We start from the raw sequence: 141,214 nt of genomic DNA, 5'->3' as shown, positions 1-141,214 counted from the left end.
CAGGGTTAAGGGGTGGGCAGGGAGCACCCTCCCAGATGACCTGATCGAGAAAATCGGGACGCAAGACTGCCCTCACCTTCCGGAGCACACAACAGGGAACACACAGTGTGGGCAGTCCCATGCGCTGGCTGAGCACCATGGGGTCCACCCAGTCTCTATGATTGTAGGCCAGGAGATCTCCAATTCTGGTGACACCAGCCAGGATCATCCTCTGATGCACCAAAGTGGACTCCACCACCTGCACACAAAGGTGAGGGTTGTGTGGCAGGGCTTCTGTGAGAAGATTGTCCCCCTCAGTGGCTACAGACTTAGTTACTGAAACTAGCTTCCAGGTCCTAAGGACATCCTGGTAAAAGACTGGCAGCTCAGAGAAGTCTTGAGAGTGACCTCTTGGGTTATGATAAAAGTGCCGCCAGTCATACTGGAGGCATCAGAGGGAGAAGCACACCAGTATGCTCCATGCCGGACTACGTGCAATGTAAAGGAGTCTCTGCAGGGCCTAAAGGTGGAAGGTGTGGACCTGGCTGCAGATGCATAACACGTGATATGCCTTTTGCCCTCCCCCCGTTTTTCCCCAAGGTGTAGAAGAAACAAGACCCACAATCAATCTTCCAAAGGAGCTAGATGCAGAATTGAACAAAAAGCAGCCCTGGCCCAATGGTCGTCAAGGGCCTGGAGCTCTTCCTGCTTCTCCTGACACTCTGCAGAGAGATGGATCCCTGGGGTGAACAGACAGGTGCTTCTCCAGCTCCAAAACCTCTCAGCCCCAGGTGTCACTGCAGAAGAGCTGAGCAAGTGCCTTCTCCACATACCCACTGTGCCAAAGGAAAGGTATGCCTCTGTCTCTGCCAGGCCAGCAAGAACTCCCAGAAGGACGCTGCAAAGTCCATGCCCTCCAACAGGCTGTTACTGAAATGCCAGTAGGCCAGCGCCAGCTGCTCAGGTGTCATCACCACCATCAGGTGATGGTCCGAGAATGGGACCAGTCTGAGGCTGGAGAAGTGGGCCTGCAAGTTGTTAAATGAAGAGACATAAATGCATTCCAACTGTGAGTGGCATGACTCAGTGTCCTCAGACATAAGTGCTTTTCACTGCAGTATATAGCTATATGTACGATACACGTTGCCACCAGTGGCATGTAGCGTAGCCATAGGCTCTGGCTGAGTGGGTGAGATGAAATGGTGACCTAAAATTGTGGATCAGCAGTTTAGAGAAAACACTACAGCCCATATCTTCTTACTAACCCTCCCAACAGCCCCCTTTTGTAAAAATTGATGAAGAGAATAAAACAAAACCCTATGCCACTTCACAAGCAAGCTCCCTCACAGAGCAGGAACAGTTTCTCACCATTACCTTTTGAGAATGCTTCACAAGGAAGAAATGGAGCTACCCCAAGACACATGAGCCCCTCTGTGACTCACAGTTGAGTCAACATCTCATAATCAACTGGCAACTGATAGATTAAATATCAGCATGGACACCTGATCATCATCCATTGTCAGAAATAGAGTATCTGCCAATGCAACCAACAGGGTCCCTGTTCTGTACCCAGATCAGTATCTCATTTTACAAAGGCCTAGATTTGATACTAGATACTGTGAGAGTTGTCTTGCCACAACATTTTCAATAATCATAACCAAAAATGGAAGATGGAACATGGTGATAATTGGTTAGAATGTCAATGTGAAATGAAGATTTCTTGAGCAAGCCACAGAGATGCCTCTTTAAGTGAAGCAGACTATCTGCTCTCCTGCAAGGAGGCATTAATCATCTCTACTAACAGTGGGTCCAGCACTTCCCCACTGGCCAGACAGGAATGATATGGATCCCAATCACAAGTTATTGTATAAAGTTCTCTCAACTTCCCCAGAGTGAGACACTGGCCATAACTCAAGCAGAGAAGATTGGCATTTGTCCCCTAGAGAATTTGCCCTGCTCCCATGGAGGCATACAGCCATGACTAACTTTGAGTAATTTTATCTGCAAAGTCAGAATAAAATTCCTGACAACAGGATGTACTCACCTCAATAGCCAAGCAGAGGAAACCTGGATTAAACGTGTTGCCCACCATAAAAAAAAAAAAAAGATTAACTCACTCTTTGCAGTTGTCTTCTTTGTTTACTGCAGAGACACAGCAAAAGACATTAAAAATCTTTATAATCAATTGGACAATTTAGGTCTGAGACTTCTACTGTTGTTCTAACTGTCTTTGCTCTCAATTTATTTGTCATAGTTAATCTGTAATCCAAGGTGACCTATGAAATTAAACTAGAAAGATGCCATTTAGAGGCCCATCAGGAGAGGTGATCGTCTATTTTAAATAGAAGGCCATGACAAGTGTCTAATTTACAACTTTCTCACCTTCAATTCCAATCCCAAAACTAAATCCAAAGTGTGAATGAGGACTGAGATAATCCCATGGTTACTATAGTGACCATGAAATCCTGGGCTGTTTCAGAAGTCATGCTTAACCTGGGCATTGAAGGCACTCTAATATCACTATGGGTTGAAGAATATCTGGGTTTGCTGTGTCTCTGGGTGACTGCTTAGATAGAGTTGTCTGAATTCAAGAAGGGATAGCATTTTGGACAGGATGAACAGGCAGAATTTTAAGGGTGTTGGACTAGGATGAAATTGGTCAGATTGGGATAACTGTACTGAAGAAGATGGGCTGAAGAGGTTACTGTATGGGTGTGAGTGTGGAAGGAAGAGTCTTGGATGGAGGTAATTGTACCAGGGAAAGAAGAAACTTAATTGGGCAGTAGTTGGATTGGATTGGAGTAGAGGCTGGGGTGGGCTATGATACTGAAATGGGAGAAATAAGGTGAATGAGTTTAGCTATTGGGGTGGAAGTGAGAATAGGGTTGTGACCAGGATCCCAGGAGAGCCAACTGAGGTCACTCAGTTAGGGTGAACTGCAAAGAATGGGGCAGACAATCCAGATAAAGCTGGTGGATATTCCAATACCTAGATTTACCAAGACAGCATAAAACAGTTTCTGTTATATCTCACTGGTTACTCAGAATCCATCAACACAGTTCCCTTAAAGTAACCCAGCCTCAGGCCTCCACCCAGATACCCAATTCAAGAATGATGAAGATTACTGACAATCTTATTTCATCATATAAAAAAGAAAAGGTTTTACCAATCCAAAAGGATCAGACACATTACCTCCCAGGTTAATGAATATTCCAGATCTTACCTAAATACATGCTTACAGCCAATTCTTATTAACTAAACTAAAATTTATTAAAAAAGAAAAGAGAGAGTGTTGGTTAAAAGATCAATATACACAGAGACATGAGTTCATTTCTTGAGGTCCAGATTCATAGCAGAGATGGTGAGCTTTGTAGCTGCAAAGAGTTCTTTTAGAAATAGTCCAAAGGTTATAGTCCAGTGTTTATATTTCAGGGTGGTCCAGTCAGAACTGGGATCTCAATCTTGGACCTCAAACTTTTCCCCGATGAAACTTAAGCAGATCTGAGATAAAAAGGATTGGGACCCAAACATCTTTTATACAGTTCAGGCCTTCTTTGACAGGTTGGAGTCCCTCAGGGAACAATAGGCCCTCATTTCCTAAGCATTGTCAATTATTTACACAGATTAACATAAGGCAATTGCCTGTTTTTCCACCATTCACAAATGATTTGCTATACACTTTAAAGAGAGATGAATACAGCGATTTCCTATGTTTACAGTTCTTTTGATCTCTGAATAAACAGAATACAGCATAGACAAGGACTGTTTGATTACATTGTTAACCTTTACCAAAATATATGTGTAAATATACAAAAACACAAACATTATCTCCCCGTATGTTTTTAAGGGTTGAATTTGAGTCATTCATCCTGCAGGATGCTTAACCTTTTCTGGTCATGCGTCACAAGAGTGTATCAGGGAATTATAGGTACTGACGAGCATGGATTTTGAGGGTAACGGGCTTGGGTTAGAGAGGGAAGCAGCAGCATGGGGGATATATATAGTGGGGTGGGGGGAAGTTGTTTGATTGTGGGATTACTGTATTTGGGCGAATACTGAGGTGGGGACAAGGGGCTGTAGCATAACAAGGACTCCACAGATGTAGGAAGACAAGGTTATGTTGTGGGAATGGAAGTAATAAGTGGGGGGGGGAAGGGATAGTAATGAAGCTCTAGTGTGGTGGTGACTGTAATGGCTGAGGGAGGGCCTGTAATGTGGGGATGAGAGTACAGAGTTGGAGGAAGAGGCTGTAATATGTCTGTATTGGGTGACAGGAAGAGACTGTGCCATATGCAGAGTCAGATTAACCCATTACTGGACCCTATGCAAACATAAATTTTGGGCCCCTGCCTTCTACTGTGACTAACAACAAACAGCCAATAAATGGAAAGAAAGGGGAAAAATACCCACCCATGATGTTCCCTCCCATTTGCCACTGCAGTAAATTCCCATCCAGCCTGTTCACTTTCTGCCGTTGGAAAAGGAAGTTGTTTCTTTACCTAGTCCCTCCTGTCTCCTTGGCTCTGTTGGGAATGGCACAATGAATCTCAAGCGTATGTGAGGACTATCCCTGCCCACTCACGCACAGATGCAGATTTGTGCATGAACTAAAAGAACTTCACTTACTTGAGTGAGTGACATTGGGACCTGGCACATGGGGTTATAACACCACTCAAGTTTGGTCTGGCTACCCCTCCATCATGATGGAGGAAGAGCCAGGCCCAATTTTGAGTGAGTGGTGTTACACTCACAATGCCTCTCAAATTTGGCCCAGCTGCCCCTAAAGTCATGACGAGGGATAGCAAAGGCAAATTTGAGTGGTGATGTGACCCCATGCATGAAGTCACAACGCCACTCATTCAAGTGAATTAAATTATTTGAGTTTGCGTACAAGTCTGCATCGATAAACAAAAAACCACAATTTGCCCCCTTCACTACAGTCTGGAACCGAGGCATGTGTGTAGTTTGCCTATGCATTAATGCAGCCTTCACTCTATGAGTGACTTGGGTGGGGAAAAAGGGTTACAGTGCAAGGGTGGTAGGTGGTGTAGATCAGGGCTGGGCAAACTTTTTGGCCCGAGGGCCACATCTGGGTATGGAAATTGCATGGTGTGCCATAAATGCTCACAGTTCCCAGCCAATGGGAGCCACGGGGGTGGTGCTTGGGGCAGGGGCAGCGTGCGGAGCCCCCTGACTGCCCCTACGTGTAGGAGCTAGAGGCGGGACGTGCCGCTGCTTCCGGGAGCTGCACAGAGCCACGGCATTGGTGGATCAGGGCAAGCCCTGGACCCTGCTCCCCGTCACGAGCTCGAGGGCCAGATTAAAATGTCTGAAGGGCTGGATGCAGCACCCAGGCAGTAGTTTGCCCACCCCTGGTGTAGAATGTGGGGGTGGTTGTATTGGTTTGTGGGAAGAATAACTGATTGAATGAAGGAAAGGGGCTGTAATTTGGGGGTGGATATGCTGTATGGAGGAAAATGTCTGTAGTCAGATGGTGAGTGCAGTGAGCTGTGGTGTGGGGGTGAAATGGGGGGAAGAGATAGTAATTTGAGGTGAATGTCCTGTGTTTGGGGGGGGAGGGACAGCTCAGTAGTTTGAGCATTGGCCTGCTAAACCCAGGGTTGTGAGTTCACCTTGAGGGGGCCATTTAGGGATCTGGGGCAAAAATTGGGGTTTGGTCTTGCTCTGAGTAGGGGGTTGGACTAGATGACCTCCTGAAGTCCCTTCCAACCCTGATATTCTATGATTCTATGAGACAGTAATGTAGAGGTGACAGTAATGGGCGGGCGGGCGGGGGGGCTATGGAGATGACTATCACATAGGAAAATAGGATGTAGACAAGTGTGGGAAGAGGCTGTGTGTGAGTGGCTGCACTAGGTTGGGGGAAGGAGTGGTTGTGTGTATGTGTGCCCTGGGTTGGAGGAAGGGGCAGTAGGCTGTGCATGTGAGTGTGGGATGCACTGGGTTGGGGGAAGGGGCAAAAGTGTGTGTGTATGCACTGGGTTGAAGGAAGGGGGAGTAGAGTGTGTGTGGGGGGGCGTGAGTGGATTCACGGGGTTGGGAGGCAATGGGGAGGCTGTCCTCTGTGTGTGTCTGCACCAGGGTGGATTTGATTTAAATCATGATTTAAATTACTAGTCAGGAAGACTCTATTGAATCATGGATTTCTACATAAAAGTGCATACTTGTTGGTTGTTATAATCTTAATACATATTCTTCACAACTCAGAGATAGATGTAGGTTTCATTTTTAGAAGGTACACACTATACATTTTTAAAATGATTTATTCTGAAAACTGTTCAGATTAGTTTTACAGCTATATCAGAAAATGAATGATTGTTTGCTTATTTCATTTACCAAAAGTAATTGAAGCAGATAGTTCACCTCCCAATGACTTCATAAACATCTCCAATTCAACAGGTTAATCATTAATATTTGGCGGATTTTCTTGCCATGCTGTCTTAGGAGGAGAACATCACCAGACAGACATTTAAATTGTTTATTTAACTAAAACAACGACGTTATGTATTGTGGATTTTTTTCTTCAACAGCAAACATAATATTTTAACAAAACAACATATGATTTTTGAATTTAGTTAAACATTCAAGTTTTTTAAAATCAGGTTTGGTTTTGTTAAAATTGTTTTTAATTAAAACAGTTAAATGAAATATTAAAAAAAATAATTATTGAGTATGTCAGCCAGGTCAACATGAGAAACTTAAAATATTCGCTTCTGCACCTAATGCCGTCGTCTTCACCTTCATTTTCCTGGTGTTGTTCATAATCTGGAAAAGAAAAACAAGCTTCCCTGCTTTTTGAGGTCCCAAACAATTTCTCAATTTGGAATGAATTAGTCCAAAGGAAGAAAATATTCTTTGTACACCGGCAGAAGAAGCTACTGCTGTTGAAAGTGAGATTATCACTTCAACAGTCTCTGAATCCAAGTGCTTAAGTGACTTCCAGTGACTTCCACTATTTCACTGGTGTGACTTTCTTTAAAACATCATCAGCAAACATCTATTTCTTGAATGGTTCACCTTTAGCTCTGAAGTTTATTATAGTGGCCATTATGGAGGGATGATTGCTGGATATCCATGTCATAGCCAACTCCTCTTCTTCAGCAGATAAGGTTTGACCCTTGTACTAAGTGTTCAGAATATTTGCAAGAAAATGTGCTTGTCCCATTCATTTTTGTAATGCTTGTAATTTAACTGTCATTGCATATTTCTCTTTTTAAAATCTCACTCAGTTCCTTCCAAATTTCAACAGCTTCAGCAATAAAACAGCTATTTCCCTGCATTTTGTTCAAGGCTACAGAATATATCTCTTAAGACCAATGTTGAGAACTTTGGCTGTGATGGTGCCATCTATTTTTTCATGATTTTGCTCATAAACTGTCATCAGATTAGGCCAGTTCTTGCTATAGAGCTCAAAACCGTCCACTACTGAGTTCCATCGCACGTCTTGTGAGAGAGTTAGCTTGGTTCCTCCCACTTTTTTCAGAGCAGCTGCTGCAAAGTGGTTGTTACAGAAGTATTTTGCAATTTCAACATTAGCCTTTATTTCTGGAACACTGAAGTCTTTGGCTAGGAGGTTTCAGAGTAGCAGCCATGTTAGTCTGTATTCGCAAAAAGAAAAGGAGTACTTGTGGCACCTTAGAGACTAACAAATGTATGTGAGCATAAGCTTTCGTGAGCTACAGCTCACTTCATCGGATGTGCACTGCAAATGAGCACTGCAACTGTATATTATTAGTTTGGGACTCTCTTCACTCTCTTCTAAATAATTTCTTCTCATCTTGGATACATTTGCACCATTGTCTGTGACCAAGCTGAGTATTAGACATTTGAAATTTTTTTCACAGTTTGTTATAGCTTTTACTGCTGCAACTTGTAAGTATTCCGCTGTGTGTGCATTTCCTGATGTATCAATTGTTTCGGTAAGGAAAAAGAAAAGGAGTACTAGTGGCACCTTAGAGACTAACCAATTTATTTGAGCATAAGCTTTCGTGAGCTACAGCTCACTTCATCGGATGCATTCAGTGGAAAATACAGTGAGGAGATTTATATACACACAGAACATGAAAAAATGGGTGTTATACACACTGTAAGGAGAGTGATCACTTAAGATGAGCTATTACCAGCAGGAGAGCCGGGGGGGGGGGAGGGAGAAAACCTTTTGTAGTGATAATCAAGGTGGGCCATTTCCAGCAGTTAACAAGAATGTCCGAGGAGCAGTGGGGGGTGAAGGGGGGGAACTAAACATGGGGAAATAGTTTTACTTTGTGTAATGACACATCCACTCCCAGTCTCTATTCAAGCCTAAGTTAATTGTATCCAGTTTGCAAATTAATTCCAATTCAGCTGTCTCTCGTTGGAGTCTGTTTTTGAAGTCTTTTTGTTTTAATATTGCGACCTTTAGGTCTGAGATCAAGTGACCAGAGAGATTGAAGTGTTCTCCGACTGGTTTATGAATGTTATAATTCTTGACATCTGATTTGTGTCCATTTATTCTTTTACGTAGAGACTGTCCAGTTTGACCAATATCCATGGCAGAGGGGCATTGCTGGCACATGATGGCATATATCACATTGGTAGATGTGTAGGTGAACGAGCCTCTGATAGTGTGGCTGATGTGATTCGGCCCTATGATGGTGTCCCCTGAATAGATATGTGGGCACAGTTGGCAACGGGCTTTGTTGCAAGGATAGGTTCCTGGGTTAGTGGTTCTGTTGTGTGGTGTGTGCTTGCTGGTGAGTATTTTCTTCAGGTTGGGGGGCTGTCTGTAGGCAAGAACTGGCCTGTCTCCCAAGATTTGTGAGAGTGATGGGTCGTCCTTCAGGATAGGTTGTAGATCTTTGATGATGCGTTGGAGAGGTTTTAGTTGGTGGCTGAAGGTGATGGCTAGTGGCGTTCTGTTATTATCTTTGTTGGGCCTGTCCTGTAGTAGGTGACTTCTGGGTACTTTTCTGGCTCTGTCAATTTGTTTCTTCACTTCAGCAGGTGGGTATCGTAGTTGTAAGAATGCTTGATAGAGATCTTGTCAGTGTTTGTCTCTGTCTGAGGGGTTGGAGCAAATGCAGTTGTATCGTAGAGCTTGGCTGTAGACGATGGATCGTGTGGTGTGGTCTGGGTGAAAGCTGGAGGCATGTAGGTAGGAATAGCGGTCAGTAGGTTTCTGGTATAGGGTATAGGGTGGTGTTTATGTGACCATCGCTTATTAGCACCGTAGTGTCCAGGAAGTGGATCTCTTGTGTGGACTGGTCCAGGCTGAGGTTGATGTTGGGATGGAAATTGTTGAAATCATGGTGGAATTCCTCAAGGGCTTCTTTTCCATGGGTCCAGATGATGAAGATGTCATCAGTGTAGCGCAAGTAGAGTAGGGGCATTAGGGGACGAGAGCTGAGGAAGCGTTGTTCTAAGTCAGCCATAAAAATGTTGGCATACTGTGGGGCCATGTGGGTACCCATAGCAGTGCCGCTGATTTGAAGGTATACATTGTCCCCAAATGTGAAATACTTATGGGTGAGGACAAAGTCACAAAGTTCAGCCACCAGGTTTGCCGTGACATTATTGGGGATACTGTTCCTGATGGCTTGTAATCCATCTTTGTGTGGAATGTTGGTGTAGAAGGCTTCTACAGCCATAGTGGCCAGGATGGTGTTTTCAGGAAGATCACCGATGGATTGTAGTTTCCTCAGGAAGTCAGCAGTGTCTCGAAGATAGCTGGGAGTGCTGGTAGCGTAGGGCCTGAGGAGGAGATTGTCTACATAGCCAGACAATCCTGTTGTCAGGGTGCCAATGCCTGAGATGATGGGGCGTCTAGGATTTCCAGGTTTATGGATCTTGGGTAGCAGATAGAATGTCCCAGGTCGGGGTTCCAGGGGTGTGTCTGTGCGGATTTGTTCTTGTGCTTTTTCAGGGAGTTTCTTGAGCAAATGCTGTAGTTTCTTTTGGTAATCCTCCGTGGGATCAGAGGGTAATGGCTTGTAGAAAGTGGTGTTGGAGAGCTGCCGAGCAGCCTCTTGTTCATATTCCAACCTATTCATGATGACAACAGCATCTCCTTTGTCAGCCTTTTTGATTATGATGTCAGAGTTGTTTTTGAGGCTGTGGATGGCATTGTGTTCTGCACGGCTGAGGTTATGGGGCAAGTGATGCTGCTTTTCCACAATTTCAGCCCGTGCACGTCGGCGGAAGCACTCTATGTAGAAGGCCAGTCTGTTGTTTCGACCTTCAGGAGGAGTCCACCTAGAATCCTTCTTTTTGTAGTGTTGGTAGGAAGGTCTCTGTGGATTAGTATGTTGTTCAGAGGTGTGTTGGAAATATTCCTTGAGTCGGAGACGTCGAAAATAGGATTCTAGGTCACCACAGAACTGTATCATGTTCGTAGGGGTGGAGGGGCAGAAGTAGAGGCCCCGAGATAGGACAGATTCTTCTGCTGGGCTAAGAGTATAGTTGGATAGATTGACAATATTGCTGGGTGGGTTAAGGAAACCATTGCTGTGGCCTCTTGTGGCATGTAGTAGTTTAGATAGTTTAGTGTCCTTTTTCTTTTGTAGAGAAGCAAAGTGTGTCTTGTAAATGGCTTGTCTAGTTTTTGTAAAGTCCAGCCACGAGGAAGTTTGTGTGGAAGGTTGGCTTTTTATGAGAGTATCCAGTTTTGAGAGCTCATTCTTAATCTTTCCCTGTTTGCTGTAGAGGATGTTGATCAGGTGGTTCTGCAGTTTCTTTGAGAGCGTGTGGCACAAGCTGTCAGCATAGTCTATGTGGTATGTAGATTGTAATGGATTTTTTACCTTCAGTCCTTTTGGTACGATGTCCATCTGTTTGCATTTGGAAAGGAAGATGATGTCTGTCTGTATCTGTATGAGTTCTTTCATGAAGTTGATAGATTTCCACTCCATACGGCTAAATGCAGTGCCTTGCATAATGTCAGGTTTCAGAGTAGCAGCCGTGTTAGTCTGTATTCGCAAAAAGAAAAGGAGTACTAGTGGCACCTTAGAGAAACTATTTCCCCATGTTTATTTCCCCCACCCCCACCCCCCACTGCTCCTTGAACGTTCCTGTTAACTGCTGGAAATGGCCCACCTTGATTATCACTACAAAAGGTTTTCTCCCCCCCCCCGCCCCGCTCTCCTGCTGGTAATAGCTCATCTTAAGTGATTACTCTCCTTAGAGTGTGTATGATAACACCCATTTTTTCATGTTCTGAGTGTATATAAATCTCCTCACTGTATTTTCCACTGAATGCATCCGATGAAGTGACTTGTAGCTCACGAAAGCTTATGCTCAAATAAATTGGTTAGTCTCTAAGGTGCCACTAGTACTCCTTTTCTTTTTGTGAATACAGACTAACACGGCTGCTACTCTGAGTTCTGTAAGGAAGACATTCCCTTCTTCTGTTGTCACACAAGCACATACAACAGGATCATTGTGGACATTGCTCCACCCATCAAGACTCAGGTTAACAATTTCACCCTCTAGACCTTTTTTTTTTGGACACTGCTCAATTTCTCTTTCATACACTTTATCCAGCAATTTGCCTGTGACATCTGCTCTGTTGGGTGGACTGTATCCTGGTCTTAATGACTGAACCATGTTAATGAATTGTGGGTTCTCAATCATATGGAAAGGAGAGTTTGTTGAATAAACAAACTGGGCAATTTTTCATCAATTACCTCTTTTTGTAATCTGCTGGTTCTTATCACAAACTTATCTATGGTTGTTTCTGGATGATGGAGATTTTTTTTTTTCTTTTTGCTACAGGTGATATACTGTGGCTATGTGACATACATGATGTGACTGAAACACTATCATTGGCAGATAACTCTGAAACTATAGAAAATGATGGTAATCTTGAAGGTGGATAGTCTTCAGACTATCTACAGTCTATCTGTATGTTGAGGATGGATTCTCCTAAACAAAATAAGTCAATGCAGTTATTTAATTATTATTACCATATTGCTCATTTAGTATTATTCATTGCATTCACTGACAGTACTACGTTAAAGGTGAAATTGTAAAAGGGAGATCTGCCTATTTCGGCTATTTTTTTAATCGTAACTGTATCTAAAATGTACCATAGAGTAACAATTATATCTTTTGCACAAAAATGAGAATTCAAGAATAGTCCAGAAGGAAGAAGGCAGTCCTTAAGAAAGAAGTATGAAATAAAAAAAGTTTACCAACCTGAAGATCCTGCATGTTTGGACATGTTCCTTTCATCTTCTTCAATGCAGCTTCCTCCTGAGAAGGAACACTTCTCATGACGTTATGTTTCAGAGTAGCAGCCGTGTTAGTCTGTATCTGCAAAAAGAAAAGGAGGACTTGTGGCACCTTAGAGACGAACAAATTTATTTGAGCATAAGCTTTCGTGAGCTACAGCTCACTTCATCGGATGATGTTGTTTCATTCAGGCAACCAGGCCTTGCATTTCTTTGTTGCACTGTTTGCATTTTGCACGCATGCCTGTCTTACCCACAGGTAAAGGAACTTCATTAAAATATTCCCAAACTGGGTCTCTTTTATGGCCTGCTGCCATTATAGGTTTTCCCTTCTAATGAGAGAATGGTACGGTAGATCTCAAAACAATGAAGGCTACTCTCAGAAAGACCTCAAGACTTCTGGAATATGCTGCTCAAACAGTTTCACTTTTGTTACTAGTGCCTGTCCCTCCCGTCTCACATTTATCTCCAGACTTCTTCTCCTTGTCCAGATCTATTTCATCCCCAACAATCCTTCTATTCATTGAACTTTTTGGAACTTTGCACTTTTAGAGAGAGGTAAGGGATTGACTCTGGATACACAAATTTGCACCTCTATATATTATCTATTTATTTATTTAAAAACATTTTTGCTGTTAACAAGCATGTTACCTCTGGAGACACAAATCCAGTTTGAGAACTGCAAAACTAAGCATCTCTGATGGTATCTTCTAGACTGAGCACTGAGTCCCATTGGTTAGATAGAAAGATTAACCTAAATAATCTATACAGAAGCCCCTGGAACTCCATAAGATTCCATAAGAATCCATGAACTATTGGAACTCATTTACAAAACTTTTCTTACATGAATTGTCTCATACTATAGAATTAGAATTTATAATCCCTATTCCATGATGAGATATCTTTGAGCTATAGTGTATCTTAATTAAAACTATCTTTAGATAGGTTTTTTACTCAAAAAGCATTTTATCAAAAAAATTCAATTTAAATAAAAAAAATCTGATTTTTAATTTTTTTTAAAAAAAGAATTGGTTTTTATCCACCCTGATCTGCATAGATGGGGGGGAGGGGCTGTAGTGTGGGGTGACTAACGATCAGGGGGATGGGATCAGGAGTGAGGGGGGCTATAAGGTGAGTGTTTTCAGCCGTTCCTATTCTGAGCGACAGCCACCCCTGCTGCCGGCGGACATAGAAGCTGTGCTCTCCCCTGGCCTCAGGAGCAGCCCCACTCTGCAGCCACCCCCAGGTCATATTACAAACTGCTGCCTGTCACAATTTGCTGTTTTGCTGTTACTGAGCATGCACAGTAATATCTGCTGAAGCCTCTGCCTTCCCTGGCCTTTACAGTCTGCTCCCTCCCTGCTGCTCTCGAGGGCTAGAGGGGTCAGAGGAGGCAAATCGGACGGGAGGGTTGGGCGGAGACTGTGCAAGGGGCTGAACTGAATGGTGGGGGTCAAACAACTGGGGGCAGGGGAAGGAGAAGGGCCAGAGCAAAATCAGTGATGGAGATAGGAGCTGGGTTGAGACAGTGGCAGAGGGAAGCCCTGGGATAGGGTGGGGCAGAGGGGATGAAGTTTATCCCCGATGAGGTGAGGTGAGCCATCAGCAGTGTTTCCAAAAATGAGTGTTGAGGGGCAGAGCAGAGGGGCTTTCCCCTCCACACTTTCATAGGACAGTACAGCTCAGCACCAGCTTCCCAGGGCTGTGCTCTTTAAAGGCACAGTGTGCTCCAATGCCTAGGCAATATGGCTCTTCCCTATCTGATATGATGTATTGAACTGCTGAAGGAAACTTGATTCAGCTAACATATTTTACATATACTCAACCCCTCCAAAAAGGAAAATTGTCAGTGTTTAATACAATCCCTTATCAGTTTATATGTCTGTATAAAGCCTCATAGCAGTTCACAAATTTGTCTTAAGTGGTGGTCTGATTGCCTGAACTGGATCGCCTTTTTCTTGTAATCCACTGTAAATAGAGTGTCACGCCTATATTTACTTTTTAAAATGCTATTTTTATTACCCTTAGCATTTCATCATTTACCTTTGTTAACACAGTGTAGATGGATATCTTTTGTGCGATTCAATTGATATTTTTAATAGCAAATAATCCCTGAAAATATGAATAGTTGCTCGTCACCTCAGCAATCACATTTCACGGTAATTCTAGTATAGCTCTTCCTGTTTATATTGGGATATTAGTTATTAATTCTAAATATTTGTTCTTTTCTCATTTTTTATATACCAGTTTATTCTTTGGAATCATATGACATCAAGGCAGGCTGATTTCCTGGTTTGGTGTCAAAACTTCTTAAGTTTCCTTTGATCCACCAAAGAGATTGCCTTTATAAACTGTTATTTTGCCTCTCTATCCAGCACCATAGTGCTTTTTCCCATGTCATATGTGTGTAGAACTTGGTTCCCATATATTCATCACAGGCCAGAATTTTAAAGGTTGAAAGTACCTAGATGCTTTTGAAAATCTCACTAGTTGCCTAAATACCTTTAAAAATCTGGCCCGAAGGGCACTATACTATTTTTTATAAAATCCTCCTCAAAGTCAATTTCTACTGTATTTTTTACGTAATATAGATTAGCTAGACAACCACAAGACAGATTGACAACCACAAGTATTCAAAAATCATGAATTATATTTCCAAAAATCATGACATGAAAGTAGATAGATAAATACGTTTGGGGTTCTTTTAATTTTCCTTTCTGTTTTTGAGCCTTTAGGGCACATTAGCTCAATACTTTTGCTGTCACCTCACCCTAAGAATCATATACCTAAAAGAGTTGTACATTCCCATAACATTCCATACCATTTTGGACTTCCAGTAACATGTGATTTCTACCAACTACAAAAGCAGTTTCTCCTCCCTTGGTGTTCACACCTCAACTGCTAGAAGAGGGCCTCATCCGCCCTGATTGAACTAACCTCGTTATCCCTAGCCTGATTCTTGCTTGCATATTTATAGCTGTCTCTGGAAATTTCCACTACATGCATCTGACGAAGTGGGTATTCACCCACAAAAGCTTATGCTCCAATACGTCTGTTAGTCTATAAGGTGCCACAGGACTCTTTGCCGCTTTTACAGATCCAGACTAACAGGGCTACCCCTCTGATACTTGACTACCTTCTTTTGTAATTGAAAATGTATTAAAATTCCTTATTTCTGTAAGTAATTCCCTATCCTGAAAATACCGAAGTGCACATTTTACTCTCCTATTACTTCATTTGTTGCACAAATAAATGTTGATTTTTCTATGCAATTGTTTATATTTCTAATTGCATATTTTAATTTCATAGCCTTTTATGTACGCTACATATTTGATTATGATACATTTCAGTGATGTTCTTCTTTCTGACAAGTTTACTGTTCTGTAATGCTAAACTCAAGGATTTGTAAGATGATTTATCCAGTTGCACCTTGCTTTGGTTGGCTGGGGTGGCATCGTGCTGATCTCACCTATTTTGCCTTTGGTGAAACTATGTCTACACTGGCAACTGAACGACAAAACTTTTGTCGTTCAGAGGTGTTAAAAAAACACACCCCCAAAAGACAAAAGTTTTGCTGACAAGTGCCGGCGTGAATAGCTCTTTGTCCACAGGAGCGCTCTCCTTCCGACAACACTAATGCTGCTCATTGGGGGTGGAAGTTTTTTGTCGGCAGGAGAGCGCCTGCTCTGTTCCTCTGGCTCCCAGCCGCGCCGCCGGCAAGTGCTGGGGAGCAGTTCCCCCCAAGCCTGGGAGCCAGGAGAGCGGAGCAGGCTGGGGCGGGGTCACTCAACTTCCCACAGGAAGTGGCCAGGCCCCCCTCCCCTGCCCATCCCCCGCAGAGGCCTGGGGCCCCACACAGCCCCTCCCTGCTCCTGCCTGCGGAGGCCTGTGACCCCAGGCTGCTCTGCTCTCCTGGCTCCCAGGCTTGGGGGGAGGGGGGAACCGCCCCCCAGCACTCGCCGGCGGTGTGGCTGGGAACCAGGGGAGCGGAGCAGGCTGGGGCCGGGTTGCTCTACTTACTGGTGAGTGCAGGCCCGACTGCTTCTGGAGTCATCAGGGGAGTGGGGGCGGGGCTGGGGTGGAACGGGGCGGAGGCTTGGGGAAGAGCCGGTGCGGGGTCTGGAGCAGCACACAGCTGCGCAGGGCACCAGGGAATTTGGTGCCCCAAATTTCCTGGTGCCCTACACAGCTGCGTGCTTTACATATGCGTAAGGACGGCCCTGAACAGTGTAACGCTGTTGCAAAAAAGCAGACGTCATTCTGGGATGTATTAGCAGGAGTGTTGTAAGCAAGACATGAGAAATAATTTTTCTGCTCTACTCTGCACTGATTAGACCTCAACGGGAGTATTGTGTCCAGTTCTGGGTGCCACATTTCAGGAAGGATGTCGACAAATTGGAGAGAGTCCAGAGGGGAGCAACAAAAATGATTAAAGGTCTAGAAAACATGACCTATGAGGGAAGATTGAAAAAATTGGGTTTGTTTAGTCTGAAAAAGAGAAGACTGACAGGGGACATGATAACAGTTTTCAAATATGTAAGAGGTTGTTACAAGGAGGAGGAAGAAAAATTGATTTTCTTAACCTCTGAGGACAGGACAAGAAGCAATGGGCTTAAAGGGAGCAAGGGAGGTTTAGGTTGGACATTAGGAAAAATTTTCTGTCTGGGTGGTTAAGTGCTCGCAAAAATTGCCTAGGGAGGTTGTGGAATCTCCATCATTGGAGATTTTAAAGAGCAGGTTAGACAAACACCTGTCAGGAATGGTATAGATAATTAGTCCTGCCAAAAGTGCAGGGGACTGGACTCGCTGACCTCTCGAGGTCCCTTCCAGTTCTATGAGTCTATGAAAAACACAGTGAGGACAAGGCACTTCAGTTTGAAGTGAGGAAAAGGCCTGAGAAAATGTCTCTGAAATAAGAGCTGGGACAATATACTCATATGTTTTGCCAAAGCGGGTAAGCAGATCAGGTTGAAAACTTGATCAGTATGTGTAACTGCCAATGGGGAGGGGAAAGGCTGCATAAGGAACAATGGAAGTTATTCTGCCTAACAGCTTGTGTTTAAAATGTATTTCAAATACTGTTTACAATGCTTTGCACTAGTTTCAGTGTTTCCTGTACATAAAATGTTTGTTTACTATAGAAACTATATGGCCTAATCCACAATGGAAAGAGACTAAGAAAGAAAGAAAGAAAGAACATCTTCATTCAGAGTTTTACATACACTAGCACTGCAGTTTAACTCTGTCGAATGGTTTTCCAGATTACCAAAATGTCTGTCTTTGTGTCAAGAAAAGGAGTACTTGTGGCACCTTAGAGACTAACCAATTTATTTGAGCATAAGCTTTCGTGAGCTACAGCTCACTTCATCGGATGCATACTGTGGAAACTGCAGAAGACATTATATACACAGAGACCATGAAACAATACCTCCTCCCACCCCACTCTCCTGCTGGTAATAGCTTATCTAAAGTGATCACTCTCCTTACAATGTGTAAGATAATCAAGTTGGGCCATTTCCAGCACAAATCCAGGTTTTCTCACCCTCCGCCCCCCCCCCCCCAACTCACTCTCCTGCTGGTAATAGCCCATCCAAAGTGACCACTCTCTTTACAATGTGTATGATAATCAAGGTGGGCCATTTCCAGCACAAATCCAGGTTTTCTCACCCCCCCCACCCCCACACACTCAAACTCACTCTCCTGCTGGTAATAGCTCATCCAAACTGAACACTCTCCTTACAATGTGTATGATAATCAAGGTGGGCCATCTCCAGCATAAATCCAAGTTTAACCAGAACGTCTTGGGGGGTGGGGGGGTAGGAAAAAACAAGGGGAAATAGGCTACCTTGCATAATGACTTAGCCACTCCCAGTCTCTATTTAAGCCTAAATTAATAGTATCCAATTTGCAAATGAATTCCAATTCAGCAGTTTCTTGCTGGAGTCTGGATTTGAAGTTTTTTTGTTGTAAGATAGCGACCTTCATGTCTGTAATTGCGTGACCAGAGAGATTGAAGTGTTCTCCGACTGGTTTATGAATGTTATAATTCTTGACATCTGATTTGTGTCCATTTATTCTTTTACGTAGAGACTGTCCAGTTTGACCAATGTACATGGCAGAGGGGCATTGCTGGCACATGATGGCATATATCACATTGGTGGATGTGCAGGTGAACGAGCCTCTGATAGTGTGGCTGATGTTATTAGGCCCTGTGATGGTGTCCCCTGAATAGACATGTGGGCACAGTTGGCAACGGGCTTTGTTGCAAGGATAGGTTCCTGGGTTGGCGGTTCTGTTGTGTGGTATGTGGTTGTTGGTGAGTATTTGCTTCAGGTTGGGGGGCTGTCTGTAGGCCAGGACTGGCTTGTCTCCCAAGATTTGTGAGAGTGTTGGGTCATCCTTCAGGATAGGTTGTAGATCCTTAATAATGCGTTGGAGGGGTTTTAGTTGGGGGCTGAAGGTGACGGCTAGTGGCGTTCTGTTATTTTCTTTGTTAGGCCTGGCCTGTAGTAGTTGAAGAAACAGATATATAGAGCCAGAAGAGTTCCCAGAAGTCACCTACTACAGGACAGGAGTGGCTAAGTCATTATGCAAGGTAGCCTATTTCCCCTTGTTTTTTCCTACCCACCGCCCCCCCCCCCCCCAAGACGTTCTGGTTAAACTTGGATTTATGCTGGAGATGGCCCACCTTGATTATCATACACATTGTAAGGAGAGTGTTCAGTTTGGATGAGCTATTACCAGCAGGAGAGTGAGTTTGAGTGTGTGGGGGTGGAGGTGGGGGTGAGAAAACCTGGATTTGTGCTGGAAATGGCCCACCTTGATTTTCATACACATTGTAAGGAGAGTGGTCACTTTGGATAAGCTATTACCAGCAGGAGAGTGAGTTTGTGTGCGTGGTTTTTGGAAGGGGTGTGTGTGAGAAAACCTGGATTTGTGCTGGAAATGGCCCACCTTGATTATCATACACATTGTAAAGAGAGTGGTCACTTTGGATGGGCTATTACCAGCAGGAGAGTGAGTTTGCGTGTGTGTGTGGGGAGGGGGGGGGGGGGGGGGGGAGGGTGAGAAAACCTGGATTTGTGCTGGAAATGGCCCAACTTGATTATCATACACATTGTAAGGAGAGTGATCACTTTAGATAAGCTATTACCAGCAGGAGAGTGGGGTGGGAGGAGGTATTGTTTCATGGTCTCTGTGTATATAATGTCTTCTGCAGTTTCCACAGTATGCATCTGATGAAGTGAGCTGTAGCTTACGAAAGCTTATGCTCAAATAAATTGGTTAGTCTCTAAGGTGCCACAAGTACTCCTTTTCTTTTTGCAAATACAGACTAACACGGCTGTTACTCTGAAAACTGTCTTTGTGTCCAAATTGAAAATGCAGATTTCACAGTAGTAGCAAATTGTGACAGTGCACCCCCAACCATCGCAACGCCCTGCCCCAGGAGCTGGGGAAAGGGAGAGCTAGCTAGTTGTGACAGGTTTCAGAGTCTGTACCCGCAAAAAGAAAAGGAGGACTTGTGGCACCTTAGAGACTAACCAATTTATTTGAGCATAAGCTTTCCTGAGCTACAGCTCAGCATCCGATGACGTGAGCTGTAGCTCACGAAACTTATGCTCAAATAAATGTGTTAGGCTCTAAGGGTGCCACAAGTACTCCTTGTCTAATTGTGACAGGCCTTCCCACCTCAGTCCCCATTCGCCGCCCCGGCCCAGAGGACGGGGGAGGCGAGGGGTACTAAGGCGCCAAGGAGCACCACGCTGTCAGGGAGCGCGGGGTGTAACTCTACACCGGCTGCCCTCCCGCGGGCGGAGCGCCGAGCCCCCCTGCCAGGCCGGCGAGGCCCGCGCCGGGGGCGGACGCAGGGAGCGGGGCCGGCAGCTGCCCGGGGCTCGCACGCCGCGGCTGGCGCTGCCGATGGGGGAATGCGGGGTTCCCACCCAGGTCCAGCTGTTTCTCCGCGCCTGCGACCAGGGGGACTACGAGAGCGCCCGGCGCCTGCTGGGGCTGCCCGGGGGCGGCGCGGAGGCGGCGGGCGGCTCCGCTTGCGGGGCGGAGGAGGCGGCGGAGTCCGGGGCAGGGGAGGCGGCAGCGCCTCCCCCCTCGGTGCCAGTGGACTGCACGGACGAGGCCGGCAACACGGGGCTGCAGTTCGCCGCGGCCGGGGGCCACGAGCAGCTGGTGCGGTTCCTGCTGCGCAAAGGGGCCTCGGTGCAGAGCCGGAACCACTACGGCTGGAGCCCGCTCATGCAGGCGGCCAGGTAGGGCCGGGCCCTGCCCGTATCCGCTCCCGCGCAGCCACTGAGCATGCTCCGGCCGCCGGAGCCCAGCGCTAGGGTGCCTGGGGCTGGGTGGGGACCGCCCTGCTCGGTGGCCGGGGGGCGAGAGCGACCGGAGCGCAGCGGGGCCCTGGAGGGCAGAGGTTGGGTGGCAGTGGCCTGGGCAATGCCGCCTCTCTGGCAGAACGGCTGCTATTGGGGCTGCTCCTCCCCCTTCCCCCCGCCCCGGTTTGACCTGGGTTTGGTGTTCATAAAGTGGCCCTGTTGTTTCTTCATTTCAAGGAAGCCAGTTAGAAAACAAAATAACCACCACGTGCCCTGCTGAAGAGCAGAGGAAACCTGGGGGAGCGGTCAGCACAGAGCAGAGACGTTCCTTCGTGAGCATCGTCACTTACACACGACCGGGAGTGTGACTGTTCCTCCACTTACCCGTGGTTAGAGCCCATAATAAACAATAGTCAGTTTCCCTAAGAGTAGCCAAAGTATCATAGACCCAGTCCTTTGGGAGAATCAACGTGCACTCTGGACAGATCAGGGATTCTGTTTTTGATCATTCAAACTGTTATCAGTAGCTCCAAACATCTTGTAAACGGGGTCCTCCTGGGGAGCCAGCTGTGGTCAGTCAGTTAGGGTGAACTGCAAAGAATGGGGCAGACAATCCCCATAAAGCTGGTGGCTGTTCCAATACCTAGATTTACCAAGCCAGCATAAAACAGCTTTGTTATTGTTACTCAGAAGTCCAAACAACACAGTTCCTTTAACGTGATCCAGCCTCAGGCCTCAATCCAGGTACCCACGTCAAATATGATGAAAATTTCTGTAAATCTTATTTAATCATATAAAAGAAAAGGTTCTACCAATCCCAGAGGATCGCATGCATTACCTACCAGGTTAACGAATGTTTCAGATCTTACCCAAATAGACTCTACAGCCAATTCTTATTAACTAAAAGCTAAAGGTTTATTTATAAAAAGAAAGAAAAGTGAGAGTTAAAATTGATTAAAGGAATCAGTTACACACAGTAATGGCAAAATTCTTGGTTTAGGCTTGTAGCAGTGATGGGATAAACTGCTGGCTTAAGTCAAATCTCTGGAGTACAGCCACATCTTGGATGGGTCATTGGTCCATTGTTCAGAGCTTCAGTTTGTAGCAAAGTTCCTCCAGAGGTAAGAAGCAGGAATGAAGACCAAATGGAGAAGATGCAGCTGCCTTTTATAGTCTCTTGCCATGAGGCCTGTGCTTCCTTTGTTTCAAACACAAGCTGCCCAGTACATGGCTTGGAAGCCTTAGAGTTCTCTCCATAGGCATGTCCCTGCATGATTTTAAGTTTGAAATACAGACATACAGACATGTCTATAACTCATAATACAAACATATAAACAAGATTGTCATATCTGGCAAATAATAACATTTTTGCAGATATCTTACATGGCATATCTGGATGATTACTTCTTGGGCGTTACCTCAGGAGCCAACATTTGAAATCCAGGCATAGAGTCAATACTTATAACTTTAAAAACAAAAATGATACATGCATACAGATAGCATAATCATAACCAGCAAATCATAACCTTTTCATAGACATCTTACTCTACAACCTTTGTACAACATTTTCTGCAAATATATAACAGTAGTTGCAACAATGATCTATATGGTCAAATTTGTATCTGTACATGTAGGAGCCATAATGTGCACTTCTGTATGCTGGAATATTTTTGCTTTTAAAAAAGTTATTTTAAAATATTAGTTTAAACAATCCCTTAACTTGCAAGAAAGTTACATTTTGCTCGTGAGGAAAGGCACAGCAAGTGTGAAATTGAATAAATGTCAGAATTTAGTGTTAGCACATTTCTTTTCTCATTGGCCTATAGTTTATTATAATTACAGTAAATAGTGGTACAGGTCATGAATAGAGATCTATAAATTACATAAATTTTACCAAATCATAAGTGAAACCTGTATTTTTAAAAGTGATGTGCAAATAAAAAATAACTGTTTTGCACCTCTTTCTTGCCCTGTGGGAATACAATATGCCTGAAAGTTTATTTTATTTGGTTTTGTTTCTTTGGTTAGGAAATCTTGACTTAGAGAACCTGATCCAAAGCCCACTAAAGCCAGTGAAAAGACTCCTATTTCAATGGGTTTTACCTAATTTTTCTAAAAGTCTCACTGGACAAAATGGAAGACTATTAGTTTATCAGAGTCAATAAATAGAATCAGATTTCATCTGCTGTATCAGTCATAGAATTTACTATAGCATTTGTCACTGTACTGTCTAAGGCCCCAACTCTGCAAATGTTTGCATGTGTTATCTTTAAATATGTGAGTACTTCATAGGTCTTAAGTCTTTTGCAGGATTGGATTGCAGAACCTAAGAGTTTACTAAAATAATCGAGCACTTGATTGAGAGGGAAAAATATTATTTTTTAGTCCATTGCTTTAAAACATTTGAAGAAAAAAATCTTGTCAAGAGACAACAGCTTCAGCTAAAAACCACAGAAAACTCCCAATGTACAAGTCCTTCAACTAGTTCTCAAGTAAGAACAGGGAAGACAAAATTTAACAATCCTGGTATTTCTGAAATAAAAAACAAACAGAAACCTTTGTTTGTTTGTTTTCCTTAAAAATAATATACACCTTCTCTAAAAACAATAACACTGCAAAAAAGGGCACAAGACTTCCTCAGGTCCCTTTTTAGAAACTGCCATTTTTTAAAATACTGCACAGAGATTTCTGCTTCATTAAAGCTCATGGAGAAAACTGAAAGTGGCTGGAGAATAGCCTTTGTCTTTAGTGAATTATGTCAGTGGCACAACAAAAAATACTAAGGAAATTTATTGCTTGCACACCCTGTACTTTCACTGACTAATGCTTTCTACAGTCCTTACAAAGATAGGCTCCAGATCACAGACACTTACACATGTACACCTCTACCCCGATATAACGTGACCCGATATAACACGAATTCAAATATAACGTGGTAAAGCAGTGCTCCGGGGGGGGGGCTGCACGCTCCGGTGGATCAAAGCAAGTTCGATATAACGCGGTTTCACCTATAATGCGGTAAGATTTTTTGTCTCCCAAGGACAGCGTTATATCGGGGTAGAGGTGTACTTAACTTTATTCATGTACATAGTCCAATTGAAATCAGTGGGACTGCCTATGTGTGGAAGTCAGTTGAGTGCACAGGTATTTGCAGGATCAGGGCCATATTGGGGTAATTTATTGCTTGAAGATTATTTTCTCCGATACATTTCTTCCACAACTATTTCATATGTACCAGAGAAATATGGATGTTAAACCCCACCTGTTAGCATAGTTAGTTCCCTTCTCCTCTTTATTCTAATAATATGGTGATTCCTCAAATATATTATAATTGTATTGCTGTAATGCACAAAGGCCCCTTTTGGGTGCAAAGCTCCATTGTACTAAACACTGTATAAACGTATGTAGGAGGACACCCTAGCTGTGTCAAGCAGCTTAAAATAGATATTGTTTGCTGGTTGTTTATAAAAATATGGGCTTCATCTCCATAGCTGAGCAGAGAAAGGGGAGTTCTAACTCACCTTTCGATTTTCACATCGTGGGGTCTGCTTTGGCATAAATTCCTGCACAGTAAGTGGAATAGGCCCCTTGGGGGTCATGGGCTGGTAAGAATAACAAGAGAACAGTGGTGCTCGAGCCAGGACATGCAGAGGCAGATAATGGTTTTGTGGGGCCCTGGGCCAGAGCAAATGGGGGCCCCTCCCTACCCCTTCCACGCAGGGTTAGGGTTGCCAACTTTCTAATCACACAATACCGAACACCCTTGCCCCACCCCTTCTCTGAGGCCCCGCCCCACTCCATCCCCCCTCCCTCCGTTACTTGGTGTCCCCCACCCTCACTCACTCACTCATTTTCACTGGGCTGGGGAGGGTCCCTTTTTGACGAGGTGTTGCAGTTGAAAACTGGACACCTGGCAACGGTCCCCCCCACATCCCGGCGCTCCTCCCAGGAAGCGGGGTCAGAGTGCGGGGGCTGAATTGGTGCCTGGGGGATAGATTGGGTTTTATATAAATGGAGAATCAGGCTTATTATAACAGAAATGCATATTTTATCACAATCTATGATTCAGAATAAATACTTTCCTTAAATCTGTACTCTCAGAGTATAAGCGTAATGTCAAATCCTGTGTGGAAAAGGAACAAATTATTTTATGCTAATTGATGACACACGATCACTCTCAAATGCAAATTCAAACACCTTATTAAATTTACCATAAATCAACAAAGTTGAACATTTCTGGTTAACTTTTATATATATACAGTGATACATGAATTACCAAAAAATACTCTTATGTGACAAATATAAAATTATGATAATTTATTGTGGTAAGAAAGGGCAGCATGTTTTATGGGGCAGATGATAATTGTTGTACATTCAGCTACTGGTAGCAAAATCTGACAGGGAGGCATTTTCTGGCTATGCTGTCATTGCTTTTCCTCTTGGAACTTACGAAAACCTCTTTTGTCAGGAGCTAACGGGAGATTGTGGGGGAGAGAAGGTGAGGCAAGAATGAGGGAAATATCCTGATTCTTATGATATAAAAAAATATCATGGTAGTGTTTAAACAAACAACAAAACAACCCCCCCTCCCTCCTAACCCCCCCCCCCCAATACTTGCCTGTTTCCAATCTCCTGCAGGATACTGCGACTGAAATATTTATTAAAAGCCCCACGCATTTGAAACTGAAATTATTGTACTTGAACATTTCCCCCTTCCTTTTGATTTGTACACAGAATGCTAACTTTACCCTTTTTTAGTATCTTTCACCACAGCCAAGCTCAGATCTTTCTGGCTCATCCCCAATAATAAATATTCTGTAGTTGTAACTTTTTTGTTTCTCTCTCTCCCCCACCCCCACCCCCACCCCACAGAATGGTTAAGAATCTCTCTCATTCTCTCAGAGCTATATTGGCTCTGCAGAGCTCACAGCAGTAGAAGCTTATTTATAGGAAGGAAAATTGAATTTGAAGTTTTGAACTACTAGGCCAGTTGTTAATTGGACTGGTAATTTAAAAGAGACAAATAAAACCTCCCTTCTAAACTTTCAAAAGCTTGGGGGTGGGGAGAAGTTTATGGTGAAGAAAGATTTCTATTTGAAAAGTGAAATAACCCCCCTAAAAGTGACTATATCTGAACATAGGGATTTACAATGAAAACATCTGTGCACAGTGGCAGATCAACCAGTAGTAGTATTAAAACAATACTTCTATTTTTTTAGGCCCTGATTCAGGAAATTCCTTAAGTATGTGCAGAATTTTAAGCATGGGATTATTCACATGTTTAAAATTACACATATTCTTAAATACCTTCTTGATCTGGGACATTTGTGTTTTGTTCAGATCTTTACAGTTCTGTGGATTCTTCTAAATCATGGAATCATAATCAGGATTGGAAGGGACCTCAGGAGGTCATCTAGTCCAACCCCCTGCTCAATGCAGGACCAACCCCAACTAAATCATCCCAGCCAGGGCTTTATCAAGCCTGACCTTAAAAACCTCTAAAGAAGGAGATTTCACCACCTCCCTAGGTAACCCATTCCAGTGCTTCACCACCCTCCTAGTGAAAAAGTTTTTCCTAATATCCAATGTCAAAGGATGGGGGCTGGGCAGTGGTGATAGTCCTGAGTCCAGATGGTACATTTTCAGTTGATGTAGGTACAATATGAGAGTTAAGCATACTGGATATCTGCTGTAGCAAAATTTTCTCACATGCTCTCTATAGGAGATATTTGTTACAATAGAATTGGTTCTTTTTTCAATTCTTTTTCCTCCTCTTAAGGTTTGGACATCTAACTGTGGCTCACATCTTGTTGGAGAATGGTGCTGATCTCAATGCACAGAATAAGCTGGGAGCCAGTGTACTTACAATGGCTTCTAGAGGTGGCCACGTCAGTGTCGTGAAATTGTTGCTGGAATCTGGAGCTTTTGTTGATAATTATGACCATTTTAATACCAGTTTGGTTGACAACAGCAAAGAGGAACTTCCCGATATAACACCATTAATAGCAGCTGCACAGCATGGATATGAGGCAGTGGTGCACTTGCTACTGGACTGGGGAGCTGATTGTAATTACACTGTGAAGACTGTGGGCTGGAGTCCTCTAATGCTGGCAGCTGTTAGTGGAAAGGTGAGCTTGGCACAACAACTCATGGACAAGGGAGCCAATCCTAACCACCTCAATGTGCTGCATAAAACACCTTTTGAAATCTCCAGTGGCTTCAAAGATAAAGACATGAAAGATTATTTGGAATCACTAACAACAATCAGACGCCTGACAGGTATGGGCTACTATTCTTTTGGTTTCCTTGCTGCAGGGTTTAGGTTAGACATTTTGAGACATAAGAATCAAAGAAGTAGTTATTAATGTACATTTTATACTTCGAGGCACAGGGATCATGATCTAGATGTTCTTGGAATGGATTTACTCACCTTTGCCTGCAAGCAGATTTCCTCCAAATAACATGAAGGCATGTTGGTATTTCCATAGTTTTATGGCAACAAGACTGTGAATTTGACTTGAAAAATTAAAACAAAAAAATTGGTGTTCCAAGTGGGATCCTATGTGTGCTCTTTTAGGGGGAAAATAAAAAGATTTACCCAAAGAGGCAAAGATGTTGAAAAACTGAAGACAATTCAGAGAAGAGCTACAAGAATGATTCAAGTCTACAAATCCTGCCTTACAGTGAGAGACTAAAGGAGCTCAGTCTTATTAGTTTAACAAAGAGAAGGTTAAGAGGTGACTAGATCAAAATCTAAATACATCTCCATAGAGACAAGAAATCTTATACTGGAGGGCTCTTCAGTTTAGCAGACAAAGGCATAGTAAGGTTGGAATGGAATGTGTAAATGGCAATAAGACAATTTTTTAACAAAGAAAATAATTAACTTTTGGAACAGACCACCAAAGAATGTGGTAAATTCTTTATTGGTTGAAGGCTTTAAAGCAAGAGTGAATGTGTTTTTAAAATATATACTGTAGTTTATCCACAAATTGCTGGGTCTGATGCAGGAATTATTGGGCAAAAGAAATTACGCCAGCAAAATATATGTTGCTCAGGGGGTGTGTTTTTTCACACCCCTGAGTGACAAAAGTTTTGCTGACATAAGTGCTAATGTAGACAAGGCCTTAATCTCTGCCACACACTGGTTCTAGCTATATACTCAGACACGAAGGGCATTTCTCTTGAAAGGGGCAAGGCAGCAGAAAGGGACATTCACATGAGTTCTGCAGCTCTTAAGTCTCTGCTAATATGCTGTAAGATGGCTGGCTGATGCACCTGGTGAGGGAAGGAGAATTCACCCCCTAAACAACAGGACACTTCAGATTTTCTTCTCGGGGTTTTTTTAAATCTGCAAAATTAAAACAAAAACCCAAAATATTCTGACTGCCCTTCAGGGTGTTGTCTTAACCCTTGTCTCCAGGGCTTCACAGTCCTTATATGCCTTTGTCCAGGGGGTCTCCAGCTGAGGTTTTCTCCCAGCCAACCGCAGTTCCCTGTAGGTGTTTTCCTATCTGGACTTTAACTAGACAGGTGCAAGGAGTCCCACTTTCCAGGTCCTTTCCTGACCCAGAGTCTCTCCTTTCTGGCCCTTTGCCTCTAGTGCATGTGACTAGAACCAGGTATTATCTTCAGCTACCGCTCCCAGTTTTAAAGAATCCAAGGAATTCAAATTCTTCCTTTGGTTTTTCCTCCCAGCATTTGATGCTATGCAGTATTTTGGAATTACTTCCTGTGAAGTCCAGTTATGGACAGAAAACTGTCTGTGTAAAAATGGCAACTTCTAACTTAGTAGGTCTGTCCAGCTTTTCTTGATTTCATTTCAAATATGTCATTACTTTATACTCCTGTTAGCACTGACATGCCAATAACGCTCTGGAAGAGGGAGCTGGATTTATTATCTGACTTGTATACACATAACAGAATATATCACTTTTTTCCTTGATTATGTGGTGCCAACAGTTCCTAGACACTTCACAGAGATTTATGAAGACAAACTCCATGCCCTAAAAAACTTAAAATTGGAATAATTTCATTTGCAGAATTGTGATCCGCTGACTGCTAGATGCTGGGACTGGACAGCAGGGGATGGTTCACTTGATAATTGCCCTGTTCTTTTAATTCCCTTTGAAGAATCTGGCATTGGCCACTGTTGGAAGACAGGATACTGGGCTAGATAGACCATTGGTCTGACCCGGTATGGCCATTCTTATGTTCTTTTATCATTGATAAGGATGGAAATGAAGGCCTTGGAAACGGGGTTTAGAAAAATAATTTTTTATATGGAACTGAGCAAATTTGATGTGGAAATCCATGAGTAGGAATGAAAATGGAACGCCACAAAGCCATTTTTTAGTTATGTTTCAGAGTAGACATGCACTTTGGGAATATTTACCTCAGCGCAGAAGCCCACACATTTTATCCCAGAAATTCACACTAATGCTTTGAACCTTATTGTGGGCTTTCTGAAGTGAATGTCATCCTTTAACAGATATTTTACTCTTCGAGAGTGTATACATTTACTGTATAAATTTAAAGATTTCTTTTCCTTATACAGAATAAATGTTGAGTGGCAAACAACTCTACTCAGTCTGTAGTCCTGATCCTGCACTGAGAACCCTGCAGGTGGACCTCTGCTCCCACAGGGCCTATATTATTTTCTTTGTGCTTTCTTCTTTACTGATCAAATAGAAGCCGAAATGTACATAATTATACTTAGAATATTGTGACAGCGGTCCCAGGGAGCCACACTGGGGTAATCAGTTAGGGTGAACTGCAAAGAATGGGCCAGACAATCCACAAAGCTGGTGGATATTCCAATACTTAGATTTACCAAGCCAGCACAAAACAGCTTCTCTAATATCTTACTGATTACCCAGAAGCCAACAACACAGTTTCCTTAAAGCAGTGGTCACCAACGGGTCAATCGCGATCAACTGGTCGATCCTAGAGGATCTCCCAGTTGATTGCGATCTCCGGTGGTGTAGCGTGGCTGCTGCTAAGGCAGACTCCTTGCCTACCCTGGCCCCATGCTGCTCCCAGAAGCACCACCCCTGCAGCTCCCATTGGCCAGGAGAACTGCAGGGGCAGTGCTTGCAGAGAGGGGCAGCGCGCAGAGCAACATGCCCTGCCCCTCCCCCCCCAGGGGCCCCAGAGGTGCATTGGCTCCTTCCGGGAGCGGTGTGGGCCGGCGTAGGGAGGGAGCTTGCCTTGGCCTGGCTGCACCTGCTGCAGACAGGGAGCCGCCGGAAGTAAGTGCTGCCCGGTGGGAGGCCACACCCCAACACCCAACTCTGAGCCCCCTCCTGGAGCCAGCACCCCAAACCTCCTCCTGCACCCCAAGCCCCAGTCCTGACCCCCCTCCCAGAGCCAGCACCCTGTACCCCTCCTAAACCCCAACATTCTGCCCCAGCCCTGACCCTCCTCCCAGAGCCAGTACCCCATGCCTCCTCATTCACTCCAACCCCTTGTCCCAGCTCTGATCCTCCTCCCAGAGCTGTACCCCTTCCTGCACCCCAACCCCCTACCCCAGGTTCAGCCCAGAGCCCCCTCCCACACTGTGAACTCCTCGGCCCCAGTCCAGAGCCTGCACCCCCTCCCAAACCCCAACCTGCTACCCCAGCCCGGTGAAAGTGAGTGAGGGTGGTGGGGAGCGAGCGACAGAGGGGGCGGGTGGAGTGAGCGGGGCAGGGTTTTGGGGAAGGGGCAGGGCCTTGGGGAAGGGGTGGGGTAGATCCTGGGTTGCCCTTCGACTCAAAGAGTGATCTGGGCATAAAAAAGGTTAGAGACCACTGCCTTAAAACAACCCAGCCTCAGGCCTCGACCCAGACACCCAAGTCAAATATGATGAGGATTACTGAAAATCTTATTAATCATATAAGAAAGTTCTACCAATCCCAAAGGATCGGACACATTACCTCCCAAGTTAATGAATACTTCAGATCTTACCCAAATACATGCTTACAGCCAATCCTTATTAAGTAAACTAAACTTTATTTAAAAAGAAAAGAGAGAGAGTATTGGTTAAAAGATCAATGTACATACAGATATGAGTAGAGTTCTGAGATCAGATTCATAGGAGAGATGGTGAGCTTTGTAGTTGCAAAGAGTTCTTTCAGATTTAGTCCATAGGTTATAGTCCAATGTCCATATTCAAGGTGATCCAGATGAGACTGGAGATCTCAGTCTTACGACTTAAGCTTTCCCTGCATGAAGCATCAAGCAGATCGGAGATAAAAAGGATCAGGACCCAAAGGATTTTTATGCAGTTCCAGGCCTTCTCTTGACAGCTCAGAGTCCTTAGGCAAACAATCAGCAATCATGGAGATTTTGAAGAAGACCTATTTCCTAAGCGTTACCGGTAATTAGCTACATGGATTAACATAATGCAATTTATCCATTAGGCAGTTTATCACAAACTTTAAAGAGACATATAGACAATGACATTACTTCACCCAAGATTCATCTAAATGTTCATATTCCCTTTTGATCTCTGCATGAATAGCTATAGTGACAGATAGGAACGTCTGTTTGCATGGATAACATCTAACAAGATATAAGTGAACATATACAATTAGTATCACCTCTAATTCTCTAACAATACAGGTTTGCATTTCACAATTCTAGCCTAACACGGAATGGCTCTAATTACCATTTGCATACTTTTCTAACGTGTCTCTAAAGGTTGACTCTGGGTCATTTAGCCTGCGAGCCGCTTAACCCTTTCTGGCCATGCGTCACACTTTGAATAAGATTTGTTGCAATTATATAACAGTGTTAGCAACAATGATTTGCATGGTCGTACTCTAATCAGATAACATCACCAGTATATTTTTACTTTTTATGCTAAACTAATTGTACTACAAATTTTTGGCTACATGACTCAAATTTTAATACAGATATTTGTATTTTCTCAGATAATGACAAGAGGCAGCCTGATGTCTTTCATGCTTTGAAAATGGGTAAGCATTAAAAAAAATTCACCACCACATCTGTTTCTTGAGACTGTAGGGCATTGTACTTGCTAACATGGGAAATTGAGACAGTGTGTACTGGAGTTATAGCTACTTTGCCCTTTCCTTACTATTTAGATAAAGATATGAACAAAAGCTACATCAGTACTTAGAGTATCAAAGGACGCAAAATCAGAGGTTCTGACAAGCTAAAAGAGACATTCACTGCCTGTGATTTCTTTGACACACTGGGAGGATATCAAAATGAGAAATCCACTCCGACATTTTCAGGACTCAATTATAAGCAAATACCAAGGTGGATAGGGTGACAGTCATCAAGAATTCTTCTTGCAGTGTTGCAGGAGGACAGTACTGTAACAAGAGCTGTGCCATGCTGATTCTGTCAGTCTTTCAAAGTTTGTATATAGTCCCTCAGTTCCTGCCAGTAGACTAGATGATGTGTAACTAGATTAATCTACCTTTGCCCTGGCTGAGACTGATGATCAGGCTGTCAGGGGATGATGGGGTGGATGCTGATGTCCCAACTGTTATTGACAATCAACTTCTCTAGATGACAACACTGGAGTATCTTCTGTATCCTCATGAGACCCCAGCAAGTCCAGGATATGGCAGTCAACATGGATGAGACTTTGAACCTGTAGACTCCATCAGTACAGGAAGAGACCCATGCATTCTTGAGCATGGCCCTGATCAAACTGACCATCTACATACACCCTTGTCTGATATAAGTGTTATCAAGAAGTATAACACTTAGGAACACAGGAAGAACCCACCAGTGACTGGAAAGATAAGCAGATAAGAAATTAAAATCCAGTGTACACAGCAAATAGACTACCCAAACAAAGTCAAAACAGATACATTAAAATATTTCAGCCTTATGCTGATCAGTAGAAGTCAGCAGTCAACCATTCATGCAAAATGAGTTACCTAGTCTACATCATAGCAACCTGGCTTGCTGACACCATTTGTCCCATGGTAGGTCACTTGGGCCCACCAACCTAGTCCACAGAATGCAGATTAGTAGGTGATGTAGCCATAATTCTCACTTCCAGGTTCAAGTGCAGGAAAAATATACTTGAAACAAAATCTTTGCAATTCATCTATCTGACCTATAAGACCAGGGACAAATCCAGTGACTTTTTAGAAGAGCAGCTTGAGATGCTATCTGACATAGTAATGAAGAGCTGAAGATCTGTTGTCTTAAAATACCAACATTCAAATGGATGATGCCACAGATGCAGCAGCACAAAATCTCTTATCCCTGCTATCAGGTGGGTTCTTTACCTTTCTTCTGCAAACCTGAGGTGGTGTGGTCTAGGTCATTAAGGACAGCAAGTCTGTAATATACTGAGTCATCAAGCAAAGAGGAGCAACAATAGCAAAGTGTTGTGGCACTCAACAGTGAAAAAGTTCTTGAAGGGCCTAGCTAATGTTTTTCTACCAGTCAAAGACCCAGTTACCGTCTGGGATCTGATGCTCACTATCCTATCGAGAAAAAGAGGCTTCCTGATGACGGTGACATGAATGAGGGGAGTGAGTAAACTATAGAGTCTTGTGCCTGACCCTCCATTTCCAGTTTTTCACAAGGCCATGGTTGTTATATGTACCCACCCCAAGACCTTAATGAGATAATTAACTTTCTGGTATGTGTGTGTTTCCCATAAGCCTCATGCACCTGATGAAGAAGTTAGACTTTACGCTGTGGATTTTAAGAGAGCCTTGAGTTATTACTTAGGTAAATGTAGGGTGTTTAGAAAATTACTTAGATTTCTTTTAATTCCATATGAGAAACATTGTAAGGGAAATGTCATTGTTTCTTGACATCTGTCCAGATGGATTAGATTGTGCACAGAGACTTGTTTTTATTTTAGCTAGTGTTCCCAAATTAGAAGGACTTTGTGCTAATTCAACAGGAAGTACCTCCTGTGGTTGTCTTCATCACATTCAAACTGAGAAGCATAAGATTATGTTTACACAATGATAATACCTAGAGTTACCTCCAGATCTGATGCTTTTACAATTGATGTTAAATTAAAAACTCTTCAGGACTATTTCTGGAGTTTGTACTGCTTGTCAAACTAGTAGTACTGGAAATGGGCAGATATTACCCTGACAAAGAAAGAGATGATACTTGCCAATAACTGCAGTTCTTCAAGGGTGTTGCTTCCCTACGTTCATGCTATCCACCCATCTTCCCTTTTTTCCTCAGAGTCCTCTCAGATCTGTTAAGGTGCTAGAGTACAGTAGAAGTAACATGGCCTCAGAGGCTAACAGGCTCCTTTGTGGTAAAGTTTTGACACCACGTACAGTCATGAAAGTGAAACAGGATTTTAGGCCTGGTTTAAGTGCAAATCAAATTGCAACCTTAACTACACAGTCAGTACCAATGTCTGCATAATATTTAATATACCATTTTATACACCTGCTCTAGGGATTTATCCTTGGAATTATGGGATAGTGCTGTGGTGCACAGGAAAAGACTGGAGGGAGCACTTTGTATGGATACACTCCACCAGTTTATGCAAAACAGGACAGATACGCTGATCAGCTGAAGGAACAAATAGCACTACAAATTCTTAGTTGTAACATTTAAACTTGAAATAGTGCAGTTCTCTAATGTAGATGGAGCTATAGTGTATGTGAAGTAATTATATTTCTGTTGATGTTGCTATTTCATTTAATTTTCATAGTACAATAAAACATTTTAAAGGTGATACATATTTTGATTCTTTATTTTTCTTTTTAAGTAAGAATATTTTTGTCAATGTTAGCAAATCAAAATATATATTAATTTAGAGGCTGAGAAATTGTCTATTCCTAATATACAACATTATTATGTTTTGTGACTTTCTTCATAGGAAATTTCCAGCTGGTTAAAGAGATTGCAGATGAAGACCCAAATCAGGTTAATATTATTAATGGTGATGGTGCTTCTCCATTGATGATTGCAGCTGTAACTGGACAGTTGGCTCTTGTACAGCTGCTTGTTGAGAGAAATGCTGACATTGACAAACAAGATAATGTTCATGGCTGGACAGCCCTAATGCAGGCCACATACCATGGGTAAGTGATTTTTCCCCTTGAATAGTGGTAGGAGAGGGTTTATTCTACTTCCTAGATATGGACTCAAAAGTAATCAATTAGATATTGGTTCAGAAAAGCAGAGGGCAAGCTAACTAAAAATTCTAGATACTGATGCCAAGGAACAGTAAGTCCTATGCCGGTGAGAAACAGGCCTCTCTTAGGTGCTGAAACTTGTAGTATTGTTGATGTGATTTTCCTTGGTGCTAGCTTCAAAAGAAGCATCAATTTTGGTATTGGGACCCTCAGGTTTCTCTAGTGGGCCCTATCTCCAGTAAGTGGCTTGGAGACCCAGGGTACCAAGCTGGTACCAAGTGGAACCCTGTCAGTGCGGATTAGCACTGGTTCAGAAGCCTCAGTTTCTAGTTCCATCAACCACTCCTCACCCCAAGGAAAATAAGAGGAGGAAAGTACTTAGGGAGCCCAGTTTTTGAACCAGAACTGTCTTACGAAGAAATAGCAGAAGAAGAAACATTGCAACTATGGATCCAAGAATTGAATGGCAGATCTGGGGACTTCAGTGCTGGAGACCCTGAGTGCCAAACTTGTTCTGCAGATAGCCAGGAGCATTCTAATTTGTTGCAAAGATTTTGCTGTGAGGGGTCCACTGTTTTCCCCCCATCAGCAGTGATGCCTCACTTTCTATGTTAGAGGGTTCCTTACTGGTGCCAGTCCCACAGAATTGAGAGCCACCTAGGTTGTCTATAGACAATATCTGGACAAATTCTAATTCAGGAAAAAGAGTGTGGCATAAGAGGGAAGAGATGGAACATTAACACTCATTCACATATGTGACCAATTCTTTTTTCCTTAAAGAAATAAAGATGTTGTTAAGTATTTGTTGAATCGAGGAGCTGATGTCAATCTACGTGCAAAAAATGGATACACAGCCTTTGATCTGATAATGCTACTGAACGATCCAGGTATGTTATGTCACAGAGCCCAAAGGAAATGCTTGCAATAACAGCATATGCAACAAAGAAAACATCCCTTCTAATTTAGAAAATACACTTAAGTTGTAGAAAATAATCTCCCATGAGTTCCATGTGACAGAGAGAGATTATTTTCTGGAAACAGTATGCTTACGGATTAAAGGGTCAGATAGAAGTGTATGGAAATATATGGGGTATAGCTTGTCCTTTTAGAATCTGTTTATTCCTGCTGCCTGATTTTTCAAGTGTGGTGTAAAAATGCAATATTAGTGTCACCAGCGTCTTTTCAGTGATGTTGAATTATGATGGCCCAAAGACTCTCCTGTGATATCACTAAAAATAGAGAGTAAAAATATAGAATAATTATGAAAGTGAAAGCGTCCACTTGCACTGATGTTTTAGTAACCAACAGTAAAAGGAAAGGAAAGAGTGGGTGCCATCATCTGGAAAGTGGGGAGCTCCTGGGCAGATCTCTTTTTTAGCTCTGTCAGATCGAGTAAAAGTCACATTTGAGGAGTCCAACATCTTTTTATTGAAAAACATCCTAGAAAGAAAGGAAAACACCTTAAATGAGGCTTTGTTAAAATGTTTTTAATGTTTCTATTAAGCTGTCAAATAAACGACTTTAGCTTACATTATTTGGCACTTTTCTGTTATTCTTACCTGTATCTGAACTGGCTTTTCTGAAGCCAAAGAATATTGTTTCTGATAGAATTAACCTTTGCTATCTCTGTATTTCCTTCACTCCTTCCGAGAGAGAGAATGAACGAACAGGCAGAGGACTTCAACAAAATAATAAATAATAAATAATAATAATAATAATAAGGAAGGTGAAAAAAACTGAAAGCTAAATAGTTCTTAGTTCTGTTATCACCCAGTTGACTAGTGTTGAATGGCAATCAGTAGAGTTGTACTGACATCTTGATTGGACAGTGTTCCAATCTATACTGTGGGTTATTGACAGTACATATCTGCTTGTGACATGTTGCAGCATCATAGGCAAAAACGTAGAGAAAGAAAATGAATTCAGGAACGCTACTGCTTTGACAGGTCCTTGGCACTCGTGCTGATACAGTGCAGGCAGGGAGCAGAGAGGAGGACTGCAGCAGAAGGCTGGGTGATCTGCAGGCAGTTAAACCCTCAAGCTCACAGATCCCAGTCAGCTAGGCAGAGCACCTCCCACTCCATGATCTTTTTCATTCAGGGCATCACAACAGAGACTCCTTTCTCAGCTGTGTTCTCTAAAGTTTCCCACTATTGCAGAATCACTTGTGGGAGCTCTGGTATACACCAGGGGCTGAGGATTGTCAGTTCTTTAATAACTGACAGGTACCTGTACTTTATCTGGATAAAATACTGTACTTTATCTGGATAAAAATTTCCCCACTATTGCTGCCCTGGGTGCAGCTCTCACTAGTAGAGCTGCACCCAGGGCAGCAATAGTGGTGAAATTTTAGGTGGGGGAGAAAATCTACTAAAGTGTTTTTTCTTGTGGTGAATGTCAACTTGCAGAGCTGATGAAGGTTTCCGGTTTTCTACCCAGTCAGGCTACTGTGTAGGCCAGTTCATTCCTTCTGAAAGTCTCTTCTGGTTCTGCTGGAAATAAGAAAGTTTTACAGAACTTTTTTCAAGCATCAGCACTGCAAAGACACACATATTTAGTTCCAAATACAAAATGTCTATGTTCCCCTAAAAGTCATGTTATTCCACTCCTTGTGCTTACTAACTCTGCACACTCAAGTCTCCCCCTCCCAGCCACTGTCAAATCTTCCACTAGTCCATCTCCCCTTAGATCATCCTGTCCCCTTCCACTGCAGCATGTGAAATAATCTGGGATTAGATTTTCAAAAGCTCTTAAATTAGCAAAACCAGTCCCACTGAAAGTCTTAGCTCCCTTAGGTGTTCATAATGCTCTTGGATCTTGTCTTTGTGACACGTTACTGCTCAGCAAGCCAGAGTGTGACTCTAGAGTGCACTAGCTTTCTGTGCAGTAACATCGCATATAGACATTGCTACAATACACAAAAGGTCCACAGTGTACTTTGACATATGGCTGTTTGAAACAGGTGGCCACACAGTAATCCTTAGACACTTTTGCAGATCCCATCTCTAACCCTTGTGTATTTCATTAAAAACTTTGGGTGAAATCCTGACCCCAGTGAAGTTAATACTAAAACTCCTATTGTCTTCAGTGCTGTCAAGGACCCACACTTTGTTTTTAGAATACTTATTGCCAGTACAAAATACTACTTTGCTAATGTATGTCTCGCTTATGGTTTATTCTCCTCTATCTTTCCCCTTCCATTCAGTCCACTTTGTTTTTTTCTGCTTTGTGTCTTGGTGTATTCTCGATCATTTTCACTATCTTGTTTCCCGTAGATTAATTTTTACACAGTTTTTAATGGCTTTTAAAATGTGCAATTTATTTTTTCTCTAGGTTTATTGTCATTTTTTTTGTCTCCCAGATACTTTTTTTGATTCTGTCTCACTCTTCAGCATTTTTTCTCTTCAGGAGTCTCTCTCTTTCTCTCATTTTGCCCTCCCATCTTCACCCTTATATTCATTCTTTCCTCTCCCTCTTTTTTCTGTTTTTTCCGTCCTTTCTTTCTTCCACATCTTTTCAGTCTTTTGTTGTGTAATCTGAGCATTGCTCTTCCCTCTGGAATTTGTCTTCAAACTTCCTCCCTCCAGCCTATGCTCAAGGAAAGAGAAGAGAATATCCTTTTTCTCTGCTCTCTTCTTCTGTCTCAGGTGAGAAAAAGTACCTTTTTGATGTTTTTCTTTGCCCACATCAAGCAGCTGTCAGGTTCATTTGTTCAAGTGATTCTCTTGATTCTGACTGAGCAGAGCTCTCTTCTTGCTGTTCAATACTCTTTAGTCTAGTTCTAGTGAATCAAGCATTGATAATGCTTCTGTAGATCTGGTGGTATAAGTACCACTGTGTAAGTGAGCAGCTCACTGAGCGCAGGGCCACCATTCAATATTTGTGGTCAATCCACCTTTGTATCTGAATGTTACAGAAGTTTCACCTAGACAAGAATAAAGAGGGAGGGCAAAACAGGGAGCCGTTGGCACCAGAATTTTAGACCTGTGTGTCTGGTGCTGTTGCCTTACACTCTCACAGAATGCATAGGAGCAGCTTCAGCACATGAATCCTGGTTATACATTTGAGATGAAAGGACATTTACAAGTAAAACAAAACAAAAACTGAATTTGTTTTTTCTAGACACAGAACTTGTACGTCAACTAGCATCAGCCTGCATGCAAGTAGACAAAGACAAGGGTAAGCAGAACAACAAATCATCTTTGCCCTGTTCTAGAAGTAGGCAATCTTTAAATACCCCGATGTTGCCAGATGACAAGGGAGGATTAAAGGTAAACAAATTTCATATGTACTCTCTCTTTGATGATTTCTGCATAAATAACAAATGTACAGTTTCCTCTAAGGTATGAAGTATGGAAAGACACCACACGAAAGTGTTTGGGACCTAGGACATAACTAACATATTTGCTTTCTGCAAGCCAAGTATACATTAGTCCTCTTTGATTTTCTAAGATGTGGATTGTGGTAGACTTTTTGGCTGCTGGAGTGGTGGTAAGGACAGGGGGTGGAACTGTTTCTTTAATTTTAGAGGAAAGTTGATATACGCACCCTTACAAAGAAACTTATTCCAGAGCGGGAAAAGTCACTGTGTAGTTAAGGTTATAACTGAGTTTCCATTTCAATCCTGATTTTGGTTCTCATTCTGAAAAAAGTTGTATTGGCCTAAAATTGGTTAGGATACATCTGCAGCCAAGTTAGAAGTTTTCTATAGCATTCAAAGTGAATGGGATATGGGGTTTAATTAGTATTGTGAGCGGAAGAGGGGGATGTGGGTTGCTCTTATGCTGACAGTAAGATCAGTTCCCTTCACTGCAGCTCCAGCTCTGCCCATCCCCTCTCTGCCAGAGGAGGAGGCTGAAGCGGGGCAGAGGTGTAGCAGTAGGGAGCACCAGAGCACTGCTTCATGCTCTGCAATAGAGGGAACTGCTCTAAGTATCAGTGCAGGGCCAGCTATCTGGCTCCAAAGCTCAGGACTTATGTGAGGAAGGGAGCCCCTGCCCTGAAAAAAAGGGGACATTAGTGGAGTTCATCTCTGAGAGTGGTGTCAGATCTACATGTCATCCTCTTTCTGTGGTCTCACATGCTGCATCAAGGGTAAGGTGATGGGAGCATTCAGACAGCCACACCAGACTGTCCCCTCGTAACAGTCCCAAGTGTTGGAGTTATGATTCCCATCCTCTCAGGTAGTGCTGTATTCCCTCTGCCTGGAACTGCAGGTGGGTCACCAGCTAAGGGAAGCTGTTAGAGGAGCTGGGCTGGCACTACAGCACTAAAGTTAGTTTTAGAGGCAAGTTGTCCATGTGCCAGACAGCTGAAGCTGCTGTAGGAGGAATATTGCTATCAGCTCCACTCTGCCAGCAGCAGGCAGGATAGGTCTGAACTCTGCATTCCTTTCAGACCCCCAGCTCCTAGCTCCTCCCTCTCTTTGTTCCCTCTAGGCTCCTTGCTAGGCTCTGAGAGAGCAGGGAAAGGAAGAAAGCAGGTGGTAGCAGAGGTCTCTCAGCTCTATTATATAATGGAGTCTGTGCACTCATGTTTGCATTCCATGCAGGGATCAGAGTAGAGACTCGAAGATGAAGAGCATAACCAGGAGCTCTTTGAGTGGGACCCAGGATCCCAATATGGTTGCAGAGGAGGCAGATAAGCTGGGTTGGTAAAAGGAGGAACCTCTGGGTGAAGGGACTGCTGCATCAGATATGCAGCTTTCTATTGTAAAATGTACTGAAGAAGGCTAAGTTTTGTAGGCTGGGGAAATATGGATTCCATCAATGGCTCCTGAAAAATTTGGGAAATTTTGGGAAACAATTATTTAACTTCCTCAGTGTCTGGTGCATTGGCCATCTGGATCACATGCTGCTGTAATGCACTATAGCCCTGCAGACCTTCACCACAACGACACTCATTGCATATTTCAACCCCCAAATGAGACCCACCTGATTGGTAATTATCCAGAACAGCTGTCTTTCACAGAGCAATTCCCATTTTTTGCAGAATGTCTAGTTGGCAGCCGGTATCAAGTGGAGTGCCCCCAAGGGTCGGTCCTGGGGCCGGTTTTGTTCAATATCTTCATAAATGATCTGAAGGATGGTGTGGATTGCACTCTCAGCAAATTTGCGGATGATACTAAACTAGGAGGAGTGGTAGATACGGTGGCAGGTAGGGATAGGATACAGAGGGACCTAGACAAATTGGAGGATTGGGCCAAAAGAAATCTGATGAGGTTCAACAAGGATAAGTGCAGAGTCCTGCACTTAGAACGGAAGAACCCAATGCACTGCTACAGACTAGGGACCGAATGGCTAGGCAGCAGTTCTGCGGAAAAGGACCTAGGGGTAACAGTGGACGAGAAGCTGGATATGAGTCAACAGTGTGCCCTTGTTGCCAAGAAGGCCAATGGCATTTTGGGATGTATAAGTAGGGGCATGGCCAGCAGATCGAGGGAAGTGATCGTTCCCCTCTATTCGACATTGGTGAGGCCTCATCTGGAGTACTGTGTCCAGTTTTGGGCCCCACACTACAAGAAGGATGTGGATAAATTGGAGAGAGTCCAGCGAAGGGCAACAAAAATGATTAGGGGTCTGGAACACATGACTTATGAGGAGAGGCTGAGGGAACTGGGATTGTTTAGTCTGCAGAAGAGAAGAATGAGGGGGGATTTGATAGCTGCTTTCAACTACCTGAGAGGTGGTTCCAAAGAGGATGGTTCTAGACTATTCTCAGTGGTAGAAGATGACAGGACAAGGAGTAATGGTCTCAAGTTGCAGTGGGGGAGGTTTAGGTTGGATATTAGGAAAAACTTTTTCACTAGGAGGGTGGTGAAACACTGGAATGCGTTACCTAGGGAGGTGGTAGAATCTCCTTCCTCAGAAGTTTTTAAGGTCAGGCTTGACAAAGCCCTGTCTGGGATGATTTAACTGGGGATTGGTCCTGCTTTGAGCAGGGGGTTGGACTAGATGACCTCCTGAGGTCCCTTCCAACCCTGATATTCTATGATTCTATGATTCTGTGAATAAGGGGAGCCCTCATATTTGTGATCTGGCACTGTAGTGTCAGGACTTGCTCACCACTGAACTACAGAGCAGACACTTTATCCTGAAGTTACATCGCTGCTACAGTTTAGCTCAGGTTTCAAAAACAATTCTGCTCCACCAGCCTGTGGTTGTGCGCCAAACCCAGAAGTGTCATGCCATCTACAGAAGAACTGCAAATAGCGTATAAGGCCATCTACTCATACCCCAACCACCACTTCTTACCTGTTACATGAATGCTCTGAATTGCTGGTCTTGTCTCTTTCTCACCAAAGTTACTCTCAGAACCACCACCACTGCCAATTTGCCACTCACTTTCAGGGACCTTGCTGAGCAAGGAACAAGAACAGAGCTTTCATCCTGGCTTCCATTTTTGAGAAAAAGGACAGGAAACAGTGCTGGCATCATGGGATTAACAGGATTTACCCCCAGAGAATTATGGGAGTTTGACTTCTCTTCTGGGTTTTGAGAACCTCAGTAGCTGTACTGGAACTGTAGAAAAGGCAGACAGAGGGCAGATGGACTGCTGTGGTGTAGTATAGTGATAGCGTTGATGTGAGACAAACTGTACCTGAAACTGCCTGACTAATATGGACATTGTACACTGTACATACTCACAGGGGAACCATCCCACCAATTTAATTCCCAATTGTTCAGTTATTCCATGTAGGCTAGGCCTTTGGAAGAAGTTAATAATTGCACAATATTGCTCCTTATGTTGCTGTGTAATATACCTTACGAACATAAAATTATTCACTTACTATCAAGTGATGTACTATGACCCAGTACCTCCTCTCTTTGTCCTTGTAACAGTGACCAGGCTGAAACTGCCCACATCTGCAGGATCCACAGTAGTCGGAGAGAGCTAGGTGTCACTGCTTCCCCTAGTGTCTCTGAACTGTCATATCCTGTTCATCAGGTCCCCAGCTTACTACAAAAAAACCTGTAGGGTTTCCCTGGAAGCTCCAGTCCTTTCAATCCATTTGAAAGCACCAATAAAAGTATATGGATGTTTGTATTTTAATGCTTTTTCTACCATCAGAGCCGTCCCTTGGGAAGGGTGAATTGGGGTGACTGCTCCAGGCCCCACACTTTGGGGGGCCCTGCGGGCCGGTGCAATTGGCCGGCGAGGTCAATCCCGGAAGAGATGAATCCGTGCCTTCCACCCCCGGCCCCGCACCCCCCTAGGGATGGCCCTGTCTACCATAATAAGGTTCCTTTGCTCAAGAAGTACAAAGAATTTTTTAAAAAATAGGCAATACACATCCCAGTTTCATCAGCCTTTGCTCTAATGCAAAACCTTAACAGCGATCTGTGCATTGTTAAAATAGAATAACTTTACACACATATTGATGTTATGACAGTAAGACATGCTAGATCTTGATACTGGAGAGCATGACGTTAGAGTATGAAGTTGTGAGTTGATTGGAAGATTAAATTACAGTACTTAGTACTGTAGTTTTAAAACTTCCCACCCAAAGTACCTGAGTAAATGCACATGCTTTGCTTTCACAGACAAAGTGACTATAGTGGAAAAAAATATGGAAAATTATTTACTAGGTCCAAAAATTGACGAGGTAAATCACATCCCTTCAAATTCACAATTTGACAATGAATTTCCTGTGATAGAAAAAATGTGGGGGGGGAGACTGGGAGAGATTTTAAAATGGAGCTTGAAAATTCATTTATTCATTCGTTCGTTCATTCATTTAGATGTATTCTACTTCAGTGTAGCTTTATATACATAATGTTAAATGTATGTTTAACATTTGTATGTTAAATTAGTTTTACTTTTTATTAATTTAATAAATACTATAAATCAGATGTTCATGTTAACACAGACAAACCTGTAATTTTTATACATCTATATCTACCTATATCTGTACATAAAGCTGCAATTCAGTCTAGGGCAAAGGTTCCCAAACTTTTCTTATTGCGTACCCCCTTCCGATCTACCAGCTGCCCATGTACCCCTACCTTTCTCATCACTGGTACTTTGTGTGTTCTTCTTAACGCCACATGTCTTTAGCCATCTATCCATATTTCACGGTTACATACCGATATCGTTATAGTGCTACATATACAACCAAAAACAAAACCCCTGACTAAGTTCTGAGCTCAGACTGGACAGTTGCTGGGCAACTGAATCCGCGCTATACTGTGATTAGAGGTGAAGGCTCTGTACGTCAGCATCTGTATCTGTATTCTCATTGGTACATCCTGAAGTAAATTAACTACCACATTTATATAACAAATTCCCATGGAGTTTTAAAGCTTCATCTGAGTAACGTATTATGAAAATGTAATAAATTAAGTAATTAATAGATAAAATCCAACATTATACAATTTCTCCCGTGTACCCCCCAGAGATGTCTTGTGTACCACCAGGTCTAGGGTATCGGGTGACATTGATAAACGGCTCTGTCAACTCTTGTAGTTTATCACTAAAACTCCTTGTCAGAATTATAGCTTTGTGCAAAGCTGAATTAATGTAACTTTTCTTTTACTTATATGTTAGAACAAAGTTGTCCTGTCTTCTCATCCCCCTAGTCATGGTGGAACAGAATGTCCAATAGATTCCGCAAGCTGAAGTTGACCCAAACATTGCGTCATGGATTTTCCACCAGTCAGTCTGTGCCTTTTACTGATGAGCCCGAGTCATCTCTGAATTCCACAATAAAAGCCACTTCACAGCCAGATGTGAACAACTCTGGAAACTGTGATGCTGCAACAGCTTGGACCACAAATGTCAAAGCTAGCGGTAAAGTCAGAACTGTTTATATGATATATGGGAAGTGTTCTGTCATCTGGTAGTTTAGGTGGTACCATATTTAATGTAATGCATTTGCTACAGATGAAAACATGTAATAAGTATGCAGTATATGGAAAGACGCTGCACAAAGAGTTATTTTATCAGACTTGCACTGTTTTTGGTTAGTGATTGCTGTTGAGCAATAAATTTAGCATCACCCAGGAAGGAAACTGCTTAATATCATGTCATGCCATTAGTGCAGTGGTTCGCCAACTTTTGTACTGGTGACCCTTTTCACATAGCAAGCCTCTGAGTACGACCCCCCCTCTTATAAATTAAAAAAAGCGCTTAATATATTTAATACCATTATAAATGCTGGAGGCAAAACAGGGTTTGGGGTGGAGGCTGACAGCTCGCGACCACCTGAGAGGTCCCGACCCCCAGTTTGAGAACCTCTGCATTATTGTGTGCTAGAAAATACCCTTGAAATGGGCAGTCGATTCATATTAGAGAGAGAAGGTGGGTGAGGTAATATTTATTGGACCAACTTCCGTTGGTGAGAGAGACAAGCTTTTGAGCTACACAGAGCTTTTCTTCAGGTCTGGGAAAAGTACTAAGAGTGTCACAACTAACTACAAGATCGAACAGATGGTTAAGCACAGTGGTTCTCAACCAGGGGTACATAGAGGTCTGCCTGGGGGCACATCAACTCATATAGATATTTGCCTAGTTTTACAACAGGCTACATAAAAAGCACTAGCGAAAGCAGTACAGACTAAAATTTCATACAGACAATGACTTGTTTATACTACTCTATATACTATACATTGAAATGTCAATACAATATTTATATTACAATTGATTTATTTTATAATTATATGGTAAAAATGAGAAACTCAGCATTTTTTCAGTAATAGTGTGCTGTGACACTTCTGTATTTTTATGTCTGATTTTATAAGCAAGTAGTTTTTTAAGTGAGGTGAAACTTTGGGGTATGCAAGGCAAGTGAGACTCCTGAAAGATTGAGAGCCATTGGGTTTAGCATAAGTAGTTAGCACGTATTCTAAGGGAATGTGCCAGGATGGGTAAGGAATGGTGTCCCTAGCTTCTGATTGTCAGAGGGTGGAGATGGATGGCAGAAGAGAGATCACTTGATCATTACCTATTAGGTTCAGTTCCTCTGGGGCACCTAGCATTGGCCACTGTTGGCAGACAGGATACTGGCTGGATGGGACCTTTGGTCTGACCCAGTATGGCCATTCTTATGTTCTTATGGGAATATTCAAGGTGAATTGGCCTGTTAACACCCCTGTTAGTCATAGAACAAAAAGGGGGGTTAGTGGGTTTGAATCCTGCAGTTTACGATGTAAAATATAAAAACAACAATGGCCCAAATTCATCTTGGATACGTTGCCAGGGAAGTCAATGAAGTTGCATGAGGGATAAATTTATGCCATTGTAAATTTCATTCATGTCATTCATTACTGAGTGAAACTGTTGCGGCATACAATACATTTGTCAAAGTTATCCTTGGGAATAAGCATTTGGAGTTTTTAAAAATATCCTTGATGTGTTTTTCAGGTGTGTGCACAAGAGCAGGAAAGGATGATGAATTATTGACAACCATGGTATGTTACAGTGCTGTCAATGTGCTCAACACTGAATAGAACATCATGCAACTCTCACTCAATCATTTACAATCCAAATTAGATAGGCAGTACAGTTCACTCATATTATCATACAAATGATACAGTGGTCACCATTAATAAAATAAACAGCATTTGCTGATGATCACTAGACAGTTGTATCCAAACTGCTGTATTTTTTCTCTTTAGTGAGAACAGGAAATAACTGCAATATTGCAGATGGTATGGATTGGTAACGCTTGGTAAATATTGACCTTTATAGCAAGTACAATCCATTAGTTGATGGATGAACTTCTTATGGTCAATAATGACTTAAAAAGAGATCACTTGAATAGTTGGTTTATTGCTGAAAAGCCACATGAAATACTGTGTTCTAGGGAGGAATTTGAATGTAGTAAGGAATGTAACTCAGACTTATTTCACAACCATTTACATGAATGAACATGCTCTGTTAGATAAAAGGGTAAGCTATAGTAAAATTCACGATGAACAAGGCATTGTGCATTTTCAGCAATTTTTTACCTATCTCAAAACCTTCACTTTTTGGAGAAAGTTACAAAGAGGGTATAATATAGATTCCTCCTCTCCTTTGTTATACTCCAGCTTCAGATTCTGTTATAGCCTAGAGACTGCATTATCTTCAGTTGATAATCCCTTCTTGGCAATTGTAAAAGATCATATTACCCATGTTGATTTCATTAGATCTTAAAGAACCATTTATTTGATACGAGGGACAATGTGTTGTTGACTGAGGGAACTGGGGTAGAAGAGGACTTCAGTTTTTCTTCTTCTTCTTTTTTAGGAGAACCCAAAGGGACATAGTAAGCAATTATTCATTCTTTCCCAGGGTGTCATCTAGGAACCCACAGAGTTTTTATCTTGTCACTCCTCCTGGTTATCATTTGGAAGTGACTAATTAACTAGTTAACACTCCTGTTGACTTCACTAGGAGCCAGGATTAGGCCCAAAGGAAGGAATGAAATAGATTTATACTTAACAGGGCAACTTGCACTATTTAAGTGAGCCAAGTTCAGTATATTACATAAAGCTAGTGTATGATAACAGCTTTAATGGTCATTTGCATTGCTTCTGTTTATTATTCTGTATTGTACATCTTCAAAGATGTTTATGTCTTGATTAAATTGTTCTTTTGCCTGTTTAAAATACCCTTACTCCCCCACCATCCTTTTATTCCGATGATGTATATTAAAAGTCTTCCATTCTCTACATAGTTTCATTTCCTATTTTAAATGCATATAATTAGAGTCAAATACATCTTTCTAAAAAGAGGTAATTTCTTTTTCTTCTCAGTTAAGAAGTGGTGCTCCATTTACTAGGCTACCTAGTGATAAACTGAAAGCAGTTATTCCTCCTTTCTTACCTCCTTCAAGTTTTGAGCTGTGGAATTCTGACCGAACACGAATGAACAAAGATGGCAAGACTGAACAGATGAGGACTGCCTTGCCACAGCGTGGGATCAAACATGATTTTAACAGCAGTGCAAACTCTGACATAGTAAGTGAATGCATTGTACAACAAAATATTGTATGTTGTTACCTCCAGGAAATTTTGGTTGATAAGACACAGTAGTTTGATGCTGTCCCTCAGACTTATGGTCCTCTTGGATTCTTGCAACATGTAGCTGTGAGAACATCTTGTAGAATCATGTATTTTCCATTGCGAATTTTTTAAAGTTTCTATATCTTTAGAATGGGTAGTCCCTGTAAACTCAGCTACTCAGGAAGAGAAGCATTAGTAGAGTAAGAGCTTACATGCCACACTTTTCCTTGAATACAATAAGCTCCAGCAGTAACATGGGTTTGTCACAAAGTTCTGAGGTGATCATAGATTCCAAGTGAGATGGTTTAGTCCTCAAAGTACGCCGCCTCGGTGTATCAGAGCAGGGGTACTTTCAGTTGGAAATGAGTTCTAGAAGGAAGGAGGGGGGAAAAAACAACTGAACTGAAAGAAAACAGATCAGTTACCTGTAAGTCAGTCATCATAAAGATGACAGCAGCATGAGTGGATTATGTGTGGAGGGAGCAAAGCAGAAGAGGACCAAGTATGGAGTCAGGGAGGCATTCACTCAAGGGCTAGAGGAGTGGAGAAAGACCCACCAAACCAGAGACTGAAGGAGCAATCAGACAGGTAAGAGAACCACCATGAGAGGACATAACTGCAAAAGCCACTGGAAGATGGGATTTCAAGGAGTAAGGAGTGGATATTGATGTAAAAGAATTCAAGGAGGATGTTGATAGAGTTGAGACTTCAGGATTTGGCCAGAAAATCATTAGAGCCTTTAGTGAGAACACTTGCTGTGGAGTGAAAAAGGTTGAAGTGGGATTAAAGAGGTCGGAGGAGAGGAACTCACAGCAGTAGTTGTGGTTTAGTTAGAGGGGCAAAGGGATGGTAGAGAAGCAGGTAGTGAGCCCAAGGGTGTTTTCGTAAGATGGGGGAAACTAGAGCAGGACTTTGTATTAGATAAATTTTACATGTGATTTTATGTACCGATCTTGAAACTTTGTATTGCTCATGTTATACTGATGACATTTTTAGACAAAAATCAGAAGAAGAGGACTATTTTTATATTACTACTTTATTCCTTGTTGAATTAGGATTTTGTAATGTTCAAGAAAATAATCATATTCATTTCTGATATCCATTTTGATCCTCAGAGAAAGTCACTATCCTTTGTGGTAAGTAAAATTGTGTTTAAAGCTTTATCTGCCATTTCTTCAAGAAAGAAATTTTAGAAGTGTATATATTTTTTGCTCTTTTAGACATCTGTTACCAAAGGAACTAGACCCGTCAAATTGCCAGCCTTTGCAAGAAGACCTGCTTCTCCCTCAAATTCAAGCAACTTCAACCACTCGCCACACTCTTCTGGTGGATCCAACAACATTGCTGGAATTAACAGACATGGTGGAGAACTCCATAATAGATCAGGTGGATATATATTTTTTAATTTCATATATAAAAATTAAGACAGATTTAGCTAGGTAATCTAAATTCACAGGTAAGGTAGAAATTACACAAGTGCCTGCAAAACTGCCATTAACTTTGCTGGAACAGGAACCACAGACAGTCACAGTAGGGGACTGTAGCAGATGGAGCACTCACCGCCACCTCCTGCTGGTCATCCGGGAATTAGCTCATTCCAGCACTCGGAGTGCCTCCTGCTAGCCGGTGTCTCTCCTGCCTCAGGCCCCCGTGTCCCTCCCTGATCCCGGTGCCATCTTATCTTGGGGTGCTGCCCCACAGCAGTACCCCCACACTCTGGGTCTCCCCTCCCAGGGGAACCCCCAACCCTCTAAGTCCACCTTCCTCATCTAGCCCCGTTTCCCTGGGGCAGACTGCAGTCTGTAATGGCCACTCATCACTGGCAAGGGGCTTGGACCAGCTGCCTCTGCCTAGCCCCGGGCTGCACCTCTGTAGCCCCAGTCCCTCCTTAAGTCTTTAACAAGGCCTCAGCCTGGGGAGTTGCCTGGCTGGAGCTCCCCAGCTCCTTTTGCCCTTCTCCAGCACTGCTCTGCTTCAGGTACCCTTGTGCTCCCAGGCAGCTAGGTCCTTCCCACTCCACAGCTGAAGTGAGTCTCCCAGCTCCCCCCTTAGCCCTTCTTATGCCAGGCCCTGATTGGCTGCCTCAAGCCCACTTATGATTGGCTCCCAGGGCAGCCCTTTTCCACGGCTGGATTTAACCCCTTCCAGACTGGAGCGGGGTGACTGCCCCGCTACAGGGACTAATGGCCCAGTCATGCATTTGGAACCACAGAAGCTGACCCTGAATCTGAGGAACCTCAGTGACTTTAATTGGGGTACATCCATGTAGCTTAGATTGCAGGAGTGGGTATGCTGTCCTAAAGGACATGTTTCTACCTTAATATGTATTTAAAGAATTTTAGTCTTTTTTTTCACATATCACTTTTTTTCTGGATGAAAATTTCTGATGTTTTAATTAAAAGAAACAAAAATCAAACTACCAGCATTCATGCCAAGCCTATCTAAAAGAAGACATTCCAGACATAAAAGCTATTAAAAATACATGCCTGCTTTATCCCATTTTTGCATATATTATGGTAGACTTTCATAGCATGATCGTATAACATTGGATAATGTAAGATACTGAAATTGAAAAATATTTATTTTGTAAGTATGGGTTAAGTCTGTGGAGGTACATACATATTTCATAAAGTAATTGTGGTAATTTTAACATGCCAGAAAAGATTTTGACTTCAAAACCTGTTGTAGTAATTTAACATATGCCAGGTTCCCAAAACACAGAACAAAAGATCATATCACTAAGAAATGTATCTGATACACATCTCTGGAAAGAATCTAAAGATTAAACCATTTTCTCAATATAAAGAAATATATTTGTAATATTTTGACACAGAACAGAGGGTACTGGCACCTGTCCTCCCAGGGGCATGAACCTGTCTGTAGCCACCTGAGGATTCTTTACTGGTTATCTCCAAAAGAGCTACATTTACTAGCAAGTATCACTAGGTGAAATTCTGTGGCCACTGTTATGCAAGAGGTCAGACTGGATTGTTGTAATGCTTCTTTCTCGTCTTGAAATCCATAAAATTAATACTTCTTTTGTCTGCCATTTTCCTCCGCAGTTCAATGGGTTTATATTATTGCAGCTGTAGACTGGGAGTTTTTTCCATGTATTTTCATCTTGAATGTAAAAGGTGTTTTTCACCAAGAGGGGAATAAATGTAGTTTAATCAGAATTGCTAGGGATTTCAGATCCTGGGTGGATAGAAACACCCATTTCATTCTACGCATAGATCAGAAACCACTTCAGCTCATGGTGGAAAAGAGCTGAATTATCCTTCTCCATTGCATCAAGCATTGGCCACCCCATGTCCTCATGAACTGTTGCTGGGTCAGATAAAGCCTAGCCTTCCTAGGGGGATGCTATGATTTTTGCATTCAACAACAGATGATCATTGGACATTTTTGGGTTGTTTTAGAGTTTTCTCCTCATCTACCAAATATATTTATTATTGGGCCTAGAGGCCCCAATCAGGATTGGGACCCCATTAAGCTAGGTAATGCACACAGATTAAAAGATGGTCACTGCCCCAAAGGGTTTACAGTGTAAGAAAGAACCCTACTGGATACCCTCTGTAACTCTGAAATGTTACTGCCACTGCCCAAATTCTTCTGACAGCAACATCTTCTCCCCATATTTTATTATCACCTGAGAATTAGATGGGCTTCTCCCTATTCTCTACCTCTCCCCAGCCAATCTGCTGAGTCAGAAAACTAATGTATAGATGGAGTCTAGCAGCCCTACTCCAGTAGATCTCTGCTTAGTTGATTTAATAGGATGCACCTCCTCACAAACACAAAAGTGACCCCCAAAGACCTACCGGGAGACCACCAACAGGATTTCCAAGGGGCTGGCCTATAAAAGGTCTCCCACCTTGGGGAAGAGAAGACCAGGAGCAGCAGAGTGGTAGAAACAACGTGAATGTGTTTCACAAGCCCAGTGACCTGGTGGGTTCATCAGAAACATCTGAGTGATTTTCCTGCCTGCAGGCAGTGCCCCTCAGTAGGATTTGAGGAAATACTTGCAGCTAACAATGTTTGTCTGTCATCATCTCGATCACTTTGCTTACATGCATCTCTTTTCTCCACACTTCATTTGTATCTTTTCATATTAAGAAATTCTTCAGGATAGAGACCAGAGGTTCAATTCTGGTTCTGTTAAAACCAGTGAAAATTTTGCATAATGACAGGTTTCAGAGTAGCAGCCGTGTTAGTCTATATCCGATGAAGTGAGCTGTAGCTCACGAAAGCTTATGCTCAAATAAATTTGTTAGTCTCTAAGGTGCCACAAGTACTCCTTTTCTTTTTAGTGAAAATTTTGTCATTAACTTCTATAGATCCAGAATTTCACCCTATGTCTTCATAAGGCCCCTCACACAGTAAGACCCTGTTACAGGGAAAGCTGGTCCTTTAAGGAGAATTTAGGTCTATCTCTTAGCAGTGCCTAATTTCGTACTGGATCATGGGACTTCAAGTCCAGGAAGCATTAACTGAGAGTGAGCAAGTCCACTGGGAAGGAAGAAGCATCCTATCAAAAGCTTCATGCTGTCAGTAGTGGGAGAGATTCAAGAAGAGTAGCAGCTGCTCAGGGAAACTCTCCAGGATCTGGTGTCTATATCAAGGCTGACATGTTTCCCTGTGAAGGAGCCAGAAACAAAACCTGTGAGAGGCTTGGCTGAAGAGACCTGAGCAAGACCTGACCAGAGACAGGCATTGTAGGGGATGTCCCCAGGAAGATAATGGAGAATGGCAGTCTTGGGTTTGGAGCAGATTGCTGCTCATGGTGTAGGGGCCTGTAGTAAATGGAGGGCACAAGACACCTGCTAGAAACGTCGTGTGCAAGCTCCTGCATTGAGGAGAAAAAGGACTGTTAAGCCTGAGGTATTGCAAAGTCTTACTGATCCCTGCAATGGAGATTATTGTCAGCTCTTGATACAAGGGAAAAAGGAGGTCCCCTGTCTCAAAGGGTGAAGGACTACAGAGCCAGTGAGGGGAAAAGGACTGCTGAAGCCAGGAGCACCTATATTTGTGTGTTTGGACTTATTTACCCTGGAAGGAGAGAATTTTTACTTTGACTGTTGGGCCAGAGAACCAGATCATCTTATTAGTCCAGGAAGACAGTCTCCAGTGGGGGAAATGAGGCAACAGCCACACATCTGACACTGGAGAGAGAAACACAACCTCAGCATACCCCAGTTGTGACTGGGACCTTTTGGCGCGACAAGTAATAGTAAGACCAGCATGACTACTCGTGTGTCACTAAACACTTCCGCCTTGCTCTCCTCAACCCAGGCAGTATTTTCAAAGACGTTTATGATGCCTGACACCCTTTGTCCAGAAGGCAAACCCATCTCTGTTAGCAGTACATAAACCTGGAACTGGTACCTGGAGCCTGTTGTCCTTCAGGGTTCAGTGACATGGATAATGAGAAAAAGGTTTGACTTTGGATAAAAATAATTGAAAAACGTTAAATTTCATTTGTCGGGCATCCCCCTCTTCTCCTGTCCTGCTGGAATCACAAAACAGCAAACGAAACCTGGAGACAAAGAGTCGTGGAAGCCCAAGGATATACGTAGACTGACCCCCCACATCCAGCCTTTTAGTCTTTGCTTTGCCGCTTTCCTGGAAGCATGGAGAGCAGCTCTCAGCCTTCTGTCTCCAGCGCTTTAGATTGTCTTTGCTGGCTTTATCTTTCCCTTCATTTGTCTGCCTTTCAAGTATTTTCCCTCTCCTGGTGTCTCTGTTCACTTGCGCTGGTGGCAAAACAGGCTACTGCCACTGTCTTGATACTGCCCAAAGGTGGTGGCTGCCTTCCCATATTTTTTGCTCCTACTACACCTGATACACTAAGGGCTACCACAGGATTTTGGGACCAGCAGATTAATAGGTGGGCAGGTGAACAGTTTCTGATAATAATGCTTTACCATTTATATTGTGCTTCATGCATTCAAAGCACTGTACAGAGATTAACAGATAAATGAGGTGGTGGATAAGTATTATTGTCCTCATTTTACAGATGGGGAAACTGAGACAGAAGGTTGAAGTTAATTACCCAAGGCCACTCAGTGAATCAGTAGCAGAGCCAAGATTAGAATTTAGGAACACCTATACTCATGTATCAAGTCCATGCTGCCTACAAAGTATCTGCAACTCTTTTTCTCCTCCTCAGCAGCAGTGGGAATTGCTTGCACTGAGACCAGGGATTTGGTGGATTTTCCCATTCTTGCTAGTTTGCTTCTACTTTCCTGCCCCCCACAGGCCAATCCAAGAAAGACAGAAGGCTTTCCTGGGAGCCTAACTTTTCCCCCGGAAGGAACAGTAACTCCTACAAGGACTACCAGCACTGGTGTGGAGAGATTTTTGTCCATGCACTGAAGTTTTTTGGAGGGTGTAGGGTGGTGGAGGAGGTGGCTAGAACGGATCTGTTTTTTTTTAATTATATCAATTTATTTAGTATGTTGGTACCTAACTTTTTTTTTTTTTAATTTATGGTTCCTCCTCAGGTGGCAGTGCAGATAGTGTTTTGTCTCAAATTGCAGCTCAAAGGAAAAAAGCAGCAGGCTTACCTGAACAGAAACCCAGCCAGCAATATAGCTCAATCCACACAGCTGCTTCATCCACTCTTCCTGAACTGCAGCAGTGCACTCAGATAGCTGGCAATGGACGTATTGCAAAGGTATATATATGACTTTTAAGTTTTCCTGTTGCTAAAATACCTAATACTTAACAAAGCAGTTAATGAAACATGCCTTAGTCATGTGTGGTAGGAAACACAATTACACAACATATAATGGGGCTAAAATGTGTGAATGTCTGACACAGGGGTAGAAACATGTCAGCTCCACCAAAATTTCCCTTAGTAACAAATCTGTACAAAGACAGGCAAAAATAAAGGGAAGTTTTTATTTATTTTCTGCTTGGTTCATTTTAAATAAATGTAATCACAGCCCAGACTTTAATAGATTTCCTGAAAATAACTCTGCCAGCCTGAAATGGGCCTGCTTAGCATGCAAAGCCCCCTGAATTTGACTCTGCTCAGCAACTAATTCTTTGGAACAAAGTTTTCACAACCAGACTTGAATATGCACAAAGGGGGTTAGGAGGCAGCGTTTTCCTGGAAATTTAAAAATAAATAAATAGCAACATTGACATCCTTTCTCTGTAGCAGAGGCAGTAAAACAAGATGGGATATGCAGCTGTAGTGAAGTATATGCCCTTTCCAAGAATTAAGGCTCCGATTTGGCAAAATACTTAAGCATATGCTTAACTTTAATTTTGAAGCCAGTGGAACTTAAGAACATGTGTGAGTGCTCTCCTGAACTGGAGCCAGAGAAAAAAGCTTGTGTAATAAGGAAGAGATAACCCAAACATTTTTCTAGGGAAGCAGAATAATATAACTTTAAGCTTTAGCTTCATGAAGAAATTTATTTGTAAGCACTTAGAAAATGTCCAGCTGAAGCTCAAGGTTCATAAACAGCTAATTGTGGCAAACAATTCTGATGACCTTTTGCAATACTATTACGAGTCAGAGCCACAATCCAGCAAAGTACTTAAGCACATACCAAAATTTAAACACATCAGTGGGACTGTTGATATACCTTACTGAACAGGGGCCTTGGTGAAAAGAGGGAATCCAGATTAAACCCTATTATGTCCGGTGATCTTGTTACAGTTGTTTCACACTGCTTTTACTCTAGTGACTTCAAGACAGTTTTTCTTAATTTACACCAGTCTGTGATCAGGATCAGGTCCAGTATTCTTAGATTTTGGTAAAGTTTTTGATGTGGTCCTGCCTGAGAATCTAATGGAAAAGTTAGAATATTTTTTTGCAACAAATTCCAGGGAATGGATACAAATTGACTGATAGATCATTAGTGGAGAGAGAGAGAGACAGAGAGAGAATATGCATGTCATTTTGCAGGGCTTACTTTAGCACTCAGTATTGTATTAATATTATTATAATTGATCTAGAGCAAGGTTTCTCAACTTCAGGGCTTTGGAGCTGTGCTCCGGCTCTGCTCCAGCTCCAGGCAAAAACCTGCAGCTCCACTGCTCCGGAGCTGCTTCGCACTGCAGCTCCAGGCTCCGCTCCAAAGCCCTGCTCAACTTCTCCTCTGCTACTCCCAAATCACTATTTTTTTTCTTCTGTGATTATATAAACAAGAATCTTTTATGCAGTTTCAGCTAAAAAGGCCAAAAATGCTGTAATAGGAACAGGACTGCATTTGTGATTTGTGTAACTGTAATAGTATCTGTAACATTGTCTGGCAACCATATGTCTGATAGTTTTTTTGAGAGTGTGTCAATGAGGATCCCAATGTAGGTGCACATGTGGCTCACGCACAAGTCTTTTGAATAGCAGTGTCTATTGAGGCTATGCATGCGCCCTGTGCCTCCTTGTGGTTTTGTGCAAGAGTATAAAGGATGGAGCTGCCACAGCCTTTCCTCAGTTCCCTCTTGGTAGCAAGCAAGGAATCCGGTGAGTGTCTGAACCACTGCCCTTTTCAGAGCTTTATAACCTTTGTTTTATTCTCAAATCTACTGTGAGAAGAACACTGTCCTCCCCCTTAATCTGTAATTAGGTTCCTACCAAATTCATGGCCATGAAAAACGTGTCACAGACTATGAAATCTAGTCTCCCCCGTGAAATCTGGTCTTTTGGGTGCTTTTACCCTATACTATTCAGATTTCATGGGGGAGACAAGCGTTTCTCAAACTGGGGGCCGCGACCCCAAAGGAGGTTGTGGGGGGAGGAGGGGATTGCAAGTTTACTGTATGGGGGTCGCCATATTGCCACCATTACTTCTGCACTGCCTTCAGAGAACGGTGGCTGCTGGGCAGACACCCAGCTCTGAAGGCAGAGCCCCACCAGAAGCAGTGCAGAAGTAAGGGTGGCAATACCATGCCATGCCACCCTTCTGTGCCGCTGCCTTCACAGCTGGGTGGCTGGAGAGTGGCAGCTGCTGGCCAGTGTCCCAGCTCTGAAGGCAGCAGCACAGAAGTAAGGGTGGCAGCTCTATACCATGTTATCCTTACTTCTGCACTGCTGCTGGCAGGGGTGCTGCCTTCAGAGCTGGGCTCCTGGCCGGTAGCTGCTGCTCTCCGGTGGCCCAGCTCTGAATGCAGCGCCACCACCAGCAGTAAGGCTGGCAATACTGCAACCCCTCCACAATAACCTTGCGACCCTCCCACATCCCTATTTTGGGTTAGGACCCCTACAGTTACAACAGTGAAATTTTAGATTTAAATATATGAAATCATGAAATTTACGATTTTTAAAGTCCTATGACCATGAAATTGACCAAAATAGTGAATTTGGTAGAGCCCTATCTATACTTGATTGCTATTGGCATTAAAAAATTAATCTAAATTAATCTGACTACTCACTTGTCCAGCGAAGTGAGGCATTTTGCGCCAACCACCTTCTGGACTCTAAACTGTCTGGATTCAAACCTTGTCCATCCTACGATGGCCTTATCCCCCAGACTGATGGACACACTTGATGCCTTTTATGCCTGTCACAGGTACTCAGTTTGCTGGTCTGTCTCCTTGAGGACCCGTAAGTCAAGGGACGTTTGTCTCAAGCTATACCTATTGGAGAAGTCCAGAGGGTCCCTTTGGATCCGGAGGCAGTAACTGCAAAGCCAGAACTGAAGAAGTCACTTGGTGCCCCGTCAAGCAGGCACCATGCTCCGGGATCCAGTAGTGAGAAGAAGACACCCAAAAGGGTGCTGAGAACACTGGGACTGGCTACCTCAGTGCCAGTGGCCTCAATTCCACCAACCTTAGAACCAGCAGTCTCAACACTGGCAGCCTTGACATTGACCCAGATACCAAAGGATCCAGCACCTACGCTCCCCACACTTCAGCCCTTACCACCCAAGAGACAAGCCAATATGTAGTATAAAGATTGCTTCAAACATCAGGCTGGTTCTTCCTGAAGGAAGCATCCGAAACAAAACTACTCAAAGTATTTTGCCACCCTAAGGGCAGGGGATGCAGGCCAGACCACGAGTGCTGTGCAGGAGTGATGACACTGAAGATGACATCGGTACAGGTGATCAAGCCAATCACAGCCTCAAGATTCATGACACTTGAAGAATCAACAAGACCTCCCAAGGCCTGCTGCACATTGAGACCTTGGTGGCACAGGCATCATCAGTACTGGGGCTGTACGTCCCACATCACCACCGTTTGAGGAGGTATATTCCTCATTCCCTTCATCAAATTCATTTGCCAGCGTCAAATATGGAATCAGGAAGTGACCCCAGAAGGAGACCAGAGGTCAAGGCTCCGCCTCAAGCCTGATGTGAATGGCAGTAGACTGCCAACTGCAACTGGACCAGTATCCATATGCCACCCTGGCCATTTTGGTCTTACTGGGAAACATCGTCACATGAGTCCTGGAGCAGATCCCCTTTCCACGCTTAAAAAAAATGAAGGAGTTCTCACTCACTAGTGGTATTGTTTGTTAATGAGGCCTCCCACATCAGAGTGAGACTGGGATCAACCGTAACCAACAACAGAGGGACAACAGGAACCCCAGACCTTATCCAAGGAGTCAGACAAAGCAGTGACACTGGTGTCCACTTCAGTGACTGATGATTTCATGGTATTCCATGATCCCCTGACCATGGAGACCCTGGGCATTGAAACCACAGTGATACAGTAAAAGTCCCACAGCCTCATTGACATCTTGAACTCTATGACAATGGCCAATATCACTCTTTCCATCAGCAAGGGTATACTCAAGCTGGTAAAGGGGCTTTGGCAGACTTTCTACCACATCCAAACAGGTGAAAAAGAATATCAAATATCCCAATAGGGCTTTGAACACTTCTATGCCCATCCATACCCAGGGTCCCTGGTGGTGTCAGCAGTGCAAGAGAAGTCCAAAACTAGAAAGGGCACCCTGAAGGACAAGGACACTAAGACACTGGAATTCTTCGGACACAAGGCATACTCCTTGACCTCATTACAACTTCACATGGTGAACTGTCAGGCCCTGTTTGAAAAGTATAACTTTCTCACATGGGTGGAAGTGACTCCCTTCCTATTCAAGTTCCCACAGAAGTATAGGGAGAAACTGAAGGAGATTATAAAAGAGGGCCAGAAGTTCATTAGAACAGCATTGCAAGTGGCTATGAATGCATCCAGTGCGACTGCTAGATCAGTGGTCATGGCCATAACCATTATATGGACTTGAAGTGTCTAGTGTCCCCAAAGAGGTCCAATCCACTATAGACTATAGAGGGGATAGAGCTCTGGAGCTCTTCAGCAGCCTCACTGATGAAGTGCGCCGTTCACTTAAGGACTCAAGGGCCAAGCTAAGATCCCTGGGGATCTGTACCGCAGCCCCTACCACAAGCCCCATAAATACCAGCCCCAGCAAAGGCTGTGAACACTGACCTACTCTCAAGAGTGACAGCATCCATCATTCCATCCCTTAAGGCTAAGGACTGGTTTATGACTTTTGACTTACAGGACTTATACGTCCACAAAGACGTCTACCCATCCCACAGGATGCACCTCAGAGTCACTGCCACCAGTCATTTGACTTTTCACAAGGACAAGGTGAAACCAGATTCTAGTTTCATCGCCACGGGGTCTTTGATTGAGATGGAATTCTATACATTGATTTACCTGTTTTCTTCCTGAAACCTCACTGTGCACTGGGAGAGAAGAAGTTACACACTCTGGATGTTTTCAGAGCCTTACTCTATTACATCAATGGGACCATGCTGTTCAGATGCTTCCCCAGTTATTTCTAGTGTGGCGAGGCACCTCCTTCACTCATCGGGCTCAGCATTTCCCCTTTGCCCATGTGGGGACTTGGTGTAAATCAGTCCCGCTCCAGAGAGTTTTTATTCCTCATGGGGTGGTTATTTTCTGATACTTACAAGTTGGGCCACAGGGTGGGCCCAAGCAGTACTCTTCAGCCAAACAAAAAAACCAAATTCATAACACAAAAAGGGAATACCTTTCCCTTCTCCCTCTCTAGGCTGTTGCCCTGTTATACTGGCTTCTGGGTGCCAGTTCTTCCCCACACAGCAGTTAGCTTGGTTGCTGCCCCTACAGGGAGTAGAGGAGCCTTCCACCCAGGAGAAGCCTTTTCTCCCTGTTGCCACTACCCTTGCTGCATCTTGTCTCTCCTCTCTCTCTCTCTCTCACAAGAAAGAGGGGGTTTTGAATGTCACAGGCAGCCATTCATTGGACTCAGGTGTCGCTAGTTGACCTGAGGTATTCTCTTTTCAGCTCATAGAGAAAAGGCCTTTACCATTCTGTTGCTGATACACCTGCCTTCCACCACTCTCTCCTAGCTGTCCAGCCTGACTTAGTCACACTGGGGATGCCCGGCGATTCCATAAGTCAGACCATCTCATCACAAAGAGTATCTATGTTGATAAAACAGTGCATCTCGCTTCGTTACCAGCTGGTTGGTCTAGACCTATAGAATGCTAAGAGTCACTCCACTAGAGCTCAAGCAACATCCTCCACCTGCTTCTGATATGTATTGCTATCTGAAATCTGCAAGACAGTGATGTAGAGTAACCCACTGACCTTGCTGAACATGATGCATTGGACTTAGATGCTAGGTCAGTTGCTAAGTTTGGGGGAGCAGTACTGATGTTACTATTTGACTAGTGAAGCTGAAACTCCTCAGTCCCACCATCTGATGAGGATACTGCTTGCCAGCCACTTACAGCGTGAGCCTCACTGACACACACTGGAATAATAAAGAATGGTACTTTACCCTATAGTAACTGTAGTTCTTTGAGAGTTGTTGGAATTGTGGGATTCACAACTCCCCTCTTTTGAAGCCCATAGCAAACATGGGCTTTGAATTGCAAGGAGGAAACTCACAGAAGGTTGCAGCCACTCCACCATATGTTCCCTCACATGGGAAAATGAGGAGAGACAGGCGCATGTGTGACCCCAACTGACGGTGCTATTCAAAAGACACCCCTGTTGCACGCATTAAGTGCATGTGCCCCTACCGTCGGATTCAAAATCTTGAAGAACCTCAACTACTTAGGGTAAGTAACCATTCTAGGTTGAAAAAAAGGGCTCTGACAGTTTTACATATTATAAAAATGAAGCTCGTCTGTATCTCTCACAGAACTACTCAGGGCCCAACTTGAGGGTCACAGCCCCAAATCTGAGAATGACTAGTGTAGGAGGTGTAGTGATTTTACGTTGATCAAGGTTGCAGGCAGTGTCAAACTAGAAGAGATTAGAAAAGCCGCGCAGAAAGGAAAGCAATTGAAGAATAACCTACAGGATTAAGGATTAGAGAACTGAGCATAAATCACTGAGATTGTAATTAATTTAGGTAAATGCAGACAATGCACTTGAAGAGATTAGATTGAGATGATGAGATTACTGGTTCTGTGGATGAAGGGAAAGCAGTGGATGTATTGTTTCTTGACTTTAGCAAAGCTTTTGACACGGTCTCCCACAGTATTCTTGTCAGCAAGTTAAAGGAGTATGGGCTGGATGAATGCACTATAAGGTGGGTAGAAAGTTGGCTAGATTGTCGGGCTCAACGGGTAGTGATCAATGGCTCCATGTCTAGTTGGCAGCCGGTGTCAAGTGGAGTGCCCCAGGGGTCGGTCCTGGGGCCGGTTTTGTTCAATATCTTCATAAATGATCTGGAGGATGGTGTGGATTGCACCCTCAGCAAATTTGCGGATGATACTAAACTAGGAGGAGTGGTAGATACGCTGGAGGGCAGGGATAGGATACAGAGGAACCTAGACAAATTGGAGGATTGGGCCAAAAGAAATCTGATGAGGTTCAATAAGGATAAGTGCAGGGTCCTGCACTTAGGACGGAAGAACCCAATGCACCGCTATAGACTAGGAACTGAATGGCTAGGCAGCAGTTCTGCGGAAAAGGACCTAGGGGTGACAGTGGACGAGAAGCTGGATATGAGTCAGCAGCGTGCCCTTGTTGCCAAGAAGGCCAATGGCATTTTGGGATGTATAAGTAGGGGCATAGCGAGCAGATCGAGGGACGTGATGGTTCCTCTCTATTCGACATTGGTGAGGCCTCATCTGGAATATTGTGTCCAGTTTTGGGCCCCACACTACAAGAAGGATGTGGATAAATTGGAGAGAGTCCAGCGAAGGGCAACAAAAATGATTAGGGGTCTGGAACACATGACTTATGAGGAGAGGCTGAGGGAACTGGGATTGTTTAGTCTGCAGAAGAGAAGAATGAGGGGGGATTTGATAGCTGCTTTCAACTACCTGAGAGGTGGTTCCAGAGAGGATGGTTCTAGACTATTCTCAGTGGTAGAAGAGGACAGGACAAGGAGTAATGGTCTCAAGTTGCAGTGGGGGAGGTTTAGGTTGGATATTAGGAAAAACTTTTTCACTAAGAGGGTGGTGAAACACTGGAATGCGTTACCTAGGGAGGTGGTAGAATCTCCTTCCTCAGAAGTTTTTAAGGTCAGGCTTGACAAAGCCCTGTCTGGGATGATTTAACTGGGGATTGGTCCTGCTTTGAGCAGGGGGTTGGACTAGATGACCTCCTGAGGTCCCTTCCAACCCTGATATTCTATGATTCTAAGAAAAAAACCCTCTGAAGAACAAAATGACAGATAATAGGACAGAAAGAGGTAATACAGAGAGGGATTTGGGGATTCAACATGAGAGAAAAAATTAGATATGGGCTTGCAGCTGCTGCTGCAAAAAAGCAAATATCGTATTAGACCAGCGGTGGGCAAACTTTTTGGCCCGAGGGCCACATCGGGGTTGCGCAACTGTATGGAGGGCCAGGTAGGGAAGGCTGTGCCTCCCCAAACAGCCTGGTCCCTGCCACCTATCCACCCCTTCCCACTTCCCGCCCCCCTCAGAAACCCCGACCCATTCAATCCTTCCTGCTTCTTGACCCTTGACTGCCCCCTCCCAGGACCTCCACCCCAACCACCCCGGGACCCCACCCCCCATCCCACTTCCCCTGCTCCCCGTCCCCTGACCGCCTCCCCCCACCCAGAACTTCCGTCCCATCCAACCACCCCCTGCTCCCTGTCCCCTGACTGCCCTGGGGATCCCCTGCCCCTTATCCAACAACCCCGCTTCCTGCCCCTTTACCATGCTGTAGCCAGCCACCCTGCCGAGCTGCCCGGCAGGAGCAGCAGGCCAGAGCGCTGGCAGCACGTCGAGCTGAGGCTGTGGGGGAGGGGCCGGGGGCCAGCCTCCCCGACCAGGAGCTCAAGGACAGGGCAGGATGGTCCCACGGGCTGTAGTTTGCCACCTCTGTATTAGACTATGTGAATCATGGTTGTTTGACATGCAGGACTAAGGAGGTAATAATATTAGTAATATTAATAAGTAATAATACAATTTCCAAAGGACCAGGGAGCAAATTTGTCCCTGCATAAATTCCAAGATGTGCTGGTGGCTAGCTCAGGCTAGGGTGGCCTAAGAGCTTCACTAACTTGCAACCCTATAGCAATGACCTATATGAGCTTCTGCAAAGATACAGAATCACTAGGATATTATGTCTTATGTGTGCCTTATAGCCCCCTTCCATCAGTCTAACTAGCATAAAGGGGCCTTAAGACAACTGTGAATCTAAGAGCCCAGGGGAAAGTCATCTAGATTCCTTGGACCCATATATAATGCAAACTTTAAACTAGGTGGTGCATGGCTTCAGAGTAATTTGTAAGATGAGGTGTAATTGCTCTGTTTGGCAGGGTCTGTTCAGAAACATGTATGCTCACATTCATCATCCATGCCATTTTTCCATTTCCATGCTGTCATATATTTAATAAATATATGTGAAATGAATATATACAGAACAGTTTGTCACTTGCCCTAGTGTTATATAATCATATAAATACTAAGGATGTAGTGAAAAACTTCACGCATCATGGCTCCAGTTCAGCAAAGCACTTAAACACATCTCTGACTTCTAAACTTTTGATGAAGTCCTATTGATGGTGTGACCAGGATTCCAGGGGAGCCAACTGAGGTCACTCAATTAGGGTGAACTGCAAAGAACGTGGCAGACAATCCCCAAAGATGGTGGATATTCCAAGACTTAGATTTACCAAGCCAGCACAAAACAGCTTCTATAATACCTCACTGGTTACCCAGAAGCCAACAACACAGTTCCCTGAAAGCAACCCAGCCTTAGGCCTCCACCCAGAAACCAAGTCAAATATGATGAGGATTACTGAAAATCTTATTCATCATATAAGAAAGTTCTAATCCCAAAGATTTGGACACATTATCTCCCAGGTTAATGAATATTTCAGATCTTACCCAAATACACACTTACAGCCAATTCTTATTAACTAAACTAAAATTTATTAAAAAACAAAAAAGAGTACTGATTAAAAGATCAATATACATACAGACATGAGTACAGTTCTTGAGATTAGATTCATAGGAGAGATGGTGAGCCATGTAGTTGCAAACAGTTCTTTCAGAAATAGTCCATAGGTTATAGTCCAATGCCCATATTCAGAGTGATTCAGGTGAGACTGGAGATCTCAGTCTTATGACTTAAGCTTTCTCTGCATGAAGCATCAAGCAGATCTGAGATAAAAAGGATTGGGACCCAAGGCATCTTTATACAGTTTCAGGCCATCTTGGGACAGCTCGGAGTGCTTCAGCGAACAATAGGCAATTATGGGGACTTTTGAATAGATCCATTTCCTAAGCATCTCTGGTAATTATCCACACAGATTAACATAAGGCAATTTATCCATTCGACAGTCTATCACAAACTTTAAAGAGACATATAAACAATGACATCATTTCATCTGAGATTAATCTATATGTTAATATTCCCTTTTGATCTTTGAATCAACAGCTATAGTGACAGACAGGAAGTGTCTGTTTACATGGCGAGCATTAAAAAATATATGAGTACACACATACAATTAGTATCATCTCTAATTTCTAACAATATAGGTTTGCATTTCAAAGTTCTAGCCTATCTACCATGGAGTGGCCTTAATTACCATTTACATACTGTTCTAACATCTCTCTAATGGCTGACTCTGGGTCAATTATCCTGCAGGATGCTTAATCCTTTCTGGCCATACATTGTACTTTGTATAAGATTTGTTGCAATTGTATAACAGTGGTAGCAACAATGCTTTGCATGGTCAGATTTTAATTAGATAACGTCACAGATGGTCAATCAGATGATCTTAAGTATGTTGTTGAATCAGGGCCTAAATTATGTTTTTAAATCAGTAGTGTTTTAGTTAAATCTGTGAATGAAAAACTTGTATCCAAAGTTAAGATAATGTTATCCTTTATAAACAGTTATTTAAATGAACATTTACATCTCTTTTTGTTTGGAGTGGGGAATTACTGCTTTATTCCAGTCCTGAGAGATTAACAAATATACTTTCCTTTTGGGGTGAGATTTTCAGTTGGTATGAATCAGTGTAGCTCCATTGACTTCAATAAGCACAATCTTAAAGATCTGTGTAAGTGCTTTGCTGAATTGCGGCCTTAATTAAAATAATTAATTGAAGGTAGTTTTAGTTAACAAAAACATTTCTATTTTTAACTGTAGCAGAAACTGGAGATGAACAAAAGACCTCCATCTGGGACCTCATCTACATCTAAAAGCACATCACCAACTCTCACACCATCCCCATCTCCATCCCCATCCCCTAAGGTTCACAATGCGGAGTCCTCTCTCTCTTCCTTTCACAGACAAGCCAAGAGCAATGGTGGCTCCAGCAGTGGAACTATTACTGATGAAGGTGAGTGGATCACTATTGTCAAGAAAATAAAGTTTTACAAGCCATAATGATACTGGTTTTGTGTATGAGGGGAAAAAAATGAGTCTTGTTTCCTATTTAGAAATTTAAAAATATTCTGTTTCTAACAGTTTAAGATTGGCAGCTCCTTAACTCTTAACTCTTCAGCTGCTCCATCCCCCAAAGCCTTTGAGTCCCATCCACATGGAAGAGTTTCTTTGGTGTGTGACGGGCAGGACTGATCATGTAGCAGAGCTACTCTGCCCCACATCCTCTATTATGAATCCTCTTTTCTACACTTTGCACAGTGTAATTTGAGCGTAGCAAGTGCCCTTTTGATTACGTTCCAAATGGAACTGAAATGGATATGGTTCTTTTTATTGAACAGATTCATTTAAACGCTACATTATCTTATGACAGTTTGGGTTGATGATGTCAGCAGGTACTAATAATCTTTAATTAGAGCAGTGCATTATTTTTATTTTATTGATTTATTATTCTTTGAGAGAGTGAGGGGTTTTAAAAAAATGTTTAGGATTTTCCCAGTTAGATTACAACTTTTTAAGTTGAAATTTTGGCCCTAAGCTATTGTCCTGATAAAAATTACCCTGTTACGCTGCTGAAAATAGAAAATAGTTGATTTTGATATTTCTGGAAATTGGATTGTTAATATATGAGTCCTCTTAGAATTTTAGGTAACACATCCCTAAATGTTTTATATCATTTCTGTTGATGCACTGTATTCATTTTGAGAAAGTCAGGACTGATTCTACTTTCACATATTCTAATTTTATTTTGGTGGTTTAATTCCCATTTACTTTAGGGAGTGACTTCCAATTTATATTAGCATAAAGGGGAGCAGAATTTGCCTCACTAACTGTTCTTGTACTGCAGACTGGCTGTTATAGAGAGGACCTACTAATGGAGGAAATCTTTTCATATTTTAGTTCATGCCATTTTAAGGGGACGGCTTAGTAGTGTAAAAATTTTAGGTTTCCAATAACCTAGAGACAAAAGACTCATAGACTTTAAGGTCAGATGGAACCATCATGATCATCTAATCTGACTTCCTGCACATTGAAAGCCACAGAACCTCACTCACCCACTCCTGTAATAGGATTGCCAGGCATCTGGTTTTCGACCAGAACACCCAGTCGAAAAGGGACCCTGGCGGCTCCGGTCAGTACTGCTGATTGGACTGTTAAAAGTCCAGTCGTCGGTGCAGTGGGGCTAAGGCAGGCTCTTTGCCTGCCCTGGCTCCGCATGGCTCCCTGAAGCCACGACATGTCCTCTGGCTCCTAGGCGCAAATGCGGCCAGGGAGGCTCCGCAGCTCCCATTGCCCGAGAACCGCAGCCAATCGGAGCTGCGGGGGCAGCGCCTGCAGGCGAGGGCAGCACACAGAGCCTCCCTGGCTAGCCCTGTGCTTAGGAGCCAGAGGACATGTCGCCGCTTAAGGGAGCGCCTCAGGCAAGTGCCGCCCGGAGCCCACCTCGCACCTGAACCCTTCCCCCAGCCCTAAGCCCCCTCCCATACCCCAGTCGCCTGCCCCATCCCTGAACCCCCTCCCGCACCCAAACTCCTTCCCAGAGCCTGCACCCTACACTCCCTTCTGTACCCCTACCTCAGCCCTGAGCCCCCTCCTGCACCCCAAACCCCTCATCCTCAGCCCCATACTAGAGCCCACAGCCCCAGCCAGAGCCCTCACCTCCTCCAACCCACACTCCAACCCCCTGCCCCTGCCCTGAACCCCTCCTACACTCTGAACCCCTCCGACTCAGCCCAGAGCCCCCTCCTGCACCCTGATCCCCCGGCCCCAGCCCGGAGCCCCCTGTTGCACCCTGAGCCCACTGCCCCAGCCTGGAGCCCCTTTCCACACTCTGAACCCCTCAGCCCCGCCCAGAGCCCCCTCCTGTACCCAAAACCCCTCATCCCCTGCCCCATACCAGAGTCCATACCCTCAGCCGGAGCCCTAACCCCCCCCACTCCCCAACCCTCTGCCCCAGCCTGGAACCCCCTCCCGCACCCTGAACCCCTCATTTCTTGCCCCACTCTGGAGCCCAGCCTCCAGCCAGAGCCCGCACCCCTGCCCCAACCCCGAACCCTTCTTGGCTCCACCCCCTCAGCCCAGAGCCCCCTCCTGTACCCCAAACTCCTCATCCCTGGCCCCACCCCAGGGCCCGCACCCTTGGCCGGAGCCCTCACCCCTTCCCATACCCCTGCCCCAACCCAGTGAAAATGAGCGAGTGAGCAAGACTGGGGGAGAGCAAGCGATGGAGGAAGTGAGTGAGCGGCAGTGGGGCCTCGGAGAAGGAGCAGGGCCAGGGCGGGGTAGGGAGCGGGGCAAGAGTGTACATGTTTTTGCAATGAGAAAGTTGGCAACCCTATCCTGTAATGGACCCTGACCACATTTTGAACACTGACTGACAGGTTAACCACATCCCTGAAAGCCTTAGAACCAGCTGAAACTCTTCAAATCTGGCATCCAAACTGCTCCCCCTACAAAATCGTGGAACTGTGTCACAATCCCAGACTTGATGCTTCTGTGCTACAGTAAAATATGTTCACAGCAGGTCTACTCTAGATTGAGGATTAAGGCTCTATGGCTACACCAATAGTGCTGTGGCACTATAAGCTTCCTCACCTCCAATGACATAAGGGTTCAGAGACCCTATTGCAGTGCCAGAGCCGCAGTGCTGAGCTTACTCAGTGGTAGTGCACACACACTCAGAAGCCCTATGATAAGTAAAATTAATAAACTAAAAAAATAATAAATTCAAAGGGCTTGTTACAATACTTAAGATTTTCTTTATTTCACACAAAAAAGTAGGCAGTTGATTTGCAGATATTCTTATAATATAGTTATAGTGAGCATAGTGTTTAAAAGATTTGTGTGGTTTCTTTTTAGGCAACCAGTTGGTGGACCATCAAAAACCTGTCCACAGTTTGAGAACCTCTGACATAGAGAATCATGAAAGAAGAAACCATGTGAGAGTAAAAGGAGTTTGTGAAAACTTGGAGAAAGGTAATCTCTCCCGTGCAGAATGTCATTGATGGGGCTTTAAATCTGAGCACAGTAGAAGTATTAGTAGATAGATCCCTCAGAGCCCTCTTTCTCTCCAGTGACATAACTGATAAAATTATACATTATTATCAACAAACAAGTTCTGGTGAAAAAGGGCTAGAGAGTGCAATATCTTCTGTGAAAGCCCAAAATCCAGATATTTCAGGATTATTCAGAGAAATGAGAGAACTAGTTAAGGAACTGAGGAAAAAAGGGATATAAGATACAAATGGGGTTTCCTAATTTACCTTATCTTCTCCTGTAAGAATAAAACCTTTAGATTTTACTGCTGACCACTGTTAAGCGTTCACAATCAGTTTTACTGCTGACCATTGTAGTTCACAATCTGACCCTTTGCTTTTAAAGATCTAAGGATGTCTACACTAGACTTTTCCCTGGGGATCAGTTTATGGTATAGAACAAACATTTGTAGCCTGGATCAAACGTGTGAGCAGTGTCCTCAGCAGCTTTTAGAAATATGTCAAGTATGTTGAATTAATTGGCAGTCAATTAACTTGAGGTAAAAGTGTCTAATGAAGATGAGCATTAAGATGAGGACTGCTTCCTGAGTTGTCCACAACCTTGAAGCACCCCTCATTTGTAAACAAGGATGCTCCCAAGAGGGACTTAAAGGAGGAATCAGTCCTTCAAGATATCTTTTATTTTAGTTTGAGTTTTTGTAAAACTGAGAGGGATTTCATAACTGCTAAGGCCAGAAGGGACCATTGTGATCATCTAGTCTGACCTTTTGTATAACAGAGGGCCATAGATCTTTCCCAAAATAATTCCTAGAGCATAGAAAAACATGCACCCTAGATTTAAAAATTGTCAGTGATGGTGAATCCACCATGACCCTTAGTAAAATGTTCCAGTGATTAATTACCATCACTGTCAAAAAATTACACCTTATTTCCAGTCTGAATTTCTCTAGCTTCAACTTCCAGCCAATGGATCATCTTATACATTTGTCTGCTAGATTGAAGAACCCATTATTAAATATTTGTTCTCCATGTAGATACTTGGAGAATGTAATCAAATGACCCCCTTATCCTTGTCTTTGTTAAGCTAAATAGATTGAGCTTTTTGAGATATAGCTATAAGGCATGTTTAATCATTCCTGTGGCTCTTCTGTGAACCCTCTCCAATTTATCAACATCCTTCTTGAATTGTGAGCACCAGAACTGGACACTGTATTCCAGCAGTAGTCACACCATAGCTAAATACAGAAGTAAAGTAACCTCTCTAGTCTTACTTGAGATTCCCGTTTATGCCACTCAGGATCTCATTAACTCTTTTGCCACAATGTCATATTAGAAGCTGATGCTGAGTTGATTATACATGATGACTCACAAATCTTTTCCAGAGTCATTGCTTCCCAGTATAGAGTTCCCCATCCTCTAAGTATGGCCTACATCTTTGTTCCTAGATGAATACATTTACATTTGGCCATATTAACATGCATATTGTTTCCTTGTGTCCAGTTTACCAAGTGATCCAGATTGCTGTTTATCAGTGACCTATCATCTTAATTATTTACCACTCCCCCAATTTTTGTGTCATCTGAAAACTTGATCAGTGATGAATTTATGTTTTCTTCCAGCTCACTGATAAAAATGTTAAATAGTGTAGGGCCAAGAACCCATCTCTGTAGGACCCCACTAGAAACACACCCACTTAATGATTTTTCTCTGTTTACAGTTAAATTTTGAGAACTATCAGTTAGCCAGTTTTTAAACCATTTAATGTGGGCCTTGTTAATTTTATATCATTCAATTTGTTTCATCAAAATCTTGTTTGGTACCAAGTCAAACACCATACAGAAATCTAAGTATAATATGTCAACACTGTTACCTTTGTCAACCAAACTTGTAATCTCATCACAAAAAGATATAGTTAGTTTGACAGGAACTATTTTCCATAAAGCCATTTTGATTTGTATTACTGATATTATCCTCTATTAATTCTTTATTAATCGAGTCCCACATCAGTTGCTCCTTTATCTTGCCTGAGATTGATATCAGGCTTACAAGTCTATGATTAACCAGGAAATCCCATTTACTCATATTAAAAATTTGCACATTAGCTTTCTTCCAGTCTTCTGGAACTTCGCCAGTGCTCCAAGACTTTTTGAAAATCAATGTTAATCGTCCAACAAACTTCTGAGTCAGATCTTTTAAAACTCTTAGATGCAAGTTATCAGGACCTGCTAATTTAAAAATGTCTGACTTTAGTAGCTGTTGTTTAACATCCTCCAGAGATGTTAGTGGAATGGAAAGAGTGTTATCATTACCATGTCATCTATTTTTTCCCCAAATACGGAACAGAAATCTTTACTGAAGATGTTTGACTTTTCTGCATTATTACTGATAATTCTACCATTTCCAGCTAGTAATTGACCAATATCATTGTCAGGATTCTTTTTGTTCCTAATATATTTTAAAAACTCCTTATTGTCCTTAATTCTGCTGGCCATATATTTCTCCTTGTGTCTCTTTGCTTCCCTTATCAGCTTTCTACAGTTCCTAACTTCTGATTTATATACACTACTCTCAACTCCCCCTTTCAAGTCCTCTTTGGTGTGATTGTATTAATGGGGGAAAGAAAAAGATAGTTAAAAGTGGAAGAAGAAAATATAAAGAGAAAAATGTTTGTAAGAGGATTGCAAGTCTCATTATTTAAAGTAAGTCTGTAGGATCTCCCAGGGAAATGTTTTTACAATAATATTATTATTATTGTGTAATTCCATAATTTACATTTTTGTAATTTTCAGTTTGGTTGCTTATTTTACTTTGGCTTCTCAAAATAAATTGTCTTTTTTGGTAGAATGGCAGAAAGAAAGTATAAATCAGGTGAGGAGACGAAGCTACAGAAACTTCTAGGACAATATGTCCAGTCTAATATTAGCAGCGATGACTATTTGTAGAACTCTTTTGATATAGTTTAAATATTTAACTAATTGTGATAAAATTGCAAAGTGTGTTTGAAAAAGATTTTTAGCTATCAAGGCCTCCAAGTTTTAATTTCTCTAGATCTTGCAAGGGAAACCCAAGCCCACAGATTGAAATTCAATAATCGGATTGTGCAGGTCTTTGTTGTGCAGGAGAAAGGGAAGAGCTGTTAGGAAGCCAGTTATGGCTTCTGTATTCTTAATCTGTCCCAACCCTTCACTTAATGGACCATATGCAAACTATGATTAACACCAATTGCACAAAGCAGCTCAGGCGTTGCAAAGAGATCAGAACTTGAGCAGGGAATCTGGCCCCAAATATTTAAAAGCAGTTCCAAATAAGATTAGTCTACAGAAGGCAGCATTTTATGTAACAAAGCTGCATATTATGAGAATAAGAAATATGTTTATCTTGACTTTGAAACTTGATATTTTTAATTTTCAAACCATCCTAAAACAACTTCAAAGGAGAGTCAGTCATTTGGAATTATTAATGACTGATTTTTTCAAAAAATAGATTGTTACTATTTTTCTAAGAAGAACAAGCCCTTAAGCACTCAAGTTATTGGAGTTTAGAAATTTATTCTTGATGTGTGGAAAATTGATACTGTTTGAGTTATGCAACATATCTCACTTGCAGCACCATGACAGATATTTATTTATTTTTCTTCTGTCCAGCTAAGATATAATTCACTTATTTTTCTGAGGCTATTATAATACGTGTTGTGTTTTCTTCCCGTATTTTTGGCTAAAATACATTAGGCTATTTTTTATGTCGTCTTTTAAAACTGAGACATAAAATAAGGAAAGGAAAATCTAAAAGACTTAGGTAAGAAAGTTCTTTGATGCTAAGGGATGCTCAAGGATTCTGTGTAGCCTGGTGAGTAAGTCACTCACCTTGGAGGTAAGAGATGTGGAGTCAAACTGCTCATCTGAGTCAGGCAGAGAGAAGATCTGAATCACATTTCCTGCACCTCCCAGGAGAGTGACTTAATCATCACGCTGTAGAATCACTTACTCTGACCCAGTGAATAATTGTGTCTTTATACAAAGTGGAACAGCTTCAGGGGGAGAAATTGAGAGCAGTCCTCCCCAGAATAGCCTATAACCTGGTAGTTAGGCTTCGCATCTGGGAGGAGGGAGATCTGAGTTTAAAAGTCCCTTCTGCAGAGTGGGGATGCTAACGTGGGTTTCCCACATCCCAGGCAAGTACTTTAACCATGGGGCTAAAGATTATTGTGCATAGACAGACACACACATACACAGTTTTCTGAAGCTGATGAGACCTTTTCCAATTTGCTGACAAATACCAAAAACATTTTTTGAACAATACTGAATATTCAAGAACAGAAGTACCACAATTCTGGGCCAGACCAATGGTCCATCTTTCACACTATCCTGCTTCTCACAGTGATCAGTACCAGAGTTTCAGGGGAGTGTACAGAACAGGACGGTGGGAATAATCCAACCCGCGTTCCTCTTCCAGCTTTGGGTAGTCAGAGGTTTAGGGTTGTCTGATCATGGGGAGGCATCTCTGACCATCTTGATAATAGCCATTGATGGACCTGTCCTCCATGAACTTATCTAGTTCCTTTTTTAACCCAGTTATACTTTTTGACCATCACAACAGCCCGTGGCAATGAGTTCCACAGGTTAATTTTGTGTTGTGTGACAAAAGTACTTCCTCTTGTTTGTATTAAACCTGCTGCCTATTAATTTCATTGGCTGACCCCTGATTTTTTGTATTGTGGAAAAGAGTAAATAACACTACTCTATTCACTTTTTCTGTACCATTCATGATGTTAGACTTTGATCATATCCCATTTTAGTCTTCTCTTTTCTAAGCTGAACAGCCCTAGTCTTTTTAGTCTCTCCTTGTATGGAAGTTGTTCCACACCCTTTATCATCTTTGTTGCCCTTCTCTGAATCTTTTCCAGTCCCACTGTTTCCTTTTTGAGATGGAGCAACTAGAACTGTACAAAGTGGTGTGGGTGCACCATGGACTTATATAGTGACATTATGATATTTTCCTGCCTTACTTTCTGTCTCTTTCCTAATAGTTTCTAATATTCTTTTAGCCTTTTTTACTGCTGCTGAGCATTAAGCTGAAGTTTTCAGAGATCTATCCACTGTGACTCCAGGATCTCTTTCTTGAGTGGTAACAGCTAATTTAGACCCCGTCGTTATGCATGTGTAGTTGGGATTACCCCACTATTCTGATTTTTTTGGTTTTCTGGCCAAACTAAAAAATCTATTATCCTCCCTCCTAGCACTTTCCCCACTGCCAAACAGCTGTTTAGCGACGCTTAGGACTTTCTGGGAGGGAGGGGGAGGAGCGGGGAAGCGCTGCATCTCCACTCCTCCCCTTCCCTCCCAGAAAGTCCTAAGCGCCGCCAAACAGCTGTTTGGTGGCGCTTAGGACTTTCTGGGGACGGGGAAGGAGCGGGGATGCAGCATGCTCTGGAGAGGAGGTGGAGTGGAGGTGGGAAGAGGTGGGCCTGGAGTGGAGTGGGGATGGGAAGAGGTGGGCCTGGAGTGGAGTGGGGATGGGAAGAGGTGGGCCTGGAGCATCCCCCAGCAAAGTCAGCGCCTGTTCTTCTCCAGGTAAGCTGCCACTGCTGCTGCGAAGGTGCTTCCTAGTGTCCTTGCCTGCAGCGGGCTGTGTCTGTGTGGGGTAAGCCAGGGGCACTTCCCAACCACAGTACAGTACAGTAGTGTACAGTATATAATGCCTTTTGTCTGCCCCCAAAAATTTCCTTGGAACCTAACCCCCCGCATTTATATCAAATCTTATGGGAAAATTGGATTCATTTAACATTGTTTCACTTAAAATTGCATTTTTCGGGAACATAACTACAACTTTAAGTGAGGAGTTACTGTATGTTCAAGTCTTTCCTTGCATTTCCAAAACGTTTTTTGGAAGCTCTCTGTCTTATGACTCAGACTTTCCCTGTTCAGAGTTTAAGCAGACTATAAATGGCAGGATCAGGTGCGGAGCTTTTCTCTATAGTTCCCTAACAAGCTGACAAGCCTCTTGTCACAGCAGGACATGAATTAGCAGTGCAGATTGTTGCTTTGAAGCTAATCTTCTATTTCCTGTGCATACACAGGTAAACTAGTCACATTCATTCACATAAGGCAATTAGCCGGCAGTTCATTATAGCATAGACAATTAAGTTGAAGAGAATATAGATAATATGATTAGTTTTATGTAGTATCTTACATCTTTGATTTTAAGGTTAACTGACCCATTCACATGCATATTATAAAGCAGTTAAGACATGAAAGGGAATTAGCATCTATAAACTAACCTGGTTACATTGTTAAACTTCTAACAAGATACAGGTAAACACAGACAAATACACTTAGCATCTACCCTTGATTTCTATTGCTACAAATAAATGGGTTCATGATTACTGGTCTAGAGCATTTCTTTGAAATTCATATACAAGTACATTGTCTTGATAACATTTCAGAGCCTCTTGTTAAGTTGTTATGGGTCATACCCAAGTTGACCAGTCTGTCAATGTCACAAGGGTGTATTGCAGAATTCCCAAAGATGAAGGAATAAGCACCATTTAAACTATGCTAGGATATGGCTGGAGAAGTGTAAAAATGAAATATAAAGATTACACTTATTTCTGTTGCCCTACTGTCAAGGTTCCTTTCCCACTCTGAACTCTAGGGTACAGATGTGGGGACCTGCAAGAAAGACCCCCTAAGCTTATTCTTACCAGCTTAGGTTAAAAACTTCCTCAAGGTACAAACTTTGCCTTGTCCTTGAATCCTATGCTGCCATCACCAAGCGTGTTAAACAAAGAACAGGGAAAGAGCCCACTTGGAGACGTCTTCCCCCCCAAAATATTCCCCCAAGCCCTACACCCCCTTTCCTGGGGAAGGCTTGATAAAAATCCTCACCAATTTGCATAGGTGAACACAGACCTAAACCCATGGATCTTAAGAACAATGAAAAAGCAATCAGGATCTTAAAAGAAGAATTTTAATTGAAGAAAAAGTAAAAGAATCACCTCTGTAAAATCAGGATGGTAAATACCTTTCAGGGTAATCAGATTCAAAACATAGAGAATCCCTCTAGGCAAAACCTTAAGTTACAAAAAGACACAAAAACAGGAATATACATTCCATTCAGCACAGCTTATTTACCAGCCATTTAAACAAAAGGAAATCTAATGCATTTCTAGCTAGATTACTTACTAACTTAACAGAAGTTCTGACGAGCATTCCTGACCTGGTCCCGGGAAAACCATCACGCAGACAGACAGACCCTTTGTTCCCCGCCGCTCCAGCTTTGAAAGTATCTTGTCTCCTCATTGGTCATTTTGGTCAGGTGCCAGTGAGGTTATCCTAGCTTCTTAACCCTTTACAGGTGAAAGGGTTTTGCCTCTGGCCAGGAGGGATTTTATAGTTCTGTATACAGAAAGGTGGTTACCCTTCCCTTTATATTTATGTCACCTACAAAATATACACACCGGTCAATACAATTTTTTTTATCACATTCCCCCTTACTGTTAAAAGGGAACATCACAGATCATACCCCAGTCTAAGATCATGCCCCAATCTCTCTCTGTGTGGAAGCCAGTTTTGTGAACCCTTATCAATTCATGATGATTAGATTGCTTAGATAGAATACCTGAAGAAAAAAAGAGACCATTCTAAAGGATAGTTATCAATATGTTGAACTTAGAAATAAATGTAACATTAAAAGCGGCTTGATGGGGCAGGATGCGGTGAGAGAGAAGAAAAGTAGGATGGATATAGGGTATCATAACCATAAAGGCCTCTTTTGTACCCAGCCAGTATGAGCTTTCTGTATTTTGTGGTTTGAATGACCCATCCCTCCCTGTTTTGTGACCGGTCTGGAGTGATGGGAAAAATAGCTGAAGTGATTGAACTTCCATACAGGTTATTGGAACCTTAGTTCAAAGAGACAGAGAAATCGCAGTCATCCAGGCTTTGGGGCTTACTTCCAATTTCCCTCATAACATAATTGCATGTAAAATGTAGTTAAAGGTAAGACTAGATGTCTAACAAGTACAGTTTGGTATAGTAGGTCATGGGAGTGAGATGCATTTGCACCTACAGTATATACATGGAATAAAGACAATCTTGTTTTGCAATTTTATATGAGTGGGTTCCTGGAATGTTTGTTTTACTTATCTGTATATCTTCATCAATTAAAGTTCGATATATTTCCCCCACAGGTTACCAAAATTGAATTGTTTTAAACATTGTTTCTTTTTCTTTTCTGTTATTAAAGATGAGCTGACTAGTATCCTTAAAAAATTGTCACTTGAGAAATATCAGCCTATTTTTGAAGAACAGGAGGTAAGTCAGTTTTTATTTTTTGTTTTTTAAGTTTTAAGTGTTTCAGTATTTTATTTCAGCATTTTAGAATGAATAATCTATTTATCTGTTTAAAACCTGTATTTTATTATCCAAGTAAAATCATGGCTCTGTGTTCACTACAGCTGTGCAGTTTGCAGCACAATTTACTCTTTGCTGCAGAATTGTTATCTAAAAATCTCAATTTTCATTTAAAAAAAAGACCTGGATTCTTTCAGGTATTTCTGGTGGCAGCAATAACCCGGAAAACGTGAACTGAATTTTAACAGAGATAGCGATGAGTCTGCATAATCAGGAAGACAGCATGAAACAACAAATCTGAGAGGTGTGAGCTACTCCCTTCATCTCAGTCAGGTCTCCCTGGATTCTGTCATCCTGTGGCTGTGGAATGTGACATTTTCCCAGAATGCCATAAAATTCAACATGTTTGCCACTGAATCTGCCATAGTGCCACAAACCAGATGTCCAACGTTTTTTTTTCTGTCTGGCACCTGTGAGCAGCTCTCTCTTCCTGTGTATCTCTCCACACAATGGCATTAATTGGTTTTGTGGAGCAGTGTAGAGGAATATAGAGTATAACCCAAAGCTGGAATCCAGTGTACAACCAGAAGAGCCAGCAGTGTAGAGAGAACAGTGCTTGGGGAAGCCAAGAAGATGAGCCACTGAAGTGGGCTACTATCTCCTCCTTTTCCTGAACAGATGAGGGATAGGGTGTTTGAACTGGACCATGCAGACAGCGCTGTGGCAGCTGAAGAACTGGGCTGCATGGAGAATTCCCAAAAACCATCGTTGAAAATAATCATCACATTTTTTTCCATCAATGAGTATTTTCCACTCTGAGTCAAAATTGTGTGCTTGTTTGTAGACGGATAGAGGATGAGAATGAAGAGTACTTCATGGACATACAATAAATTAACATTGCCACAGAATGTCTGGGTGCAAGTAGAAGAACTTGGCCCCATTGTACCACAGAGTGTTCAGGGCCACGTGTAAAGGTTATTCAGCTCAGCCACAAAATATTGGGCTTGAATAATATTCACCTACATAATAGGGAAGATAATTGCCTCCACTGTAAGAATCACTGGGTGAAACGCCATGTTGTGTGTTATATAACACATCAGACTAGATGATCATAATGGTCCCTTCTGGTCTTAAAATGTCTGATCTGAATTTTCAGTAGTGACTCAGTATGTTAGGTGCCACAATTTCTGGATACCAAACTGAGACACCTTACATGGGCCTAATTTGCAGAAAATGCTGAGCACCCAGCTTCTGAAAATTAGGTCCCAAAAACAATTCTGTCCATGACAGTTTGAAAAGCTTACGTTTATTTAACCCAGACCTGAAGAAGAGCTCTGTGTAAGCTTAAAAGCTTGCCTCTTTCACCAATAGAAGTTGGTCCAATAAAAGCTATTACCTCACCCACCTTGTCTCTCTAATATCCTGGGACCAACACACATACAACACCACTGTGAACAAAGGTTTATTGTAACAGACAAGGGTGTTTAGCTAGGCGCAAGCTAAAAAAAAGTTATTTTGAGAAGTGCAAAAACAGACTATATATTATGGGCAGAAAGGCCCCCTTACACTTCTTTCCACAGCCGCAATTCTATACACACTTGAACACATGCATTTAAGTTTGCACACATGAGCAGGCTCACTGAATGGGACTATTCATGTGCATAAAGGCAATCATGTATTTTCAGGGTCAGTGCCCAAAAATGTAAGTGAATTTTTTTGAGCATTATACTTTGCTGTGAGCGTTTAAAGTTAAAGAAGGAAGAGAAATAGCATGTGGCATTTTGGGTTTTGTGGAACATATTTTGCTATAATATAAATCTGGTTTTTTTTCTCCTAGGGAAATTTTGGTTTGTTTTATCCAATTATTTAATGAAAAGGAAAGCTGTGCTCTGCAAGTCTGAGAATAAAGTGATAAATAGGAAAAAACAGCACCAGTGTTTCAAAAAAATCAATGAAGAAAGAATATTAATTATAAAATATGCATATGCTATGTATGTAGAGGTCATAATGTGAAAAATGGAAAACTCATTTTATCACATGCTTATAAATGCATCACTTAACTGTATTCCATTTCCCTGGAGCTTTTTCTGACATTCCATACTCCTCAGCTACTTTAAAGAGCTTCTTTTTTCCCTTAAGCCTCCTCCAAGAGAAATATTTCCTTCTCCCCCATGTCTCAAAATGTGTAATTGTCCCCAAAATTATCTACCCAAAAAACTAGAATTGGCAAGATTTTGTCTTGGGCCAGTGACAGCTTTTCTAGATACATAAAAATGTCATAGCTTTGAAATCCAACATTTCACCAACAAGCAGGACTAGAAATGAGAGTTTTGTACCACTGAGTAGGAGTACTTTTCAGCTTGCCAGTGGGATATATAGCACTTGCTTCTAGCCCTAGGAGGGCCTGATGTAATGGATTTTAAAGCTGTGGTGGTTTTATGTTTAGTTTTTCTATTTTAGTTCATTTTAGAAAGTATTTAGCATTTATTACCTTTAATGTTTCCCTCCTTAGGAGTCTTGCACAGTTTGATACATGATTACCAAGACATCTGCCTTTACGGGTAGAAGGCTGTAAGACATAGTCCCAATTAAAACTCTATAAAATAGTCCTAAAATTCGTTTTTCTGCAATATGTATATAGAGTACGTGATGGTATGATATAATATAAATGTTAGTAGCATCTTATTTTTCTATTAAAATGAGATTGATAGCTAAGAGAGTGATAGAGAGAGATAAGGTGATGATGTCACTAGATATGACCCCATGCAGGACACAGATGTGGTATCTGATGTGATGTTATGTCCTAAACCAGTCCCCTAATCTGGGATCTAATCTAATACCTTCTTCCACCTGACACTAAATTGGAAGGCCTGCCATACCAAGGGAGCAAAACCACCAGGCTTTGGTTTATGGCCCAGAACTGATAAAATCACTGACTAATTAATGGTGCCATGCCAAGAAATTATGAGGAAAAAATAGGTAAAAGCAAGAAGACAACTAAAATATAAAAAGAGAGGTGTTTTAAGATACTTGCAAAAAGACCTGTTAAGGACATTTGTAAATGTAAATGTTAAATTAAAAACTCCTCTGTTTTTCCCCACATAATAATTGGAGAGTTGTAAAAGAACTACATATTTATAATGATACACTATAATAATCTGAGATACACGTTGTATATTTTAATTGTTTTTATTTAGGAAGAAAATTAGATTTTTTTTTATTTAAAAATAAACAGAATTGATCATAATATAGAACTCATGAACTGGAGTAACTGTAATTGTGGGAAATAGATATCCAGTGACGGTTTAATAAGTAGAAGGACTTCCAATCATATCTTTAGAAAATTTTAGGCAGTTATAACTAGACTTTATACAGCACTCTGTGGCTTCAAATTGTGGTACAAGCTTTAACAATGCCTGTAATATCCCTATGAGACTGGTAGGTCATGGGTTCTGCACACCCAACTGTAAAAACTGAGGTTTAGTGCAACCTACTCAAGGGCACCCAGTGTAACAGGGCAGAGCAAGGATTAAGAATGGGGATATCCTGGATACCAGACCTATATTCAGCCATTCTGAGGTTATGAATTACACATGTGTGACAACGAGGCGTGTATCCATGCCAAAAGGAGAGCATTGTGATATGAGAAGTAGCTCACCCAATCACTGCCTTTGCTTTACAGCTAATTTGAATGCAACAATTCCATTGGTTGTATGGAGACTGCACAGATGATGGATTTCCTGGCCCAATTGCCACGCCTGTTTGACAACATGGGGTTTCTGCTTCTAGTATATAAGTAACATAAAATAAGTTCATAGAGTTAGATATATATGAGAGAGAACCAGTCTGCACAGTAAATGTATACCTGTGTATCTTTTTTCCAAAGGTGGATATGGAAGCCTTCCTCACACTTACTGATGGTGATTTGAAAGAGCTGGGTATTAAAACTGATGGATCAAGGCAGCAAATTCTAGCAGCTATTTCTGAACTGAATGCAGGAAAGGTAGGTATGGTTTGAAATAAGAAAACTGATAAACTAGTTTTTCAGATTTGCTTGTGTTTCAGATCCAAACAATGGATGTTGAAAAAAAACCTTAGTTTTATAAACAAGCTATTTAATGTAAATTATTCGTGATAAACATTATTATATTTCTTTGATATTTCCGGGCCTCCTCCATTAATTCCTTCCTTGTTCAGTAACTGGACAGTTATTCACTTTTTGTACTCATTCATAATAATAAGAAGCTAGTGGTGATTTAAATATTGGTCATATTACAGCTATTTGGCCTTCAACCATCATGATGTCAAAAAAAATTCTGTAATTTATCCTTCCCTAGAATAAAGTTGTGCCTATCAGCCTTTTGGTCTCCTTTCAACTGGACTCATATAGCATTTCTCTCAGGCAGCACAGTTTTGTTGTCTTCTTGTTTGGTATTTACAGTTAGATGGAAATAAGGTGAAAGGCAGAAAAAAGGAGAATTCCCTACAATGGATTTGTTTAGTCACAGACTGTGAGCTGGTGCATCTCTGCAGCTAAGTCTTATGGTTCTTCTCAAGTCTTTCAACTCCAAGTTCCATTTCTGTCTTTGATCTTTTATACCAGTCCAGGCATACAGGACGTTAAGGGCTTGGCTACACTTACATTTTATAGCACTCTAACTTGCTGGCTCAGGGGTGTGAAAAATCACCCCCCTTGAGCACAGCAAGTCAGAGCGCTTTAAAGCATGAGTGTAAACAGGCTCCGAGCACTGGCAGCCACATTCCCAGCGCTCGGAGCTAATCCCCTCGTGGAGGTGGATTACCAGAAAGGTCTCCCAGCACTTGTGCACGACCACACTCGCACTTCAAAGCACTGCCACGGGAGCACTCCCACGACAGCGCTTTGAAGTTTCCAGTGTAGCCATGCCCTTAGACTTTTGATCACATCAACCCCACATTGTGAAAGCACTATTTGTGGTTCTGTTTCAGGAATGCTCTCTAGCTGTATCTATCTGTAGCAAGGTCGAGACTCACCAGCACGGCGCCTCCTGCTGGTCATCTTGGGAATTGCTCAACTCCAGCTCCAGAGCACCTCCTGATAGCCGGTGTCTCGCCTGCCACAGGCCCCTGTGTCCCTTCTGGACCCTGGTGCCCCTTTACCTTGGGATTCTGCCCCCAGCAGTACCCCCTTATTCTGGGTTTCCAGGGGAACCCCCAGTCATCTAAACCCAGCTCACCTCAGAGGCTACTGCCAGTCGTCATCTAGCCCCCGTTCACTGGGGCAGACTGCAGTGTAATGGCCACTCATCATTGGTAAGGTGGGTTGGACCAGCTGCCTCTGCCTAACCCCGGGCTGCACCTCTGCAACCCCAGTACCTGCTTTGGCCTTTAGAAGGGCCTCAGCCTGGGGATTTGCCAGGCCTGAGCTCCCCAGCTCCTCTTGCCTTTCCCCAGCACTGCTCTACCTCCAGTACCCTGAGCTCCCAGACAACCAGGTCCTTCTCTCTCCACTGCTAGAGAGAGAGTGACCCAGCTCTTCCCTGAGCCCTTATAACAGGGCCAGGTGTGGCCTGACTGGGGCATGGCCCCAGCTGTGGCTGCTTCCCCAATCAGCCTAGCCTTTCTTTACCCAAGCGGGGTAACTTCCCTGCTACACTATCCTTATGTAAATACTTAAGGTGCCAGTAGACTGTACTGCAAAATATGTAGCCTAGTTTGTAGGTTTTTCATGAACATAAAATTTTTTGTTGTGCACTTGTGACGTTCCCCCCATGTTATCCAGACCAGAAACCTGCTAGGTCACTCCAATCCTTGACTCTGGGAGCCAGCCTTACCCTGCTCTGCTGTGAGAACCTCCACTCCTGGGCTGTTCACGCACAGCCTCTAGTATGTAAGCTGCTCCTTGCATTGTGCAACCAAATAACACTAGCCAATAACGCCGGTCCCAGACACAACCCTAGCTAGGAACCTCTGTCTTACAGTGTCCAGTTATGCCCGCTGGACGCTACAAGCTTATATGGGTTCGTCAATTTAACAAAGCAATTGATATGTACCAGGCTTGTTATCCCAAGGAGAGTCTCTGACACACTTCAGACCAAACACACTGCTTCAGGTAGAATAAAGAAACAGATTTATTCACTACAAAGATAAATTTTAAGTGATTATAAGTCAAAGCATAATAAGTCAGATTTGGTCAAATGAAATAAAAGCAAAACACATTCTAAGCTGATCTTAACACTTTCAGTGCCCTTACAAACTTAGATGCTTCACACCACAGGCTGGCTGGTTGCTCTTCAGCCAAGCGCTCTCCTTTGATCAGCGCTTCAGTTGCTTGGTGTGGTGTCTGTAGATATAGGTGGAGGAGAGAGAGAGCGCATGACAAATGTCTCTTCTCTTTTATCATGTCCTTTCTTCCCTCTTGGCTTTGCCTCCCTCCCCCTCCTTAATCACTGACAACACCTCTCCTGCCCCTGCACTTGAGGGCATGTTGTCTTCTGCTGGAAAGGAGCAAGTCTCAGCCCCTCCCATACTTGGAAGCACACTGCTTCCCTGTGTTACAGGGTCACAGGAATCCTCACCCACCTTAGTGGTTTCTGGGATCCCCTGCCCCTTCTCTGGGACACATTGCTCTATGCTCCCTAGAGCCAGTTTTGCCTGTGGTTCAGCTGCAACCTGCTAGCAGCTAACAACCTGGACAGTTCTCTCCCTGGCAGGCATTACACCCCCATCCCTTCCTGATGTGGTGTTGCCTCCAGCTGCAGTGCAGGAGTTGATCTCAACCACCCTCTCACCTGGGAGCATGTGGCTTCCCCCAGCTGCAGAAGAATCAAGGAGACTCTCTCCCATTCTCTCATCAGTTCCTGAGACCTTACCCTTTCCTTCGGGATCCAAGCATAACACCCCCTCTTGCTGCAGGCAAATACTTTAACCTGAGCTACACAGAAAAAATCATTACCAAGGAGCAGGTCGACTAGGAGGCATTCCATTATCCCCACAGTCAAAACACTTCCCAAATCTTCCCAGAACATATGGATTTTAGCTAGTGGTATGAGGAATCTGCTTTGCCCACCCCCACAATCTCTGCCATTTGGCCAGGCAACATACTGGCCTTTGGGACCACACTCTGCTTAACCAGAGAGATCTGGGCCCCTGTATCCCTCTTCCCCAAGTACTCCCTGCCATTAATTTTGACAGCCTTAACATGCCCCATATCTGGTTCTGCAGAAGCTAACCTCCCAGAACCAATATGGTAGGGTTCAATTGCTTGGGGGATTTCTGTGTTGAGGACAGCAGAATTAACATGAGCTATTGGTTGCCTGCTTCCTCCTAGCCCAGGGCATTTATTCCTCAGGTGATCAGTGGAATTATTACACTGATAGCACCTTTTGGGCTCTTCTGCTTTTACAAGAGATTTGGAATGAGAGTTACCGGTAGAGGAATGTTTTTGCGTAAGAGAATGTTTAGGCTCCCAACCCCCTTCTCTCTTCCCAGGGATCCTCCCTTCCCACCAGTTTGGGGTCGGGGGGTTCTGGTTCTGCTTCTCTAGAAGGTCCATTTGGTGTTTTCGCTCTCTTTCCCTCTCTCTTTTTCTTCCATGGCCCTTCTGTGTGCAGCCTCCTCTCTGGCTGCCTCCCTGGCTGCTTCTTTTTCTTTTTCTTCTCTCTCTCTCTTTTTGCTTTATCTCCAGTTCTTTCATTTGCAATAATCTCTGGTGCTCCCTCTCCTTTTCTGCAATCTGCAGCCTAAAAAGCTCCAACTTCCCAATAGCTTCATTGCTTTCACTCATTTTCCTGCTTTTCTGTTCCTACTTCCCTTTCCTGAAATAAGCAAATAGAAAATAACAAAACTGTGACCTCCCCCTGACTGTTCTTAGCCACTGCACTTAAGACTCACTTAAAATCACAAATATCAGTGTTTAAAGTGTGAACTTCACTTGGAGTAACAAGCTGCACATACACCCTGCTCACTGCGCCACTGTGACTTCCCCTGTGGTGTTATCCAGACTGGTGATCTGCTAGGTCACTCCAATCCTTGACTCTGGGAGCCAGCCTTGCCCTGCTCTGCTGTGAGAACCCCCACTCCTGGGCTGTTCACTCACAGCCTCTGGTATGTAAGCTGTTGCCAGCTACTTGCAACCGAATGGCACTAGCCAATATCTCTGGTCCCAGACACAACCCTGGGAATCTCCAGCTTGCAGCGTCCATGGAATGTAGGGCTAGAAGAACATGTTTGCACCTCTATCTACCAGCTATTCCCAATAGGTTCCATGGCCATGAGGCTGGGCACACAATGTCTGCAGTACGGCTCTGTGAAGGCAAAGTAAGGAAACAGAATTTCTTTTTTTTTTGTTTTCAATCCAAGTAAATCTAAATTGTATAATTTCCAAAATTAAGAAAATAAAATAAAAACAATTAAATATGTATTGCTTTGTGTTTGCAGAGCATAAGTTTTGATTATGTTCAATTCATATGATAATTGCTTTCCAGGATAGACACAAATTTTCATATTTATGTTTAACCCTTATAAATGTATTATCGAATGAGAAACTTAAGAATGCCTTTTTTGTTTGTCTATTTCTTTTACAGGGACGAGAGAGGCAGATTTTACAAGAAACTATACACAATTTCCACTCTTCCTTTGAGAGTAGTGTTAGTAATACCAGACCTCCTGGCAATTCTCAGTGTAAGTATTATTCATATGTTGTTGGATCAACTTCAAGCAATTTTTCTTAAATCAGGGTAAAGTACAATATATGCAAACATGCTATGTGTTGGTTTAAAGATTCCTGCATTTCTGTCTCTTTCAGACTGTAGTGAAGATTTCAAAGTAAAAAGGCAGAAAGTTTTTAAGATTTTTGTATAGGGATAGTATTTAAGTGTTTCAAACACATTAGTGTGTATTTGGTTAATTCAGAACTTTTTAAATGGACAATGCATTGCATTTTACATTGAAAGCCACTGAGGGGGGCATGTTTTTCATATGAGGTAGGTCTCAACTGCATAATGAGATAGCTAAGGTTGCTCCTTGTCTAACCCTAGAAGCAGACCAATTTCTCGCCTCTTATGGTCATCAAATAGGCTACTTAGTGGAGTAATGGCTACTGTACTTGTTGCACTGCATTTTTGCAGTACATGAACATCAGTGCTGAGCCCTGCCTCTTACATTCTGGATGGAAAGAAGAGGAGATCATTTGGACATTGCTAGTGAGTGTCTCAAGACCCACATGGAGAAACTCTGCTTTCTGTAAATTCACGGTTACAGAAACTTTTGGAAGACTGACAATTACTTCACCTCCAGCCAAGGCTAACTGGCCTTATGCAGTTTCTCCTGCTGGAGGTCTTTATGATGGTATAACAGCTCTCTGATCCTTCTATGGCTGCAGAGTCTGCAAATATCCGGGATCCCATGGCAGATTTGCAATGTAGGTCTGTCCCAAGCAGTAGAATCAGTTATTTTGCCAAATGTAGGAAATAACCAATTCCATTATTTTTCCATGCCCCCAAACCCCTTGTACTGGCCATGAGCAACTTCTGTCACTTGAATGACAATTGGACCCTCTGTATAGGACAGTAACCTCTAGTTCCTCTACCTGAGGGCAGTTCAGGCTCCCAGTTTAGCAATTCAGCAACTTGACTCAGCTGGCTCTCTGTCATAGACGTTATAGTTTCCTGGGGTGATTGCTTTTAGTTGGTGTAGCTGCAAGGTTGCTGTTTTAGTTAGGACAGTGGTAACAATTTCCCCACAAATCCTGGAAAAACAGCCTCCCAAATACACTAATGAAATCAAAACAATGAGAGAGACATTACTATTACCTAACTGCGCGTAAGCTGCCCCCTTGTTACCATCATCCCCAGATGTGAGACTGGTGAACAGTGTAGAACACAACATGTGCAGTGGAAAAGTATGCATTTCTCCTGCCAACAAGGTCCCAGCCAGATGCAGAGATGCGTTTCTGGCTGTTCTGCCTGTACAGGGTTGGGAGACAGGGGCAAGGCCTGCTCCAGAAGCCAGGCAGTGTTTCTGAGCCTGGATTCTTACTTTAAGAGGAAAATGAATGGTATTCATTGGCCTACAGACATTTACCATGCTATGTACCATGTGTTCCCCTTCAGCTGATTGAAATGCACCTTGCATCTACTCACAAAACTGCTTCAGTTGTTTATTGGTCATACTAAGTAATGTTCAAAGTAGATTTTGCTTTTGCTGATCTAAATAATGACTGAGTCTCAATCATTCCAGCCTTGATAAATTAAATGATAATGTGGATGGTACCTCATTATGTACCTCAACACAGGTACAAATAGTCCTCCCACTGCCATTTTGTTGTGTACTAGTGTAACAACGCAGCCTCTGGAGGGACACAACTGAGAGTATCCATTCAGGACAAATTGCTTAGAGCAGGGCAGACACAGCCCACGGCTGGGGTTCTTTGCACACCAAACCAGCCAAACAGAGAGGACTTCGGTTTTACCCCACTAGCTAACCAGAAGTCATACAAGCAATTCCCTTAGACACTCCAGTTTCCCAGTATCACCACCAGCACTGCTCATTATGGGGATGAATGGTTATGAAAACCAATACCCCCATAAAAGAAAAAAGGTTCTCCTGATCCCAAAGGACCAAGGCCCAGACCCAGGTCAATATACAAGTCAGATCTTACCCAGAAATCATGCTGTTGCCAGTCCTTTAGAATCTAAAATCTAAAGGTTTATTCATAAAAAGAAATAAAGATGAGAGCTAAAATTGGTTAAATGGAATCAATTACATATAGTAATAGCAAAGTTCTTGGCTTGGCATAACTGTGCATAAGCTGCCCCCATGTTACCATCATCCCCAGATGTGAGACTGGTGAACAGTGTAGAACACAACACATGCAGCAGAAAAGTATGTATTTCTCCTGCCAACAAGGTCCCAGCCAGATGCAGAGATGCATTCAGGCTTGTAGCAGTGATGGAATAAACTGCAGGTTCAAATCAAAATCAAGTCTCTGGAGTACATCCACAGCTTGGATGGGTCATTCAGTCCTTTGTTCAGAACTTCAGTGTAGCAAAGTTCCTCCAGAGGTAAGAAGCAGGATTGAAGACAAAATGGAGGGATTTCCAGGACCTTTTATGTCCTCTGCCATGTGGAAGGACACCCCTTTGTTCTTACTGTGGAAAATCACAGCAGCAAGATGGAGTTTGGAGTCACCTGGGCAAGTCACATGTTTATGCATGACTCAGTTCTTTACATGGAGAGCAACCATTGCTCACATGCTACCTTGAACGTTCCCAGGAAGACTTTTCATGTGAATTGGAGTCTCCCAAGGTCCATTGTCAGTTAAGTGTTTTTTGATTGGGCACTTAATCTGCAAATTCCTTTCTCAAGAAGCTGACCAAATGTTTCACTAATGCTACTTGGAATCAAACACATTGAGATACAAGTACATAGCCAATATTCATAACTTCAGCTACAAAAATGATACACACATACAGACAGCATAATCATAACCAGCAAATTGCATCCTTTCTATAGACACCTTACTGGACCTCCTTTGTACAAGATTTGGTGCAACTATAGGACCTTGGTTGCAACAATGATCTATATTGGTCGCAGTTCATGTTAATAACGTCACAGCTAGTGATTGCTGAGGTAGTCTGTCTGGTCCGTTTTCTACACTCCACTACACAAGGGTCAACTTGCCCAAAAGCTTCTTTTTCAGTACAGATATCACTGAAAACATGAGGGAGCTAAGTTTCCATTTTCAGAATAGAGAATTTCTGGTGATATACCCTTGGCAACTTCTGGATAACTTTATTATCAACATCTCAGGCATGAAAAGCATCTTATGAGCATAGTGCCAGATGGGCAGAGGCTGATGTTTGGATTCTGATATGGAGTGAGCTGGAGATTCAGGCAGAGCGGAGTGACTGCAGAAGAAACACTTGGGTATATAGCCTTACCAAATGGCCAGTATTTGATCAGCCTGGCTGTTATTTATGGATTTGCCAGTTGCCAGAAAAATAATTTAATCTGCCAGGTTTTTTTTTTACATAGGTTTAAAGATTTTCATTACTATGACAATACACTGGGATATCTAATGTTAAAAGTTTCTGTGTCCAGCTCAAGATGTTGCAGTGTTCCCACTTCCGTAGTATAAACGATAACAGATCAAAAACTGTTGAAAATACAGCAGCTGTCTGCCTAAAAACATGCAAGCATATTGTGGTCATGTGTGAGAGAGGATTTGAGTCACGTGAGAGTGATAACATTGCACGTCTCCTTGATCTTATCTATATGTGTTATCTCTCTAGATACTATAAGTGGCTGTTCAAGGGACGAGGGGTTGCTCAGTTGCCTTATGGTTGGTGGTTGAGGTTGCTGTGGTCTTGCCTTGGGGAGTTGAGGGGGGTGCCAGGGTTTTTTTCCATTTCAGAGGTGGTAACCCTAGGGTATATCATCATATTTAGGTCTTGTGATGGGGTATACCGGGTGCGTTGAGGCTCCCTGCTGGAGGCCTCGTGGTCCTACCACACCCCGCCCCAGAAAAGAAGCAGAGAAGGTGGGTCCTCCAGGCCCGCTTAGAAAGCCTGCAGGGAAGCAGCCAATCTGAGTCCAGCAGGCTCAGTTAAAAGTCGCTGCAGGGCCTGAGCCGGTCAGTTCCTGGCTGGCACCAGAGGAGTAAAGACGGATGCTCCTTGCTGGAGCTCAAGGGAGAACCAGCAGACGGGTTCTGGTGGCATTGGCATTTGGTGAGTAAGGAGAAGAGTTGAGAACTTCAGCCCTGAGTTAAGAGTGAAGCGAAAGGGGGTAAGTGGAAAGTGGCCCAGGGAATAGCAGCAGCAACTATTGGAGGAAGTAGTACGTGGCTGCTGTCTGTAGGATCCCTGGGTTGGGACCTGGAGTAGTGGGTGGGCCCAGGTCCCCTCAGTGGCCAGTGGCGAAGTGGCCTAAGCCCCAAGGAAGGGATAAGACTCTGCATTAAAAGCCCAAGAAAGGGGCTGGGTGTTTAAACAGGCCCAGGGACAGAGGTGAAGCTCCTGAAGAGGTCTAACCATTGGTTGTAACTTTGTTACTCCAGAAGGAGTTCCTTCATGCAGTGGACTGTTTGTGATTTGGCCGGAGGGCTGAGCCACTGAAGACCCACCTGACGAGGCCTAGAGCTGATGGGAGGTGCTCATGAGAGGTGAGCACGTCCTGTCACACGTCTCCAAGCAACTTGCTGAGCTCAGCACTATCCAGATTGGAAATCTGTGTTGGCAGAAAATGAAAAGTTTAAAAGTCCTTTTGAAGAAAACAAAATGTAATAATGAAAAGTCTAGGGTTACATGAAACACTACAAGGAGTTGGCCAACAGTTGCTGTTGAACAATCAGCCAACAAGATGCTGGTGGCTAGATCCCCTGGGAGGAGTGGAGGCTGCAAACAGCCAGGGGATCAGGGATCCAAAACTGCTAGTCTTGCAGGTCCTCTTTGGGGAAGAGAGGCCAGGAAGCAGAGGTGGCTGTGGACTAGTAGCAGAAATATTAGCTGTCAAGGAGGAAGACAAATCAGATTGTGAAGAAACCTCTACACTAGGTCAGCAGCTTTGTATGGTAAAATCATTCATTGGACACTTTTATGCAGCCTCTAAATCGTTGGGAAGTGATTTCTGCGACCTCACAGGCATTAGTGTTTGTAAAAGGATGGGTATAGGTTCACAAGTGTCCACTTCTCTTCCTACTCTGTCAGTACCAGTGTTGTCAACTCTTGCAATTTTATCATGAGTCTCACACTATTCAGTGTTATTCTTAAAGTCCAACCGTTGGAGTCAGGTGATTATAGGAGAATCTCAGCTTTCATGAAAAAAGTAGGTTTCAGAGTAGCAGCCGTGTTAGTCTGTATCCGCAAAAAGAACAGGAGTATTTGTGGCACCTTAGAGACTAACAAATTTATTAGAGCATAAGCTTTTGTGGGCTACAGCCCACTTTCATCGGATGCATAGAATGGAACATATAGTAAGAAGATAGATAGATATATACATACAGAGAAGGTGGAAGTTGCCATACAAACTGTAAGAGGCTAATTAATTCAGATGAGCTATTATCAGCAGGAGAAAAAAACATTTGTAGTGATAATCAAGATGACCCATTTAGACAGTTGACAAGAAGGTGTGAGGATACTTAACATGGGGAAATAGATTCAATATGTGTAATGACCCAGCCACTCCCAGTCTCTATTCAAACCCAGGTTAATGGTATCTAGTTTGCATATTAATTCAAGCTCAGCAGTTTCTCATTGGAGTCTGTTTTTGAAGCTTTTCTGTTGCAAAATTGCCACCCTTAAGTCTTTTACTGAGTGGCCAGAGAGGTTGAAGTGTTCTCCTACCGGTTTTTGAATGTTATGATTCCTGATGTCAGATTTGTGTCTATTTATTCTTTTGCGTAGAGACTGTCTGGTTTGGCCAATGTACATGGCAGAGGGGCATTGCTGACACATGATGGCATATATCAAAGCAGTAAGTTTCATTGAAACTGGCACAATCCTGCAAAATGTTTGTCTCAACAAATTGGCATTTTCTGCCAAAAATAGTAGTTTCCTGACTCAGAAATGAGAATACACAGAAAAAGAACACATAATTTGTCATTAAAAAAATCTCATGACTTTTAAGCCAGTCTCACCCTTTGAGGAGATCTGACTCATAGTTTTGGAATACTTAGGACTGGCAACACTGCAGCACTCAGTGTTGCCCTCTGCCATTCCTCCCTGCTCTCACAACCTCTGCACAAATAAGAACTCTACAGTAATTGTCCTGTTCCAATCCATCCTACCCCAGCCACCCCTATTTGAATCATGGACTGCCATTACCAGTCAGGACTGATCCAAAATGGCAGACAGTGTAGGAGGGGAGGATGGATTTAAAAATGTACTCACTGTCTGCAATGTAAAAGAGTTAGCAAAAAACAAAATGTAATTTTAATCCTAGAAAATAAACCATTGTCACTATGACCAAAGCAATTTCATCAGCTTGTATCTGCTGGTATTTGGTTCCTCTGAAGCATGCAGACACAATCACATCTTTGGTTTGCAGGCATGAAGAGCAGCATCGTGCTGGCATTTCAAACAGCAACACCCGAGCAATTGCAAGACAGATAATTTTAGACAATTGTAAACACAATTTTGGAAATCTATTGAGGTGCAACAACCACAAGCGGCCTAGCATAACATTCTGTTTATTTTCCCCTAGACTGCAGCACAGTCTTAAACGGCAATATCAGATAAATGCCTATACACCAGTCTTTCTCGACGATTCCGTTTTATTCAGATTCTTAGACTACTCCTATCAACAGGGAGTCTGAGCGCCTTCCAGAAGTGCAGTTAGCATCATGAATAGCATCTGTCACATGTGGTGCTCTCCTTATTCTGTAAATGGGGAAAAACTGTAGAAAAACTTTCTATTAAATTATATGGCAATGAGCTTGTCCCTCGGGACCCTACAGTGGCTAATAAAGTCCCTCCAATCCATGAGCAGCTGTGGGGTAACCATATGGAAAATAATGCTGTAGCATTTGTGTGAGGATTATCACTAACTCTTTGGAATAATTCCTTTTTTCCTCTGGAGCAAGGTAATATTTCCTGGAGAAATGGCTGCCTGTAACAATTCAACTGCCTACAATTTAAATAATTACTAAATTTGCTCTGATCATAGCATGCCCCCAAACCTCTTCTTGCCACATTAGTAGCTTCCCCTATCACTCCTTGATCTTGCTAGGGACAAGTCCTGAGCATGAGCCCATAAGAAGGGGGCTGACCTTACCATTGCACTCTAGGGACCAGACTATGCTTACACTAAAGCTTGGTATTCAAAAATATATTGGCATTGTTATCTTTCTCAAAACAGTTTGCATTCCCAGCTTGTGTGATGGAGTGCTATAACTACCAACTTCATTATTTTCAATTCAGTCACTGGAGTGGATGATCCAGCTCTTGAGGGAAGGTGTGCAGACTGCCCGACCAGGTTCACATTCCCAGAATAATCAACAGTAAGCACAAAAGCAAGGAGGATCTGTGTGTGGAATTAGAGAGAATATACAGATTTAAGGAGATGTTGTACAAGGAAAACAAAGACAGGCAGAAAAAGTATTAATAGGTGACAAATTCAGTTGGGACAAAGACCGAGTAGACGTCTTAAAAGACAAACTCGGCCAACCTAAAATACATAAAATGAGCCGTTGTTCCTTTAGGGAACTGTCCCGACTTAGATGTCTGGTTACCCATACAGGAGGACTTTACACACCAATCACACAAGAAGAAAAGTCGGGTTCGTCAGAGCGATGCGCAGTGCAACACACAAAAGGAGCCCACAGGCTACTGCCTCAATCGCCCTTGCTTTCACACCAAGGGTTTTACCCAAGGCGCGGTGCGGCTGCGATTGTGCAGATTTCACTCACTCAGACCGTGAGGACAGGAACCCTTTGGTCAGCCGATCCCCGGACGGAGACGGCGCCCAGACTCAACACACCACAGGGAGGACGGATAGATACAGAGACAAGACAGTCCTCAGTCCGGACAAAACACAGAAATAATTACCTGACCAGATTCCTGATGTCAGATCCCGGGATCCCTATCAGAACAGAGTTGGAACCAACAGGTTCGATGGCGTAGACTTCACTGTGGTCATGCACCCTTCCGTTCTGGTGGAGGACCGCTTGGGTCAAATGCCGAGGTGCCGGCTTGCCACGGCCATCCTAAGAACGGTCAGGAGTCACACAGCCCCAGTGAAGACGGTTGCCATCTCGGTGGAACCTCCAAATTGTCAAAGACAGATTCAAGGCTCACTGAATTTGTCAGACAACTCTGTTTATTAGCAAAGCGCTTTGCCAATGCACCCAGATATATGTGAGCCTCCTGCAAAAAGCTCAAGCCAACACATTTATACAGACAAGCCAAAGCCAATCCAACATAGGAGACAAAAGGAAGCAGAAACTGACAAATATACATACATATCTTATTTGCATACTAACGTTTACCAATCTCGTACTCAGTAGGAGCTCTAAGTTAATTAGTTTGAGGACCCATTGTCTCACACTCCTTAATGTTTCTCTTCCTGACAACCATATTTCAACAAATCTTTCAAGCAGCATTTCTTTAATGAATTATAATTTCAATATAATTCATTCTACTTTCACATAGGCTAGTAAGAAATAAATGGGTGATTATATGGCTAACTAAATGCAACGTGAGACAGACTTGTGGAGGAAAGCAGATTGTTCCTCCTATTGCTTTTTAATGTTTTTTTGGGACTATAAACTCAATTGCTGACTGTGCCCTCAGCCACCCAGTACCTCCTGCCAAGGTCATTCACTGCTTCTGGAAAATATATATGAAATTCACTACAAGAATCTTTGGAAAAGTTGATGTGTATATTTTATTTTTGGCAGCCAACCTGTTTCATAATAAAGATTATTGTTGAAATAAAGGTTTATTTGTACTTAAGTTATGTCATCTCTCCCTGAAAATATTGCATTCTGTAACCTAGCTCATTACAACACAGAGAAACATACATTAACTTACTCCTTCACCCTTAAAATTTAGAACAGAGGACCAAACTATGGGGGCCCAAGCAAGATGGTTGTTGGAGCTCTGAGGGGATTATTCTATTAAATAATCTGTCTCCATCCATACCCTAACCTCACTGTAACACCCCAAAAGCAGGGCACCAGAAGGCATGGCTCCCATAACAGGCTACAAGGATACAAGGCTAAAGTCATTTGACTACTAAAGCAAATATCAGAGATTTACGGTCTGAATTCAAAGCTGATTTATTCTCCAAGATTTCTCAATCAAAGAGGAAGTAAGTATAGAATTTGTAGGCTGGATGCTGCATTGGGAGAAATATCGGAGAAGAGAGAAAGCTGCTTCTTCATTGTGTAAATTTGCTGGAGCCAAAAGAGAGAAGAAGCAATATGAGAATTTAAAAAGTGTCTGAAAAAGATGAGGAAGGAAATCATATTATCTTTTTACAAACCTTTATGAATTAGTTGTTAAATTTCATGTCGGTGGCAGAGATTAAAATAGAGTACCCCGCCTTAGGCTGGTAGCAGACCCAGGGATTTCATTATGAGCTTTCACCATTACCAAAAAAAGTCTTGATTATGAAAAAAGGCTAGATATCACCCAGAGTCTATACTCCAAGGCCACAATCTTCAGTTTCTCCTAGATCTTCTGCTCTTAATTTTTAAAAAGAGTAAAGAGTTGAGTAAAATTAAAGCAGCAATTAGAAGGGCAGAGATTCTCTGTAGCAGAGAATTTCCATTCAGCTTCTAACATCAGATTTGTACAGCGAGAGCCTCTAGGGAAGGGAAAGCTACACTCGGGATAGAGATCCAAAGCTCTATCATGCAAGAAAAGTCTGTGGTATAACTGTTGAAGAACTGGTCAGAAAATAATGGCAGACAGTGAAGCTGAAGAAAAGGAGAGCGAGAAAAGAAAAGAAGGACCTTCTCTAATAGAAGTGGAGCCAAGGGACTTAGATACCAGAAACGTAATTGAAGATTAACTAGAAAGGATTTAAATGAACAGTTGAACATTAGCTGTGATTATGGTGAAAAGAAAAGATTGTGCAGTTCAATTTAATTGTGGTAATCAATTAGCAGTAACTGCCCCCTCCCCCCGAGTAAATTAAAGTTATTAAGGGAACATGCAGTGAAATGGAATTTGTATCGGGGGGGGGGGGCAAGGGAGACCCTCCCCCATAGGGATGGTAAAGATTGGAGAAAATAGATAGTGGGTGTGTAGGGACCTATAGGAAGTTTGTATAAATCATTATGTAATTCAAAATATCAGGTGATACGCTGTTCTCCTGGGGGTGAATAATGAGGTCTCGTTGGTGGAAAATTTACCTTACTTGGACTGCAAGGGACAAGCAGCACAAGTATTCATGGAGAGAGTATGGGGGTTTGGTGTTCAGCCAAGTATATAATTCATTTAGGGACTGATTTATATGAAAAGTCAAAACAACATATTTGGATTCAAAATTAGAAATATACATGAAATTATCCAGAGGAGAGAATTGGGGAGGAAGTGAGGGGCTTGATAAAAAAGGGAAACAACTATGAAAGCTTACAAGCAGAAATCATTCCATATTCAAGTACAGTTTGACAGTTGTGGGAACAATACATTTAGTAATGAGATGTGTATCATAGAAGGGTTTGTGTCAGTAAATGGCCTCTTCATAGTCAAGTTTAGAGCTTTGGTGTTCCAGTTCAACAAGGCACTTAAGCATGTACCTAGTAGCAAATATCTCAGAGCAAGTAATTAATTCCTGGGGGAGCAAACAGCTGTGCATCTCTCTCTATCAGTGTTATAGAGGGCGAACAATTTATGAGTTTACCCTGTATAAGATTTATACAGAGTAAAACAGATTTATTTGGGGTTTGGACTCATTGGGAACTGGGTATCTGGGTGCTGGAGGCAGGAGCACTTCTTAAGCTGTTTTCAGGTTAGCCTGCAGCTTTTGGGGGACGTGGTTCAGACCTGTGTCTGTGTTTGCAGCAGGCTAGCGTGTCTGGCTCAACAAGGCAGGGTTCTGAACTCCCAAGCTGCCAGGGAAAATATGCTGAGACTACCTCTGAGCCCATCAGGTGGCAGTTCACAAGGGGGTTTCTGTGACCCAGCCCGTCACACCTGTTTTTTGGTGGCGTTTTTTTGCCTTCCTCTGCAGCATGGGGCACAGGTCACTTGTTGGTTTGAACTAGTGTAGATGGTGGATTCTCTGTAACTTGAAGTCTTTAAATCATTATTTGAGGACTTTAGTAACCCAGAGGTTAGGGGTCTATTACAGGAGTGGGTGGGTGAGGTTCTGTGGCCTGTAATGTGCAGAAAGTTAAACTAGATAATCATGATGGTCTCCTCTGGCATTTAAGTCTATGTGCTTAACATTAAGTACCTGAATAATCCTATTGAAATCAGTGGGCTACTCATGTAATTAAGTACCTTGCTGAATCAGGGCCCTGGTTAGAGGAAAAGACTCCATGAGCTGGACTCCATAATCAGGGTCTTTTCTCCTACAACTTGTTATTGAGTCATGGGATCAAATAGACCACTGATGAAATCGAGTGCAACAACACTGAACATTGAAGTCAGGAGTTTTGTGTCTAATGACAAATGTAGTCCATTTTCTTTAAAATATTGCTATGATTGTTAGTTGAGCATGTTGTGGGAACTGCCAGAAACTAATAATAAATGATCTCTCTCTTTCTCTCTCTCTTTCTTTGCAGCATCTGGATACTGGATAAAACCACACGAATCTGTGCCTACCAGGAGGTAGCTTGGATAAAGATATTCTGGTATTTTTAAGCCTCGGGCATGGATGATTGAACTCAAATGTACAGAAGAAAATATGTAAAGCTAGGTGCTAACCACGGTGTCTCAGCACAGAGTGTGCAGGAGGTTGCTGCAGTAACATTGTTATGGCTCCAGTTCAGCAAAGTATCCCTTTAACTTTGAGAATAAATAAGTTTACTGACTTTAAGGTGACTACTCACATAGTTAGAGTAAAGCACATGGTTAAGTGCTTAGCTGGTTCTGGGTCGATAGGAACAAGGCTAGAGAGAATAGTGGCATAGGGAGATGTGTAGGTCACCCTTCAGAAGTACCAGTTTGAAGAGCTCACAGAAGACTTATGAAGGCTCAGCCAAGCACCACAGAAATTCAGGAGGCAAAAAAGTTGTTGCAAATTCTGAGAGCTTGTAAATGTGGAAATCTCTAAATTGAATATGCCACTATAGAATGTTATGTCTCTACAAAGGACAGAGGCCACATTACAAGATTGAGTAGTTCTGTGTGAAGGAGTAGAAAGGAAGAATATTGATGCATATTAACTAACTAAAACATATTTAATTTAATCAGTGCTAGGAACACTAAATACAGTTATGCTGATTAAATATCTATTTGTGTAAATATAAAAATATCACTAAGAAAATGCATAATCTGTCACCAATATTTACACAGAAATAATGTAAAAATGAGACATTTTAAATTGGTGATGTTTTGTTTGACATTAAAACCATCTAACTGACTTTTGTATTATCTACTTTTGATTAACAGACATTGTAACAGGTTACAAAACAATTTTCGTATTCCTAATATAATTGTTTTTTAAACCATGAATGCTGAAAGGATTAGCACAAGAATTATGGATGGAGCTATTTGTTAGTATTGTGCATAAGAGTTTTTGTTGAGCAATTAAAATACAAGCTATGATAAACTTCTAAAGTTAGTTTTCTCCTTTCTTAAATTTGCAAGTGACAAATGTTCAAAATTGCACTATTGGCTAGATTCAGTGTGAGTCTGAGGGTGTGAATACAGCTAAGGTCAAGCAGAACTTGCTCAGATCATTGGTGCAGAGGACAGAGCTTTAACTAGTTCATTCATTACATGAAAAGGCCATAGAATCCCCATGGGCTTGCTGAAAACTGGTATTTTTAATACAACTGCACATACCGTATAAGTGCCACATAGTAGTACTCCCTAGATACCTTGGTTACGGATTCCTGGCTCTGGAGTTCCAGTGGGGACCCTTTAAACTGCTCTTCCCCTAGGTGGGGGCTGGTTATAGTGTGTCAAGGGCACTGAAATTGTTGATGGTGAGCATAGTTGCAGGAAGGGGGGTACAAAAAGGGACCTGTAATGAACAGGGAAGATGGGGGCATAGCACCAGCGGCTGACCCTACTTTCTCTGCTGCCCATCTATTTCAGTTCCACCAGACTCTGGCAGGTTTGACAGCCTCTTCAGTAATTGCCCTCCACATTTGGCTGTGTAACCTAATGTTCCAAGTAAGGGCAGAAGTAGCCAGCAAATGGAGCTGCTCCGAGTAGGTGGACTCAGCATGGCAGCCAAGTGGAGAAGGATTTTTTTGAAGTCAAACGCTGAAGTACAGACGATGTCAAAGCAAGAGAATGTTAAAGAATTAAATCTTTGTAGAAATATCCTTTAACTAAGATAACCAGCCTAAGAAGGGGAAACAAATGGCTGGTGAGAGAAACACTAAAATAAAATGATCAAGTAGTAACCACTGATGTGGATCTGTTGGTGGAACACGGATATAAAGAGAAAGATACAGTGGAGAAGGATTCTCTGTAGGGACTTGAATTGCCACTATGATTGACACTGGATAAAGAAAAAGAGAGTGAAGATGAATATAATCTGGTGCTTAGAGCACTCACCTAGAGACTCAAGTTTCCAGTGACTAATTATTGTATAAAAATTGGGAGAGTTTTGGAATGCCCATACTAAAATATCCCATAGCCCAGTGGCTAGGGCACACTCATGCAATGTGGGAAACTCAAGTTTAAATCCCTTTTCTACATCAGGTGCATGGGGGAGTTAAACCTGAGTCTCCGACATCTCAGTTTAGTGCCCCAACCACTCAGCTAAAACTTATGATGAAGGTGGTAGGAACCACCTGCCCCTTCCAGCTGCTTTATGAATCCTTTCTTTTGCTTTTGTCAAAATGCCTGCAAAATTTTAACAAAATGTATGGGTAACGCCAAAATGAAATATTTAATTTCAACGTTACCAGAATGTTTTGCCCTTGTTTTGGACAAAACTATTATGTGACCATGCCATGAAGTTGCAAATAGTTTTGGTAGAAACTTCATTTTGATTAATAAATTGTTCATCCAAAAAAATTCACCCAGCTCTATTTAGGAGTGAGAAGGGGCAAGTAGTGCTTCACGATTGATTAAGATATTTAAAATTTGTTTGTACACAGCACTAGGAAAAGTGCTAGGAGTAGGTCCTCCAGCATAGACAGAAATATGAACTAGATGGCTTTTCATCTGTACATTTTATACTCCATGAACATTCAACTCTTGGTTACAATCATTGTTTGTATGCTGTAGTCAGTTATCCACTGGGAATTTGACAGAGACCACATCTTTTCATTTCACATAGGTCACCAAACAGCCATAATCTAATAAAGACTCATCATTAGTGATCTGTCCTGGATTAAACCAATCTTAGAATATCAGGGTTGGAAGGAGGCCATCTAGTCCAACCCCCTGCTCAAAGCACGACCAATCCCCAATTTTTGCCCCAGGTCCCCAAATGGCCCCCTCAAGGATTGAGCTCACAACCCTGGGTTTAGCAGGCTAGTGCTCAAACCATTGAGCTATCCCTCCTCCCAAAAGTGAAAGGCTCCGTGTATCATTCTCCTCTGTGACCCTGGTGCTCCTTTCTATCCTGTTTAGGTGGAAGATTTCGTAAATGTGGCTTGTATTTCACCCCGGTTAAAAACCGACTCCTTTAGAGTTTCATAAATGAAAGAAATATTTATTTTTCTCTTCACTCTAGAATTATGGATTCAGCTAAACCATAGCTTCTAACTCTTGGCAGTACTGTATCACCAAGTAGCAGGAGTGTAGTGTTATTTTATAATAAGCTTTTACAAAGGTACTTGAAATTTTGTTTTCTTTTTCTTTATTTCTAACATTAATCAAGATCAGATTTTAAATAGAGATGTCTCATTATTTGGAAGTGATTGAGAATGTTGTCTGTAGTTCTTTATGCCTCCGAAAATGCCTCAGACATAATGTAGCTTCTCAGGGGACCAACTCTGGTTTCCAGAGTGAAGGGGGACATAAAGGCTTTTACAAATTGAGATATTTTTATTGGGATCACCCCTGTTTAGAAGTTGTCTGGCTGAGTTTGCCTCAAACTAATAGCCCCAAATTTACCACTTTTAGATTTTTGTTTGATTTCAAAGTCCTCTTGACAGTACAAGGTACATTTACAGGGAACAGGCTTTGTCCATTAAACCATCAACCGTTGGAAATGTTTAAAGATCATTTGAAACAGTTAACTTCTATAGTTTCTCAGAAGTTTTTACAATTGGAAAAAGCTCTTCCATTGACTCTGGTACTCCACTGGAATGAGAAGCATAACGCAAGTCGACTTGAGAGTTTCTCCCATCGACCCAGCGCCGACCTAAGATACGTCAACTCCAGCTACATTATTCACGTAGCTGGAGTTGCGTAACTTAGGTCGACTGTGCCCCGTAGTGTAGACCTGACCTTGGGAAAGGAGGACAGGAGGGAAGAGAATAATGAAGATGAGAGAAAAAAACAAATGTGGGATGAGCCCTACTGAATGAAGAAAGAGAAGTGGGGGAGAGATCCAAAGAAAGGACAGAGGGAAATGGCTGATAGAAACAGAGATAGCATTGATGATCACACCACTGGTTTTCCCACTTTGGGGTGGTATGTTAGTGATGGAGGTCTAATAGAATTGAAATGTCTCTTTTTAACCTGCTGGTAACGATGCAATAAAGCAAGGAGCCAGCTATACATCACTATAAATTCAGCATAACTCTGCTGAAGTCAATAGAGATCCCATACTAAGGATATATGTGGGTATAACAGATTTAAGTCTGGCCCAAATTAGTTGTGACACTTCCTGGGAGTACTCAGGGCTGTGACACAGCTCACCACCACCTGCCCTTCACATGAGGTAGCCTTGTCTGTGCCTGCTGGGGGTCAGCTCCCCAACTGCACTGGCTAGCTGTGAGGCAAGCACTCCCCCCCCGCCTCACAGATCCTGCTGTTGTTTTACAGGTTAGCAGTTGGCACATCCCAATCCTTGAGCCTTCTGTGCCTCTTCCTGGATTGTCCAGCCCCTGGTCCACTGGACACCCACAGATTTCCTGCTCATCTGTTGCACCTCAAATCACCGCTCTGCTTAACTCACAGCACTTAGATTTGTTTAGAGTGAAATCAAATATAAGTTTATTTAACAAAGAATAGAGAGTCAAGTAGAAGTATTGGAAATGGTTACAGATAAAACAAAATCATAACATGCATTTTAGAGCCTAGACTTATTTAAGATACTCATGTCTTGTAGAATATTGCTCACCCAATGTCCTTGCAGCATTTCACAGCCAGGCTGGCTCTGGCCCTCCTTTCATGAGAGAAGAATGCTGCCAGCTTGCCTCCCAGGCAAAGAATAAGTGAGTTTCTTTGCCCCCAAGGTATACCAGTTCCATTCTTTGTCTTTATTCAGAAACAGGACAACCTTGCTGTTTTGTTTCATCTTGTAGATTTCCTTTCTTATAGATTTCACAATCCTCATTTAGCAACTGGCTCAGTATGTAAATAGGCATACAATACACAATACCCAAATGGCGAGACAGGGAGATAAGTGTCTGCTTCCTTCCAAATGTTCTTTTCAGGCAGGAGGTATGGCAATGAATATGACAACAAGTGGGTTACTGGCCCTCAGTAGTGAGCTCACATGCCACCCTTCAGTGAACCATTATGCATATGTTTGACCCAGGGTATCCTGTAAAACCCTATGAACTCCTGTGCCTGCAAGAGGTCCCTGGACCACAGTAGTTACCCTGGCTAAGATTTTCAAAAGTGAGTCTTAATTTTTTTGGTGCTCATCTTGAGACATCTTAAAAGACCTGATTTTCAGGTGGTGGGTGCTCAGCACTTTTTGAAAATCAGGCCCCTTAAAGATATCTCAAATTAGGCACCCAAAATCAATAGTCACTTTTATATCTTTTCCTTTGGCTACAGGGAAGAATCTTGTATTAAACAGTAAGGAGATGGAGGACATGCCTTCCGTCTCCCTTTAGATGGTATCTTAATTTGTTGGGGCTCAGGTGACATTTACCCCAACCTTGCTTAAAATCAAGGAAAATCCTGCTACTCTGTAACATTATAGACATTAATCTGATAAAGAAAGTGTTATAAATGTTAATAGCTGCTCTGTGTTATATTGCTTCTCTAACTTCTATTGGATCAGGTTAGCCTAAAAAACAGTGTGAATGAAGTGATGCATTACAAAAGTGGCTTATGTAGAGAACCTTTTTGTTCTGTTTGGTTTTTAAACAAAATAATCCAGTTTGGACATTATGCAATGTGAATTTGGAACGTATACTACAGATTTTTATTTTATCCTGATGCCTTGACCAGTTTTGTTTATCTGGCAGGGTGTCATTTATTAGAACTAGCTGAATACTTTAAAACTAAATCATTTATTTGGCAAATTTAACCCTTTTTCTCTTTTTGTCACGTAGCCATGCACACGTCATGGTTTTATGTTTTTGTTGACTATTTAAATTGTTCAATGGGTCATTTGTGCAAACAGATTTTAGTGTCTAGGTTGTTTGGTTTATAATAGGTGACTTAAATCACATGTTGTTTTTTTCCCCTGGCTGAAGGACCTAAGCTACATAAGCAAGGAGTGCACCTGAAGAAATCACTCAGGCTTTAATTGTCAGCAAGAGAATAGGAAGGAGAGTAGAAGAGAGAATATTGGATACGTAGAACTAAAGAATTTTTATATGTTAAAAACAATCTGAAAAGGAAAGAGCATTATATTGATTATGTTTATATTTGTGTATTTGGCTATGTACAGCTTGGTTCTCTTGTGACTGAAGAAGATAACATAGGAATGGCCATACTGGGTCAGACCATCTGTCCAGTATCCTGTCTTCTGACAGTGACTGGTGCCAGATGCTTCAGAGGGCAATTTATAAAGCTGTTCTTCAGTCCCAGCTTCTGGCAGTCAGCAGTTTAGGGACACCCAGAGCAAGGGGTTGTGCCTTGACCATCTTGGCTAATAGCCATAATGGACCTATCCTCCATGAACTTATCTAATTCATTTTTGGACCCAGTTATACTTTCAGCCTCCACAACATCCCCTGGCAACGAGTTCCACAGGTTGACTGTATGTTGTGTGAAGAAGTACTTCCTCATGTTTGTTTTAAACCTGCTGCCTATTCATTTTATTGGGTGAGCCCTGGTTCTTGTAAAGGGGTAAATAATACTTATTCACTTTCTCTACACCATTCATAATTTTATTGACCTCTCGCCTATCCTCCTCTTAATCCTCGTTTCCAAGATCAACAGTCCCAGTCTTTTTAATCTGTCCTCAAATGGAAGTTGTTCCATATCCCCAATCATTTTTGTTGCCCTTCTCTGTATTTTTTCCAATTCTAATATCTTTTCTGAGATGGGGCAACCAGAGCTGCACCCAGTATTCAACATGTGGGCAAACTGTGGAAATATATATAGTGCCATTATGCTATTTTCTGTCTTATTATCTATCCCTTTCCTAATGGTTCCTAACATGGTTTGCTTTTTTGACTGCTGGTGCACATTGAGCAGATGTTTTCAGAGAACAATCTTCAATGACTTCCAAGAGCTGTCTCTTGAGTGGTAACAGCTAATTAAGACCCCATCATGTTGTATGTATAGTTGGGATTATGTCTTCCAATGTGCATTAATCAATATTGAATTTTATTTCCCATTTTGTTGCCCAATCACCCAGTTTTATGAGATCTCTTTGTAACTCTTCGCAGTCAGCTTTGGATTTTACTATTTTGAGTAATTTCGTATCATCTGCAAACTTTGCCACCTCACAGTTTACCCTTTTTTCAAGATCATTTATGAATATGTTGAACAGCACTGGTCCCAGTACAGAAACTTGCGGCGGGGAGAGCCCTGCTATTTACCTCTCTCCACTGTGAAAACTGACTATTTATTCCTACACTTTGTTTCCTATTTTTTTAACCAGTTACTGATCTATGAGAGCATAGGCGCCGACTTCTGCTCGCGCCGGTGGGTTCTTGACCCCCCTCTTCCCCCAGCCCTGCCCTGACTCCACCCCTGCCCCGCCCCCCCACCTGCCCTACCCCCATTCCAACCCCTATGCCAAAGTCCCTGCCCCAACTCCGCCCCCTCCCTGCACTCCTTTCCCAAATCCCCACCTTGGCCCCACCTCTTCCCTGCCTCCTCCCCTGAGCGTGCCACGTTCCCGCTCCTTCCCCTCCCTCCCAGAGCTTGCTACACTGCCAAACAGCTGCTTGGTGGTGGCAAGCACTGGGAGGTAGGTGGAGAAGGGGGGACGCGGCGTGCTCAGGGGAGGAGGAGGAGGTGAGGTGGGGAGGGGACCTTGGTGCCGGTGGGTGCAGAGCACCCACTAATTTTTCCCTGTGGGTGCTCCATCCCTGGAGCACCCACAGAACAGTCACTTTAATCTCTCTGCGTCAGTTTTCTGTCTGTAATATGAGTTTTTTAGTGAAGTGGTCATGATAGGGTTAAGTTGGTTACCCAGAGCATGATGGGATGGAGCAATTCTCCATCCCTCCCTTCCATTTTAGTCAAGTGGGAGTCCCCACATACACACACACTCTGATGTGATGCAGTTAAATAAAACAGCAAGTTCCCAGCCTGCAGTCCTGCGGTTAGACTTATTTTTGTAGCACTGAGTGGTCTTTCAAAAAGATTAATAACACTTAAGCCAGTCTTCGCCCCATGGCTGGTTGTACAAGGCTAATAATCCTCAACAAAAGGCTCCAGAGAAGCTTAATATTGGCCTTGTTTCTAAGTTGCCACAAAGTGCTGACATGCCCTCTTCCGTTCTTAATCTTTTTATCTGCAGATCTGGAGGGAGAGGAACCAAGATCATGACACCAAAAGTCACATCTGATGTGACATTCATAAACATGCTGGTGACCAGGTAAGAATGCCACAAGGGTCAGCCTTCTTTCCTCAGACACCCAATTGATTCTACGATGGATGCAGTTTAATTATCATTGCCTCCACCTCAATAGTACACTGAAAAAACTGCCATCAAAAATGGCCCGGCCCTTTTGTATCAATTCCAAAAACCATCAGTCTGACTTTTGGTGGAAACAAGGACTTGAACAAACACTCTGTCATCTTCAGATATACAGGAAAACTGATGCAGAGAGATTAAAGTGATTAAAGGTAGGTAGAGTCATGATCAACTATTCCACCAGCACTTCTACTTCATTAAGCCAGAAGTGGGAAAATAAGCCTTCTCTTAGGCAGAGCGGAGCAAGGTATTACATGGTGCTGCTCTGCGCTCTTAAATAGTTAGCATGTTTCAGCCAAGAGATGACTACATTTCAGTAAAGGGCAAAGTAAATTGCAAGCCAGTATTAATTTGTAAAGTGCTTTAAGATTTGTCTGGATGAAAGGTGCTATGTAGAAATCATTATCATAATTTTAAATTGTGCATTAAAGAAGTAGTTTAACAGTTTAGATTTAGTTTCCAAAAGTTTTTGAGTCTTGTTTGATCTTTTGATACCCTTATCATGGGTCCCTCATACTTTGTGACAACATCTTGAATTATTCATGCTTATTGACAATCAGAGGAATTAACATTTCTCTCAGCAAAAGCAAGAAGATACCCTCTGCATTCCATGATAATAATGATCAAAGATGAAGTGAGATTACTGGTGATACTTTAAGTACTTATAGGAGCTTACACACACGTTTTACCAATTCTTGAGAAATCTTTTTAAGAATAATATCAACCACCAGGGGGCACTCTGAACTAAACTTTGGAACTAGGAAAGTCTCTAGTATGTTAATTGTTCTTTCAAAGACATCTTCAACTCAACCAGAAAGCAGCCTAAATAATAAATAAAAATTGTATCCAGTTTGTTGGTTTTCTTAGAAGGAAAGGATGTCAATCTCCAGCATAAGTATGACATTAACTAGCAGCAGAAGCAGCAGTCTCCTTTGTTTATTGTAAGAATATTTTAAAGGATTGCTTTTTCACAGTTTGACCTATTGACAAGTTGTCTTGCTCATTCACTTGCTTGCACAGTGCACTTCTGGAAAGAATTTACAATCACATAGGCCCCAATCCAGTAAAGCACTTACCTATGTACTTAACTTTAGGCATAGTGAATAGTGCCATTGATTTTAATAAGACCGCTCATGTGCTTAAAGTTGATCACTTTGATTTTGCTAGACTGTGCTCAGACAAATAGCACAGGTTTCTAGAGGCTCACCGCTCTGTTAACTAGTTACCCCAGAATGAGGGGTAATGCAGACATTAGTTATGTTGCTGCTTATTTCATCTGTGCATACTGTGTAAGGTAAAGTGCACCTATTCCCTGAATGTTGTCATCCCTGCTAGCAAGCAACATTGTGTCACTGTAGTCAATGTGGGAATTAGAATGAGAGAATGAATGTTTTGTTTTACTATTTTTGGTGTACTGTAAATACAGGAGAAAGATCATTTTAATTTAAAAAGAAAGATAGTTGAAATCTGAACATAATCAAAAAGTCACCTAGCCTGTTAATAATTTTCAAAGTGTGGCTGATAAGCATATCTACATTGACATAACTACTTAAGCCACACTCTTGTTTGGATATTTTGCCAGTAGTTCTCTCATTTAGCTCAGTTATTATATATGAATTGGCTCACTGACAGCTGTCTGAGAAACTAGATGAGTTATCTAACACTTTTTAATGTCTGCATCTAAACTTCCCTCTGTGTGGGTGCAAGAGAATAATACCCATACAATATTGGGGAAGTGACTGAGAAATTAACTACATTTTAAATTTTAAAACCTGGTATTGCTATGGTGAATTCCCTACTCTGCTCTTTTTGATGGATAGTTACTGTAGCAGATAAGGACAAAGAAGGTGAATTTGTTTATTACTTGGACTTGATCCATCTGGATGTCTTGGAATCAAAGGTTCAAATCCCTGCAGGGTCAACTCAGCTTTTCATTTTTCTAGGGTAGATAAATTAAGTCCCTTGCAACCACTGTGAGTAAGCTTTTTGAATGAAGTGTTAAAAACAGAGGCCCTCTTTGTACTATGTAGACACTGACGATCTCCTGGTCTTTTTTGTAAGAGCACAGATGTGCCCTGGGCCAAAATTTCTCTTCACATTGTTCTGTGCTAACTGACATATAGAAATTCTTGCAAGTCATAATCCACTTATTTCCTGAGAGATATTTTTCTGCTGCTAAGCACATGGGTTTCAAAGTATGCTAATGTTAGCCTGCGTTGCATTCAGCATGACAAAACCTTAAAAGTGGACTCTTCAGGGCTCTTTAAAATGTGTGTATTGACTTAAGTTATATAAAATGCACCATCGCAAAGGTATGTTTAAGTCTGCTTAGATCCACCCAAATTTGTTTTTGAAATCGATTCATCATGTGGCCTTATCTCCTGTCCAATTGTTTTATGGAGTCACCTAATATAATGAGATGTGATCTGCCTGGACACATCAAGAATTAGAAAGGTTCATTGCAGCAGACATCGTGGGAAAGTGTGGCTTTTCCATTAGAAGCCTCTAATTAGAAAAGAATGGGTCAGATATCAGGACAATGTGGGGAGACTACAACTATCCATAAAAGGAGGACAAATAGCACAGATGACAGTCCCCACAGAAATAAAGTGATTTAAATACTTTATAATGAACTGAACTGAAGATGCTTCATTTCATCATTTAAAATGTTTGGCTAGCCCTTTCCCTTTTAGGGAGGCAGCCCAAAAATGTATTAAAAACAGAAAACAAGACAACACCACAAATACCAAATTCCACAAACGTTTTATAACACTAACTATAATATTTTGGGGGGAGTAGGTTATTCTCAACATACCTGTCTTTCAACAGCATCTCGCCCAGGTGGGAAGCAACCTAAGCCAGCCCTGTATAGCACATGGGGATATTGCTCCATGGATTGCTTAGCAAAGCTGATAGGGTGAGAGAACACAGTGCACAAGCTTAAGAAAATTATGCATTAGAAATACAAGTACCCAGCAGTTTGGCAGGAAAATATATTCCTGAACCAAGGATCATATTAGCATTAAATCCAATACCGTTATCACATCTAGTGCTTACTGCTAGCTAAGATAATCAGAGTTGAGAATGTACCTTTATGCTGTTATGATAATGACAGAAGTCCTATAATTCCAAGGAGAACAGTGGGGGCAAAAAACATAACTGGTTTCAAGACTGAGCTTGGTAAGTTTGTGGAGGGGTTGGTATGATTAGACTGCCTACAATGACATGTAGCTGATCTACAACTGCTAGCTGCAAATATCTCCAGTGGCCAGTGATGGGACACTAGATGGGGAGGACTGAGTTACTACACAGAATTCTTTCCCAGGTATCTGGCTGGTGGGTCTTGCCCACATGCTCACAGCACAACCCAGGCGGGAAAAGTGACCTGGATGCATGGAGCCCAGACCTTGCTCCATGTTCCTCCCCTCACAGCCCCCTAAGGGTGTGGGGAGGAGCAGCAATGCCAGCTGCTCTTTGCATCCAGGTCAGTTTCCCCACATGGGCGCAGGAGAGGAGTGCAGGGTTTATGGGTGAAGGGTTAGGAGAGAATGGGGTCCATTGCAGGGGTTTGGATGCAGGAGTGGGTCAGGAGTTGTGGTGCAGAAGAGGGGTGAAGGGGGGACTGCAGGGGTTAGTGGCAAAGGGAGCACGTGTAGGGGTTAGGGCACAGGAGGGGAGCAGGGGTTAAGGGTGAATGCAGGGATTAGGTGCACAGGAGGGGAGTACAGGGGTTGGGGTGAAGCGGGAGCTGGGGAGCGCACATGAGCCAGGGGCAATGCAGGGGGGCAGGAGCACTGCACCCACGGGTCCAGAAGCGCCAAAATACAAGTTTGCCCAAGGTGTCATTTTCTCTAAGGCTGACCCTGCTCAAAACAAAACATATTAGCGACTTATTTTGTAAGTCATCTAGTATATACATGGCAAAATCAGAAATGTTATTTTTTTCTCTATCCAACAACATAAAAATGACTTTTCTTGGTTACCTGAATGTGGGAGGGATAAGACACAGGACTGCCAGTGCCAACCCTCGGCTTCAAGATGTCCCCATATTTTGGGTGGTATTTTCCTGCCAGCTGACTATAATAAACAATGAAGTAAGTCTGATATTTTCCTGTAGTGCACATGTATGTTTGTAAGTGTCCTTGTTGTGTTCTACCAGTAAGATTTATCTCAGTGACAATTACAGACATTCGCTTTATTTAATAAAAGCACCAATCCATAGATTGCTCCTGAATACCACAACATATTTACAATCAGTAGTGCAAACCAACAGTTCCTTCTTCAAAACTCTGTGAACACGTGGTTCCAATATCATGAATTCTTTGACTAAGTGCATGTTTCCTTCCTGTTACTTGATTAGTATATGGACACACATTATAACCAATCCTGAAAGCATTCCCCCCCAATGATCTCAAAACCAACACAATTTTAGAGAGAGAAAAGAAAGGGTTCAGCAAATATATTCCCACAATTTCTTTTAAATTACAGCAACTGGATGATCCAAGGCATGAAATAAGAAGCATATACATTAGTGCAACGAGGCTTTCCCCCTTAAGTTGTTGAATAAAATTCAGCCCATGTCAGAAGACCCTGAGAGTGATTACGATCTGATGTCTTTTCTGTGGCCCTTGTGAAACCAGTTGGTAGCCTCAAATCAACTCTTATATATCGCCACATTTGATATCACCTTGGTGAGCGTTTCATTGGAGAGGCCAAGGATGGAAGAGACACTGAAACTGAACTAGCTTCTCACAGCTAGAAGAGGTCCTTCCATTACAGGGTTGAGACACACGAGGAGGGATGCATGTGAGATTTAAGTGTTTGTGTGGCCAAATTGTACCATTTGACTGCAAAAGTAAAAGACTTCTGTTTCTAGCACTCTCAGTCTGACTCTTCCATAGACATTATGGCAGGCATTACAAAGGAGCCTAATGGAGTTAAGTGCCCCAAATCCAATTAAATTTAATGGGGTTGAACATAGCCTATATTTCACACAAAAAATAATTTAAAAGTAAACCATCGGTATAGTACTTAAGGTATTTTGTAACTGTCCCTTTAAACTGCTGCATTGAAGCTTTTATCCCATTGTTAATTTATCCTTCTTTTTCTTAAATTGAACCTTTCACCACCTATTTAATCCAAAGAGATATAGGGGGCCTTCAGAGGGGATTATAAAATTCACCTTACTTTCGTAAGTCATTAGTATCCTGCATGTATGCTTTTAATGAGCTGAAATGAGAAGCCTTGTAAACTAATTTGAACAAACTACAGTGTATTACTCACAGCAGGAGATCTCAAACATCAATCAACTCATGAAAGTTTGGTTGCAAGATATTTCTGTAAGAATCTTTCATCCTCAAAATGATACTGAGAACTCTGCAATAGATCTTGACAAGATTCTCATGTGTGAATGCCCAAGAGATAAATGATGCATTGTTCTACTGTGTAAGGTGATAAAAATATTCCACTTCTAAGACTATGTCTAAACAAAGCCAACCTGCTCATTAAAACATAATGCATTCTGACTGTTTTACATAATGTTTTGTAAATTAGGCTTCACAAAATAGACCTTTATTTTCAAGTTTTCCCTGAAAACCCCCAGAGGAAGACAAGTTTGCAAAACAGAAGATTTCATACAAGTTTAACAGCTAGAATGCCTTCTTCAGAAGTGTGCTATGTAGGAAGATTCCATGCTGCCATCAATGAACTAGACTTTTTAAAAAACTTTAGTTTCAAGTTAAAATCTTCCTGAAGCCACAAATGAGGTCTCAGCTCAGTGCTTTGTGAATACAAATACAAATCAAAATGGGCACTTTCCTCAAAAGGACACTTTGAAGATTAGCTGTCCACTTCGAATGAATGAAGCACCTTCAAATGTAAGAATATTCTAGTGCTACAGGACCTTCAAGGTTTGGAATACCCTCAAGCATTTCAGAGGAAGAGTATTCTACAGCATTAAACAGTAGCTGTTCAGTGCCTTTAAAATCTGGGACAAATTACACGAGAGGAAAAGATAGAGAAAGCACTTGGAGCAAAATGGTTGTTTTTTTGGCAAACAGAGGTCTTCACTTATCTGAATGGCGTTATCCTAGAGGGTCTCTCTCACATTTTAAAAGTCTCAGTTCAAATATATGTAATTCATACTACAGCTGCTTGACCTTTAGATACATGGGCATAAAGGCCCTATTTAATATCAGCAAGAAGTGTATGGATACCCAGGCTTTTTATTCGTTTGTAATTTGCTACACAAATCAAAATAGGTAAAAGGCCGACCTTTATTTTGTTTTGCAACCATCTCTGCTACCGTCCAGGCAGTTACTGGATCCTCAGTCACTCAGGGACAGTTTTCTAAAGGTCTTTTGGTGCCTAAATATGCAGATGTGGAATTTTCAAAAGCACGTGGGTACCTAACTCTCATTGATTTCAGTGGGTAACTCACTAAGGTGCCGTCAATCCAGCTAAGTAGAAAGGAAAAAAAAAGTCCTTTGAAGGGCGAAGCAGTAACTGTACATTAATTACTAGTGTGTTGGTACTAAGCTACTTTGGTGCTAAGAGGAGGCAGTATGGTCTATTGGGTTCGAAGCTTGGATCTGCCACTAGTCAGCTTTGTGACTCTGGGCCTGAAATACAACTAATAATAAGATGATGAGTGCTGTGGAAATGCCTCACATACAAAGAAAGATTAGATAGACATTGCTACTTGGTGTGTAGAACTGAATAAAATTAAATTCAGAAAAATGTCAGGGTACCATAAAAAGTAACTCCTAGCCAGACATCTCCAAGAGTACACAAACATCTGTGTCATTTCACTTTCAATGGATGTAAATGACTAAATAAGGTGCAACACAGTAGAAGTTCAGGCCCCAAGCCAAGAGATGCATGTGCCACCCTCAATTAAAATGGGGCAAAATAAGAGATGAAAGGTCAGGGGTATGAAGTAGATTACATTTTAGATTAAACAGACTGGATATGTCCCCATGGATCCTATCTACAAACCCTGTGAGCAAGGTCCCAGCAATTTGCCGACTTCCTTTCACTGTGCAAAGTTGCTAGTTCCATCTGATCAGGACCATCTTCAGCCATAGAGTTTGGGGGAAAAGAGCAGGATTTATCCCTTTGTGTGTGTCTCTCTCTGTGTGTGAGCGAGCAAGATTTTAAAGCTTGTGAAAGATACTGGACTGACTGTTCAAAAACTGAAGTGCTAGTTCTTCACAGAACAAGTGTAGCATCAGCAGCCATACTGAAAGCTTCCACACATTTCCCTGCTAAATATATCTTAGGCCATGTCTATACTTACAGCTAGATTGGCACTGCTGCAATCGATGCATCAGTGTCAATTTAGCGGGTCTGGTGAAGACCCGCTAAGTCGATGGCAAAGCGCTCTCCCATCAACTTCTGTAAGGTAAGTTGGCGGGAGAGCATCTCCCATCGACACAGCACGGTGTAGATACCGCTATAAGTCGACCTAAGTTACATTGACTTCAGTTACGTAACTTATGTAACTGAAGTAGTGTAACTTAGGTCAACTTACAGCTGTAGTTAGTCTTCATCTCTAGGGGTTAAAGTTCATATTCCCTCTCATTTTTCAGGGAGTCCAGAGAAAACCATGTTTTCAGAATAATTAAAAAAAAATCTCATTATTGGTACATTTTTACTGAGCACCTGTGAGTAAAAAATCATGCCAAAATGGATGCAGTCCATGATAGCTGACACCTGTGCTTATTATCTATTCACATTTTGTACTGTAAATCAGTTTGCCACCCTGCAATCATTAAGCTCTTTTAATTGTTCTTGGGGAAGGGCATTGACATTGCAACAGCACTTCCTTGATATCATATCCCCATAACTGCCATAATTCCAGCTTCATCATCGCTGCCCCTGCACAGATCCTTAGCTCTCTCACCCTGCTACCCCTTCTGTCCTCACTGCTTCAGTGCCCCAAGTTCGAGTTCACATGTTAGGAGCAGACTGCAGGCAGAGTAGAGCTATATGCACCTGGTCCTGGAGAAGCATATGTTCCCCTCCCGTTTCCTTATTATTGCTTCTTTACCAACAGGACTGCAGCCTCTCCTCCTTCTAGGCCTGAAAACTGTTTCTAAGGGCCTGGATGTACTGGAGATATGCATATCACTGCAGCAATATTAATGTAGGAACACCAGTGCTACATCAGTGCAAACTTCCTGTGTAGGCAAGCCTTAAGACTGTAAGGCAAATGGGTAATGAAAAATGGCAATATAGTGACAGGAGGTGGGGGGTTAAGGTGCCCAGCTGGATCATGTAGAAATTGGGATCAAGACAAGTTTATTTAACATCTGCATTTAATGATTTGGATCAGGGAGTAAACAGCACATTAACGAAATTCACAGCGAGGCCTTATGAACACAAGGGGGATAGAGAAATGCTGCACAGAGAAGACTCTGCAAGGAGCTCCTAGACTGCTGCACTGGCTTTTGACCCTCAACAGCTCTCTACTAGCACAGCTCCACTGGATTTGCAATGCCAGAGACTATCACTGGCTGCAGTAGTCCCCGCTGTGCTGGACAACCAGACTGGCCCAGTTTGGGGAGAGAAGAAGTTGGTGGAAACAATTAACATTAGGTGCCCAGAGTCTTTTTATCTGACTATAAGGAGTACTTGTGGCACCTTAGAGAGTAACAAATTTATTTGAGCATAAGCTTTCGTGACCTACAGCTCACTTAATCAGAGGCATGCATCCAATGAAGGGAGCTGTAGCTCATGAAAGCTTATGCTCAAATAAATTTGTTACTCTCTAAGGTGCCACAAGTCCTCCTGTTCTTTTTGCGGATACAGACTAACATAGCTGCTACTCTGAAACCTGTCTTTATCTGACTATGGTAGAGATGTGTTTTTAGAAGACTATAATTTAGAGATGAACATGGGAGTTTGGAGAGGTGCCCTGGAGGCAGGGGTTGGGTACACCACATGGCTGTATGCAGCCGTTCAACAGAGATGCTCTCCAGTTTGTTTTATTAAAGTTTTATTCTTTTCTCATTCACTGGTTTGTTATTTAATAAACCCCAAGGTTGTTACATGGGGTCAGCAGGGTTGAATGAGAAGGAAACTGCAGTCGTTTTGAAGTTAACGCCTGTTTGCCACTGAAAGCAGAGACAAAGGGAAGCACCAGAGAAGCACGTGGAGCACCAGGCACAAAGACTTTTGCATGTATTTGGTGAGCACAATAGTAGCTTGACCAGCTTAAGAAGGGTGAAAAAAGCCCGAAATGGGTGTGTTGTAATCTCCTTCCAGTCTGCATTTGTCAGGCAGTGTTGCAGAAAACTGGAAAAAAATCAGACAGAGATTTGAAAATTGTATTTAGCAGCCATAGGGGGAGGGGAGAAAAAAGATTAAGTGAAATTATCAATCATTTTGCATGTTGTTGAGGAGGAAGCATTGGATATTTATAACAACTTTAAGTTTGAAGATGGTGAAAGCATGAAGATAAGTAAAATACTGACTAAATCTGAGGAACATTGCATGCCAAAAAGGAATGAAACCTTTGAGAGACATTAATTTTTTACATGCAAGCAAAAAACTGATGACTCAATAGAGTAATATTTCACAGAATTAAAATCTTTTTGGTAAATTGACAGGGTCTCTGGCCAGAGACAGAATCATTTGTGACATTAAAGACAATGTGTTAAGACAGAGACTGTTCTGTAAAGGAGATTTAACTTTAGAAAAAGCTCTCCAAGTACACAGGGCAGCAGAAACTGTGAAAGCACAAGCCAAAGAGCTGAATTCACCAGAAAGGGTTTGAGGTTAGACATTGATTGCGTGTGTGTGTTCCCTTTGTGTGCTGCCCCAGCCCTGCGCAGACAGCTGGCTCGTCAGACCTTGAGCAAACCACCCAGTGACCACAAGATCCATTAAGGGATGAAGGCAACCAGCCAGGTTTATTGTCGACGAAGCACGGTACTAGTGTCCCGCAGACTCTACTGGATCACTAATACATGTATGCCCCTTACAGTGGACCATCTCAGTGAACAGCAGGACTTTCCATTCCTCCCTAGGCCAGACAAAGATACTTTCTTTGAGATACATTTTTATACCCCGATACAAACAAGTTAGTACTGCCCCTTTGACATAGTTAGTTACTGCCCCCTGACATGGCTAGTTATTACCATAGGTGCCAACTTCCCCTCTGCCCGGTGGGTGCTCGACCCCCCCCTTCCCCTGGCCCCGCCACAACCTGCCCCTTCCTGCCCCTGCACCACCCTCACCCTACCCCCATTCCACCCTTCCCCAAAGTCCATGCCCCCTTCCTGTCCCCATTCCACCCCTTCCCCAGAGTCCTCACCCCTGCCCCACCTCTTCTCCACCTCCTCGCCTGAGGGCACCATGTCCCTGCTCCTCCCCTGAAGGCGGGCAGGGGGGGACTGGAAGTGCTCGGAGAGAGGGGGAGGAGCGGGGATGCGGTGCACTCGGGGAGGGGGGAGAAGGAGGCAAGGAGGGGGGAGTGTGGGTGCGGAGCACCCACTAATTTTTCCCCGTGGATGCTCCAGCCTCGGAGCATCAACGGAGTCGGTGTCTATGGTTATTACCCATTACCTTGTACATGTTGGTTTGAATAAAACAGTTTTATTACTTACTGTCATTCTGACCTTATCTTTTAGGTGGGGTCAGTGTGTTTCTGTTATCCTTGGGAAATGTTTTTGTACCATCCTTAACATCAACATGCTCTGGTTACCACTTGATACTGGGATGTGTTTGCATGAGTACTCTGTGACTAGCATTACTGGTTTACCAAAGTACACCTCTGGAGAATGGGGCTTTTCTCCTGCTCGGCTGTTAATGGGAAGAAGAATCAGATTTAATTGACTAATTACTGATAACTTGCTATAATCTCAGAACAATGAAACCATATGGAAGATGAAAGAAAATCAGAAGTGGAAGCCAAAATATTATTTTGAGAAAAGGCCCCATGAGCTCGTCTCTTTTAAGCCAGGTGACAGAGTGGGCCTGAGGGCCAAAGGGGTACCATTAAAGAACAGCTACATCCCAGATTTTATATAGTGCAGATAGACAAGGGTGACACATTTTGACATAATCAAAAGGATTTACGAATAATCCCAGAAAGTTCCAACACGTTGACAGTAGTTGTGGACTCTGGCATTTCCCGTATGACTGATCCTTTATCATCAATGCACAGAGGAGAAACTGTCAAGGAACAAGAGAACAACTCAGATGCTAATGAAAGGCTGATACTGAGAAGATCAGAGCGGGAAATTAAACATCATGAAAGGCTCATAGAGAGTTGCTAACATGCTTGGAGAAGGGGTCTAGGTCAGTGGTGGGCAACCTGTGGTGGGCCACGAGACAGTTTGTTCCTGGCCAATGGGAGCTGCGGGAAGTGGCGCGGCCTGTGGGCAGCAGGTTGCCCACCACTGTTCTATGTAGTTGACACATTTGGTTTATGGAAATGTACTACATGGGTTGAGAATTTAATGCATGTATTATTAGATAATTATTAGCTGTTTATATATATGTATATACAAGTTAATTCGTTTTTCTTTGGGAGGGAAGATGTAGCGATAGATTTGTAGAAGATTATAATTTAGAGACGCTCCCTCATGAGGGACAGTATTATGAACATAGGAATTTGGAGATGTGCTCTGGAGCCGGGGGTTGGGAACCCCGCATGGCTGTATGCAGCAGTTCACCAGAGATGCTCTCCAGTTTATTTTATTAAAGTTTTATTTCTTTCTCATTCACTGATTTGTTATTTAATGAACCCCAAGATCTTTACAAATATAAACATCAATAAGTATTAGCACAATTTTTGTATATTTTTCCAGTTACTGTGGAACTGAATATTTCTGCAGTGGAAGTAGTTTCATGCATTTGCCTTTTGACTGAAAACAAGAAAAATAATCAGTACTAGAGTACTTAAAACATAGCAAAATCAGCCAGTGTTCATGTCAATTAATATAGATATATGCTATAGTAAGATCCTGGAGCTAGTTTTGGCAGGTCTCATTTACCTGGTTTCATTGTAATTTTAATTAAACGCAATGTGTCTGTATATTTTTATTTCCATACGCAATAAGAATTTGTTTGAAAGGATGCAACTATTAGGTATGTCCTATTAAAAATGATCTCAGTTATAGATATATATGAAACAGTCCAGATGGAATTATTACAAATATGCACAAAGACATCAAAGAGTTTTCTATTCTATTTGACTGACAAGGCTGAAGTGGTCATAACTGTGCTAGATTGCTGCAGCTTCTACTTTGCATCCCATGTTCTTTCAAAGCAATATGCAGTTTCTATTTCCCTAGCACTATGTTGTTGTTATGATTGTATGAGACAATTCCTAGCTTAAAGAAAAAAAAAGGGCAGCAAGTCAGGGCATTAAAATTAAAGGGGAAAAAAATCTACACAAACCACTTAAGTACATTCATTATTATGGCCCTTGCTACCTCGGGCCACTGGAGAACTTATAATTTAGTCAGCATTATGCAGTTTGAAGTGTTTTATGTTCTGCATGGGAGCAGGCTGCAATTCAAATATCAGTGGCCATGAAAAATATGCACATACATTTAGTATGAAAATCTCCGCGGGCATAACAGAAGAGATGGGCACATGTCGCCGTAGTGTGATGGAGAATTTCTGTGAATTAATCATTTGGACATAGTTTATCACCATTTTATATTTTGCCAGAGACACTTCCTCTCCATTTGTTGGTAAAGCTTATTATACATGCACATCTTAGAAAGCTAATAAGGCCAAAGCCTTTGATGCTTAAAGGCAACAGGCTTTGTTAGATTCTGTTATGACACAGACAACTTCTCCACTGACAGAGCCATTCAGATAACAAGAGTAATTGCTTATTTTATTGAGTTTAGGGAATTGTGCTTCATTCTCCCTCCTTGCCTATTACACCAGTTATTATGACCCGTCTTCTATCATAATTTAGAGAGAGCAGAGTATATGCATTTTGAAAGCATTTCTTGAAAGAATAGAGTGCTCTATTTACATGTTTCTTTCATATTTCCAAAGTGCACATATTTAATACATTTCTTATAAAGCAGCATCATGGTGGTTTTGTGTGTGTGTCCCAGTATGCAAAGTGCAGAGGAGCAAGGGGGACTCACCTGCTTGTTTCTGTCTATCCTTTTCTGATTGGAGACACTGCCATTGTAATAGCAAAACTACAAACAGAGCAATTGCTTTTGACACTTTAAAAGAACATTATTGACATTCACAAACACATTGGGAATTTTAAAGTAGAACTTTTCCATCTGTAAGACTTGGCATGATCAAAGATGACATAGCAACTTGAGATTAGTGAAAATGAGGCTACAGAGCAGAGTTTTCTGTTCCTCTTGGAGAAAAGAGCTTGAGTTTGAGTCATGTTAATCCTCCCCAATCTTTGCGGAAACTACCATCACTTGGAAACATTTTTTACTTTTATTTCCTTCAGTTTTGGCAGCCTTCAAAATATTTCCAAAAGGACAAAAACATAATTTTGAAATTCGAGTCAATATTTAAAATGTTACCTTCATTTTACATTTTTATCACGTAGTACATCACTTGTTATTTTTTTCTAGCATCAAAGTATATTTAAGGAAACTAAGGTTAACACGTAAACAAAACACACACTGTAGAAACTTATAAAATGTTTCATAGGTTGGTATCTAAAACTGTACAAAACAATACTGAGGTTAACAGGAGAGTAACTTTAAAATTTGGAGGCAACAATAATGAAAATAAATGGAATGGAAAATAAAGTGAACCTACACCATCCTGAGCCACAGTCTCTCTCAGGCAGTTCACTGCCTCTCTCTTCTTGGGCTTCTCAGCTGCAAACCCTCCCTTCTCTTAGGTTTAGGTGTCTAAACTGGTTTTGCAAGAGGGCATTAGCGAGAGACCTCCTTCACAGCTTTTATCCCAATGGTTAGACTAGACACCTGGGATGTGGGAGCAGGGCTGGCTCTAGGCACCAGCAAAACAAGCAGGTGCTTGGGGTGGCACATTTCTAGGGGCGGCATTCCGGCGCCGGCCCTGCCACCCCTAGAAATGTGCCCCCGCCGCCCCAGCTCTCCTCTGCTCCGCCTCTGCCTGCTCCCCTGAGCGCACTGCCACGGCTTTGCTTCTCCCTCCTCCCTCCCAGGCTTGCAGCGCACCAAACAGCTGTTTCGCGTGGCAAGCCTGGGAGGGAGGGAGGAGAAAGGGAGTGGTGGCGGCGCGCTCAGGGGAGCAGGCGGAGGTGAGCTGGAGCGGCGGGGGCACATTTCTAGGGGTGGCAGGGCCGGCGCCGGAATGCCACCCCTAGAAATGTGCCACCCCAAGCACCTGCTTGTTTTGCTGGTGCCTAGAGCCGGCCCTGCCTGAGAGGGAGGAGGGAGAAGCGGAGTGGCGGCGTGTTCAGGGGAGCAGACGGAGCGGAGGTGAGCTAGGGCGAGGAGCTGCGAGGGGGGGGGGAGCCGCAGGAAGCAATGTATGTGTGGGGGAAATGCGGCATGCCTGCGGGAGGAAGTGGGGCCGGGGATTTGGGAAAGGGGTTGGGAAGCGGCGGAGTTGGGGTGGAGCCCGGGCGCAGAGGGGCGGGGGGAGCACAAAAAAAAAGCTGGCACGGCCAAAAATTTTTTTGCTTGTGGTGGCAAAAATCCTAGAGCCAGGCCTGTGTGGGAGATCCTAGTTTAAGTCCCCTCTCTGATTGATAGGAAAAAGGATCTGAACAGAGCTCTGCCATTTCTTAGGGGAGCACCTCAGCCATTGGTCCATAGACCAGTCGGGGTGCAGGAGGGGATGGAACAGAGGCTCTCTCAGACTCTCCTGTTGAAGCAGTTCCACTGTGGCTAAGTAATTCTGAACAATCATTGGTATAGGACTGGATTGTGGGTCCTCCACTTCCCAGATGCATGCTTGAATCTACATATTCATTCTCATATGCTCACTCTCTCTCGCTCACCCACTGAGTCTTTCATTAGTTATTCACAGCGGAACAGCTTCAACAGGAGAGACTGAAGACACCCTACATCAGACTATCTTATATCTCTTTGGCCCTGGCACTCACATAGGAAATGGCAGAGCCCCATTTAATTACCACCCTTGTTTCTCCCTCAGACAGAGGGTGGATTTGAACTTTGGGCTTCCCACATCCCAGGTAAGTATCTCAATCACAGGGCTAAAAGTTAGGAGGTAGCCTTTTCCCACCCAGACTTTTTGTGTGAGCTCGCTTGTCGGGAGAGAATTTGGTAGGTGAGCTCTTTGCATGCTTGCAAGATACTGTGCCACAGATGATTAGTTGAAGGAATGCCTTCTTCCCCTGGTTTGTGCATCACTCTGGGGATTAGGCATCTGGAGACTTAGAGGGGAGCAGCAGTGTGCATGTACACAGGCAGAAATATAAAGCCCTTTACTGCAAACATGTAGGCACTGAATGAGTTTAGGCACCTACAGTGGTCAGGAGCAGCTGAGTAGGGGTTTTGTGAATCCCAAAGAGGCTGGATTCTGGGATTTAGGCACCTAAAGTGGCATTAAGGTGCCTAAATCCTTTTGTGACCCTTGCCCATAGTCTGACATTATAAACTATGGCCCTGATACAGCAAAGGATGTGCTTAGAGTTATGCACTTCCCCAAGATCTTTGTAGGATCAGGGGCCATACATCTTGTATTGATTTTAAAGTCATATCCAGATTTTAATCAGAATATCACATACATCTACAATTCAGCAGCAGGCAGTGGTATACCCACACAACAGCCAATATCTCTAGATTCATGATTCTCAGGCCGGAAGGGACCATTGTGATAATTTTGTGTGACCTCCTGTCTAACACAGTCCATAGAACTTCCTCAAAATAATTCTTAGAGCATATCTCTTAGAAAAACATCCAATCTGAATTTTAAAAATGTCCATGATAGAGAATTCGCCACAATCCTTGGTAAATTGACTCTCGTTATCTACAATCTGGGAGCTCATATTCAGCTGATTATCCACCTGGACCCCCAAATCTTTTTCAGTGTCACTGCTTCTCAGGATAGAGTAGGTGTAAGAATGTCCTACATTCTTTCTTTCTAGTTGTTTACATTACATTTAGCCATAATAAAACATATATTCTTTGCTTGTGCCCAGCTTATCAAGTGATCCAGATTGCTCTGTATCAGTGACCTGTCCTCTTTATTATTTACTAATCCCCCAATTTTTGTTTCATCTGCAAACTTTATCAGTGATGAATTTATGTTTTCTTTCAGGTCATAGATAAAAATGTTAAATAGCACAGGGCCAAGAACTGATACCTACGGGACCTCACTAGAAACACATCCATTCAATGATGATTCCCCATTTACAGCTTAATCCATTTAATATGTGCCATATTAGTTTTATATCTTTCTAGTTTTTTAATCAAAATGTCATGTGGTACCAAGTCAGATGCCTTACAGATGGGTAAGTATATTACATCAACACTATTACTTTTATCAACCAAACATGCAATCTTATTAAAAAAATATCAAGTTAATTTGACAGGATCTATGTTCCATAAAACCTTGCTGATTTGCATTAATTATATTACCCTCCCTTAATGCATTATTAATCTGGTATCATATCAGATGCTCCATTATTTTGCCTAGGATTTATATCAGACTGTCAGGCCTATAATAAACTGGGTCATCCCATTTAGCCTTTTAAAATATTGACGCAACACTGGCTTTCCCACCATCATCTGGAACTTCCCTGATGTTCCAAGACTTTATTGAAAATCAACAACAACAGTCCAGTGTGCTCCTCAGTCACTTCTTTTAAAACTCCTGAATGAAAGTTATCTGGACCTGCTGATTTAAAAATGTCTAACTTAAGTAGCTGCTCTTTAACTTCCTCCTGAATGGAAGGAGTCTTATCATATAATGATATGAGTCTTCTCATGAATGAGTCTTGTCATATAATATGTCTTCACATCTTTTTCTTTCCAAATAGAGAACAGAAATAATTATCGAATGCTTTTCTGCATGATAATTTATGATTCTACCTTTTCCATCTAGTAATGGACCAATACCACTTTAGGGGTTTTATGGTTCCTAATATGCTTAAAAAACTCAAAAAAACCCTCCTTAACTCTGAAGGCTATAGATGTTTCCTTGCATTCCTTTTCATTCCTTTTCAATTTTCTACAATTCCTAGCTTCTGATTTATATTCATTATTATCAGCTTTCCCATTCTTCCCTTTGTTTTATATATATAATAGCTGTTTTCACTTTCTCCCTAAACTAGGTAATTTTTTTAACCAATACAGCCTTCTAAAGATTGTGGTATTGTGGCTTTTTGAGCATCTAGTAAAGTGTTCTTAAACAATTCCCAGTTATCATTAACAGTTTTCTGATTAAATTCTTCCTCCCAGATGATTTGATTCTTAAATGTTTTTAGATTTGTGAAACTGGCCCTTTTAAAGCACCAAGTATATATATTACTGATCTGGACTTTACTCTGTTTGCACATTATAAATGAGATCAAGTCACGATCACCTGTACCTAAGTTACCATTATTTTTTAGTTCTGTGATCAGTTCCTCTTTAGGTGGCAAGATGAGGTCTAATATCGAATTGCCTCAGGTTGGATGCAATACTTTTTGAGTTAGGAAATTATTGTCTATAATATTTAGAAATTCCAAGGATGTTTTAGTACTGGCAACATGGGAGCTCCAGGATGTATCACTCAAACTGAAGTTCCCCATGATCACGCAGCTTTTCCCCCTACACTTTACAGATAGGTGCGTAGGAGCTCGTCATCTTGTCCCCTAGTGTGGTTTGATGGTCTGTAACATACACCAACTTGTACCCCATATTGTACTTTATTTGTTTGGACATTGATCCATAAGCATTCAAGATAATTTTCTTCTGAGTTATTAGTGACTCGAACACTAGTAGTGCCACTTTTGGCATAGAGTGCCATTCCTCCTCCCCTTTTGCCCACTCAATCCTTCCTAAATAGGTTATAACCATTGATTATACAGCTAGATCTATTTATGCTGAGAAATGAACAATTCCAATTCCTCCTGTTTGTTACCCAGGCTCCTAGCATTGGCATAGCGTCAATTAAAATATTTTTTCTCTTCATATGCTTTTTGGTTCCTTCATTAATTTTGTTCTTAACATCTCAATTTTGTGCTAACTGAATATGAACAGAGCATCCTAATAATATTGTTCATTGTGAATTAATTTTCACATGAAGAAAATAGATGAGGAGTCATCCAATGAATATTTGTTATTCAGTATCCAGTAATCAATATTGTTACAGCATCTGGTTTCGTGGAGTTCTAAAGAGAAAGAAAGAAAAGTTACTATATTAATTATTTTTTAAAATATTTTCATGGGATAGTTCGAGTTTCCCTAAGGAAAGCCAGTCTCACAATTTAAGCAACACTGTTACAAGGTATAAAATCAGATTAAAACTAAACTATAAAGCAGACAGAAGTGATTTCTACTTTTTCAGGGACAGGGATAAGAAGCCCACAGGAAGGGAAAAACAGCATGAGGTCATCCTGTCTCTTGAAATGAAGTCATTGAACTTTGGAAGATATAAGCGAAGACGGAAGCCATCTTTGGCATCTATCACGACACAGGTACAAAGGAAGAGAGCTCTTGCAATCTGAAAAAGATGGGTCTTTCAACCGGGGGAGGTTGAAGTCTCTGGAAACTAAATATATGTGAGAATCCATCTTGAACAAAGCTCGTATCTAGCTAGATTAAGTTTTAGATTTTTAGATGTGTTTTCAATTTGATTTGCTTGTAACCATTTCTGACTTTATTTTTTTTACTTGGCATTGCTTAATCTATGTCCCATAATACATTTGTTTTATTTTCACTATAAAAAAGCCAGTGCTGTGTTTAAATTGAAGGTATATTTACCCCAGTTATAAGCTGGGTTGAGCTTTTGTGTCTTTAGAGGAACAAATGAACCTTATTATTTCTCTGAACTGCCCAGGAGTGGGATGGACATGGCAGAGCACAAGAAAGTTTAAGACCAGTGTGTTGGGGTCTCCCTGCAAGTAGTAACCAAGTCTGGTGGAAGCCAGAATGGTACTGTTTGGATGTAGACAGGCTGCGGGGGTCACGGCTGCTGAACCAGGTCTGTCTAGCACACAGACACCCATGCATACTGGTAGACTTTTTGTGAGCATCCCAGCCTGGAGTGATAGCAGCAAAGCATTGTGAAGCACCCAGGGTTTCAGTGGTGATACAACTGCTTACTGGTCTGTCTTGCATCCCAAACTCTGTAACACAACTGATATACCATAACTCTAATTGCATTGCCTCTACCACACTCTTTCCATTGCTCACTTGTTAACATATATTTTCACCCTTCAGTTCCACCTTCAAGTGCTCAAATGGGAAATATTTTTGAATAATCTGAGACTTGAAAAAGTCCCTTTTCTATAATAAAGAGATAACTTGAGTAAGTATAGAAACCTCTTAAGTTTACATTAATTGGTTTATCCATTACCTATCTAACTAGATAACTACTGAGTAGCATTTAGACCCCATGGAATTGCTTCAAATGTAATAAGTGGAAGAAAGGACATCTTCAAGGAGTTTCTATCTTTGGTTAATGGGCTCTGTCTCTTTCCCCATCATCCCTCAAGTCACTATGCTTTCATATTTCTCTTCTGCAGACAATACTCCCCAGTGTTCAGAAAGAAGACATTGGCACATAGATGCTTCATTGCAGATATTACAACTACTAAGTACTCCTTTCACTTTACCCCTAGATGTGAGTTTCTTCTGAGGAAAACAAAAAGCACAATCACAACTATAGTTTTTCTGAACAAAAACGAAGGGCCATATTATAGCTGGTAAGGCACAGGCCACAGGGAAAGGATGGGGGTGAGAAGGGAACACTGCACCAGCAGTAGCTGTAGGAACCATTGTGTCTGAGGGAAGCAGACTATCTCCAAAGGAATTGGAGAACACACTTTTAAAGGCTGTAGAAAGTGCTCCATCAGAAAAGGCATTTTCAGCCATGCTGGTGCAGAAGGAAGGGTTGAGCCAAAATCCTGCCTTACCCATCTTGAGACCTCTTGCCCATCTCACATGCCCTAGAATGACCAGCCACCATTTGGCCCCAAATCTCTGCTTGCTCACACTAGATTATTATTACTGGTTTTCTTATGAATACTGGACTGTTTGCAATGTTTTTTCTAGCAAATACATTACCAGGGTGGTGTGACTGGGTGGACTAGGCCTAGAAGCCCCCTGCTGGAGGCCTCAGGGTTCTGCCACACCCTGTCCCAGAGAGGAGCAGAAGAGAAGTCCTCCAAGCGGCCTAGAGTGGCTGCATGGGAAGCAGCCAATCAGAGTGGCTGCTGAAGGGCCATATAAATAGAAGCAGCAGAGAGCAAGTCAGTCAGTTGCTGCCTGGAGCTGGAGGAGAGAGAACTGTGTTCCTGGCTGGCTGAAAGAGCAGCAGGACCCCAGACAGCTCAGTGTGGGCAAGGACTGGGGGAGCTAAGAAGGAGCTCCTGGCTGGCTGCTCAGACTAGCCCAGGGAGGGCTACAGAAAGAGTGTCTCCAGGGAGGAAGCCCTGGGGGTACAGCCCCATACCAGGGTTGGGAAAAAGTAAAAACTGTATATGCTGGAAGGGGTTTGTTCTGTTCCACCTACAGACAGTACACGTGACTTGGCTGGAAGGCTGAGTCACTGAAGACTAGCTGAAGAATCCATTGACCAACGGGGTGGGGTGCTTATGAGAGATAGGTGCCACCCTGTTACAGCACCACAAACTGGGAGACTGCGAGCACACACTCAAACAGGGGGGCACTTGTGAGACACGGGTGCCAACTCTGTTACAGATGGATTGTTTTTAATCAAATAAAGGATTTCAGAATCCTGTTGAACATTCATAGGCAAAGAGAACGAGACATCAAATTTGGGGGGTTTGGCTGTTGCTTTTAAATGTCCACATTGGTGTTCAGTTTGTAGCCCTCAAGGGTCTAAACTGTGATACTCAAGAGTTACTATATTAAAAAGAAAATTGTTCAATTAGGAAGGTATTCCCAGAACTGTGCCCTCTGATTTTTAAAATGGGTAGGAGATAGGGGCATTGCATGCCTGACTGCTTCCCTTTCAGGGCCAGGAGCTGCTCAGATATGAGCCAGATGTTAAGGTGGGCATATTTGCTGAACAATAAATGTTTTTGTGGGTAATATATTTTAGTTGTGAAATACTAGTACAAACAAATGTACAGATTTTTTTTTTAAAATGTGCTTGGTCATTACAGTCAGTTTCTGACTAAACAGAAATACATGGACATTTCTAAGAGCAGAGGATGTGTTCTAGTAACTTTTATGAAGTTCTGGGTGAGTTATGATGAAACACTGCACAAGTGTCATTAACTTTAAGTGAAAGAACAGTACTGATTGTGACTGCATCATTCAGCTTTTTACTCCAAACAGTGTCCATTACACTGAACACTCATTACAATGGACTATTTGTTCCAGGTAAACACAGGAAAAAATTCTGCTTTGTAAAGTTGTACAACTTGAACACATATTTCGTAATTGGTTATAAAATAAATTGATGAAAAGGAAAACTGGGACATTTTAGGGGTCCTGAAAACATATCCCAGAACAGTGGAACATCTTAAGAAAAATCCAGACAGTTCTGGTAAAATTGGAGAGCAGGACAGGAACTTCACTGTCTATACCTGAGCCTGGGGGAGCAGATAGCAGAGGATGGCTCCTATCCCTCACATAGTCACCCATGGCAGCCCAAAAGAGGGGAAAAGAAGAAGCTGAGAATCAGCAACTGGTTATGGCCTCAGTATACCACAATTGTCTTCTGGAGGGACCCTACTAAGAGGAAGAAGGTAGTTCAGTCTACATGTCCTCACTGTTATCATACAGTCAACAAGGTTGCCAACTGGTGCCAGATCTGATGATGGATACCATGTTAAATGGCATGATTTTGTGAGATGGTTACTTATTCAAAAGAATTTAACTGAAGCCACCATTCTAGTTCATGTAGGACAATGATAGCAATGATTTTTTGGTCATAGTAATGTTCAGTCTGACCTGGATTTAAATTTATAGCTAATATATGTGAAAACTGATTCTTGGTGCCAAAGAATTTTAGAAAATTTAAAGAACAAAACAGAACGTATTAGATTCCTTAACTTGCCTTTGACATGAGTTGACACGAGTTGATATGTTACCTTTGAAACAGTGTACTAAAATTTTAATAATTAGATATTATTTATCATCACTGCATCTTAAAGTTGTGTAATTAGTACACAGTACCAATAGCCTAGGGAATATGCTCTGCATTCTGTATTGCAGTTGTTGGTGCACTTAGAATCACAACTTGTTAAAATGAAAGTAAGAATAATGCAAATGAGTATAATTAACAGCGAGGGTGCAGTAGATGTATAGTAAAGAGCCTTGATTAGAGTCCAAAATTACTCAGTGATCAAACATTTCTTGTTCATGGCAGATTGCTCTTTTCTGTGGTGTAATTTACAAATGACATGCTGTGCTTTATAAGGTGAAAGAAAAACTTTCTTCTTCTTTTAAGCTATTTTTAGTATGCCTTCTTAAGCAGAAAAAAGCTGAAACAGAGTGGTTTACTAATGAAGTATCAAGTGAAATTAAGTTTTAGGCTTCTAAGGAAGGTACCTTCTGGTATCCAAGAAAATAAACACTTCAGTAAAATAGAAGTCTATAAAGGTTAGCTGCTGAGTGGCTGGCAAGGTCCAATAGCTTCCTGGTACTGCAATGTTTCAGAAACAACTGATAATCCTACTTTGTGTATTTCACCGGAGGCATACAGTAGAATCCTGTCTGGGCAATCTTGGTTTCTGAAGTTTCTATGTGAAAGTGAAGTACTGGTAATCACCTGATCCAAAGCCCATTGAAATCAATGGAAAGATTCCCACTGTCTTCAATGGAAGCTTGTTCAGGCCCTACATGAATTGCTCAAGGTAATGAAATGAGCCAGCTATAAATCAAGGAACAGAACACAGCTGGCTTTCCTGACTCTTATTCCTGTACCTTTCCTACTGAACCAAAATGCATATAAGAGCCATAGCAAGTGCAGGAACAGTAAAACTGGCACAATCTAACCAGGCGGGGTCAACTCACACTGATTTTCTCACAGTTCCATCCATACAACTCTCCAGAAAGGATACTAAGTTCCTCTTAAGGTCCAAATCTTTAAAAAAAGCCCCATGGAATCTAGTTCTCTCCTCAAACAACTGGGAACAAAATAGGCACAAGGTCCTAGTTTATACTGCAACTAAGTGACTTCACAAATTGAATGGCTGAGAGAGTCTGAACTGTCTTTATGCTCTGGGTGTAAACCATATTAGTTTGGGTCTGAGGCAAGAGACTTATAATTCCACTGCCCTGGCCACACCTGTTCTGTGCCTAAATAAAGAAATGAACTCCCCAGGGCTTTCAATCTGTCATCTTTCATAAGTGCTAAATTCATACAGTGGGTTTTCTTTTGAAAGAATGAAAAAAGTGAGTTTGCTTGCAATCAATAGCTTTGTGCTTCAGCTTTATTGGGGGGGGGGGGGGGGGGGCGGGAAGAGCCAGCACATGAGAGGAGAGAGGGAGACTGCCAAAATTTCTCCTGTATTTAATGAAGCACTATGAATTTCCAGCTCTTTGGGGAAGGTATACTATTAAAAGTGATTAATGGGCTTAAAATACATCCAGCTGAATTGCTGAGTGGAGAAATGTCCATGTAATATGTAATGTTTTCCTTTTGGTGAATATTTTAGAATCTTTTTGAATTTTTGTAGAAAAAAAAATGATGTTACACTTTTTACCATTTGCTTTGAAAAGGATTTTCTACTCGCTCATTTCCAGAAGGTTATCTTTGAGATGTACAAGCTAGCCCTTCATTTAGGTCTCCTCTTACATTCATATTTAACTTTCTTTCATTCTGTGGCCTTTATTAGCTGAGCTCAAGGAGCTTGTAGCACATTTTAAACAGCAACACTGGGAGGATGTAAATGCAGAATAATGTATCAGGACTCAAATTTGCATGGTCAAATGTCAAAAAAATTAGGCCTTCCCCAGAACCATGTCAAGAGAAATAACGTAAGTGGCCAGCTCAACAGCAGGCATGCCATTATCAGTTAGTTCAACCTGTCATCACTGACTGGGAGTGGAAGCAGTGGTCATTAGCTTTAACTCTGCTGGGGGAGGTTGCACTTCTTTTTATTTTATTATATATATATTTTACACCATCTGACAGTATTTCACAGAGCACCACAATGTTATGGTGCCTTCTTGACAGGGGAGGGAATGGGGGTGGGGGGGACGGGAAGAAGGGAAGAACGTTCATAATCATCTATTGTCAGCTGGAGGGCGCAGGAATTGCATTGCCTATTGGATAAATACTCATTTAGAGTAATCACTTTATTTCAGCCCTGTAATGACATTAACAAGCTTGGAATACAGGGAATTACATGAGTCAGAACAAATAATTGAATATTCCACTGCTGGGGAATGCAGCACAAGTCTGACTTAATGTCATGCTATTTCTGAAGCCAGCACAAGCATGCAATTAGATAATAAGCTTAAACAGCATAAAATTGGCACTACTTGTACAAAAATGAACCAATTGTTAAATTCTCACCTGCTTGCAACATCCATGAAACAAAAATACTCCTATTGTATTTTCTTTTTATTTTAAAAAGAACTAGCTTAAATGTTTCAGTAAGTTTTTAAGAAAATGAAGCCTAAAGAAAAGGCAGTGATTAGTCATTAGAATTCATCAATTACCAGAAATTATTTCAGTAGGAAAAACTAGAACACTTTTTCACAAGGAGTTTGGTAGGGACAGGATGTGAATTCTAAATTGTTCAGAATATGTTTTCCAATGCTATCACATTTTCATATCTAAAGGGAAATGTCCAGATTTGTCCCTCTTTCTGCCACAGGGAGGGGTCAATTCTTTTTTTGCTGCAGGTATGTATCTCAACCAGTAACATGTGCATTCAGCTGAACATAGACCTAGGTTCTCACCATTTTGAGTCTTTTTCAACAAATGCTTACTCCTGAGACTTGGTTAATAAGGCAAGAGGCTTTTTATATAGATATGCCAAACAGAGCAAAACCACTCTGGGCTCTAGCAAACAAGGGAGAGTTTGAAGCCGATGAGTAACACAAATCTCTGTAACCAACTGTCTGATTTATTAGCAAACTATAGCATTATGGGGGAGGGGGGGAGGGGAGGGTTTAATTTTTGTCCCATTGTCACAACATTGCAACACAGTGTCATTTGGCAGGTTATATCATTTTAAGCATGAATCAACATGATGTGATGAATCAAATTACACAAACTGTTATGGAACATCATGATGGATCCAGAACCCTTATACAATTTGATAGTCTGATAGCAATTTCCACAGATTTATGCCAGTTTAAGCAAAACCTTCTGGAAAAAGGCCAGAGTGACTTGCTGTTGGAGAGGCAGAATGCAAACACAAATGCAAACACCACGTTACTAGATTTTGTCTAAAGAGAGCAGCTCTGTCAGAGAGGCACATCAGGACTACAGCACTTGCACTTGCATGATTAAAAACCTTTCTTTGGTTCATTATTGAGGATGAGAGAACAGGCTGCCTTAAAGGTAAGAACAAGCCTGGACTTTTGCCCATCTGTTTGAACAATGTCTGAGCCCTTTTAAAGTTAAAAGAGTGGGCAAAGGTTCCTCACAATCTATTTGCTCCCACCAATCAGGCCACTGCTGAGTTTTCTTATTCCCTTACCTTTGGAGTGCCGCACTAGCACCTCTGGCAAATGTGATTGCCGTTTAAATCCAACCCCTCGTGCTCTGGAGCAAAAATGTGGAATGTGCTAGATTTATATAATGTAGCAGTGGGCCTAAGAGAGAGGGTGCTACTGGTGTTGGGCTCCATCCCCGCTGTTTATAATAGTAAGGGTGTGGCCTGAATTCCTCCCCTCCTATGAAGATATCCAGTGCTCTTTGTACTTTGAGTACTTTGCTCCAAATGGCACTTGAACAAGACAGAAGGGCCAAGGATGAACTCTCTGTCCCTTCCACACTCAAGGTCAGCCAGAGAAGCCTATTTAGGCTCACCTCCCTCCTCAAAGACAATTCAGCTCAGTGGGAAGGTTTTCTGTTGAGAGGAAGGGAACTGGGTCTGACCTAATGGGAATCAACAGGTTCTGATAATTGAAGCATTTAGATGCCTAAAGAAATCTCAGAACACTCTGAGCTTTGTCATGTTCATCTCTTGTTTCTGTTTTCTTTCTACGCTTTTTCAGGAGAATGACTCCCACCTCTTGCTTTTGGTAAGGCATTCTGGACAGTCATACTTCAGATTATCACTGGCATTTAGAGAACATGACCCATGGGTTTGACAAGTAGGCTTGCAGTAAAGCTAACGGCAGAATAGTAAGCAGGAACTTCAGACTAGAAGGTCAGGCAAAATGTCTACTGTAGAATAGTTGATCCCCAGGTAGAAGCTGGGAATGTGACTCCTGTAATGGTGTAACATTTGCAATATGTTAGGCACATTTTCATGAAATATTTGGTGCATTCATATTGGATTTATAATACCATTTTTATTCAACAGAAATGATGACTTTTAATTACTTCTATTTATAACATCCTATAAATTATTTTAATTTCCAAAGTTGAAAATGCATTTTCAAATGACTAATTTAATATCATTTAGCTGACTGAAGAATTTTCTCATTTTAAAACACTGAACCTTAGTGTCAGCAATAAATAAGTTCATATTCATTTGCCATAATTTTGCAATCGCTTTGCATAAGTATAGCACCGATAGTAAAATATTTTACTGCAGTCCTTACAGTTCTCAGGGTTTGACTGTCATTCAGTTTTGTGTTGTTACACTGAGATCAGTCATTTCACAATGAAACTGCATCAGCGTCTCAGAAGATTAAATTAAAAATTGCATTTATACCAAGAGGAATTTACTTTACTGCAATATTTATAAATGACACAAAAGCATTGAAAGATACTTGCTGAAAAAGGGAAGGGAATACAATATAGATTTCTATGTTATGTCCTTAATATCCCCAAATGCTTTGCAGAGGAAATAATAATTTGGCCCAGACTATGCCATCTTTTCTCATGTTGAGTAGCATCTTATTCCACAAGTAGGCCCACTTACTTTAATGGGGCCACTTGTGGAGTTTGGCCAGGTCTACACCACAGACTTAGGTTGATGTAAGGCAGCTTATGTCAACCTAACTCTGTAAATATCTACAGCTTTGATTCTGCCAATGTAAGTCCCCCACTACATTGACCTAATAACTCAACCTCCACCATAGCAGTAGTGCTGAAGTTGGTGTAGTTAGGGTGGTGCAGTGTCTGTGCAGACACTTCATTACTTACATCGCCTGTCAGCACTGCGCTGCCTGACACTGGGAGCCCAAGCTATTAGCTCCATGCAGCGCTCCCAGCTGGGAGCCTGGCTGCCTGGAGCTGGGCTATCACGCCGCAGAGAGCTGACAGCCTGAGCTCTCCGTGCTGGGCAGCCAGGCTCCAAGCTGGGAGCTCTGTGCAGAGCTGACAGCCCAGGCTCTCAGCCCCTCCTCCTTCCCCTGTTGGTGGAAGTGCTCCTGGTGAGGATGTGCACTATGGGCAGAAGGAGGGTAGCGTGGATATGAAACACTGCAGTAATTATGGAGGTGGCTATAAGTCAACCTAACTTTAATAGGTTGACTTAATTGTGCAGTGTAGACAAGGTCCAAGTTACTATTCAACATGAGAAGAAGAGTCAGAATTTAGTCCTTAAAGAGAAAAGGAAGGTTTAAGGAGAAAAGTAAAGAATGAAATGTGTTGAGAGGGGTAGGAATTGGATAGTGCAGCACAAGATGACCAACTCAAACTCTGGAAATTGAGGGAACGGTCAAGAGAGGAAAACTTTAAAGGCATAGAGCGAGTGTTTGTGGAAGTAGGTGGGTGATAGGTCAGAAAAAGAGTGTGGAGGAAGTCCAGGGAGAGTTTTTAAAAGTAGGAAAATTTTGAAGCAGAACAAGAGATAAGTAGGACACCTAAGGAGGAGAATGTGGATAGAAAAAGTGGAGACTGATGCCATGCTTGAGGAAAGCTGGACAGATGGTGGGAGAATGTGAAACTGGAGAGGGGAATTGAAGTCAGCTTGATTAGGGCACCAGGGCTGCTAGATTACTTTAATTAAAGCTACAGTGATTCAGAATGCTATTCAGTCAGCGTAGATTTGTGGAGATGATAAAGAATGAACAAAATGAACACAAAAACTTTTCTAATGGAATGACTCTACTATTATCATCTATTGAATAGCAGGGATTTCATGAAGTTCTTAGAGCCCAGTTGTTGACCCTGATGTATGAACAGAGGGGATTCTCTGCACGAGGACCAGCCCTAATCTGAACAGAAGTGTCCCATGGCATCATTCCCCCCTTCCCTGAATCCCACAGAAGGCTCTTGGTGTGATTCAGGACTCATGCTGGAAGTAGGACTACAGAGGATCCACAGAGAAGGTATGTCCTGAGGCTGTAGGAACCCCTTGGTGGAGTGCCCTTCACACAATGGAATATCCCTATATGAGGGGCTTCTGGGGCTGGTGCCCACAGGGGAACACCTGTTAACATAGCTCTAGCACAGGTTGACAGAAAGCCAAAGAATAGCCACAAGGAGCCAGGAGGTAAGCATGAAGATAGTGATTTGCATTTCATTTGCATTGCATTTTACCTCAGACTCTCTCAGATTCCCTGAGATTCACATGGATGATGAAGGATCATGGGGATTGTTTCTATAGAGATGGAGAGGGAGGCAAACCTCTCTCCCAGTAGGAAAATTCAGAGGATGCTCCATTATATGGAAATGACTTTTTCCTGCTTCTGTGTCACTTCACATGGATTTTCTCATAGGAAGGGGCAATCTGGGCTAAAATTGTTTAACATATTCATTGTCTTTCATAGGTCTCCTGAGGTTCTTTACTTCCTGATTATCTGCTGATCACCCAGTAGCCAGTGGGACACAAAGCCAGCCTGCAGACAGAAGGTGAGTTAACTTTGGTTCAATGTTTATTGAATAACTGCGTATGAGCAAATATTTTTTGGGGGTGTGGGGTTAGTAGGGTTTGTATGCTGCATCCAAACTGGGTTTCTGAAGGTTACCTGACTGAAGAATTGTGCTGCCATATCTTGTTTGGACGGTGGAGGGAATCCTGCAGCACTAAGTTGTAAGAAAGCACTGATGCCAGGAAGTATTTCATTGTTCAGAACAGCTATAGTTCTGCATGAGCTTGAAAAGGTTCCAAAGCGGTCAAAACACTAGATGTGTGTTTTCACTCTTCTACCTGTGGAATAAATGGAAAAGTGACATAAACACAAGTCCAGTGATTTTTAAAATTTACACATTAAACATCCACTATATTTGCAGTGACCCCTAACATGTGGTTTCTGGGAAGATTTGTTACAAATTTCCTTTGGCTGTTCAGCTGCTGCTAAGAGGTCACTTCTTAAAGAAAAGAAAAGAAACCTTTCTTTTTCATGTGTAACTGACACTATATGGCTACAACCCACCTCTTCATTGCTCAGGTGTCCATGTCTATGCAAACACAACAACTTAATTGAACATATGCCACAGTGCATGCAGGAAAGCACAAAATTTGAGTTTGTATCGAAAGAAAGGCTGAGTTTTGAGCCAGTACTGGAGAAGTCTGTAATAATCACACCACTTTTTAACTGAAAAATGTGGTATTCACTAGATTGGGCCAGCCTTTTCAGATCTCTTTTCTCCTTTACCTCAGAGGGTGCTGTCAGAGACTCTTTGCCCTTCTGCCTCTGCAGCCTTGACAGGGGCTAGCAGGAACACTGCTTCTCCTTATCTCCTCCAGATAGCCACAGACAACGTTGGCTATTTGCTGCTCCTAGCCAGCCTTCTCCTTCACCAAAGTATAAGAATGGGAACTGAAAGCACAGACTTACCCTTCTTTACTACTCTCTGAAGAATTATAAGCAGGAAGCTGCTGGAGACCTATTTCCTCCTTCCCGAATAAGTAGGAGATCTGGGGAATCAGTAATGATTCTTTGGGCTAGGGAATGCTGCTGAGATAATCCGCCCTCCCCAACTCGCTCTCTCTCTGAGAGAGAGAGACACACACACACACACACACGCGCGCGCTCTCTCTCTCTCTCATACTTGGCAGCAGGAAAAGGATTTCTCAAATAGGATAAGATGGATCAATACTGTTGTGAGGCCATGGGGACTGGGAAGAATAAAAGGGGGGCTTGTTGGAAGGGAGCAAGGATACTTATTCTTAAAAAAAATATATACACCTTCAATGGAGAGATTTGATTAGCAGTTGTTATCATTTAAAGAACCATTTGCCTAATTCCTAGTTGAAAAGCCAGATACTACAGAACTTGTGTCAGAGTTCTTTTGTTTTTCAATGATAAGATTCATTCAATATTGGGTTCCATTAGTGATGAACGTAAATAATATTCCTCATTAAATACAGCTTCTAGGTGAGAAAGATGAAGAATACATTTTCACATTCACAATAATCGAGAAATACATTGGGTTGCATAAAAATGTGTGTTATGTGACACTAACAACATTCACATAATGCACATGGAACTCTCTGTGCTCACAGGGACTCCAGAGAAGGTCCTGCATAAGGGCTGGCATTTTGTTAGAAATGGCAAATTTTAAATCAATGTCAGACTGGCTGAGGGGTTGTTAAAACAACAAATCCTCCTGACTGGTTTGCCTGGGACAGGTGTTTCTGAAGCAGATATTTCAAAGACATCAGCACCTCTTTGGCATTCTGAGGATGAATTGGTTCCTGTTTGGCCTGACTGCTAGTTCAAAGGACACTGTCAATGCAGATCTGCAGAACACTTGGCTTAACCTCTTTCCTCTCTTTCCCTCACACCACAATTTATTTTAAACATCCCTCTGATCAGGAGAAGACTCAGGAGCCGCGATGTTAAATGCTGCAATCCTCATTCTGTCGGATTGAGTGATCCAGTGCATACACATGCAGACATCTTTGAAATGTCTTTTTCCTAAATGTCAGTATGTAAATATATCCTTCATATTCTGTGTGTAAAACTAGATGCTGCTGTTATTGCTGTTGCAGATATATATGCAAGAACATATCAAGCCATTCCTGTACATTCTTTACTTCCTGAGTTCTTATGAGCGGGCAGAATATTTTGAAATGTGTAGTAGTACAGCAATGACTGTAGTTGTGTTATCTGCAGAAGCTGAGGAGCTAGAATATTTAGCAGTGTCATCCCAAATTTAAAGATCTTTTTATTCCCTCCCTCACCCCAACACTTACAGTATAAACAAAACATAAAAAGCCCATTGTTGAGGGCATGTTTGGTTCTGGATCAATCATCCTTGTCAGTTTCACTCTGAGAAAGTATTCGCTGGTTATCTTAGGTTTGTTCATGTGACTCAGGGTCGGCTGGGGAATAATGACAACTGCCTCAGGAGCATAACAGGTAGTGAGGAAGGAAAAAGTAAATCAGCAATCTGAAAAAGCACTTTTGCTTGGCTCTGCCTTATTCCTAAAATCCAAGCCAGTTTAAATTAAGTTAATTAAAATTATATGAAAAGGCAAATTTCTACCTTCAATTACCTGTTCAGTCTTAATTATTTCAATGCGCTTGTGCAATGATTTACCCCCTTTGAAGCCACAATATTTTGATTTGGAAACCCATGCTGGCAAAGTGTAATCCACTGTGCTTTGTATGAATGCGTTTTCAGATTACAGTAAAGTGATTTTAAAGTGACATGCCATTTAAAACTGAATAGATGTGAGGGAAGAATTTGGACCCAAATATCTTGTTGTTAATGACTTTCCATTGGCTCTAATTATGTAAAAGTGAACATGGCTCCTACTGGTGCAGAGTTATTTGAACAAGAACAATACTGAACAAGGATGAAAGGATGTTGACTGGTACTTTTGAGTTGACAGTGAGTGCTTAGATTGATGAAAAAAGTTGTCTAACCTGAAGTGTTGAGCATTTAAATAAGATATTGTACTGTATGTACTTACAAAGCAATCTAGATATATAACTTGAATAAATACAGACAGGAGGTATCCTTGAAGTTTACACAAAAAAATACAGGAATTGTGCTATAATCATGCTCACTGAGCAACATATTTCAGATATGACATTTTCACTCAAGATACTAATCCACTAAAAATTCTTAGTCAGTTTTTGAAAACGATTCGGAATAAATTTTGTGTTCAGAGAGGTTTTTGTTCTGAATACAAAAGTTTCTACCACATAACCACCTTTTTTAAACACTTGCCAAATTTTCCTTAGATAAACAGATCCAGTTACCTTTATATTTTGCAGTGTTACTTAACGTTCCCTAAACTTATTATAGGAAACACCCAGAATATTACAAATACTGAGTTAATATGATTCATTACCTAAGGCAATTGGCAAATTTTAAGGGTCACCAGTGTAAATCATCACAAATTGAATGTTACCAAGTCACAAAAGCAAGTAAATGAAGAATTTCAACATAAAAACCTTGATCTTTAACCCATACTGCTGAGGCATCAGTCTTCGCCCAGTAAAGAAGACAGGAGTTTTGCCATTGAGCTCAATGGGAAGAGGATCAGTCCTACATTTTCTAATGACTGTTTAGAGACCCCTGTAATAAGCAGTAACTATGGGTTCAGAGAAACACAGCATTTTAGTTAGTGATGGGTATATGGAATCATAGATCTGGAAGGGACCTCAAAAGGTCATCTAGTCCAGTCCCCTGCACTCAACGCAGGACTATATATTATCTAGACCATCCCTGACACGTATTTGTCCAACCTGCTCTTAAAAATCCCCAATGATGGAGATTCCACAACCTCCCTAGACAATTGATTCTAGTGCTTAACCACTCTGACAGTTAGGAAGTTTTTCCTAATGTCCAATGTAAACTGCCCTTGCTGCAATTTAAACCTATTGCTTCTTCTCCTATCCTACATCTCCATCTACATCCTACATCTCAAAAGGTTTAAAAGATCAGGATCATGTCAGCATTCAATAGGTTGAGTGTTTATCTGAGCCTCTTGAATTCATAAAATCAGATGGAACTATTGAGAGAAGAAGCTATTTCATGGTACTTTAGCACTTTTGCTTCTTATTTCAAATAGAACTGTGAAGCAAAGAGAAGTATAAAAATTAATAGAATGAATATAAAAATTACCTAAGTTTTTCCTAGAGGTAAAAGTTCAGTTCTTGATAGACTTACATCTAGACTCGTTAGCAATTTAGATCACACACGTGAAGAACTATGAATATAATATATGTGTCAAAATGATAAAGTCAAAATGAAATGTTTCAATAATTTTTCACCAAAAAGTTTTTAATAAAATTGATACATTCCCAGGGAACATTTTAACGTTGTTAAATCAGCATTTTCCAATGGAAAAAGTCTTGTTGAAATTTTTTTTTTTTACTAGCTCTACGTACAATAACCCAGTGAAGTCAGTAAACAGAGGCTAAGGGCCGGATCTAAAGTCTGTTGAAATCAATGAAAGGGCTGTCATTGACTTCAGTGAGCTTTGGATAGAGACCTAACGGACTTAACAAGGGTTCCACAGTAATGCAGTAGCAAAGCCAGAAGCAGAGCCCAAATTTGCTAACTTTTTGTAGTGCACCTCAGTCACAAGACATGAACATGAAGACAGTAAAATGGAATCATGACAAATCTCTGTGGGATACCAATTTAGGTTGGAGGCATTGTTGGATTAAGACAGGGGTGGGCAAACTTTTTGGCCCGAGGGCCACATCTGGGTATGGAAATTGTATGGCAGGCCATGAATGCTCATGAAATTGGGGGTTGGGGTGCGAGAGGGTGAGAGGGCTCTGGCTGGGGGTGCAGGCTCTGAGGATGAGGGGTTGAGGGTACAGGAGGGTGCTCTGGGCTGGGACTGAGGGGTTTGGAGAGTGGGAGGGGGATCAGGGCTGGGGCAGGGGGTTGGGGCAAGGAAGGGGGTCAGGGGGGCAGGCTCCAGGTAGCACTAACCTCAAGCAGCTCCCAGAAACAATGGGATATCCCCTTTCCAGCTCCTATGCGGAGGTGCAGCCAGGTGGCTCTGCACACTGCCCTGTCTGCAGGCGCTGCCTCTGCAGCTCCCATTGACTGTGGTTCCCAGCCAATGGGAGCTGTGGGGGCAGTGCTTGGGGTGGGGGCAGTGTGCAGAGCCCCCTGTCTGCCCCTACACATAGGAGCCAGAGGGGGGGACATGCCGCTGCTTCCGGGAGCCATGAGGAGTGGGGCAAGACCTTGACCCCGCTCCCCAGAGGGAGTTAGAGGGAAAGATTAAAACATCTGGAGGGCCAGATATGGCCGCCAGGACATAGTTTGCCTACCCCTGGATTAAGACCTGGTCATTATAGCCACATGTGTACCTGGAGTCATGTAGTGACAGAAGAATATAGGATTCTATTTTAAAAAAAGATGCTAGTCCTTATGGTTACAGAGAAAACCTAAATAACATGAACTAAATGTAGCCAATACAGCAACCTCTGCCTGAGTCTGCAGAGAGCCTTAAACAATAGCTTTGAGGGGATGAACTGTCCCATGCATCTCAGTGGATTGTGAACCTTGAAACCCACTGCTCAGGAAGGGGAGCATTGACAACCCAAATCTGAAGGATGTGGAAGAGAGGGATATCAGTGCTGCCACTCACAAGGCTCTCCTGGATCGGTGTTGGAAGAGACCTGCACTCATAGAGGGTTGGGGTTGGCTGAATCCTTCTCAACCAACTCATCACATTGGACCATTTTATTCTAAACTGTGAATCACAATAAACATTTTGAATTGTTTTCAAGCTTTCCTCTTATGTTACTCTTAAGAGGTGTTTTATGTACTACAAATAATTACAAGATGGTCCCTTAACAATTAATTTTATTTAAACAAATACAGTACTAAACAAATAACTATTGTTCTGTAGCTGCCAATTTATCTCCCCTTGAATGTGGCCCCCTTAATTGTTTTCAGTACAGGTGCACAGGTTCACAAATACCAATTTCCTTTGCCACAGAAGACACGAAAAACTTTTCAGGCCATTTAACTAACGAAGCGCACAGAATTATTGCCAGGAGTAACTTTCAACCTTAGTCCTATTTTCTCACAAAATTGCTGCTTATGCACTCTATTAATTATTAATTTTTGCTATTATTATTATAATAATCTATAGCACCTGTCGTTCTCAAAGTTACAATTAGCATAAAAATGATGCTGTCATAAATATAAAGGGAAGGGTAACCACCTTTCTGTATACAGTACTATAAAATCCCTCCTGGCCAGAGGCAACATCCTGTTACCTGTAAAGGGTTAAGAAGCTCAGCTAACCTGGCTGGCACCTGACCCAAAGGACCAATAAGGAAACAAGATACTTTCAAATCTTGGGGTGGGAGGGAAGGCTTTTGTTTGTGCTCTTTGTTTATGTGTTTGTTCTCTTTTGGGACTGAGAGAGGCCAGACAGAAATCCATCTTCTCCAACCCATCCTAATCCAAGTCTCCCATATTGCAACCAGTATAAGTAAGCCAGGCAAGGCAGATTAGTTTATCTTTTGTTTTATGTGAATTTTCCCTGTGTTAAGAGGGAGGTTTATTCCTGTTTTCTGTAACTTTAAGGTTTTGCCCAGAGGGGGATCCTCTGTGTTTTGAATCTGAATACCCTGTAAAGTATTTTCCATCCTGATTTTACAGAGGTTATTCTTTTACCTTTACTTGAATTAAAATTCTTCTTTTAAGAACCTGATTGATTTTTCATTGTTCTTAAAATCCAAGGGTTTGGTTCTGTGTTCACCTGTACAAATTGGTGAGGATTCTTATCAAGCCTTCCCCAGAAAAGGGGGTGTAGGGCTTGGGGGGATATTTTGGGGGAAGACGTCTCCAAGTGGTCTCTTTCCCTGTTCTTTGTTTA

General features: G+C 42.2%; 1 protein-coding gene across 4 annotated transcripts; it reads left to right on the top strand.

Annotated features, from left to right (window-relative positions):
- The first annotated feature begins 20,041 nt into the window (after positions 1–20,041).
- On the top strand, positions 20,042–97,941 carry ANKS6 (ankyrin repeat and sterile alpha motif domain containing 6). 4 transcript variants are annotated; one of them, XR_005224468.2, is made up of 18 exons: positions 20,042–20,470; positions 26,313–26,812; positions 31,450–31,494; positions 34,365–34,569; positions 35,404–35,510; positions 38,746–38,894; positions 44,202–44,412; positions 45,985–46,031; positions 47,361–47,564; positions 48,830–48,995; positions 54,113–54,285; positions 65,154–65,346; positions 68,250–68,366; positions 76,631–76,698; positions 80,624–80,740; positions 85,302–85,398; positions 89,777–89,881; positions 96,953–97,941. XR_005224468.2 is itself a non-coding variant. In XM_037893391.2 (18 exons), the coding sequence occupies exons 3-18, from the start codon at positions 26,401–26,403 to the stop codon at positions 97,000–97,002; spliced, it is 2,361 nt and encodes a 786-aa protein (XP_037749319.1). In that variant the 5' UTR covers positions 20,340–20,470; positions 21,534–21,654; positions 26,313–26,400; the 3' UTR covers positions 97,003–97,941. The 4 variants fall into 4 exon arrangements, 3 of the variants coding, with proteins under 3 accessions (XP_043396241.1, XP_037749318.1, XP_037749319.1); XM_037893391.2 differs by lacking the exon at positions 89,777–89,881 and adding an exon at positions 21,534–21,654 and having other exon boundaries at positions 20,340–20,470; XM_043540306.1 differs by lacking the exons at positions 89,777–89,881; positions 96,953–97,941 and adding an exon at positions 91,765–92,962.
- Positions 97,942–141,214: the final 43,273 nt, after the last annotated feature.

This window comes from Chelonia mydas, chromosome 2, assembly GCF_015237465.2.
Source record: "Chelonia mydas isolate rCheMyd1 chromosome 2, rCheMyd1.pri.v2, whole genome shotgun sequence".
NCBI classification, from domain to species: Eukaryota; Metazoa; Chordata; order Testudines; family Cheloniidae; genus Chelonia; species Chelonia mydas.
Note: the sequence above shows the minus strand (reverse complement) of the source record. Positions and strands in the feature narration are given on the sequence as shown.

What these genes read in the sequence shown, in the direction of transcription:
- ANKS6 (XM_043540306.1), top strand. Translation starts at nt 20,127, where the DNA reads ATGGGGGAATGCGGGGTTCCCACCCAGGTCCAGCTGTTTCTCCGCGCC. An exon ending in CCGCTCATGCAGGCGGCCAG is followed by an intron (nt 20,471 to 26,312) that starts GTAGGGCCGGGC and finishes CCTCCTCTTAAG; the next exon opens with GTTTGGACATCTAACTGTGG. An exon ending in AACAATCAGACGCCTGACAG is followed by an intron (nt 26,813 to 31,449) that starts GTATGGGCTACT and finishes GTATTTTCTCAG; the next exon opens with ATAATGACAAGAGGCAGCCT.